Here is a 143403-nt window from a genome sequence, read left to right as displayed (position 1 = left end):
GGTTAGGATCTAGAATGCACTATCTGAACAAGGTGTATTCAATAAGGCGTTCTAAAGAGAAATAATTATCAGAAGAGAAACAAAAAATTGCATGGCTGGGGAACAGGCATAGAGTTGAGTTACTCTTAGAGAGCTAGCATGGACATGACGGGCTGAATGGTCTCTTTTGCTGCTGTAAGCATTCTGTAGTTCAGTGATATCAATATTTTTCCCTATAGTATTTGGAAACCAATACGTTAAAAAGGTTTGGAGACCTTAAACAAGATATTTAACATTAAATAGCCATTACAGGATTCTTTCCTGCTGGAGTCTGCTGGAAGGGGGTATTACAAACAGACCCGCCCATTCTATTGCGTCATCGCGTTACGTGCGGCCAAAGGTTAGCAAGATGGCGGCGCCCTGGTGCAAGCGGCTGCTCCAGGGATGGGTCTTCTTTTCGGGCCTCGTCCCCCGGGCCTTGAGTAGCCGGAGCCGTGCGGTCGCTGCCCGGTGGCAGAACCCCGGCCGCTTCCCCTTTTTCCGGGCCTACTGCCGCAAGAGCAGCCTATATGACCATGTGAGGGATGGCTATTCTGACAGGCCCCAGCTGGACATGGGGCAGGTCTGCAGCAATACCCGGGCGGTGCTGGATAATGTGCGGAATCGCAAGGGCGAGCTGACCGGGGACGATGTGGCTGACATCGTGAGTTCACCCCACCTTTGTTCTCCCGTTTCCCCCGTATCCTTAACCATCCCCACTGGCGGGATGATTATATGAATAGGAAAGGTTTATGGACCAAATGCCGGCAAGTAGGACTAAATTACTGTAATTTAGGATATCTGGTCAGCGTGAACAAGTCTGCAAGGGTCTGTTTCCGTGCTGTACATCACTATGATTGAGGTGGCAGAGCAGGTTTAAAAGTCTGAATGGCCTGTCCTGTCCCGAGGAGGACAGTATAGACAGGATAGATAAACCATGATACATGGTTTATACCATAACGTGATATACCATGACAGCAAACCTTCTGCAAAGAGTAGGCGCACGTTTGTATATATCGGACCTCAGGATCAGTTTCTGTACCGTTCATGACTATGACCCCCTGCAACACCGTCCAAACAGTACTAGGTCTCAGGGCCAAGCAGACGTTGCTGGAGAAACTCAGCAGGTCGGACAACCTCTGTGAAGAGAGAAAGTGGAATTAACGTTTCAAGTTCAGTGACTCTTCTGCAGACCTTTGAGTAGAGGAGTTGGGACATCATGTTGAGGTTGTACAGCACGTTGGTGAGGCCTTATGTGGAGTACTGGGTTCAGTTCTGGTCACCCTGTTACAGGAAGAATAAACGGGAGAGGATTCAGGATGTTGCTTGGAATGAAGGGTTTGTGATATAAAAATAGACTGGAAAGCCTGGGACGACTAACACTGGAATGTAAGAGGTTGAGGGATGACCTTATTGAGGTTAATAAAATAATGAGGTATAGATAAAGTGAATAGCATGGGTTTTTTCTATAGAGTGAGGAGTTCAAAACTAGGGGGCATATTTTTAAGGTGAGAGCAGGAAGACTTAAAAAGGACCTGATGGGCAACTTTTTCACACAGGGTGGTTTGTGTGTGGAATGAACTGCCAGAGAAAGTGGTGCATGCAAATATAGTACAATGTTTAAAAGCTAAGTTCTTGCATAGGAAAGGTTTGGAGGGATATGAGCCAGTCAGGTGCGTGGGACTAGTTTAGTTTGGGAACATGGTTGTCGTGGACTGGTAGGACCAAAGGAACTGTTCCTTTGCTGTATTACTGAAATTGATAGCAGTTAAGAAAAAGTGATATTTATGCCGATGTGGGGGAGGGGAAGGAGTGAACAGATAGGTGGAGGAACCCAGAGAAAGAGAAAAGGGTTGGTACAGAAAAGGATGGTTAATAGTAAGGAAGGGAAGAAGAGATGTTAGTTGGTGATTGGAGCGATGAGCAATTGAAAATGGGTTGGCTGAACTGAAAGTCACCCATTTCATGACCGGTCCTGCAATGTTGAGGTGGGTAATAGACGAGGGAAAGAGTTCGTGCTCTGAAATAGTTAAACTTGTTGTTGATCTTCCAGTATTTGGATGGTTCCATGTCTCTCAAATCTTCCACTCATTGTCAGACTTCTTTCTGTTTTCATTCAATTTTACTGCTTAGGTCAGCATTTGTTACTCCTGCTTGCATGTTTGTTCGCTGAGCTGGAAGGTTCGTTTTCAGATGTTTTGTCACCATACTAGGTAGCATCTTCACTGAGCCTCCGGACGATGCACTGATGGTATAGACGGCTTTCTATTTATATGTTTTGAGTTTCCTTGAGTTGGTGATGTCACTTTCTGCAGTGACATCATTTCCTATAGTGATGTCATTTCCTGTTTCTATTTTCTAAGGGGTGATAAATGAGATCCAAGTCAATATATTTGTTGATTAATTTTCCGGTTGGAATGCCCATGCTTCTACACCACCAGTGCTTCATTCTGAGGCTCACTGAAGATGCTGCCTAGATGGTGATGAAACATCTGAAAACGAACCTTCCAGCTCAGCGAGCAAACCTACATTGAGAACCTCAACCTGAGCTACAAATCTTCTCAAAATTTGTTACTCCTCCCTAATTGTCCCTTGACAAGGTGGCAATGAGTTATTTTCTTGATCTGCTGCAATTTGTTTTGGTACACGCACAGTGCTGTTGAGGGAATTCCAAGACTTTGATTTGATTTATTATAGTCACATGTACCCAAGTACAGTGAAAACCTTTGTTAGCGAGCAGTACAGGCAGATCATAGTAAGCAATGATATACTGATCATAGGGTGCTTAGACAGAGGCATCCAGGTTACGCTGCATAGGAGGTGCACGAAGCAAGATCGACATCCCTCAGACCTGTGGGTAAATTTAAAAGGACATTATTAGTGATTTTTACGGACTTAGAATTTTGGTTTAAAAGTGTAGAATTCTTATAAGAAATATTAGAATAAGATCTGCTGTAGGGAGGTCGCAAGGAGTCGCCCGGTTTTGGTGCCATCTTGAATCCAAGTTTTACCCACCCCAATAAAGGAACAGTGATATATTTCCAACCCAGATAGAAAAGCTAGTAAAACTGGTGAATGAGACATACTGATCTGAATTTTGTTTTCAATTATTCCCTCCCAATAGGTCTCTACATGGAAACAATTGGTGAAAACAAAGGCGGAAATCGAGAAATTAGAAAATGAGAAAAATAATATCAGTGATTCAGTTAAGGCCCTCCTGGTGAGTTAAAAGATCGTTTTACATTTGAAGTAACCACAATGAGTGTCTCAAAGTGCTTGACAAATAATCAACTAGTTTTCTGAAGTGTTGTCACTTGTACTGCAGTAAGTGAAGCCGATTTGAGCAACGCAGGCTCCCGTAAGTAGCAACACGGCAATGACCAGCTTATCTTTGTTTTTCTGACGAGGGATAAGTATTGGTCAGGACACACAGCGGATAATTCTCCATACTTTCTTTGAAAATTAGTGCCGTGTGATGTTTAACATCCTCCAGAGAAGGCCTCAATTTATAGTCTCCTGTGTGGGGCCGCATCTCTGGCAATGCAGCACTGTCTCAGTACTCCAGTGTCAGCCTTGAATTTTGTTCTTGGTAACTGGAATGGAACTTGAACCCAGAACTTACAGACTCAAGGTAACAGTGTCCTCAGTTGTGCTACAATTGATGGCTGCAGCCAATGAGCAAGTTCTGAAGTATGAGCACTGTTGGAAGCATGGTAGCAAGTTTGATCACAGTAAGCTCCCCCGGATAGATTTTGTTTAAGCAATAATTATTAACTTATTCTGGGTGAGCACCCCTGTTCATCTTTCAAATGCACAATTGTGAAAAATTACATTGGAGTGAGAGAGCATTGAATGTCAGCATTGATTCTGAAACCACGTCTCTAGACTAGGGCTTGAACCTGACTCTGAGGCAACTTTATTCACTGATAGTGTTGGATGTCCTCTGATCAGAGGGTGTACACTCCTATTGAGTAAACAGAGGCATTACCTGTGTGTTGAGTCCAGTGATGGCTATCAGATGGAGGTGAGTCTCTTGCTCTCGCTCTCGCCCCAGCAATGTACAAGTAAATATGGTTAATTCTTTCTTTTAAGAAATGTGCGCCATTTCTGATAGGTTGGTTTATTGTTTGCAGGACAAGCACAACAAAGAAGCCCTTCAGTCTGTAAGTACTGTCTCTGTTGCCTGCTATCCAGAGAGGGAGTGGGTCTGGTGATTACCAATACAAGCTTGTATATCGAAAAGGAGCATTTTGGTTCTTTCTCCTGCACTTGTGTATCATTCTTCGCTTCAGCTGAAATTCTTTACTGTCCTGTGAGTGGCTAAATATCCTACATAGAAGAGGCCACGCTGAATATGGGTAAAGAATAATCAAATCCTCTCATTACAACTCATCCAGCTTGGCCATCAAAGTTTTGACAAGGTTACGATTCCCATCGAGACCAAGAATTTTCATTTAAAATAAAAAGGTCCAGGTTCATGACACCAAGTAGCAAAGGATAGACTAGTGGGGGCTAGTTTTTATTTTCAGTGAGGAACTGCATTTTATACACTTCCCACTCTAACAATAAGTAAAGTTGGATACACAGCTGCTTCCTCAATTAATATCCACCTTTTAATTGATATACAGTTAACACAGATGGCCATTCTGCTCCAAATTTATACTGGGCTATCTCTCTCGTTTATTCCAAGCAATGGTAATTTTGTGAAGGAGCAAAGGCCATTAGAAGGAGGCAATTGGTATATAATTTGCTGCACACCAAGTGAAGTACAAGCCAAAGGGTCTGGCCTCTAAGTTAATGCCAGTAGAATGGGGTCAGGACACGCAGGAGGAGAAAGTGAGGACTGCAGATGCTGGAGGTCAGAGTCGAGAGCGTGGTGCTGGAAAAGCACAGCATCAGGAGAATGGACGTTTCGGAAAAAAGCCTTCATCAGGAATTGCACACATTGGGCACACACTGTCGATGCATTCCACTGTAGCCACCTCATCAAGCTAACCAACCAAATGGCATGTGTCACACTATATAACTTTTTAAAAGAAGGAATTCGATATATTTTCACCGGGAGGAAATTGCAGGGCAAGGCTTGTGTGCGATTCTGGCTTCCTTGCTATAGAAAGGATGTTGTGAAACTTGACTTGGAGATGGCGGTGTTTGACTGGGGTGGACAAAGTTAAAAATCACGCAACAGCAGGTTATAGTCCAAAAGGTTTATTTGGAAGTACCAGCTTTCAGAGCCCTGCTCCTTCATCAGGTGGTTGTGGAGTATAAGATTATAAGACAGAATTTATAGTAGAAGGGTTACAGTTTCATGGAGCTGTAATTATATATTTAAAAAAATGAAAGACTTAATCTAAATTTGTTTAATGTATATGATATTAACCCTTCTGCTATAAATTCTGTGTCTTATGATCTTATTCTCCACAACCACCTGATGAAGGAGCAGCACTCCGAGAGCGAGTACTTCCAAATAAACCTGTTGGATTATAACCTGGTGTTGCGTGATTTTTAATGTTGTGAAACTTGAAAGGGTTCAGAAAAGACCTATAGGGATGTTGCCAGGATTTGAGCTGTAGGGAGAGGCTGAATAGGCTGGGGCTGTTTTCCCTGGAGCGTCAGAGGCGGAGGACTGACCTTATAGAGGTTTATAAAATCATGAGGGGCATCGGTAGGATAAATAGACAAGGTCTTTTTCCCAAGGTAAAGGAGTCCCAAACCTAAAGGGCGTAAGTTTAAGGTGAGAGGGGAAAGATTTAAAATGGACCTGAGGGGCAATTTTTTTAAACAGAAGGTGGTACGTGCATAGAATGAGCTGCCAGAGGATGTGGTGGAGGCTGGTACCATTGCAATACTTTAGAATGCAGCTGGAGATGAATAGGAAGGGTTTGGAGGGATATGGGCCAAGTGCTAGCAAACTGGACAAGATTAATTTAGGATATCTGGTCGGTATGGACAGGTTGGAACAAAGGGTCTATTTCCATACTGTACATCTGTATGACTCTATGCCACTCTGTTGCTACCACACTGGGAAAACCAAACTAGAATCTTGTGCTGAGACATCAGGAGTGGAACTTGAACTCTCCCTGAATCAGAGGTGCAACTGCTATTCACCTGAGCTATGACTAATACTGTAAAGGGATGAATTCAGTACATCAAGTGTAACTTGGTTGTTTTGTCTGAATGTGGCGAGTAAGGTTTGGTGACTCGTTAAAAGGATTATCAAGGTGATGGAGATTGTTGAAAAGCAGGGAATGATTTTAGAGCTTTTTTTTGTTTTTAAAAATGTCTAAAACAGCATCCTGATTTCTCAAGACTGCGAAACAGAGGGAAGGAAATTCGCCTGGAATTAAATTTTCTTTATAATCAAGAGAGCCAGCTGGATGAACAATTCTATCTAAAGGCCTTGAAGCTGCCCAACTGGACTCATCCAAGTGTGGTAAAAAAAAAAGTTCCTTTTTGTGTAAAGTGTGTGTGTGTCCCTTCTCCCATCTCCCCATCCCTCCTTTTCTGTTTCTCCCATTCGTGCTTTCTTCCCCCTCCCTCTCTCCCTATCACTTTTACTCTCCTCCTCTTTTCTCTGTCTCCAATCTGTGATTCTGGTTTAGCCTTAAACATCCTCTGATCATAATTATTTCAGCCAGGGCAGTCATGCCTTCAACTAGCTGCCTACTAAACTCTGAAATTCTCTCTCCATGTCTGCCTGCCTGCCTGCCTGTCTTCTCCCTTGGGATGTTTCTTAAAATCTGCCTCTTCAATCATGCATTTGTTTATCTGGCCTGATATTTCCCTGTGTGGCTCCGTATCAACAATGCTTTTACTGGCATCACTCTTGTTAAGAGCTCCTCACGGCGTCAGGCACCTGGGTTCAGTTCCAGCCTCGGGCGACTGTCTGTGTGGAGTTTGCACATTCTCCCTGTGTCTGCATGGGTTTCCTCCGGGTGCTCTGGTTTCCTCCAACAGGTTAGTTGGATTTGCTGTGCTAAACTACCCACAGTGCCCAAGGATGTACGGGTTAGGTGGATTAGTCACGGAAAATGCGAATGCTCTTTGGAGGGTCAGTATAGACTAGATGGGCCAAAAGGCTTCTATCTGCATTGTAAGGATCCTATGATTCTAAGACCATTAAGATGCTCAATTATGTTAAAGGTGCTTTATAAATGCAGGCCACCTTTTCTCGCCTGGCCCCTCATTTTCTTTGTGTGTCGCTCTCGCTCCTTCCTGCAGTCTTTCCCTGCACTCTTGGTCCACTTATCCCCCCATTCTTCTCTGACTCAGTTTCCGTCTCTTAATTGACTCTGCACACATCTTGGCAGAGTTGGGTCTCTGTGCTCCACCTGTAGAGCGTGAAACTCTCAAGCCTCAACTTCTCGGGAGTTTTCAGTCTACTTTCTGTTGTTTTCTTTTTATAAACATGCAGCCATCATTACCATAAAAAAAATAGTTTGGTCAGATTGCTGGTGTAAAGGCTTCAGCCTAAAGGTGTTGTTGTTCCTTATCAGTTGGGGTAGTGACCCAACCTGGCACATCAAGCCTGCAAAGGATTTGATTGGAAACGGCATGTGGAATGTCCGTCCCTTTGCCCCATCCCCATCCCCCCCCCCCCCTCTGCTGCTGACATTTGCACACGATAAGACAGTTGGTACTTCAAAGGGCCAACTGACACCATGGAATATGAATCACAAAACGTTGGTTTGCAGATGCAGCACGTAAATCCAGAGGGTTGTGAATCTGTGCAATTCCCTGCCCAGGCCTCCTCCTTGAATGTTCTTTTTAAGGCAAAGTTAGATGGATTTTTGAACAGTAAAGGAATTCAGGGTGTATAGTGAGCAGGCAGGTAGGTGGAGCTGAGCCCATGATAAAGATTAGCCATGATCTTACTGAATGGGGGAGCAGGCTCCAGGGGGCCAGATGGCCTACTCCTACTCCTATTACTTATGGAATAAGCTCCATCCATCAGGATAGAAACGATTATGTTCCTGGGGCGAGCTAACCTAAATGTTTTTGTGTGTTACAGCAAAGAGTTGCAGTACTAGGTGCATGTAGTTTAGTGATTTGTACTTGCACTTAAGTCAAGCCCTGATGCCTCACAAGAAGTCATTATGTATGTCAGATGTGGCGTAGTCAGCTGTTAGGTATTATGCAATGAACTTCCACTGTTTATCAAGATTAAATCTGTCTTCAGATGATCGTCCTTTCCCATGTAGTAATAGTCACTTAGACTAATGCTGATGGTTGCAGAAGGATTGGTTGCAGTGAATCTAGACATAGTCGTAAAATCCCTACAGAGTGAAAGCAGGCCATTCAGCCCATCACATCCACACTGACCCTCAGAGCAGCCCCTACCCTATCCCTGGAACCCAGCACTTACCATGACGGATCCACCTAACCTGCACATCTCTGGTCACAGTGGGACAACTTAGCATGACCAATTCACCCTAACCTGCACATCTTTGGATTGTGGGCGGAAACCGGAGGATACCCGCACAGACACGGGGAGAATGTGCAAAAACCACACAGACACTCACCTGAGGCTGGAATCGAACCCGGGTCCCTGGCACTGAGAGGCAGCAGTACTAACCACTGAGCCACTATGCTGCCCTACCCAAGGCATCCCAGATGGTCCAGATAAATGCCATTCCTTTCATTCTCAATGCTCAGAGCTTAAAACCTACAAACACTTCATTGAAACAGGAGTTGGAAAAGCTCAGCAGGTCTGGCAGCATCTATGGTGAGAAATCCGTGAACGTTTTGGGTCTGTTCTGAGGAAGGGTCACTGGACCTGAAATGTTAACTCTAATTTCTCTCTTCCCCGGATGCTGCCAGACCTGCTGAGCTTTTCCTGTTTTATGTTTCTAATATCCAGCATCTACAGTTGTTTTAGTTTTTAAACTGACTTGCAATTCCCCACGCTGACGAGACATGGATTTCACTGTGTATCAAATTGTGCTGCATGTGTACAAAATGATAGACTGTTCTTGTATGAAGCTAACTGCAGTATTCAATGTTGCCCTCCCTGATTCAATCCAGTATTGCAGCCACACAACATGGAAAGCCTGCTTTCTTCAGTTTGCTACTTTTGGGTAACGCGGGTGGCAGGATGTTGGCATTCTGGTAACGTCACCTCACCAGTAATCGGAAGGCTGATGCTGTGGAGACCTGGGTTCAAATCCCAGCACTCCGGCTGGTGGAATTAGAGTTCAACAATCAAGCATGGGTTTAAAGCCAGTCTTGGTAAACTTAGACCGTGAGAGCTAATATTGATTGTGATAAAAATAAAACCATTGTGTATGACTTGACGACCAATCGCTTTTTACGGTAGAGTCCTTACTGGGTCTGATCTGCAAGTAACTCCAGTGGTTGACTTTTAATGGCTTTCTGAAATAGTAAGATGCTCCATTTATGGGTAGTTGGGGACGGGCTATTCTTGTCAATGATGTCCACGTCCCATGGACGAATAAAGGCGGCTCAGTGGTTAGCTCTGCTGCCTTACTGCGCCAGGGACCTGGGTTCGATTCCAACCTCTGGCGACTGTCTGGGTAGAGTTTGCACATTCTCCCCTTTTCTGTGTGGGTTTCCTCCCACAGTCCAAAAGGTGTGCAGGTTAGGGTGAATGGGCAATTTAGCATGGTCAGTAGCGTTAGGTGCAATAGTCAGGGGTAAATATAAGGTAGGGGAATGGGTCTGGGTGGGTTACTCTTTGGAGGGTCGGTGTGGACTTGTTGGGCCGAAGGGTCTGTTCCAATACTGTAGGGAATCGAATCTAATCTAAAAGGTAAAAACAAGCACCAAATCCATCCCAGTTACCACCCGCCTCTGTCTGATTCGGGTCAGTTTCTGTCCAGCCTTACCTGATCCCTCTTTCTCTTCTCTTCAGCCTGTAGGTGATGAGAGCCAGGCTCTTGTGGTTGAAATCGTTGGTGATAAGCCAGGTGAGAATCTTCCATTATCGATAACCACAGCATAGAGAATGTACCTCACAACGCACACATTTCTGTAGCACCCTTTAACACGGTGACCTGTCCCGTGGAACATTATCAATCAAGTAGAATTTGAATTGCCCAAGCACGTATTGGATGAGCAGAACTTGGACAAAGATGTAGGTTTACATCTTAAATGAATAAAACAGTTTAGAGAGGGCACTTGAGAGCTTACAGCTCAGACCGAAAGTGGCGTCTACCAGTGACTGAGTGTTTAAAATCAGGGCTGCTTGATGAGCAGAAGCAGAAATCTCTGAGGGATGTGGGGCTGCAGGATATTGCGGTCACGGGGAAGGCTGGGGGATTTGACATCGAGGATGAACATTCAAAAATCTGCCTGACAGTCAGCCAGTAAGGGTTAGCGAAAGTGCGACTGATGGGTAAACTGAGGCATGCGTAATGTCATCTTCTGATGAAGGACAGGAATCTGAGGAAGATGATGACTTGTGTCCTCGATGGTGATTGTAGTCATGAGTGGAGGTGCCAGTGTTGGACTGGGGTGGACAGTCAGAAGTCACATGACACCAGGGTATGGTCCAACCGTTTTATTTGCAATCACAAGCTTTCGGAGCGCTGCCCCTTTGTCAGGTGAAGATTCTGCAGCGCTTTGAAAGCTTGTGATTTCAATAAACCTGTTGGACTATAACCTGGTGTCATGTGACTTCTGACTCCTTCGTGATTGACAGTGGACCGCAGAAAAGCGAATGACAAGCAGACCCAAGTGTAGATTCGTGGTTACAAAGTGTAAAAAGTGCTGTAATCTGAAATACGTCACCAGTAAACACAAAAAAAGGGCTCCGGTACGAATTAGGATACGGGCAGCAGATTTTTGGATGATGTCCAAATTGATAGAGGAGTAGTTTTGACAACTCTAGTCTCCGAGTGACAGCAGCATGAGTGAGTTTCGAACTATTTTGTTTCTTGGAATAGCCTGAAATTCCCAAAATATTGATTTTTCAATTGCCCACAACAATTCCTGATGAAGGGCTTTTGCCTGAAACATCGATTTTCCTTCTCCTTGGGTGCTGTCTGACCTGCTGTGCTTTTCCAGTGCCACACCCTCAACCCCGCAACAATTTACAAGCCGCACCTCCGAATAGAACTCTTCTGGCCCTGGGGGGTAATGTCCACTGCTCTCATCTAGGGATCAAATTCCAGCCCAGGATTTGAATGCCAAGGAAGATGTATTCAGAATGTGTAAATCCTTCCAAAACCAACCAATGGCTAGTGGTAAGAGTGGGAGAGATGCTTGCTCATTTCTGATCATGTGCCTATGGGCTAGTTAGCTTAATGTCTGTCATTGGGAAGACTTTAGCCACAGTTCTTAAAGATAATGCAGCAAAGCAGTTAGAATCTTTTAAAGGTATTCAAGCAGAGTCAATATAGTAGAATAGTATCCCTACAATGTGTAAGCAGGCCATTCGGCCCACCGAGTCCACACCAACCCTCCACCCAAATGCAATCCCTACCCTCCCACTGGCTCGCCCTCACACCCTAGACACAGTGGGGCAATTTAGCATGGCCAATCCATCTAACTTGCACATCTTTGGTCTCTGGGAGGAAACCGGGAGCACCCAGAGGACATCCATGCAGACACTAGGGGGGGGAACATGCAAACTCCACACAGACAGTCACCCGAGGCTGGAGTCGAACCCAGGACCCTGGCAGCTGTGAGGCAGCAGCGCTAACCACTGAGCTACTGTGCCACCCATCTGCAAGGAGATCGTATTGAACCAATTTATTGAATCCTTTGAAGAAGCTTGGCACCATCCAGGACAAAGCATCCCCCGTTTCATTGGCACCACATCCACTCCCTCCACCACCGGTGCTCAGTAAGCAGCAGTGTGTACCATCTACAAGATGCACTGCAGATATTCACCAAAGATCCTCAGGCAGCACCTTCCAAACCCACAAACACTTTCTTCTGGAAGTAGAATGGATGTTGGAGAATTTAGGTTACTGTTTCAAAATATGCAGTCGCCAGTCACAATGTGAAGAACATCGTGGTTAGTAATCCGACTGTTTGTGAGTGATGCTGGCGGAACAGCCAATACCAGAAAAGGCTTTAATTTGTGTCTAAAAACACTGACTGTTCGCCTCTTCTGTTCTCTTCCAGTGTTTGATTTTAAACCCAAGGGCCATTTGCAAATTGGTGAAGACCTGGGCATTATCAGACAACGGTAAGACCATGAAACCACAAGACGCAGAGCAGGAATAGGCCATTCAGTCCATCGAGTCTGCTCCGTCATTTAGTGAGGTTGTGGCTGACCGAATGATCCTCAACTCCATTCTCTGGCCTCATCCCCATAACCCTTGATTCCCTTCCTGATCTGACCGCCTTGGCCTTTGAATAAATTTCACAGCCCTCTGCAGTAAAGAATTACACCGATTTCAGTACCCACTGAGAAAAAGAATCCTCTTCTTTTCTGTTTTAACCCCTTATTCTGAGACAATACCCTCTAATCCTAAACTCTCTCACAAGGAGAAACAACCTCTCTGCATCTACCCTGTCAAGTCCCTCAAAAGTTCTCATATGTTTCAATGTTCCTCTCATTCTTTTGAAACTTGAATTAATACAGGCCCAACCAACCCAACCTTCCCTCATAAGAAAATCTCTCCATACCCAGGATGAACAAAGTGATCCTTCTCTGAACTGCCTCAAACTGTAGTTGACCTTTCCTTGGCTCAGGGACCAAAGCTCTTCGTAGTATTCTAGGTTCAGTCTAAACAGTTCCCATGTGTGCTTTTTAGCAAGACTTTCAAAAGATGAGATGTGATCCAATTCCTTTTTTCTGTCAAACTGCAAAAGGGCATTGAAACATTCCTGTCTCCGGAAAACTTCAGTTGATTGACTGAAGATTAAAGACTGGATGATATTTGACTTGAATAGGATTTCTATGCAGGGTGAGGATTTATGGGGCGGCACAATGGCTCAGTGGTTAGCAGTGCTGCCTCACAGCATCAGGGACCCAGGTTCGATTCCAGCGATTGTCTGGGTGGAGTTTCTCCCCATATCTGCGTGGGTGTGCTCCCACAGTTAGGTGGATTGGCTATGCTGAGTTGTCCCTTAGTGTGCAGGTTAGGTAGGTTAGCCATGGGAGATGTGGGGATAGGTTGGAGAGCCGGGTGGAATGCTGTTTGGAGGGTTGGCGTAGACTTAATTGGCTGAATGGCCTGGTTCCAGCCTGTAGGGATTCTATATGGCAATTGTACAACACTTTGCACAAAGGTATTGGACATGAATGGATTTATTTCATAAGTTACAAATACATGAGGTTTTGCTACTGAAATTGCAGCTGGTCATATTGAACAGAGAGTCAATTTAATCCTGGCTGTTGGGGCCTGAATCCTGAAACTGGGCTTGAGTGCCATAGATTCCATGGTTCCCGCTGGTGTCTCTTTTTATATGATCTGTCAATGTTGCACCTTAGCAATTTGGACCAAGATGATTAAAGAAGATTAAACCAGGACTGGTCACTATAAGGTAGCAGTTGTACAACGTTTAACTGGTTCCCTTGAATTGCTGGTGAGCTGCTGTTTATCTGCAGCATGTTTCTGGGCCTGGGTTCACACAGTTAATGAATACACCTTCCACAGCCAACCCGTCCTGGAGCTTTGGGCTCGGAGAAAGGATCTTGTACAGTAAAGACACTACTTTCAAATGTACTGAATTGGCAGGCAAATTTGTGAAAGGTGTTGGACAAAACGTCTGTCTGTGTCAGTCTCTGTGCCCCGACTGCCAGCAACCCCCCCCACCCCCCATCTACCCCTCCTGGGATTTCAGGTGAGGGCAAGTTTAGGTAATAGGAAGGGTTGGGAACCAGATGTGGCAGGTGGCAAAAGAATGGCGACAGGAGGGGGGAAAAAACCTTTCTGTGCAGAGAGTGATTAGATCTAAAATGGTGTGTGAGAGAGAGTGTGGTCCAGCTGAGTCTTTCAAAAAGAGATTGCATAAATGTCCAAAGAAAGATGCTATGCAGGGCCAAGGGGACAGGACTGGGCGTTGATGGTCCTGGCTTTTCCAGCACCGACATGACAAGCCCAATGGCCTCCATTAGCACTGTAGCTATGCTGTGAGTTTATTATGTGTGTGGCCTTTCATAAGCAACCAGTCACTCGGAACCTGACTGTCTGCACTGGTGCATGAGAGAGAGCAACTGTACCACCACCCAGAAACCCAGAGGCTGGCAGATATCAGCCCCTTCCTTGGGTGGGCGAGAGGAGGCGAGATAATCAGTGAAACATGCCTTTTATTGTGGAGTGGGTGAATTGTTCGCGGTCTGCTGAAGCTGTATTAGATCAGTTAGAGCCACTTCAAACGCTCCTGTTGCAGTCTAATTAAATTCAAGAGTTGCTTGACTGTGATTACTGACTGAATCTCCAGGGAGGCTGTAAGATAGATGAATGACAAAGATTTAGGATGCTTTTATCAGCTGGAGACTAATTGCTTCACTTGTTTAGCTACTTGTGAGTGGGTTTTTCTGACATTAATAAAGAATCATTCAGCCCTCAAAGGCTGCACACTCTCTGAGTGGGATGGGCTCCTTTACAGAGAGAACCTTGGATGTTTATTTTGTTTAAAAACTGTAACGTACGTTGCATGAGTCCCATCTCCACACGAAAAGCGAGGCAGATTTTCATTTACAGCTTTGACGAAGGGTCAGTTAGATTCGAAACGTCAGCTCTTTTCTCTCCTTAGATGCTGAGATTTTCCAGCATTTTCTCTTTTGGTTTCATTTACATAACTCTTTGTGCCTCATGTCAGTTCACCTGAAAACGATGAATTGCATTTTGGCTGAGGCCACTCCCCCCGGTGTGTGTGACCCCACTGGGGCTGAGGCCCCTCCCCCTGGTATGTTACCAAACTGGAATTGAAACACAAACTGCTGGAGAAACTCAGTATGTCTGGGCGCTAGCGCCACCACTAACAGCTGGGCAGCCTCTCTGTAGATCGGCCCGCGTTTCGATGTCATTCCCAACGTCCGCGTTCAGTTTTGGAAGTCACTGCCTCACTGATGTAGGAGGGCGATGCAGAGGTAACGCAGTACAAGGGACTGTAGCAAACTGCTGGATTTCTGTGATATATTCACAAACCCTCCTCTCTGCTGTAGCCTTCTGCAGTCTTTCTCCATTTAAACAAAGTCCTGCTCCTCTCACTGAAGTGCACAAGTACATTTCCGCATGTTTATGTTCCACCTGCTATGTTTTTACCCCCTCCTGGAACCCGGCCTATATCCCTCTGCAGACTGTTATCCTCACCACTTGCCTTCCCACCTATGTTTTGTGCCGTCTAGAAACTTAAGACAGTATGTTCACTTTCCTCAACCAAGTCTCCTTGCAAATATACCTGTGGCACTCAACTAGTTACAGGTTACCACCTGGAAAATGCTCCTTTTTTTTCCCCCAATTCTTTATCTTCTATTAGTTAGCTAGTTGTCTATCCTCTTCACCAGACGCCAAAGGCTCTTGTCTTAATTAGTAAGCGAATGTGCAGCACCTTTTATTGAAAGCATTTTGAAAATCCAAAAATTTAACATTTGTTTCTCCTTTATCTACCTTCTTCTTAGCCTCCTGACAAATTCGAATAAGTTTCCCCATAACGATTTGACCTTTTGTGAAGCTGTGCAGAATCTACTTGGAGTCAGGGCAGCGATAGCCCAGAGACTGCAGTAATGTTATGGCGACCTGGTCTTGAATCCCCACACAGCAGATGGTGGACTATTAATTCAATGAGAAATCTGGAAGTTAAGGTCTAATGATGGCTGTGAATCCATTGTTGTTTGTCAGAAAACCCCATATGGTTCAGCTATTGCCATCCTTACCCGATCTGGACTGCACGTGACTCCAGACCCACAGATTCTTAACTGCCCTCTGGGCAAATAGGGACGAGCTGGTGATGCCCTCATCCCATGAATGATTTTGTAAAAAACAGCACGAAAACAGACGCTTCGGTCCAACCAGTCCATGCCGATTATAATCCCAAACTAAACTAGTCCCACCTGCCTGCTCCTGGTCCATATCCCTCCAAACCTTTCCTATTCTTGTACTTATCCAAATGTCTTTTAAACATTGTAACTGTACCCACATCTACCACTTCCTCTGGCATTTCATTCCACACATGAGCCATGATGTGTTTTTTTTTAAAAATGCCCCTCGTCTTTTTTAAAATCTTTCTCCTCTAACCTTAAAAATGCACCCCCTTATCTTGAAATCCCCCACCCTAGGGAGAATGGCGGGTGTCTTTTCCCTGTCTATACCCCTCATGATTTTACAAACCACTGGAAGGTTGATAAGACCCCTCCGGATCCTTTTCGATCTTTCTCCTCTCACATTTTAAAAAAGGCCCCCTGGTTTTGAACTCTATTCATCTTTTCCGTGCCCCTCGGATTTCATAAGGCCACCCCTCAACCTGCTACACCACAGTGAAACAAGTCTCAGCCTATGCGGCCTCTCCCCATAACTCACCCTCCGGTCCCAATCAATCAGACTTGTTTGTATTGGGTATTACGAAATGCCCACCTGTCGGATCCTTTATGATGGACACAAAAGTCCTCAATGACAGATGTTAGGCTGCCTTGCTTTTAGTAACCTGTTTATTGCCTTGAATCCTTTACAATTAATGGTGCGATGCTGGCAGGTTTCCAATACTCCGGGACTTTTCCTGAATCACAAAAGCGTGTGGTGCAGAAAGAGGCCATTCAGCCCGTTGTTTCTGTACTAGTTTGTTACAAGCTGCATTACCTGCTACTTTCCCCAAATCCTTGCACGTTATTTTTATACAAATAATCTTGCAATGCCCTCTTGAATCTAAAGTCCCTTGTAAGATTCCTGCCAGTGCATTCACGATCTCTCTAACTAGTTCTTTAAAATCTTAGGTTCCACAGCATTGATCAGCCTATGGCCAGTTAGCTCCCCTTGTAGATTTTGTTCCTCTAGCGATCATTGTGTTTATTTCTCATTGTTAATTCCCCAGCCTCATTCTCAAAGAAGTATAGATTAATTTTGTTCAGCAAAGAAACTGCAGGTCTCCTAATTCAGAGATTGGGGTGGGTAGAGTTACAACACTTAAAAGGCATTTGGAGGAGTTCGCGGAGAGGGAAGTTCTGGAAATGACACCAGAATTTGTGGTACAGTGGACAGTGAGAAAGGTTATCTAAAGATTGCAAAGAGGTCTTGATTTATTGGCTGAGGAGAGGCAGATGGAGTTTCATTTCAATGAACGCGTGGTATTGCATTTTGGGAAAACAATCAAGGGCTGGACTTACACAATGAATGGTGGGGCCCAGAGATTCTTTTTTTTTAAATTTGTACACGGAATGAGGGCATCGCTGACCAGGCAGCTTTTATTGCCCATCCCTAATTGCCCAGAGGGCAGTTAAGAGTCAACCCCATCGCTGTGGGTCTGGAGTCACGCTTGGGTCAGACCAGGTAAGGATGGCAGATTCCTTCCCTAAAGGACATTAGTGAACCAAATGAGTTTTTCCTGACAATCAGCAATGGATTCCTGGTTATCGCAGACTCTTAATTCCAATTATTTATTGAATTCAAATTGCAAATTGCTGCCATGGCGGGATTTGAACCCAGGACCCCAGAACATTACCTGAGTCTTTGGGTTAAGAGTCCAGTGATAATACCACTAGGCCATTGCCTCCCCTGCTTGTAGTGTAGAACAGAGAGACCGATGGGTTCAGGTACATAATTCTTTGAAATGTGTGTCACCGGTAGACAGGGTGTTAAGGAGGAGTTTAGCACGCTTGCCTTCATTGCTCAGTATAGGTGTTAGGGTGACATTTTGAGATTGTACAAGATGTTGGTGAGGCCTCTTGAGGGGTGAAGTTATTGAGGTTTATAAAACCATGAGGAGAATGGATAAGGTGATTGACCCAGGTCTTTTCCCTAGAGTGGGAGAGTTCAAAACTAGGGGCACATTTTTAAGGTGAGAGGATGAAGATTTTAAATGGACATGGGGGCAATCTTCTTTACACAGTTTGTGTGAGGAATGACCTTCTAGAAGAAGTGGTGGATGTGGGTACAGTTGCAATATTGAAAAGACTTTTGGATAAGTCCATGAATAGGAAATGTTTGGAGGGATATGGGCCAGGAGCAGGCAGGAGGGACTAGTTTAGTTTGGGATTATGGTCAGTGTGGACCAGAGGGTCTGTTTCCGTGCTGTATGATTCTATTTGAAACCCATTCTGCTGTATCTTAGTCCAATATGGCCAACAACTGATTTGGATTTGGGTGTCTGACTTTAAGCTCTGGTCAAATTGCATACAGACCATTGGCTGTCCCAACACAGATGCAGCATGACCTGCCAGTAAATGCTTTTTCAACAATGAATCTCTCTCTCTCCCTGTCCCTTGTGGACATTGTATTGTTTGGGCTGCTGTTTCTTTCTTTCTGTCAATTGTCAAACAGCCGAGGGAAGAAATGTGACGTGTGCCCCTGGGCTCAGTTGTTGTCTCTCCCAGTCTCTCTGAGAGCTCTGTCCCTTGCTCTCACTTGTTTACCATCTGCCCCCTGCCTCGGGCTGACTACAGCACGCAATTTAAAATGCCCCTGCAGTTAAGCAGCCGGTTAGCAGCCTTCAACACCGAAGGTCTTTTGTTTTTCCGAGAGAACGGCTTGCTCTTCAGGCAAAGCCTTGGGACAGCTTCCTAACACGATACATTTGCTGCTCTCTGAGGGAAGGGGGGAGTGGGGAAGCAGTTCCCTAGCAGCCACAAGGTGGCACTGTCTCCCTTCCTTGTGGTGGCCCACATTGTCTGGCCTTTGCTTCGACCAACCCCTCCTCTGGGTTTGCAGGTGCCCCAGGTCTTGCCCCACATCACCGATCCTCACAAGCAGAGGCTGACTGTGATGGCGGACGGGCTATTCGCACATAGAAGTCATCGCAACCAATAGTGCACATCATGCAACGGGAGGGGGTTAGAGTCGTACAGCACAGAAACGGGCCCTTTGGCCCAACACGTCCCTGCCAACCAGGTTTCCTAAATTGCCTTGGGTGGGGGCAGCTCCAACAACACTCGAGATGCTCAGCACCATCAAGGAAATAGCAGCCCCATTTGATTGGCACCACATCCACAAACATCCACTCCCTCCACCACCGACGCTCAGTAGCAGCAGTGTTTACCATCTACAAGATGCACTGCGGAAATTCCTCAAAGATCCTCAGGCAGCACCTTCCAAACCCACGGCCACTTCCATCTAGAAGGACAAAGGCAGCAGATACATGGGAACACTACCCCCTGCAAGTTCCCCTCGACTCGCCATCCTGACTTGGAAATATATCACTGTTCCTCCAGTGTCGCTGGATCAGAATCCTGGAATACCCTCCCTAAGGGCATTGTGGGTCAACCCACAGCAGGTGAACTGCAGCGGTTCAAGAGGGCAGCTCACCCCACTGTCTCAAGGGGCAACTAGGGACGGGCAATAAATGCTGGCTGAGTCGGCGATGCCTACATCCCACAGGTGAATAAAAAAGAATTCATTTGAGCACAGGCAAATGGGACTACATCCCTCTAAACCTCTCCTGTTCACATACCCATCCAAATGTGTTTTAAATGATATAATTGTACTCGCCTCCACCATTTCCTCTGGCAGGGGGCTTGATGGCTATCACCTTGTGTTGAACCTCAGGAGATGGGAGGGATATTAAATGAAAATTTCACATCCATTTTTACTGTGGAGAAAGAAATGGTGGTTAGAGGGCTCAAGGAACTAAATATTGATGTTTTGAAATCAGTTCACATCACAGAAGAGGAAGTGCTGGAGATCTTAGAATCCAAGGTGGATAAATCTCCAGGACCTGATCGAGGACGTTTCCAGGACATTGTGGGAAGTTAGGGAGGAAATTGCGAGGCCCCTAGCAAATATATCTGTACTATCTATAACGCTGGGTGAGGCACCAGAGGACTGGAGGGTGCCTAATGGTGTGCTATTGTTTGAGAAAGGATGTGAGGAGAAGCTTGGGAACTATAGGCCGGAGAGCCTGAATTTGATTTTGGGTTAGTTGCCGGAGGTGATTCTGAAAGGTGCTTTTGGAAAGGCAAGGAACGCTTCGGGATAGTCAGCATAGTTGTGTGCGAGGGAAATGGTGTCTTTCAAACTTAGTGGAGTTTTGTTTTGAGGAAATAACCAAGAGAATTCATGAGAGCAATTATTTACTTGGACTTTTGTAAAACCTTGGATGAGGTTCCGCATGGTGGATGAATTAGTAAAGTTAGATCAAGTGGGATTCAGGGGGACCTTGTCAATTGGGTCCAAAATTAGCTTCATAGCAGGAAACAGAGTGGTGATGGAGGATTGCTTTTTGGACTGGAGGCCTGTGACCAGTGGCGTTCCACAGGGATCGGTGCTGAGTCCACTTTTGTTTGGCATTTACCAAAATGATTTAGATGAGAATATAGAAAGCATGTTAGTAAGTTTGTGGATGACACCGATATTGGTGGTATAATAGACAGTGAAAAAGTCTATCTAACATTACAAATGCATCTTGATCTATTGGGCCAATGGGCTGAGGATTAGATTAGATTAGATTACTTACAGTGTGGAAACAGGCCCTTCGGCCCAACAAGTCCACACCGCCCCGCCGAAGCGTAACCCACCCATACCTCTACCTCTACCTCTACCTCTTACCTAACACTACAGGCAATTTAGCATGGCCAATTCACCTGACCTGCACATCTTTGGACTGTGGGAGGAAACCGGAGCACCCGGAGGAAACCCACGCAGACACCGGGGAGAACGTGCAAACTCCACACAGTCAGTCGCCTGAGGCGGGAATTGAACCCGGGTCTCCGGCGCTGTGAGGCAGCAGTGCTAACCACTGTGCCACCGTGCCGCCCAAAAGTGGCAGATGGAGTTTAATTTGGATAAATGCGAGGTGCTGCATTATGGTAAAACAGACAGGAGGAGGGACTTGTACAATTAAAAATAGTGCCTTCGACGTTGTAGGTTAGAGACACCCAGGGATTCAGGTACATAATTCTTTGAAGTTTGCATCACACATCGACAGGGAGAAAAGTGAGGACTGCAGATGCTGGAGATCAGAGTTGAGAATGTGGTGCTGGAAAAGCGCAGCATCTGGGGAGCATATTTAGAAGGCGTTTAGTATGCTCGTCTTCGTTGCTCAGATGATTAAACATAGGAGCGGGTTGAGGTTGTACAGGATGTTGGTGAAGTCTTTTCTAGAGTACTGTGTCCAGTTCTGGTCTCCCTGTTGTAGGGAGGATGTTATTAAACTGGAAAGGGCTCAGAAGAGATTTACCAGGATGTTACTAAGAATGAAGGGTTTGAGTTATAAGGAAAGACTGGTTAGGCTGGGATTGTTTTGACTGGAATGTCCGAGGTTGAGGGGGTAGCCTTTTATAGTGGTTTATAAACGGGTTTTGAGAAGATTTGTAGCTCAGGTTGAGGTTCTGGATGTAAGTTTGCTCGCTGAGCTGGAAGGTTCATTACCAGACATTTCGTCACCATACGAGGTAACATTTTCAGTGGGCCTCTGGATGAAGCACTGCTGATGATTTCTGCTTTCTATTTATATGTTTTGGGTCGGTGACGTCACTTCTTGTGGTGATGTCATTTCCGGTTCTTATTCTCGGGTTGGTAGATGGGGTCTGATTCGATGCATTTGTCGATAGAGTTCCGGTTGGAATGCTTCTAGGAATTCTCATGCGTGTCTCTGTTTGGCTTGTCCTAGCATGGATGTGTTGTCTCAGTTGAAGTGGTGTCCTTCCTTATCTGTACGTAAGGATATGTATGTATGTGAGAGAGGGTCATGTTGTTTTGTGGCTGGTTGATGTTCATGTATCCTGGTGGCTAGTTTTCTGTTTGTCCAATGTAGTTGTTACAATTCTTGCAAGGTATTTTAGAAATGACATTAGTTTTGTTTGTTGTCTGTATGGGGTCTTTCAAGTTCATTAACTGCTGTTTTAGTGTCTTGGTGGGTTTGTGGACTGCCATGATGCCAAGGGGTCTGAGTAGTCTGGCAGTCATTTCTGAGATGTCTTTGTAGGGGAGAGTGGCTAGGGTTTCTGGACGTGTTTTGTCTGCTTGTTTGGGTTTGTTGCTGAGAAATCGGTGGACTGTGTTCACTGGGTACCCATTCATTTTGCTCTGCGTAGTTCCTCTGTGCCGCAGTGTGTGTTGGCTTATTGAAATAATATTCTGATGCAGATTCATTTGTGGATGTTGGAATGATTGCTTCTGTAGTTCAGTATTTGGTCCATATGTGGTGTTTTCTTGTAGATTAATAGAGGTTTATAAAATCATGAGTATCAACAAAGTCAATCGTGGGTGTCTTTTCCCTAAAGTGGGGGATATCAAGACTCAGGAGCACATTTTTTAAGGTGAGAGGAGAAAGATTTAAAAAGGACGAGGGGTAATGTTTTTACACGAGAGTGGATGGTGTGTGGAATGAAGTGGTAGATGTGGGTGCAGTTCCAATGTCTAACAGATATTTGGATGAATAGGAAGGGTTTGAAGGGATTTGGGAGAAGTGAGTTTTGAGACGTTTTGTAGCTCAGGTTGAGGTTCTCGATGTAGGTTTGCTCCCTGAGTTGGAAGGCTTGTTTTTCAGATGTTTCGTCACCATACTAGGTAACGTGTTCAGTGAGCCGCCGAATGAAACACCGGTGGTGTAGCCCGCTTTTTATTTATATGTTTGAGTTTCCTTGGGAAACTGTATTCTGTTTTATGTTTTTCTTAAAGCTCAATCTGTGACTACCAGTGAACATCTCTCTGAATCCAGTCTCAGGGATCCAATCCCAGGGTTGATGCTGGGCTCACACGCTGGATGTGTATCAGCAGTGGCAGGATCTGTGCCATTGGCAGCTCCATACAAATAGCAAGAGGCCATTCAGCCCCTTAGACCAGTTCGGCCACTCTGTTCGATTATGGCGGATATTTTTCTGAACTATTTTCAACCGCTTTTATTCCATAACCCTCATCCCCTTAACCAACAAAAGTCGATCAATCTCAGCCTTAAACCTTTCAGCTAATGTCTGGTCTGTACAGTTGATGGCGGAGATTGTTCTGGATTTCCATAACATTTGTGTTAGGGAGTGCTGCCTGATGTCACCCTACATGCCGATACGCTGCTTACTCTCTGAGGAGACGGTGGTATCATGGCCGTGTCACCTGGCCAGCTATCCAGAGGCTCAGGCTAATGTCCAGGGGGAGTGGGTTCAAGTCCCACCTCAGCAACTGTCAAAACTCACTTGGTTCTCTAATGCCCATGAGGGAGCAAAATCCACCAACGCTACCCAGTCTGGCCTACGGATCCTTCCACTGCTGATACACATCCACTGTGAGCCCAGCATTAATGCTGGGACTGGATTCAGAGTCCTGTTCACTGGTAGTCGCAGACTGAGCTTTAAGAAAAACACGAAACAGAATAAAGTCATACTGCATGACTCCAGGCCCACAGTGACGTGGTTACCCATTGCAAGGACTGAGCATGGTCTCAGTTCAGGGAGGAAGAGGGATGACCATCGGATGCTGGGTCTCGCAGTGATGGGATACCCAGGCCCTGTAAAAGAATCAAGCAAAGTAAAACTGTAGCCGTCTGACTGACTGACTGTCAGGCAAAGCCCTGTTGTTCTTTTTTTTTCTCTCTCCCTCTCCCTCTCCCTCTCCCTCTCCCTCTCCCTCTCCCTCTCCCTCTCCCTCTCCCTCTCCCTCTCCCTCTCCCTCTCCCTCTCCCTCTCCCTCTCCCTCTCTCTCTCTCTCTCTCTCTCTCTCTCTCTCTCTCTCTCTCTCTCTCTCTCTCTCCCTCCCTTGTTTTCTGTCTATCTCCATTAGTCCTTCTCTCTTTACCCCTCTCTCTTTGTGATCTCTCTCACTCTCTTTCTATCTACCTCACCCCATCTGTCTCTCTTTTTCTACCCCAACCCTCCCCACACACTGGTCTCTGACACCACCACACCCCCCGCAACCCCATTTCTTTTGCTTCCTCTTGCTGTCTGTCCCTCTCCTCTCACTTTCCCCCCCCAACCCTGCGCCCCTGGTCTCTGTGTTCCTCCAGATCTCCCTTGTTTTTCACTATTTCCCTTATTTCCTCTATCTCATCCTCCCTACCACCACCAGCAGAGGAGACAGTTTCTCTATTTGAAATACTTCAATTCTTCTGTTCAGTTGCAGCTGTAAATATTGATTAAAGGGAAACTGTTGCTGATTTCTGGCGTTAGACCGAACCTGCCTGCTTCTGTTCCTTGCTAGGCGACTCTCTCATGTTTCTGGTCATCGCTCGTACTATTTACATGGAGCAGGCAGTGAGCTGCAACACGCCTTGGTCCAGTTTACAATGAGCAAGCTCCTCAGCAAGGTGAGTCCCCTTGATGCTACTGAGTGACTCTGTACTTCCATAGAATGCCTACAGTATGGAAACAGGCCCTTTGGCCCAACGAGTCCACACTGACCCTCCAATATGTAACCCACCCAGACCCATTCCCCATTACTCTACATTTACTCCTGACTAATGTGTCTAACGTACACATCCCTGAACACTATGGGGCAATTTCCCAGGGCCAATCCACCCTGACCTGCACATTTCTGGACTGTGGGAGGAAACCGGAGCACTCGGAGGAAACCCACGCAGACACGGGGAGAATGTGAAAACTCCACACAGACAGTCACCCGAGGCTGGAATCGAGCCCGGATCTCTGGCGCTGGCAGGCAACACTGCTAACCACTGAGCCACCGTGCCACCCAATTTGCTGCCTTACCCCAGTTCCAACTCCTGTTCACAAAACTAGCGTTCATCTGGCTGAGGCTGGAGCAAGAGCTGGGGTGCATTCCCCAGAGGATTCAGTCTCGATACTCCACAGTGAAGTACATGGAGATTGCTGATCTCAAAACAGCCCTTCCCAGCTTTACCTATCTCCTGTCGATACAGGATGAAAAATACATTGTTTTTCCTGTCAGTATCTGGTGTTATTAATCACCAGCTGAAACTTGTACGTGTACATGTACGCACTCAGCGTTTGCAACATTCACACCTGCCTTGCCCTCCCCATCTGTTAAAATTCTATCAGATACTAACCACCCTTGTGTTCCATGACCAGGTATCCATCTTTCTGTGAGAGTCCAGACAGTAACCATCAACAGAATAGTTTCCCGTGATGCTAGAAACATCTGGGTCCCACATTATCCTCGCTGATAGCAACACCGTCCTGATCTCAACGAGGTCAGAAGTCACACAACACCAGGTTATGGTCCCACAGGTTTATTTGAAATCGCAGCCTTTCGGAGCACAGCTCCTTCATCATTAAAACCTGTTGGCCTATAACTTGGTGTCATGTGACTTCTGACTTTGTACACCCCAGTCCAACACCAGCACCTCCACATACTGATCCCAACCGAGAGTGGTTACAGTTATATAGCATGGAAACAAACGCTTCAATCCAACTTGTCCATGCTGACCAGATATCAGAAATTAATCTAGCCCCATTTGCCAGCATTTGGCCCATATCCCTATTAAACCCTTCCTATACATATCCCCATTCAGATGCCTTTTAAATGTTGTAATTGTACCAGCATCCTCCATTGTTGAGTATAGGATTTGGGAGGTCATGTTGCGGCTGTACAAGACATTGGTTAGGCTACTTTAGGAGCACTGTTTAGGAACACTGCATTCAGTGCTGGCCTCCCTGCTAAAGCAAAGATATTATGAAACTTGAAAGGGTTTAGAAAAGATTTACAAGGATGTTGCCGGGGTCGGAGGGTTTGTGCTTTTGGGAGAGGATGAATAGGCTGGGGCCTGTTTTCCCTGGAGCGTCGGAGGCTGAGGGGTGAGGTTTATAAAATCACGAGGGGCAAAAACTGTAAACCTGAAATACTGCAAGTCTACTGTATCATCACAATCTCCATGGAGTCAGTTGTGTGCGCAAGTGAGAAGACTCTCTGCCAATATGCTTTATTTAAGGCCATGTTACATTATTATTTAAGAGATTTGTGCTGTAAATTAATCCACTCTAACCTGCACATCCCTGGACACTATGGGCAATTTAGCATGGCCAGATTACCCTGACCTGCATATCTTTGGACTGTGGGAGGAAACCAGAGCAGACCCACACCGACACAGGGGGAATGTGCAAAATCCACACGCAGTCGCCCGAGACTGGAATCGAACCCGGGTCCCTAGCGCCGTGAGGCAGCTGTTTAACCACTGAGCCACTGTGCTTAGGGATTAGACAGAAAATGCGATTGCACAAAAGGTGAATGATGACTGCAGCAATTATTAACATGTGACAGAACTTTACTGTCATTAGCAATTCCATCATGGACACTTTTAACTTGGTAACTGTGCTAACAGGTGGATTCGGTGCTTTCTCTGATGCCTTTGTGATTTTTCTCTCCCCAGGGGTTCACGCCAATAACTGTACCGGACATGCTGAGAGGTGCTGTGTTTGTAAGTACCAAATTCTACAGCCTCTGCAGTACAGAAACAGGCCATTCAGCCCATCATGTCCATGCTGGTGTTTGTGCCCCATACTACCATCCTCCTTGCCAGTCACACTTTATCCCATTTGAGCTATCGGGAGAGGTTGAATAGGCTGGGGCTGTTTTCCCTGGAGCGTTGGAGGCTGAGGGCGTGACCGTATAGAGGTTTATAAAATCATGAGGGGCATGGATAGGATAAGTAGACAAAGTCTGTTCCCTGGGGTAGGGGAGTCCAGAACTAGAAGGTGTAGGTTTTGGGTGAGAGGGGAAACTAAGGGGCAACTTTTTCACGTAGTGGGTGGTATGTGTATGGAATGAGCTGCCAGAGGAAGTGGTGAAGGCTGGTACAATTACAACATTTAAAAGGCATCTGGATGGGTATATGAATAGGAAGGGTTTGGAGGGATATGGGCTGGGTACTGGCAGGTGGGACGAGATTGGATTGGGATATCTGGTTGGCATGGACGGGTTGGACCAAAGGGTCTGTTTCTGTGCTGTACATCTCTCTGACTCAGATCAGAACCCATCAAAATAGTACAGGAAGGTAGCCTCAACATTTTCTTTAAAACAGGAAAATGTTAGATGTGAAGTTCCAGATGGGATCCAACTGGTCCAACTGCTCGATGTTAAATAAAACACAATTTTATGCACTCTAGTTATAAAAGAAAGAGGAATGTGGACTAACTTGACTGAGCAATAGATACAGTACCTATTTATTATTAACTGTTCCAATACAATAACACTCCTTGGCCAAAAGGTAAACTCAGACAGATTCTCACATGCAGTCCTCCAAACCAGGAGAAAGGAACATTCAGAGTGTAGCAGCCAGGAGACATTCACTGAGGCTTCCAACTCTGAGACCCCTGATTAAAGTTAAACCTTAAAAAATAAAAATAACTAAACAGCCTGGTCGATGAGAGCTGGCCACTCCCAGGCTAGAATTCCATTGTTCCAACTTTTGTTAAAAAAAAACCACAAGGCTTCACAAATTGTTTACTTTCTGAGAGACAGCTCCATGCACTGCCTTACAACTGCCCTTCAAAAAGAAATTCGGATCAAAATAACCTGTTAAAGTGACAGCCTTGACACACTCCAACTGGTGTATCATATTATTTCCTACTCCCTCGTGTGTTTCGAAGTAGTGAGCCCCACGCTCTCACCACACTGCCTGTGTGGCTACGTGGTTCCTGTCGAGTTAGTGTGGAGCTGCAGCGAGTCATCAGGAAGGCAAATGGTGTCAACGGCAAGGGGAATGGCAGATAAAAGTCAGGAAACTTTACTGCGTCTGTCCGAGGTTTGGTTGAGACCACATCTGGAGTACTGTGTCAAGTTTTTGTGTGTCTGTCTCTGTGTCTGTAGAAATCAGTGTCTTCAAAATATCTCAGATGTTCATAGCTTTTCATTCCCTGCACAAAGGCTGGGCCTGATTTTGAGTCATAGGGTCATACAGCATGGAAACAGACCCTTCGGTAAATGCTGACCATAATCCCAAACTAAACTGGTCCCACCTGCCTGCACTTGACCCATATCCTTCCAAACATTTCCTCTTCATGTATTTATCTAAATGTCTGTCTTTTTAAATGTTGTAATTATACCCACATCCACCACTTCCTGTTGAAATTAATTCCACCCACGAACCACCCTCTGTGTGTATAATATATATATTTTTAAAAATTCCCCTCCTTTTTTTTTAAACTCTCTCCTCTCACCTTAAAAATATGCCCCCTAGTCTTGAAATCCCCCACGCCAGGGAAAAAGACACCTGCCATTCACCATCTATAACCTTCATGATTTTATTAACCTCTAAGTTCACCCCTGAACTTCCTATGCCCCAGTGGAAAAATGTCCCAGCCTCTTCAGCCTCTCCCCATAACTCAAACCCTCCATTCCTGGCAACCTCTTAATAAATCTCTTCTGAACTCTCTCCAGCTTAATAATATCCTCCCTATAACAGGGAGACCAGAACTGGACACAGTACTCCAGCCTCACCAATGTCTTGTACAACCTCAACATGACGTCCCAACTCCTATACTCAAAGGTCTGAGCAATGAAGGCAAGTGTGGTAAATGCTGCCTTAACTCCCTCTGTCTATAGATGACGCAAACTTCAAAGAATTATGTGCCCGAAACCTTGGGTCTCTCTGTGGTACAACACTACCCAAGGCTCTATACAGAACTAGCTTGATTATCCAAACGTCAATCATCCAAATTTCTGATTACCCGAGCAAGGTCTCGGAAAAATGTTATGTTATCCAAACAAAATACTCCCCACCCGTCTCAATCAGATAATAGAGGTTGTTCTGTACATGTAGGTTGTGGGCCAAGTGTGGAACTGGGTGATGTCGAGCAGGAGAATTCCCTTGGTACTGAGCCCTGTCAGAATCCTGAGAGACTTGGCTGGATGACAAATGTTTCCGCATTGGCGATGGCGCCAGTTACTGCTGCTGTGCAGACTGAGAATGATGGAAACTTGCAGAAGCAGGTCATTCAGCCCAGCCTAACAGGGCCAGCTGCTTCAAGGAACTGTGACAACCGAACCATTTTTTTCCCCAGAGCTCTGCAAGTTCACGTGTGTGACCAGTGGACTTTTTAAAAACTACCTCCAATGCACTGCTTTACCTGCCCTTTCAGAATGTGTGTCCCAGATGCCAGCCAGGACCTGGGTGAAGGAATTTCTCCGTAAATACGTCTTATTCTTTTGCCAGCTTATTAACCCTTGTCCTGTTGTTTCTAAAGCCGGGGCTTTCAAACGTCAATGACCTGTTTTTCTAGGAAGGCTGCGGGATGCGGCCCAATGCCAAATCCTCCCAGGTTTACCAGCTTGACCCGACTCGCTTTGAAGACCTCTGCCTGGCAGGAACAGCCGAGGTTGGCATCGCAGGTAAATCTGTCACGGAGGGTTCGCGCGACATGAACAAACCTTGTTGTAACCCTGCGATCACGCTGATGTCTTTAAACTGGGTAAAGAAGTTTACATGATAGGAATAAGCTATTTCATCTGGGGAGGGGCTGGGTGAAAACAAAGTGGAAGGCAAAACATTTTTGTGTTATGGAACCCTCAAAATATATTCAGAAGATAGTCTGGACCCTAACTGAAGGGAAGTATAAGGTGTTGCGTTCCAGATGCAATTTGGTTGGTCAAACTACCAGAATTAAAGCAAAGCACGCTTTATTCATCCATGATAGTTAAAATACAACAAAAGAGAAAAGGGATTGGAATAACTTAAATCTATTGGAAAACTAAACAGGATAGTACATTATTTAATCACTGAACAGTAACTGTTCCAATATAGCAACATCCCAGAAACAGACTTGGCAAAATAGATTATCTCACGCACAGTTCTCCAGTCCAGGAACAAAAATATCTAGAGAAAACTGTGAATATGTATGTGTACTTATGTATATTAGTGAGAGAGGTACTATAGCATCCAACCCCAGCTTTCAGACCCAGCAACAATTACTGGAAGACTAAAACTAAAAACCCTGGTTCTGTTGGACTTTGACTCCACCCGCTCAGGCTGCTCCTATTGTTCCATCTTTAACAAAACCCCTCAAGACCTCACGTTTACTTTATTAGATCCAAATTGACAGCTTAGTACCTCTGTCTTGAAAATAAGACTGCTGCTACTGAGCGTCGGGGGTGGAGGGAGTGGAAGTTTGTGGATGTGGTGCCAATGAAGTGGGGGTTGCTTTGTTCCTGGATGGTGTGGAGCTTCTTGAATGTTGTTGGAGCTGTCCCCATCCAGGGGAAGTGGGGAGTATTCCAACACACTCCTGAGTTGTAGATGGTGGACAGTCTTTGGGAAGACAGGAGGGGCAGGATTTCCAGCCTCTAACCTGCTGTTGTAGCCACAGTCAGTCTTCATAAACAAAACCGAATAAAATACAGCTCTTAAAGCCATGTTATTGTCACATTTGGGGTGGTTTACCTTGGAGCAGAGGACACCGAGTGGGGCGACATGATTTGAGATGTGTAAAAGCGAGGGACCTACACAGGAGGGCGTTTTCCCGCTTGGTGGAGACATCCGTGACCAGCGGGCGCAGGTTTACAGTCAGGGGCAGGAGGTTCAGTGGGGATCGGGGAAAGTAGTTTTACCGGGAGGGTGGTGGGATCTGGAACTCACTGCCTGTAAGGCTATTCAAGGCAGAAACCCTCATCAGGTTGAAGAAGTATTTGGATGCGAACATGCAACGCCAAGGCAATGGGCCAAGTGCTGGAAAAAGACCACAGCAGACTCAATGGGCCAAATGACCTTTCTCTGCACTATAGGCCTCGATGACTGACTGTGGCTACAACAGCAGGTTAGAGGCTGGAAATCCTGCCCCTCCTGTCTTCCCAAAGCCTGTCCACCATCTACAACTCAGGAGTGTGTTGGAATACTCCCCACTTCCCCTGGATGGGGACAGCTCCAACAACGTTCAAGAAGCTCAACACCATCCAGGAACAAAGCAACCCCCACTTCATTGGCACCACATCCACAAACACCCACTCCCTCCACCCCCGACGCTCAGTAGCAGCAGTGTGTACCATCTACAAGATGCACTGCGGAAATTCACCAAAGATCCTCAGACAGCACCTTCCAAATCTATGAGCACTCCCATCTAGAAGGAAAAGATATATGGGAACACCACCCCCTGTGAGTTTCCCCATCAAACCACTCACCATCCTAACTTGGAAATGTAGAGATGTACAGCAGAGAAACAGATACTTCGGTCCAACTCATCCACGCCGACCAGAGAATTCTAAACAAATTCAGTCCTGTTCTGTGATTGACTATTTCTGTTTAATTTGTTGAAATGTTCTTCATGCCTGTCAGCATCAGCTTTATTTTGCATTTATGTAGCACCTTTACATGAGTGGGTTCTTCTTCTTTACGTCTCTGGTCAATGACAGGTCCAGCCAACAGCAGGTTCTGAATCCATCCCAGTTGGGACGGGAATTGCACCTTATTGGTACCAATCTGATCCCCATTGGTGATCCAGCTAACTGGCCACCCAGCGAGTCCCTGTTGCATGTGGTGACAGACGTATTTAAGTGCACATTATAGCCCAAATGGTGGTGGTCGAGGCCCCAACACTTTTTTTTTCCCCAAAATGCAGCTGAGCAAGAAGGATTGCAGATTAATACTCAGTCATGTCAAATCCTGGAGCAGGATTCAACCCTGGAGCTCTCAGCTCAGAGTCAGGGGTGCTACCCACTGCACCTCAAGACCTCCACAGATGTGAGATCGACTATTAAATCCAGCAGAGAATTGCTTTCCCAGAAGGGGCCATGGGAACGTGAGTTGTACTCCCACGGAGCGTAGTTAAGTTGGCATTTGTAGGGAAGCTATAAGGTTAAAAACAAGAGGGAGAAAAGGATATGTCAGTGGGATTTGAGGAAGAATGAACAAGAGACTTGTGTGGATATGTTGGACCAAATGTCATGTTTCCGTGCTGTGAATAATTTGTAACCTGTTTCGCTGTTGAAAGATATTCTTGTTTTTTTTTCACAGGTTATTTCATGGACCATGCTGTTAACCTGCAGGATCTGCCTGTGAGGTAACATGAATCATTGAGGAGTGTTCTTGATGTCTCAATCTGCTGTCTGTGTACGGCTGGTTAACAAACATTACTGTGTCACTTCTGTGCTGCACTCTGAGCACTCTCTCTCACTCACTTCGTCTTGCACTCGCATGCTCTTCCTTCCTTCCTTTCTCTCTCTCTCTCTCTCTCTCTCTCTCTCTCTCTTTTGCTCCCTTCCAGTTACTTGGTGAGACTGAGATACTGTCACCAGAGTCTCCAGCCTGTGACACCCAGGAGTTCAAGCTCTACTGGAGAGGCGCCAGTTGCAGGGAGGGGTGAGATGAGAGACCAGCTAATGGCCTTTCTGGTATTGTGGCAGAAATGTAACTCTCATCCCAGAAGAACTGCCTGCTCCTCTTCAAATTGTGGACATCTTTGACGGGCTCACATTTTGATATCTAATCCGAAGGTCAGGAGCACCGACAGGGCGGCGCTCCCTCGGCGCTGACCCTCTGACAGGGCGGCGCTCCCTCGGCGCTGACCCTCTGACAGGGCGGCGCTCCCTCGGCGCTGACCCTCTGACAGGGCGGCGCTCCCTCGGCGCTGACCCTCTGACAGGGCGGCGCTCCCTCGGCGCTGACCCTCCGACAGGGCGGCGCTCCCTCGGCGCTGACCCTCCGACAGGGCGGCGCTCCCTCGGCGCTGACCCTCCGACAGGGCGGCGCTCCCTCGGCGCTGACCCTCCGACAGGGCGGCGCTCCCTCGGCGCTGACCCTCCGACAGGGCGGCGCTCCCTCGGCGCTGACCCTCCGACAGGGCGGCGCTCCCTCGGCGCTGACCCTCCGACAGGGCGGCGCTCCCTCGGCGCTGACCCTCCGACAGGGCGGCGCTCCCTCGGCGCTGACCCTCCGACAGGGCGGCGCTCCCTCGGCGCTGACCCTCCGACAGGGCGGCGCTCCCTCGGCGCTGACCCTCCGACAGGGCGGCGCTCCCTCGGCGCTGCAGCCTACAAATACCAGCGGGAGATTTGAGCCCATGGTTTCTGGCTCATCGCTGATATTGAGCTGCAAGCCAAGAGAGTTGAAGCATTGACCCAGCTATTTGACCGTGGGAGGTATCAGCTAACACTTATGAACTCCAGCAGATGCCTCTATTTTGAACTGACTGGGGGTCCAGCTGCCTAGTCCAGACCTACCCGCCATCTCCCTCAAGCTGAGAGAAAGTGTCTCCTAACCACAAGAGTAAACCGTGGAGCTTTCAGACTGTCGCTTAACAGCCGTGCAGCTGAAACCTGACTGAGCTACCACTGTCTTAATGTTCCTGTCTTCCTCAAGTGGGTAGTCATGGCGAGACAGGACACCCCTGGAGTTTACCCCCCCCCCCCCCCCCTGCTTCGGCCCTTGCCTTCATTGATCTACACTGGGCCCTAAGTTTAGAAGGACAGGAAGAGTTCATTCGGCCCATCAAGCCTGAACTAGCCCTTCAAGGGAGCGTAGTCACCTCTTGCCCAGCTCCTCATTCCCCCTCATGTTAATTCTATCCAAATAGTCAGCCACTGGCCCCTCTCACGCCTTGAGGGAACCTGCCTCCACCACGCAGCAAATTAGGGTCCTTCCCAGACCCTAATTACTCGCTGGGTGGAAACAGTCTTTCTCACGTCACCTTTTGCAAATTGCTTTCGGTTCCTACTCCCCTCTAGTTCTTGGTCCTTTTCCCAGACAGGAACAGCTTCTCCCTATCTACTTGACCCATGCTTTGGAAAAATCTCCATCAAGCCGCCTCTTAGCCACTGCCTTTCGAAAGAGAACAATCCCAGCTTCTTCTGTCTATCCTCATGGCAGACCTTTCTCATCCCCTGGACCATTCTTGTCAATCTCTCCAATACATTCATGTCTCTCAGTCAACATGGGCACAAGCTTTTTCCTAAATCTTTCCCATGTCTCTCTCTGTCCCCCACCCCCGTTTCTCCCTTCTTTCCCCCCCCCCCCACCGTATCACTCTGCCCCCCCCCACCACCCCGCTCTGGGTTTCTCTCTCTTTCTCTCTCCCCCCCCCCCCCCCCACCACAGTCTCTCCTTTCCCCCCCCGCCCCCTGCCCCGTTTCCCCTCTCCAAACCTCTGAAAGCTTCCTATGTGTAGGTAGACCTGGCCCTGTGTACAGATACGTTGGTGTTGAATGTACCTGAGGAGAGGAAAGGCAGTGTGATGGGAGTCAGTATTGCTCTCTCCTGTTGCAGGATGGTGTGTTGCAGCACGTGCTACAGAGCAGAGACCGACACTGGCAGAGAGGCCTGGGGACTGTACAGAGTCCACCATTTCACCAAGGTACCACTTCCCCGAGCCTGTGGCATGTTTTGATTTGTCCTTTGGTGGGGGGGGGGGATGATTGTGGAGGGAGTGGTGTTTGCCCTTTGTGTATCTTCAATATCTCTGGGAGATTTGCCCTTTGGTCTTCTCTGCTCTCGGGGGAAATACGAACAAGGTGTATGTGGACTGTAGTCACAATTTAACCGGAAGTGCTCCACTGAGGCCTGGCCTATCTGCAGCCTGTTTGTGCTTTGTTGAAGGTAGAGATGTTTGGAGTGACCGCTGCAGAGACTGGCACTGAGAGCACAGAGCTCCTGGATGAGTTTGTGATGCTGCAGAAGGAGATCTTCTCTGACCTTGGACTCCATTACAAGTAAGACTGAGAGCTGAAGCGTTTTAAGGAACGTGATGTTTGTTTGCAGGTTGGGGGGTACTGTTTTTTTTTTAATTTTCTCTTTCCCTCCCTGTCAAGCTGGGGTAGACTTTCCTCACATCTCAACTACCTCCCTGCCTCCCCACCCCCTCATAGCCAAAATTCCCCTTCCCAGACTCCTTACACCCCCCAACACCACCACCACCACAGCCAGTATTCCCAATCCCAGAGTCTCCCTCTCTGCCACAACCAGTATTGCCATTCCCACACTTGCCCCCTCTCCCACATCAGTATTCCTATTCCTAGACCTGCCCTCTTTCCCACCGACATTCCCAGACTCTTTTCCCCCATCCACAGCCAGCATTCCGGTTCCCAGACCTTCCCTCTCTCCCACTGACCATTTCCATTCCCAGCCCTGCCCCCTCTCCCACAGCCAGTATTCCCATTTCCAGACTCACCCCTCTCCCCATAGTCAGCATACCCATTCCCAGACTTGCCCCCCTCTCATTGACCATTCCTATTCCCAGACTCTTTTCCTCCTCCCCCCACCTCTCCCACAGCCAGTATTCCCATTCCCAGTCCTGCCCCCTCTCCCAAAGCCAGTATTCTCATTCCCAGCCCTCCTCTTCCTTGAGGACCCCAGCCCTGACCATGCCCAGCAGTTGATATGTAGCTCTGGGCAACACTCTCCCCTTTAGACAGTCCCCCCTCAGTGAGCTGGATACCTTGCAATGCCGTACGGTGGGAGTTCTGCACTGTCCGAGGTATTGATCTCTAGATGGGACATTAAAGAGAAAGTGTGAGGTTGTGCACTTTGGTAAGATGAATAAAAATGAAGTATATTTTCTAACTGGGGAAAGGCTTCAGAAATCTGAAGCACAAAGGGACTTGCGAGTCAGAGTTCAAGGTTCTCTTAAGGTTAACAGCCAGGTTCAATTGGCAGTTAGGACGGTTATGCAATGTTAGCGTTCATATCGAGAAGTCTATAACTCAACAACAGGGGTGTATTGCTGAGGCTGTAGTCAGACCACATTTGGGGATACTGAGCAGAGCTCCTTAACTAAGGACCATCCAGGAGAGAGCAGCCTGCATGATGGACCTTGCATCCACTCCCCATCTCCCAAACCGCAACCCCCCCCCCCCCGACGCTCAGTAGCAGCAGTGTGTACCATCTACAAGATGCACTGCAGAAATTCACCAAAGGTCCTCAGACAGCACCTTCCAAACCCACGACCGCTTCCATCTAGAAAGACAGGGGCAGCAGATACATGGGAACAACACTTCCTCATTCTTTACTCCATTTAGCCTTACCCCAGTGTCAGAGGGTTTGAGCTGCAGGAAGAGGTTGAACAGGCTGGGGCTGTTTTCCCTGGAGCGTCGGAGGCATGGATAAGGTATATAGACAAAGTCTTTTCCCTGGGGTGGGGGAGTGAGAACTAGAGGGTTTAGGGTGAGAGGGGAAAGATGTAAAAAAGGATGTTAGGGGCAGCTTTTTCACACAGAGGGCGGTATGTGGATGGAATGAACTGCCAGTGGAAGTGGTGGAGTCTGGTACAATTACAGCATTTAAAAGGCATCTGAATGAGTATATGAATAGGAAGCATTTAGAGGGATATGGGCCAAGTGCTGGCAAAGTGGGACTAGAATAATTTAGGATATCTGGTCGGCATGGATGAGTTGGACCGAAGGGTCTCTTTCTGTGCTGTGTGACTGTATGACTCTGTGACTCAATGACCATGTGCTCAAAAGACACGAAGTCTGTCTACTCTTGTCTTTGTGCAACATTAATCCCACTTTATGCTTCCCCTACTCCCAAAAGATTCCGATGCCCTGGATTTATCCCTCACTCCCTGACAGTCCTGTTCTTACTGGCCCACATTCTCCGTATAAAGACGTACTTCTCTGCTGTCCAGCCCACCCTGTCCGAACGTCCGGTTCTGAACGAGAGTCATACCTGGTCTCTCTCTCTCTCTCTCTTTCCCTTTCCCCCCCGGCACTGTGTGTGTGTGTCTCTCTCTGTCTGTCTAATATGTGCATGTCTCTGTGTGATTGTGACTGACCTCCTGTTGTTTCTGACAGGGTGCTGGATATGCCAACCCAGGAACTTGGACTTCCGGCTTATCGGAAATTTGATATCGAGGCTTGGATGCCTGGGAGGGGTAATTATGGAGAGGTAGGTCGCTGGGATTGCCATTGACCATACTGACCTCCCTAAACAACTCCAAGGCATTGAGATAGGAGACAGATGGAGCATGCTCAGTGCTTGGGCCACTCTGGGCAGTGTTTAGACTCTACCTGAAGAGTCTACTGTGAGAGAGGGTCCTTTGTTATGCAGTGCAGTTGTATGACAAAGGGTCAGCTCCACCTCTCTGTGAACATTGATCTCTACTCTGTCTAACTTGCAAGCTGCCAGAAAGCCTGGTGGAACTGGGGAGGTGATGGCCTTGTGGCATTATCACCAGGATTGTTAATCCAGAGACAGAGGGAATGTTCTGGGGACCTGGGTTCGAATCCCTCCACAGCAGATAGTGGAATTTTGATTCATAGAATCCCTACAATGTAGATTCAGGCCACTTGGACCAACAAGTCTGCACCCTCCGAAGAGTAACCCACCCAGACCCATTTCCCTAAACTGTTACTCTACATTTACCCCTAACTGCACACCCCTGAACACTATCAGCAATTCTTATGGCCAGTTCGCATAACCTTTGGACTGTGGGAGGAAACCCACACAGACGCTGGGAGAATGTGCAAACTCCACACACAGTCGCCCCAGGGTGGGAATCGAACCTGGGTCCCTGGCACTGTGAGGCAGCAGCACCAACCAATGAGGTACTGTGCCACCCCAACTCAATTTTTAAAAAAATTGAATTAGGAATCTAATGATTGCCAGGAAAAACCCCATCTGGTTCACTAATGCCCTCTAGCGAATCAAGCTGCCATCCTTACCCTCCCCTGGCTCCATGTGTGACTCCAGACCCACAGCAATGGGGTTGACTCTTAACTGCCCTCTGGGCAATTAGGGATGGGCAATAAATGCTGGCCCAGCCAGCGATATCCCATTTAAAACAAAAAAGCTAGACTCAATCATATTTATTCAATCCCCCTCGGAAAGCTAAGGGGATGGGAGAGTACCGGAGATCAGAGTTTAGCCATTATAACTGACTGAGTGGCCTTTAATGCTGGAACATTCAATGGCAGCCATTCCTCCCATATTGCAGGCCCTAAGCACCACACAGACTGAAGCAAGGGTGATTCGGATCAAAGAATCCCGATAGGTCTGGGAGCAGGCCGTTCAGCCCATTGAGTCCACACCAACTGTCCAAAGGACGGCCCACTCCATCCCAATAACCCTGCATTTCCCCATGGTTAACTCACCCAACCTGCACGCTATGGGCAATTTAGCATGGCCAATCCATCCTAACCTGCACACCTTTGGACTGTGGGAGGAAACCGGAGCACCCGGAGGAAACCAACACAGACACTGGGAGAATGTGCAAACTCCACATACAGTCGCCTGAGGTGGGAATTGAACCTGGGTCTCTGGCGCCATGAGGCAGCAGTGCTAACCACAGAGCCACTGAATCCCAGACCACCACACATTGTATAAAATGTATTCCTTTCATTTCATTTTTCTGGTTCTCTTACCAACCACTTTGTAAATTGGCATTCCATTCTGGCAGCATGATATAATTGGAAGTACTGTAATAAAATGTGGTTTGTCTTTCATTGTAGAATTTTAATATTGTCAATTTTGCGACGAGGTCTCTCGCCTGTGTTCTTTGTGGAAGTTTGTTGCCTCACTGCAGACACTAGCTCAATTAAACTGAGAAAGCGGTTTGTTGCTGAGATGTGCGAACTATTCCCCGAGCCCTGACTGCCTTTGAGAAGCTGGTGACTGCCTTTGAGTCACTGCTGCAGTCCCTGTGTTTAGGGAGATACACACGGCGCATTTAGCAGGGGGAGTTTGCAGAGTTCCAACTCTGTAACAGTGAGGAGTATTTTCCAATTCGGGGTGGTGTGCAACCCAGAGGGAAACCTTCAGGGGGATCTGCTTCTCTTGCCCCTATAGGTGGTAAAACCCATGGGTGTGGGCAGCACAGTGGCTCGGTGGTTAGCACTGCTGCCTCACAGCACCCGGGACCCTGGGTTCAATTCCACCCTCAGGCAACTGACTGACTGTGTGGAGTTTGCACATTCTCTCCGTGTCTGTGTGGGTTTCCTCCGGGTGCTCCGGATTCCTCCCACAGTCCAAAGATGTGCAGGTTAGTGTGGTTTGGCCATGCTAAGATGCCCATAGTGTTCAGGGATGTGTAGGTTAGGTGTATTAGTCGGAGGTAAATATAGGATAATAGGCTAGGCAAATGGGTCTGGGTGGGTTACTCTTCAGAGGGTCGGTGTGGACTTGTTGGACCAAATGGCCTGTTTCCACACTGTAGGGACTCTTGGGCTTTTACTGTCCTGGCAAGTTTCAGCAGTGAATCAGCAGGGGAGGCGATAGTGTAGTAGTATTATTGTTGGACTGGTAATCCAGAGACCTGGCTCACGTTCTGAGTACCTGGGTTCAGATCCCACCAAAGCAGATGGTGGAATATGAAATCGTTTTTTAAAAATCTGGAATTAAGAATCTAATGAAATCGGGGGGGGCGGGTGAGGAAAATATCTGGTTCACAAATGTTATTTAAGGAAGGAAACTACTATCCTTACAGTTCCAAGGCAGGGTCACCGGATCCGAAAGGTTAACTGTGATTTCTCTCTGTTGCTGCTGAGCTTTTCCAGCAATTTCTATTTTTGTGCCATCCTTACCTGGTCTGGCCTACATGTGACTCCAGACCCACAGCATTATGGTTGACTCTTAACTACCCTCTGGGTAACTAGGGAAGGACAGTAAATGCTGGTCTGATCAGTGACTCCCACATCCCTTGTGTGAATATAAAGAAAAATCTGCAGATGCATCATCTTACATATGTTTAGCAGCTCCTGACGTGCAAACCTTAATTTGCTCTAATCTGTTGGTTTTAATTTGTTTCATTTCAAGCACACGCCAGTAATTTTATTTCTCATTTTGCAAGCTTTCAAGTGCATCGAACTGCACAGACTACCAGAGCAGAAGATTGAATATCATGTATTATGAGGAAAGTGGACAGCTCAAATATGCTCACACTGTAAGTAGGAAGCCTGTCTCCCTCTGTCTATCCGCACTGTAAATAATTGTAGCCCCAGCACTGATCTCTGTCTCACTCCACCCTGAAAATGCCTCCTTTTATCCCAACTGTCCTCTATGGAGTAGCCAATCCTCTATCCATGCTAATATATTACTCTATTATTAAGCAGCATTATGTGTGGTACCTTATCAAATGCCTTTGGGAATTCCAAATGCATTACATCTACTAGCTTCCCTTTATCTGTCCTGCTTGTTAACTCTTCTCAAATTTGTCAGGTATGATTTCCCCTTCAGCACAGCCACGATGGCTCAGTGATCAGCACTGCTGCCTCACAGCGCCAGGGACTCTGGTTTGATTCCACCCTCGGGTGACTCTGTGTGGAGTTTGCACATTCTCCCAGTGTCTGCGTGGGTTTGCTCCGGTTTCCCCCCCACCTCAGTCCAAAGATGGGCAGGTCAGGCTGGTTTGGCCATGGGAAGTTGCCCCATAATGTACAGGGATGTTCAGGGTGGGTGGATTAGCCATGGGGAATTGCCCCAGTGTGCAGGCTGGGTGGATTGGCCGTGCTAAATGTGGGGATAGGGTGGGCTGGGGCTAGGTGGGATCAGTACAGACTCAATGGGCATGAGACCTGCCTACGAAGTCTGTGTAATGAAGACACGAACTCCCCTCTGCCCCCAGCTAGATACTGTTGTTTATTTTAGGGGAGGGTTATTTTCTCTGTCAATCCTTAGGCTAATGACCATCGGACCACAGTAGTGACATTGAATGACCTTTGAACCCTTCCCAAGCTCCATCCATCCTTTAAAGAGCAAAACCATGTTATTTTCAAAAGCAATCCACCAACAATAGAATCCCCCCCGATGTGGAAACCGGCCCTTCGGGCTAACAAGTCCACACTGACCCTTTTGAAGAGTAACCTCCTCCACTCCTCCACCCTGTTACTTTACACTTACCCCTGACTACTGCACCTAATCTACGAACCTTGAACACTATGGGCAATTTAGCATGGCTGATGCACCCTAACCTGCACATCTTTGGATTGTGGGAGGAAACCTGAGCACCCGGAGGATACCCACGCAGACACTGGGAGAATGTGCAAACTCCACACGGACAGGTGCCCGTGGTTGGAATCGAACCCTGGAGCTGTGAGGCAGCCATGCTAACCACTGAGCCACTGTGCCGCCCCAATTGTTCAATGGGTGTTGTGACCCCTTGTATTCGCTATTGTTTCTATAAGTTTTGGCAAGTTAGTTACCATTGTCACAGCTATTAAATGAACCCTCATGTTAAACTCTGGGGAATTCCGTGTCTAAGGGACTCTAATATCCAACAGGGTCTCACCAGCCAGATGCATGGATGGTTCGCAATGGGTTTGAAATTCCCAAGAAATCGCTAAGTGGGACTGCAACCAGGGAGCTGAACCAGTCAGCCACACTGTCCCTGCTGGTGGGAGAGAGATATAGCAACTCCAGCCTCAACTTGGAATTTGGTTGGTGGGGGGGGGGGGGGGGGGAGGAGGAGGGAAAGCAGGGCAGAAGAAGAGGTGTGGAATACCAACAGATAGCACTGAGGACTTGCCCCCTCACCTCGCACTATGCAACAACACCCTGATCAGGGCTCGCTGAAAGGATGGTCTTTACAGCTACACCCATCGCTTGGCGATTGGCCTAGCCTGGCCAATCCGAGCATCTGTGCTCCACAAGGCCTTCCTATGCGGTGTGGCCCAGCCAGTGACGTATGATAAAAAGGGCTTTGTCTTTCTGCTTTGATTAGACGTCATGCCCCCTTTTTGAAAGGAAATCACTTGCTTATCCCATGCTCCCTCTGATTGCTCCCAGGTTAATGCAACCGCCTGTGCTGTACCCCGCACTCTGATCGCCATCTTGGAATGTAACCAGCTCCAGGTAAGTCTCTCGCTCTCGCGCTCTTTCGCTCTCTCCTTATCCAAGTGATGCTAGGTACACAGGAGCAGTCCATCGAGTGTCCCATGTTTGATTGCTCATGGATGCGATCATGGGCTCCTGCAGTACAGAGGGTGGCCGTTCAGCCCATCTGGCCTGTGCCAGCTCTCCATCCAACTGCCTGTTCTAGTTTTGGGAAATTTGAACCAATTGGGAAGTTACAAGTTGGAAACCTGTGTAGGACAGACTTTGTTAGAGTCTTGGAGTCATAGAATGGAATGCCTACAGTGTGGAAATAGGCCCTTCAGCCCAACAAGTCCACACTGACCTTCCAAAGACTATCCCACCCAAATCCATTCCCCTACCCTATTACTCTAAATTTAACCCCTCTAACACATTCCTGAACAGTGTGGACAGTTTAGCATTCCCGGTGGAACACAGCACGGAAATGGACCCAACTCGTCCATTCTGACCAGATATCCTACCTAATCTAGTCCCATTTGTCAGCACTTGGCCCATATCCCTCCCAACCCTTCCTATTCACATACCCATTCAGATGCCTTTTAAATACTGTAACTGTACCAACCTCCACCATGTCCTTTGGCAGCTCATTCCATACACTCACTACCCTTTGCGTGAAAAGTTGCCCCTTGGGTCCCTTTTCCCTCTCGCCTTAAATCTATACCCTCTAGCTTTGGACTCCCCTACCCAGGGGAAAAGTTATTGGTTATTTACCCTATCCATGTCCCTCCAGGATTTTATAAATAGCTATAAGGTCACCCCTCAGCCTGTGACACTCCAGGGTAAATAGCCCCCAGCCTATCCAGCCTCTCCTCATAACTCGAATCCTCCAGTCCCGGCAATGTGCTGGGAAACTTTATTCCATCATTTTTGTTTTCATTTTAACCTCCAGGTGTTCAGATGCTGGCACAGCACAGCTGGCTATTTGACTGTGGTGTGCCTCATGGGTACGCCAGGAGCTGGTTACCCACTGGCAGTGACTGTGTCTTTGGCAGTGTTTCTCCTCATTCTGCCAATGTAGCTCAGGCCTGAGAAGCCGACGGACAGTGTGTGCTCTGCCAGGATTTGTTCTGCTTCTCTTTAACAATGACCACCAGCCGGGTCTGGTTTCTCCTTCCAGGACGGCAGTGTGAGGGTTCCCTCTGTCCTCCAGCCCTACCTCGGCAAAGAAGTGATCTCTCGGCCTCCCCGCAGCCTGTTACTCTACATTGGGCCCAACCAGTACCAGCGGAATCTCAACAGGGCTCAGTGAGTGCCAACCACCCTGTAAGCGACCAGAGACTGCCCAGATCTCCATGTTGGCATTTCTTGGTACAGCTGGCATGGATGTTTGACCGAGAGGTGGTCACCTCACAGTTTAACCTTTAGTCTCTCTGTCTTGTCTTTCTCTCTCTCTCTCTGTCTTGTCTTTCTCTCTCTCTCTCTGTCTTGTCTTTCTCTCTCTCTCTCTCTGTCTTGTCTTTCTCTCTCTCTCTCTCTGTCTTGTCTTTCTCTCTCTCTCTCTCTGTCTTGTCTTTCTCTCTCTCTCTCTCTCTGTCTTGTCTTTCTCTCTCTCTCTCTCTCTCTCTTGTCTTTCTCTCTCTCTCTCTCTCTCTTGTCTGTCTTTCTCTCTCTCTCTCTCTCTTGTCTTTCTCTCTCTCTCTCTCTCTCTCTGTCTTGTCTCTCTCTCTCTCTCTCTCTCTCTCTCTCTCTCTCTCTCTCTCTCTCTCTCTCTCTCTCTCTCTCTCTCTCTCTCTCTCTCTCTCTCTCTCTGTCTTGTCTCTCTCTCTCTCTCTCTCTCTGTCTTGTCTCTCTCTCTCTCTCCCTCTCCTTGTCTTTCTCTCTCTCTTGTCTTTCTGAAGCTTCCTCAGAGGAGACTCTGATCTGGGTCTCTTGGCCCCACAGTGGAACATGAGCCAGGACTGCTTGAGGAGGGAGTGGGGAGAGGGGCTATCCTCAAGGGAACTCACTCAGGAGGAGGGAGAATTGTGCAGGAGCCCTCATCGTTCGGTCAGTGTCTTCCCAGTGATCACTTTTCCCAGAGGGACCAAGCTGACACTCATGCAGAGACTCGTGCGCGCACACAGACACTCTTCAGCAGCAAAGACACGTGGGAAGTGAACTGGCGATGCTGTCCCCAACCTTTGCCCCCATTTCCCCTAAAGGATGTGATTTCAGGTTCCGTGGAGCTCCTTGCTGTACATCTGCTTTTCAGAACGCACCGATAATTTATCTTGACAAGCAATTGGCTGAGAACAGATGGTAGAATTTTAATTTTGAAACAGATGATCACGTTTAAAGGTTTCTTGGCAGAGCTTGCGTTCAATGAAATGGAATGTGAATCACTGAGGCAGAATTGTTTCCAAAAGAGAAATAAAAAGGATTTTTTTTAAAAAGTGTGTGTGTGTATGTTTTCATTCGCAATCCACTTTAACAATATCTAGCAGTTGGAGTGGAGTTGTCCAGACAATGCATTGAAGCCTTTACAGGTGCTTTGTAATGTGTTCCATCCTCTGCTTCCAGCAGCTCTGCTGATTTATTGTTATTTTTAATGCCAGGCTGCTGGGTTCGATTCCAGCCTCTGGTGACTGTGTGGAGTTTGCACATTCTCCCAGTGTCTGTGTGGGTTTCCTCTGGGTGCTCTGGTTTCCTCCCACAATTCAAAGATGTACAGGTTAGGGTGAATTGGCTGCGCTAAACTGTCGTATAGTGCCCAGGGATGTCAGGTAAGGGTGAATTGGCCATGCTAAATTGTCCCTTAGTGTTCAGGGCCGTGTAGGTTAGATGTACAATGTAGAGGAATGGGTCTGGGTGGGTTACTCTTCAAACGGTCAGTGTGGACTTGTTGGGCCGAAGGGCCTGTTTCAACACTGTAGGGGTTCTCTGAAGATGAGCAGGGGAGATTCTTGCAAATCCCATCCCCTGTAGGCACCATCAGAGCAGCTGCGCTGGTCTTTATCAAATCACGGTTTGCGGGATCTTGCAGTGCTGAAATCAGCTGCCAGTTTTCTTATCCTATTAACTATTCTTCCCCTTTTAACCAGATTGTGAGTTAGGGAAGGCCATTCAGCCCATCCGTGAGGAAGCACTGCCCCTTGTCTCCACACAAATTCAACGCCACGTCTTCATTCTTGACACAAAGCGCCATCTTTTGATTTCAGTCCAAAATCTGGAACCTTTAACCCAACCTCCCAATCTGATTTAACGTCTTAGTCCGCAGTTGACCTGTCCATCCTCTTTAGCTATCTTGTGGAGTTGCGTGAGATTGTCCAAGACATTGTCTGGAAACATCATTTTGCCTTTTTCCCCCAATAACCGAGTGCTTAAAGGTGAGATACCTGTGCTTCCTCCAGAATCCCAATGTGGCTCAGTGGTTAGCACTGCTGCCTCACAGCACTAGAGACCTGGGTTCAATCCCAGTCTCTGGCAACTTGACTGTGTGGAGTTTGCACATTCTCCCTTTCTCTGCGTGGGTTTCCTCAGAGTGCTCTGGTTTCCTCCCACAATCCAAAGATGTGGAGGTTAGGATGAATTGGCCGTGGGAAATTGCCCCATGGTGTTCAGGGATGTATTGGTTAGGCGCATGAGGCGGGGATAAATGTCAATTAATAAAGTAGGGGGAATGGGTTACCCTCTGAGGCTCGGTGTGGACTTGCTGGGCCGAAGGGCCTGTTTCTACACTGTAGGAATTCTATGTGGAGTGACCAGGTTGAATTGAGATATCCAAGAGGGACATTGAGTGGTTTTATAGATAGCAAGTGCTGTGCGGGGATGGGGGAGAAAGGAGCAGATTGGCACTGTTAGTAGGGGTAATGGGCTGATTGGCCTCCTCCTGCACTGTACCAGTTCTGTTGCCTGTCACCAATTGCCCCCTTGAGGCTTGGACTACCCTCTGAAGTGGGCATCGATCACGTCACTGTGCGTCTGGAGTCACGTGTGGGCCAGACAGGGTAATCATAACAGATTCCCTTCTCTGAATGGTGGGTTTTTACATCAATTAATGCCCGATTCACATTCACAGTCACGGTCACAGGTGTCACCCCTGAAATCCGGCTGCCTCTGAACTCGCCCTTTGCCAGGCCGGAATGTTTACCAGAACACGTGCCAGGAAACTTGTAAACATCAGCAGACAGATCTGTGAGGTTGTAGCATTGATTTGTTTTTTATATTACTCGCTGCCCACCAAGAAAATATATCAAAGGGTGTGACAGATCTGATCAAAGTGATTCCAGAGTAAAAGATTACTGTTTTTAATAAAACAAGAGTGCATACTGGGTATGATAGATTGTGACCTCAACAGCAATATTACATAAAATCAAAATCAACTTTTTATATAGACCAGAGAATGCAGAATTAAAGTCAAACCAACTCTTAGACCAGCGTATGCAGAATTCAAACTTCTCATTCTGAATGGCTTTCAATTCCGGATTTTATTCACCAAATGTAAACTCCTCCAGCTGTCCTGGTGAGACTTGAACTCCTGTCGCGAGAGCATTAGGCTGACTAGACTTGTGACATTAACAGAATGTACCGTGTCCCCTTAAACTGGTTGAATGGCCTTTACCTGTGCTGTAAGGATCGAAGAATGGAACGTAGTTGAAAAGAAGCCTTGAAAATGAAGCGTATTTTGTGCCAATTTCTGATAAAGGTGAGATTGTATCTCGTCGTTCGAGAATGTAGTTGGATAAAACTGCTATTTTAATATATACTTGCAGCTTGGGTACTTGTTGTTCAAGTGTCGATAATGTTGCTCTGTGGCACAGTGTGCTGTGTCAGTCTCTCACTCTGCCATTCAGACGCTCAGCCTCTTCTCAACATGACCTTGGCAACTCCAGTGAAGCTGCCTTTTCATTCCTGCCACTGCTTCCCTGTCACAGGGGCAGAGAGCAAACAGCTGATGCTCCATCACCCCTCCACACCCCCTCCCCGACACTTCCAAAAACCAGTTACTCTCTCACCTTTTCTTGGCTTTTCTTTCTCTCTCTCTCTCTTTCTCTCTCTCTCTCTCTTTCTTTCTCTCTCTTTCTTTCTTTCTCTCTATCTGTCTCTCTGACATCATTGCTAAGCCTTAGCTGGATTGGATTGATTTGTTGTCACGTGTACCTAAGTACAGTGAAAAGCTTTGTTCGTGATCATAGGGTGGGAAAAAAACTTGGAACGAGGCATACAGGTTACAGTGCACAGGATGTGCGCTAGGCAAGATCAACATTATTTGAAGTTAGACAGTCCATTCACCAGTCTAGTAACAGCTGGGAAGAAGCTGTTCCTGAACCCGCTGGTGCGTGTGTTCAGGCCTCTGTATCTACTGCCTGATGGGAGAGGCTTTAGGAGAGCATTCCCAGGGTGTAATGGGTCTTTGATGATGTTGGCAGCCTTTCTGCAGCAGCGAGCCGTGTAACTGGAATCGGTGGATGGGAGGTTGGCTCCTGTGATGGTCTGGGCTGCACACACCACCTTCTCTGGTTTCTTACAGTCCTGGGCAGAGCAGTTCCCATTATGCACCCAGACAGTACGCATCTGGAAAAGGTGATGAGGGTTCGTGTGGCCATGCTGGATTTCCTGAGCTGCCTGAGGATGGAGAGGTGTTGTCGTGCCTTCTTGACCGTTCCCATTGACGTGGGAATTCCTGGACGGGTCCTTGGTTATCGTCACTCTGAGGAACGGGGTGCTCTCCACCCTGTCAACCTCCGCTCCGTTGATGTAGACGGGGGTGTGCTCTCCTCCCGTCTTTCTGAAGCTAACGATCAGTTCTTTAGATTTGCAGATAAGACAATAGACAATAGATGCAGGAGTAGGCCATTCAGCCCTTCGAGCCTGCACCGCCATTCAATATGATCATGGCTGATCATTCCCAATCAGTATCCTGTTCCAGCCTTATCTCCATAACCCTTGACTCCACTATCTTTGAGAGCTCTATCCAATTCTTTCTTAAATGAATCCAGAGACTGGGCCTCCACTGTCCTCTGGGGCAGAGCATTCCACACAGCCACCACACTCTGGGTGAAGTAGTTTCTCCTCATCTCTGTCCTAAATGGTCTACCCCGTATTTTTAAGTTGTGTCCTCTGGTTCGGCATTCCCCCATCAGCGGAAATATGTTTCCTCCTGCCAGAGTGTCCAATCCTTTCATAATCTTATACGTCTCAATCAGATCCCCTCTCAGTCTTCTAAACTCAAGGGTATACAAGCCCAGTCGCTTCAATCTTTCCGTGTAAGGCAATCCTGCCATTCCAGGAATTGACCTCGTGAACCTACGCTGCACTCCCTCAATAGCCAGAATGTCTTTCCTCAAATTTGGAGACCAGAACTGTACACAGTACTCCAGGTGTGGTCTCACCAGGGCCCTGTACAGCTGCAGAAGCACCTCTTTGCTTCTATACTCAATCCCTCTTGTTATGAAGGCCAGCATGCTATTAGCCTTCTTCACGACCTGCTGTACCTGCATGCTTGCCTTCATTGACTGGTGGACAAGAACACCCAGATCTCTCTGAACAGCCCCTTTACCTAATTTGATACCATTGAGGTAGTAATCTGCCTTCCTGTTCTTGCCACCAAAGTGGATAACCAGACATTTATCCACATTAAACTGCATCTGCCATGCATCTGCCCACTCACCTAACTTGTCCAGGTCACCCTGTAATCTCCTAACATCCTCATCACATTTCATCCTATCACCCAGCTTTGTATCATCAGCAAATTTGCTAATGTTATTGCTGATACCATCTTCTATATCATTTACATATATTGTAAAAAGCTGCGGTCCCAGCACGGATCCCTGCGGTACCCCACTGGTCACTGCCTGCCATTCCGAAATGGAGCCGTTAATCACTACCCTTTGTTTCCTATTCGCCAACCAATTCTCTATCCAATCTAGTACTTTGCCCCCAATACCGTGCGCCCTAATTTTACTCACTAACCTCTTGTGTGGGACTTTATCAAAAGCTTTCTGAAAGTCCAGGTACACTACATCCACTGGATCTCCCTCGTCCATCTTCCGAGTTACATCCTCAAAAAATTCAAGAAGATTAGTCAAGCATGATTTCCCCTTCATAAATCCATGCTGACTCTGTCCTATCCTGTTACTATTATCCAGATGTGCCGTAATTTCATCCATTATAATAGACTCCAGCATCTTTCCCACCACTGAGGTCAGACTAACTGGTCTATAATTTCCTGCTTTCTCCTGCCCACCCTTCTTAAAAAGTGGCACAATATTAGCCGCCCTCCAATCCTCAGGAACCGACCCCGATTCTATTGAACTCTGGAAAATAATCACCAGCGCATCCACGATTTCCCGAGCCACCTCCTTCAGTACCCTGGGATGCAGGCCATCAGATGTTGTGAGAGAGGTGGTTCTCATTGCACCACCTCACCAAGCCCTCTATCTCCTTTCTATATCCTGACCTGTCGTTCTTTGATATCGTCCTACTACAGCAAACCTGTAGATGGCATTTTGCTGGAATTTAACAGACTGGCACCAATGAAGTGAGTTCAGAGTCAACCCAGTGCAGCCTTGCTCTACCCTGTTATTGGTGCAGAGTGGGTCCTCTCAGACCCTACTACTGATGGATCACCACCCTTCCAGCCCATGCACCTGCCTAAAGGAGATGATGCCTATCATCCTTTACAGATGATGGATAATTATCAGAGCCCAGCCATAATGTGCATTTATCTAGCGTAGCAAAGGGCTACCCCTGTGAATCACATATGCCAAGTGTTTCCTGAGAACCCACTAGCAGACACAATGGGCCGAATAGCCTTCTGCAACAGTTCCATACTGGTCAGCTCCCCATTTTGGCATAAAGGCAGTGAGTGAACAGCATCCCAGTATAGCTATTTGGCATTGGGAGGCAGCACAGGCAAGTTCAGTTGGCTGAATGTATGTGTGAATTGTAGACCATTCACTTCGAACCATTGAATCCCTACAATGCAGAAAGGGGTCATTCAGCCCATTAAGTCCACACCAACTCTTCAAAGGGCATCCCACCCAGACCCAGCCCCTAACCCCAGAGCCCTGTATTTCTCATAGTTAATGCAGCTTTCCTGCATGTCTCTGGACACGATGGGGCAACTTAGCATGGCTGCACTTTGGACTGAGGGAGGAATCTGGAGCATCCGGAGGAAACACACACAGACACGGGGAGAATGTTCAAACTCCGCATGGACTCCACAACTCCCTCCGCCCGAGGGTGGGAATCGAACCTGGATCCCTGGTGCAATGAGGCAGCAGTGCTAACCACTGTGTCGCTTAAAGCAGAAAACATTCATGAGGTAGTCTGGAGCGACACATCGTGCTGGTGGATGTTCCAGCATTCTTTCCCTCACATGGCTGCCCAGGAATCTCTCCCACTCACACATATTGGAAGGATTTGCAGCTTGATATTCAGGGTACTTGGCCATATTATTGAGCACACTTTGCTTGCCTTTCAAGCCCAGAAGTGGGATTTGAATCTGGAATCATAGAGATGTACAGCAAGGAAACAGATCCTTCAGTCCAATCCGTCCATGCTGACCAGATATCCTAACCTACTCTAGTCCCATTTGCCAGCACTTGGCCCAAATCACTCTAAATCCTTCCTATTCATATACCCATCCAGATGCCTTTTAAATACTGTAATTGTATCAGCCTCCACCACTTCCTCTGTCAGCTCATTCCATACCCATACCACTCTCTGAGTGAAAATGTTGCCCCTTAGGTCTCTTTCATATCTTTCCCATCTCACCCTAAACCTATGCCCTCTAGTTCTGGACTCCCCCACCCCAGGGAAAAGACCTTGTCTATTTACCCTATCCATGCCCCTCATGATTTTATAAACCTCTATAATGTCACTCCTCAGTCTCTGACACTCCAGGAAAAACAGCCCCAGCCTGTTCAGATTCTCCCTGTAGCTCAAACCCTCCAAACCTGGAAACATCCTTGTAAATCTTTTCTGAACCCTTTCAAGTTTCCCTCCAATTCAGAGGCTGCTACTGCACCACAAGGGATCAAGCAGTACAGGAATAGTTCCTCTGGATGGTCAATCATTGGTCAACAGGCCCTCGCACGGTTACTGTGAGTGGGAAGGTAAGTTGGGAGAAATTACTTTGTGCTGGTGGATGGAATCTTTTTATTTCACTCATGGGACGTGGGCATCATTAAGTGGCCTGGCATTTATTGCCCCTGTCTGCAGTGTGCATTTGACATAATTCTCTGTGAAATAAATGAGGTGTAGTAAGCAGGAGAGATAGCCTATGAGCTGGTTAAAACACACAAACACACATCTGCCTCTTTGTCTGACTGAAGGATGAAATGTAATTACTTTTATGGGTTTATCTGTACAGCTATTGTTCCCTGTCACATCTCTTTCACTCGGGGAACAAAGACAAGACAGTACAATAAGCAGGAGGGCTGCATGTTCAATAATTCAGGCAGGGCCCCGGGGATGAAAACATGTTCAAACCCCGACAAGCAGCTGTCTGCTGAGATTACAGAGTCCGAGTATTGTGTGAAGGCTAAACACACCCCCTTGTATTCTCTCACATTCAGCACCTGCACTGCGCACGTCACCCACAGGAGTTGAAATATTGATGAAATGTTGAATCTTCCAGCCCCAACAACACTCAAGAAGCTCGACACCATCCAGGAAAAAGCAACCCTCCCTTGATTGGCACCGCAAACATTTACTCCCTCCACCACCAATATTGACAGAAGGTGTGACCAAATGTGAAATGGCTTTTGTGTCGTGATATGTTAAAGGTAAAGTCAGGATTCTTAACCTGACCTTAGTCTCACTCTTTCTTTACAGAGAGAGAAAGAGAGAGACGACTGGTGGTGATTTAACCTGAGGGTCGCTGTGCCTCAGAGGAGGGTGGAGAATGTTAACCTCAGTCACCAAGGCAGAAGTGGGTACTGCAGATACTGGAGATTAGAGTCAAGATTAGAGTGGTGCTGGAAAAGCACAGCAGGTCAGGCAGCATCCGAGGAGCAGGAAAATCGACGTTTCGGACAAAAACCCTTCATCCAGATGCTGCCTGACCTGCTGTGCTATTCCAGCACCACTCTAATCTTGACCTCAGTCACCAAGTCCATCCTGTCCTGACAGAGGCTCAGACACCTCACTCAGAGACAGAGCTAAACAAACGTGGACAATTACATCACTGTTCTTTTTCAGATATCACCGTGCAACTGCTGGAATACATGTTAAGGACATTGAACATCGAACAGTCCAGGCCCTTTGGCCGTCGATGTTGTGTCGACCTTTTATCCTACTCTAAGATCAGACTAACCGACAAACCCTTCATTATGCTATCATCCGTGTGCCTATCCAAGAGTTGTTTAAATGTCCCTAATGTCTCTGACTCTACTACCACCGCTGGCAGTGCATCCCACACACCCACCACACTCTGTGTAAAGAACCTACCTCTGACATCTCCCTGAAACCTTCCTCCAATTGCATTAAAATTATGTCCCCTCATGATAGCTATTTCCACCCTGGGGAAAAGGCTCTGGCTATCCATTCTATGCCTCTCATTATCTTGTACACCTCTATCAAATCACCTCTCATCCTTCTTCGCTCCAATGAGAAAAGCCTTAGCTCCCTCAACCCTTCTTCATAAGACATGCCCTTCAGTCCAGGCAGCATCCTGACAAATCTTTGCATCCTCTCTAAAGCTTTCATATCCTTCCTGTAATAAGGCAACCAGAACTGAACACAATATTCTAAGTGTGGTCTAACCAGGGCTCTACAGAGCTGCAGCATAACCTCATGGCTCTTAAACTCAATCCCCCTGCTAATGAAAGCCAACACACCATACGCCTTCTTAACAACACAATAAACTTGGGTGGCAACTTCGAAGGATCTATGGACGTGGAACCCAAGGCTCCTCTGTTCCTCCACACTGCCAAGAATGCTGCCTTTAACCCCGTATTCTGCATTCAAATCCAACCTTCCAAAATGAATCACTTCATACATTTCCGAGTTGAACTCCATCTGCCACTTATCAGCCCAGTTCTGCATCCTGTCAATGTCCTGTTGCAACCTGCAACAGCCCTCCACGCAATCCATAATTCCACCAACCTTTGTGTCATCAGCCAATGTACTAACCCACCCTTCCACTTCCTCATCCAAGCCATTTATAAAAATCACAAAGAGCAGAGGTCCCAGAACTGATCCCTGAGGAACACCACTGGTCCCCGAGCTCCAGGCTGAATACCTTCCATCTACTACCACCCTCTGTCTTCCGTGGGCCAGCCAATTCTGTATCCAGACATTCAAATTTTCCTGTATCCCATGCCTCCTTTCTTTCTGAATGAGCCTACCATGGGGAACCTTATCAAACGCCTTGCTAAAACCCATGTACACCACATCCACTGCTCTACCTTCAACAATGTGTTTTGTCACATCCTCAAAGAATTCAATCAGTTTTGTGAGGCATGACCTGCCCCTTACCAAGCCATGCTGACTATTTCTAATCAAACTATGGTTTTCCAAATAATCATAAATCCCGTCTCTCAGAAAGCTCTCCAATAATTTGCCCACCACTGATGCAAGGCTGACTGGTCTGTAATTCCCAGGATTATCCCTATTCCCTTTCTTAAAAAAGGGAATAACATTTGCCACCCTCCAATCATCTGGCACTACTCCAGTGGGCAGTGAGATGCAAGGATCATTGGCAGAAGCGCAGCCATCTCTTCCCTCGCTTCTTGTAGTAACCTAGGGTGCATCCTGTCTGACTCAGGAGACTTATCTATCCTCAAGGTTTTCAACGTTTACAGCACATCCTCCTTCTTAATATCAATCTGTTCGAGCATATCAGTCTGTTTCACGTTGTCCTTACACACGACAAGGTCCATTTCAGATTTTGAATTCATGTATCGCTGGACATCAGAATGCATCTGGGAAAATTAACAGTGAGTTTCACAACTAATCTTGGAGGAACCAGTTCACAACACAGAATAGAGAAGTTAATTGTTGTTTTAAGTCTGTCCAAGAGAAAGGCTGTATTAGTGAGTAAAGTGGGTTCTTTCTTGATTATATGTTTTTGGAGATTAGTTTCTTGATTAAACTTAAAATATAAGCCATAACTATTAATTTAACCAAGTGCAGTGTTTTGTAGAGGAATAAGACGGTGTTATTTTCTGGGTCTGTAGATTGTGAAGGAGCAAAAACGGCCTTTGCAGTGATATGTACTACTTGTCAGATGTGGGAGTTTAAAGAGAGTTTAAGGGTTGCTGCGGATTATATCTGCCATAAATGCTGTTGGATGCAAATCTTATCAGATCGAGTGGATCAGTTGGAGAGACAGATAGAAGCAATGAGGAATTTGCAACAGTAACAGTATGTGATGGATGGCAGTTACAGGAAGGGGGGAAAGTCTCAGACACAGTCACATAGATGGGTTAACTCCAGGAAGGGTAAGAGAGGTCAGCACCTAGGGCAGGAGTCTTTTGTGGATATACTCATTTCAAACAGGTATGCTGTTTTGGAAAATGTAGGGGGTGATGGATTCTCAGGGGAACGTAGCACGAACAGCCAAGTTTCTGGTGTTGAGACAGGCTCTAATGCAATGAGGGGTATGTCAGCTTCCAAGAGATCAATTGTGTTAGGGGATTCTGTAGTCCGAGATACAGACAGATATTTCTGTGGCCAGCAGAGAAAAAGCAGAATGGTGTGTTGTTTCCCTGGTGCCAGGATCAAGGATGTCTCAGAGAGGGTGCAGAATGTTCTCACGGGGGAGAGGGGCCAGCAAGAGGTCATTGTCCACATTGGAACCAACGACATTGGAAGGGAAAAGGTTGAGACTCTGAAGGGAGATTACAGAGAGTTAGGCAGAAATTAAAAAAGGAGGTCCTCAAGGGTAGTAATATCTGGATTACTCCATGTGCTACGAGCTAGTGAGGGCAGGAATAGGAGGATAGAGCAGATGAATGCATGGCTGAGGAGCTGGTGTATGGGAGAAGGATTCACATTTTTGGATCATTGGAATCTCTTTTGGGGTAGAAGTGACCTGGACAAGAAGGACGGATTACACCTAAATTGGAAGGGGACTAATGTACTGGCAGGGAAATTTGCTAGAACTGTTTAGGAGGATTTAAACAAGTAAAGGGGGGGGGGGGGGGAACCCAGGGAGATAGTGAGGAAAGAGATAAATCTGAGACGGGTACAGCTGAGAACAGAAGTGAGTCAAACAGTCAGGGCAGGCAGGGACAAGGTAGGACTAATAAATTAAACTGCATTTATTTCAATGCAAGAGGCCTCACAGGGAAGGCAGATGAACTCAGGGCATGGTTAGGAACATGGGACTGGGATATCATAGCAATTACAGAAACATGGCTCAGGGATGGACAGGACTGGCAGCTTAATGTTCCAGGATACAAATGCTACAGGAAGGATAGAAAGGGAGGCAAGAGAGGAGGGGGAGTGGCATTTTTGATAAGGGATAGCATTACAGCTGTGCTGAGGGAGGATATTCCCAGAAATACATCCAGGGAAGTTATTTGGGTGGAACTGAGAAATAAGAAAGGGATGATCACCTTATTGGGATTGTATTATAGACCCCCCCAAATAGTCAGAGGGAAATTGAGAATCAAACTTGTAAGGAGATCTCAGCTATCTGTAAGAATAATAGGGTGGTTATGATAGGGGATTTTAACTTTCCAAACATTGACTGGTACTGCCATAGTGTTAAAGGTTTAGATGGAGAGGAATTTCTTAAGTGCGTACAAGACAATTTTCTGATTCAGTATGTGGGTGTACCTACTAGAAAAGGTGCAAAACTTGACCTACTCGTGGGAAATAAGGCAGGGCAGGTGACTGAGGTGTCAGTGGGGGAGCACTTTGGAGCCAGTGACCATAATTCTATTCATTTTAAAATAGTTATGGAAAAGGATAGACCAGATCTAAAAGTTGAAGTTCTAAATTGGAGAAATGCCAATTTTGACGGTATTAGGCAAGAACTTTCGAAAGCTGATTAGAGGCAGATATTCGCAGGTAAAGGGACGGCTGGAAAATGGGAAGCCTTCAGAAATGGGATAACGAGAATCCAGAGAAAGTATATTCCTGTCGGGGTGAAAGGAAAGGCTGGTAGGTATAGGGAATGCTGGATGACAAAAGAAATTGAGGTTTTGGTTAAGAAAAAGAAGGAAGCATATGTCAGGTATAGACAGGATAGATCGAGTGAATCCTTAGAAGAGTATAAAGGCAGTAGGAGTATACTTAAGAGGGAAATCAGGAGGGCAAAATGGGGACATGAAATAGCTTTGGCAAATAGAATTAAGGAGAATCCAAAGGGTTTTACAAATATATTAAGGCCAAAAGGGTAACTAGGGAGAGAATAGGGCCCCTTAAAGATCAGCAAGGTGGCCTTTGTGTGGAGCCACAGAAAATGGGGGAGATACGAAATAAATATTTTGCATCAGTATTTACTGTGGAAAAGATGGTGACATCTTGCAAAATGTCCAGATTACAGAGGAGGAAGTATTGGATGTCTTGAAATAGTTAAAGGTGGGTAAATCCCCAGGACCTGATCAGGTGTTCCCGAGAACTCTGTGGGAAGCTAGAGAAGTGATTGCTGGGCCTCTTGCTGAGATATTTGTATCATCAATAGTCACAGGTGAGGTGCCGGAAGATTGGAGGTTGGCAAACATGGTGCCACTGTTTAAGAAGGGCGGTAAACACAAGCCAGGGAACTATAGACTGGTGAGTCTGACCTCGGTGGTGGGCAAGTTGTTGGAGGGAATCCTGAGGGACAGGATGTACATGTATTTGAAAAGGCAAGGACTGATTCAGGATATCAACATGGCTTTGTGCGTGGGAAATCATGTTTCTCAAACTTGATTGAGTTTTTTGAAGAAGTAACAAAGAAGATTGATGAGGGCAGAGCAGTAGATGTGATCTATATGGACTTCAGTAAGGCGTATGACAAGGTTCCCCATGGGAGACTGATTAGCAAGGTTAGATCTCACGGAATACAGGGAGAACTAACCATTTGGATACAGAACTGGCTCAAAGGTAGAAGACAGAGGGTGGTGGTGGAGGGTTGTTTTTCAGACTGGAGGCCTGTAACCAGTGGAGTGCCACAAGGATCGGTGCTGGGTCCTCTACTTTTTGTCATTTACATAAATGATTTGGATGCGAGCATAAGAGGTACAGTTAGTAAGTTTGCAGATGACACCAAAATTGGAGGTGTAGTGGATAGCGAAGAGGGTTACCTCAGATTACAACAGGATCTGGACCAGATGGGCCAATGGGCTGAGAAGTGGCAGATGGAGTTTAATTCAGATAAATGCGAGGGGCTGCATTTTGGGAAAGCAAATCTTAGCAGGACTTATACACTTAATGGTAAGGTCCTAGGGAGTGTTGCTGAACAAAGAGACCTTGGAGTGCAGGTTCATAGATCTTTAAAAGTGGAGTCGCAGGTAGATAGGATAGTGAAGAAGGCATTTGGTATGCTTTCCTTTATTGGTCAGAGTATTGAGTACAGGGGAGTTGGGAGGTCATGTTGCGGCTGTACAGGACATTGGTTAGGCCACTGTTGGAATATTGCGTGCAGTTCTGGTCTCCTTCCTATTGGAAATATGTTATGAAACTTGAAAGGGTTCAGAAAAGATTTACAAGGATGTTGCCAGGGTTGGAGGGTTTGAGCTATAGGGAGAGGCTGAACAGGCAGGGCCTGTTTTCCCTGGAGTGTCAGAGGCTGAGGGGTGACCTTATAGAGGTTTATAAAATCATGAGGGGCATGGATAGGGTAAATAGGCAAAGTCTTTTTCCTGGGGTTGGGGAGTCCAGAACTAGAGGTCATAGGCTTAGGGTGAGAGGGCAAAGATATAAAAGCGATCTAAGGGGCAATTTTTTCATGCAGAGGGTGGTGCGTGTATGGAATGAGTTGCCAGAGGAAGTGGTGGAGGCTGGTACAATTGCAGCATTTAAGAGGTGTTTGGATGGGTATATGAATAGGAAAGATTTGGAGGGATATGGACCGGGTGCTGGCAGGTGGGACTAGATTGGGTTGGGATATCTGGTTGGCATGGACAGGTTGGACCAAAGGGTCTGTTTCCATGCTGTACATATCTATGACTCTATGACTCTAAGTGAATACTGAAGCAAAGTATTCATTAAGGACCTCCCCTACCTTCTCCGACTCCAGGCACAAGTTCCCTCCACTATCCCTGATCAGCCCTATCCTCACTCTGGCCATCCTCTTGTTCCTCACATAAGTGTAGAACACCTTAGGGCTTTCCTTAATCCTAAAGCTTTTTCATGCCTCCTTCTAGCTCTCCTAAGTCCATTCTTCAGTTCCTTTCTGGCCATCTTGTAGCCCTCTAGAGCCCTGCCTGATCCTTGCCACTTCAACCTTAAGTAAGCTTCCTTCTTCCTCTTGACTAGATGTTCCACATCCTTTGTCACCCAAGGTGTTTTCAACCTACCATCCCTTCCTTGCTTCAGTGGGACAAACCTATTCAGCACACGGCAAGTGTACCCTAAACAACTTCCACATTTCTGTTGTGCATTTCCCTGAGAATACCTGTTCCCAATTTATGCTCCACAGTTCCTGTCTAATAGCATTGTAATTCCCCTCTCCCAATGAAATACTTTCCCACACCATCTGCTCCTATCCCTCTCCATGACTGCAGTCAAGGTCAGGGGTTTGAGATCACTATCATCGAAATGGTCACCCACCAAGAGATCTGACACCTGCCAAGCACCAAATCCAATATCGCCTCCCCCCCAGTCAACCTATCTACATATTGAGTCAGGAATCCTTCCTGGACACACTTGACAAAATCTGCTCCATCCAAACTATTTGCACTAAGGAGGTTCCAATCAATATTAGGGAAGTTAAAGTCACCCATGACAACAACCCTGTTAATTCTGCACCTTTCCAAAATTTGCCTCCCAATAAAGTGACTGCTCCTTTCCTGTTTCTGACTTCCACCCATACTGACTCTGCAGACAAACCCTCCTTCATCATCTCCCTTTCTGCAGCTGTGATACTATCCCTGATCAGCAATGGCACTCTGTCACCTCCTTTACCTTCCCCTCTATTCCTTTTGAAACATCTAAACCCCTGAAAATCCAACCACCATTCCTGCTCCTGTGATATCCAAGTCTCCATAATGGCCACAACACACTAGCTCCAAGTACTGACCCATGCTCTAAGTTCATCTCCCTTATTCCTGACACATCTTGTGCTAAAATGGACACACTTCAACCCATCACACTGACTGCAACTTTGCCCTGTCAACTGTCTATCCCTCCTCACAGACCCTCTGCACGCTGTATCTGCCTGTTCACCATCTACTCCATCCTCTGATCTGCAGCTCCGGTTCCCATTCCCTGTTAAACTAATTTAAACCTTCCCGAAGAGCTCTAACAAACCTCCCACCCAGGATATTGGTGCCCCTCCAGTTCAGGTGCAACCCGTCCTTCATGTACAGGTCCCACCCTCCCCAGACCCATCCCAATGATCTGCATATCTTGAAGCCCTCCCTCCTACACCAGCTCTGCAGCCACGTGTTCATCTGCACTCGCTGTGTGTTCCTAGCCTTACTAGTACGTGGTACTGGTGGCAATCCTGAGATTAATACCCTGCTCGTCCTGCCTTTTAGCTTCCAACTTAATTCCCTATACTCACTTTTCAGGTCCTCATCCCTTTTCCTGGCTTGTCATTGGTACCGATGTGTACCACGACCTTTGGCTGCTCTCCCGCCCCTTTAAGAATCCTGTATACTCGATCTGAGACATCCCTGACCCTGGCACCCAGGAGGCAACATACCATCCAGGAGTCTCGTTGGCAACCGCGGTATTTCCTGTCTGTTCCTCTAACCACTGAATCTCCTATCACTATTGCCTCTCCTATTCTCCCCCCTTCCCTTCCAAGCCAGGCTCATTGCCAGAGAGCTGGTCGCTATGGCTTTCGCCTGGTAAGTTCCCCCTCCCTCAACAGTATCCAGAGCGGTATGCTTATTTTTGAGGGGAACGGCAACAGGAGGGTCCCTGCACTTGCTGCCTATTCCCTTTCCCTCTCTTGACGGTCACCTAGCTACCTTTATCCTGTAACCAAGGTGTGACTACCTCCCTGTAATTCCTCTCTGTCACCCCCTCCGCCTCCCGAATGATCCGAAGTTCATCCAACTCCAGCTCCAGTTCCCTAACGTGGTCTGGGAGGAGCTGGAGTTGGGTGCACCTCTCGCAGGGACACCACTGGTGACCCTTACCTCCCACACCCTGTGAGAGAAGCAGAAACCCCCTACCCCACTCCAAAAGACTTTGGAGAGTTTTTTCTAAACGGGATGGTGGGTGGAAGGGGTGAGGCAGATTTCAGAGTGATTTCTTTTCCTTATCTGTCTGTCCGATGTAGGCCTCACCGCGACCGCATTTGTTAACCGTCCCTAATTGCCCCTTACTCGAGGTCATTCAAGAGTCAACTGCATCACTGCGGATCAGGAGTCACATGTACGGCCAGATCGGGTAAGGACGGCAGATTTCCCTCCCTGAAGGGGGCATGAGTGAGCTGGATTATAGAGTGTTGGTTCCACAGTATCAGAGGGCTGGGTGGGGTGGGGTGAGGTGGGGGAGGGGTGGGGGTGGTGGTGGGGCGGGGGGTGGTGGGCAATGTTCCAGGATTAACCCAGGGGCCGCTGTTTGATGTAGCGTCTGTCAGGATCAAGAAAGTGAGATGGGTCTCCGGGAGCAACAGAAACCAGGGTCAACTCCTAGTGGGGCCACAGCACGAGAGCCAAAATCCCGTGGTGTTCCAAAGAAACGGTGGCCTGGTGGCTCAGTGGTTAGCACTGCTGCCTCACAATACCAGGGTCCAAGGTTCGATTCCAGCCTTGGATGACTGTGTGGAGTTTGCACATTCTCCCCGTGTCTGCGTGGGTTTCCTCTGGGTGCTCCGGTTTCCTCCCACTGTCTAAAGATGTACAGGTCAGGGTGGATTGGCCATGCTGAATTGTCCCATAGTGTTAGGTGCATTAGTCAGAGGGAAATGGGTCTGGGTTGGTTACTATTCGGAGGGTCGATGTGGACTTGTTGGGCCGAATGGCCTGTTCCCACGCTGTAGGGAATCTAATCAAACCAGTTGGGTCAGGGTGTGAGGAGTCAGGAGTGAGGGACAGCGGGTGGTGATGGAGGGGGGGGGGGGGGGGTGGAGGTTTAGGATTGGGATTGCCGTCCTCAACGAAGTCAACTCAACCGAGACGGATAAAAAGAACTTCCAGTTTGTGCAAACATCAATATTCACAATGAGTGAAATGTAAGAGCCAGCTGTCAATTATAGAAAGATCGACCCAATGGTTTCTAACCCCTGGGGAATATTTTGAATAATAGATCATTGCTCTTTATGTCTGTTGTTTCCAAGGGTTTGAGCAGCTGTTCATTAAAACTTACGAAGTTTCAGCTGAGTGTTTAATCTTCCTAAAATTACAACTCAGAAGGATAAATTATAATGTTTGTTTTGTTAAACACCATGGTATTAGTGGGAAAATGACAAACTTGCTATTTTTTTTAAAGAAAATGGAGTTGTACCCAATTTGCTCCCCCACCACCAACATCAACATATCCCCAGTAAGAGACTATTGAGGCTCAATGGTTAGCACTGCTGCCTCACAGTGCACAGGGACCCTGGGTTCAATTCCCGCCTCGGGCGACTGTTTGTGTGGAATTTGCACATTCTCCCCGTGTCTATGTGGGTTTCCTCCTGCAGTCCAAAGATATGCAGTCAGGATGGATTGGCCGTGCTGAATTACCCCATAATGTCCAGGCTAGATGGATCAGCCATGGGAAATGCAGGGTTGCGGGGACAGGGAGTTGGGTTTGAGTGGGATGCTGTTCGGAGGGTCAGTGTGGGCTGAATGGCCTGCTTCCACACTGCAGGAATTCTGTGTATCTGATGACCCTTCTTCGTGGTGGCACAGTGGTTAGCACTGCTGCCTCACAGCGCCAGAGACCCGGGTTCAATTCCCGCCTCAGGCGACTGACTGTGTGGAGTTTGCACATTCTCCCCGAGTCTGCGTGGGTTTTCTCCCACAGTCCAAAAAAATGTGTAGGTGAGGTGAATTGGCCGTGCTAAATTGCCCGTAGTGTTAGGTGAATGGATCTGGGTGGGTTGCTCTTCGGCAGGTCGGTGTGGGCTTACTGGACTGAAGGGCCTGTTTCCACACTGTAAGTAATCTAATCTAAACTCTCTGTAGTTTGAAAAAGGTGATACTTATGTTAAAGATAGGAGGGTGGAGGGGAATAAGGAATAAGTGGAGGTGGAGCCCAGAGAGAGACAGACAGTTAGGGGGATAAAGGGGTGGATTGGAGAGTGCCAGAGAGGGAGAGGACAGTAGGACAAGCAGCAATCGAGGAGCAAGAGAGCCAACATTTCGGGCTTAAACCTTTTTCAGTTCCTGATGAAGGGCTCATGCCCTGAAATGTTGACTCTCCCACTCCTCGGCTATTGCCTGGCGTGCTGCGCTTTTCCAGTGCCACATTTTATCAACTCTGACTCTATCTGCAGTCCACATTTTCTCCCAGTTTGCCAGGGAAGTAGGAAGGCTGCTAATGGGGACGATCAGTGAGTGTAAATGGGTCAGCCGTGCTGAGAGCAGCCCACGTCATTAGCAGGGTCGTGTGTGTGTGTGTGTGTGTGTTTGTGTGTGTGTGTTTTGGGTTTGGGTGTGGGGGAGTGTATTGCTCTGAACTGCTTCCTGAGCAAACAGAGTCATACAGCACAGAAACAGGCCATTCGGTCCATCCAGTCCATGCTAACCATATTCCCGAAACTAAACTAGTCCCAACCTGCCTCCAAACCTATTCTATTCATGAACTTATCCAAATGTCTTTTAAACACTGTAACATTCCCCACACGCACCACTTCCTCTGGCAATTCATTCCACACACGGACCACTCTCTGTGTAAAAACGTTGCCCCTCGTGTCCTTTCTCCTCTCACCTTAAAAATGAGTCCCCTAGTTTTGAAATCCCCCACCCTAAGGGAAAAGCCACCCGCCTTTCACCTTATTATGATTTTTATAAACATTTAAAAGGTCAGCCCTCACCCTCCTAAACTCTCGTGAAAGAAGTCCCATCCTTTCCAGTCTATGTTTATAACGGAAACCCTTGATTCCCAGCAATAAACTGGCAAATTTTTCCTGAACCCTCTCCAGCTTAATAATATCCTCCTTATAACAGGGTGACCAGAATTGGACACAGTACTCCAGCCTCACCAATGTCCTGTACAACCTCAACATGACGACCCGACTCCAATACTCAAAGGTCTGGGCAATGAAGGTAAGCGTGCCAAATGTCTTCTTAAACCTCCCTGTCTACCTGTTGTGCAACTTTCAAAGAATTACATATCTGAACCCTTGCATCTCTCTGTTTTATAACACTACCCAGGGCCCTAGTATTTCTTTACTAAAGGTGTTACAGTGGCTCAGTGGTTAATACTGCTGCCTCATGGTGCCAGGGATCTGGGTTCGATTCCACCCTCTGGGACTGTCTGTTTGTACATTCTCCCCATGTCTGTGCGGGTTTCCTCCCACAATCCAAAGATGTGCAGGTCAGGGTGGATTAGCCATGTTAAATTGCCCATTTTGGCCAGGGATGAATAAGTTAGCTGCCTTAGCCACGGGTCTTGCAGGGATAAGGTAGGGTGATGGGCCTGGGTGGGATGTTCTTCAGAAGGTAAATTTGTTGGGCTGAATGGCCTGTCCCCACACTGTAGCGATTCTATGATATGATTCTATGCTATGAGATCCAAACTGTACACATTAATCTACATGTGCTCTTGTACAATTTACAACAGAACATCTACAGAAGAGCTTCTCCCTAAAGACCTGCCCAATAATACCCTGAAGATTCACCAATTTAAAACCGTCATTATCGCCTCATGGGAGCTTGCTGTGTGCAAACTGGTCACTGGGTTTCATATATTCCAACAGAAATCCCACTTCCAAAAGTTCATCAGTGGCCGAACAGTCCTCTGAGACATTCTTTAGCTCCAAGGCTCCAAGTAAATGCGTGCTCTCGGGTTTGCTTTTCGATTTTCTGTCAGCCGTTATTAATCTTTGCTCAAAATGTGTCTCAGCAAAGCATTGGTAAGCCTACAGTAGGTCAAATGCAATAGGTACCCGCTCCAATGGAGCCTGACTGTGAAGGCAGAGAAGATGAGTTGAGGGAAGGTTTGACATCCTACATTGTCATTTGGGCTGTGGCGCTGGGTTTGACAAAGGACACCCAGGAGTTAAGTGTGGAGCCGCCACGCAATGGAAAGAAATGAGATATGTCATGCTGCTAGTGAACTGTCCATAAGTGAACTCGCTCTTTGGAAAATTCAGTGCGTTTGGTCTTTGCAACGTTGTTCATTAATATTGCATCCTGTTCTCTTCGCCTCCCTGATCTTCAGCACATACTGGACTCTTTAAATTAGGGGCAATCTTTGAAATTTCAGCAACAATGCCAATGTGAATTCATATGGCGCCTTTAATCGAGTCATCCGTCTCAAGTGCATGAGGGAGTGAGAGAGAGGGAATATCCGAGTGGGGTGAGCTTGAATGAAATTCATATGTGGGCACATCCTCTCATCTGGACACACCTTTAGAATTAGAATCAGGTTTATTGTCACATGTACTCAAGTTACAAAAGAACAGGAGTACAGGGAAAAGTGTACATTGTCACGAACACATTGTCCCAGCTTATGTACAAACTGCCTAGGTAGAAAGCTCAGGGGGATTTTCTCAAATGGCCCGTAGCTTTTGGAATTTACTTCAACAGAGAGTGTGGTGAAGACTAGGTCTTTGAATATATTCAAGGATGCACACATCCATGCTAGGACAAGCCAAACAAAGACATGCACGAGAATTCCTAGAAGCATGGCATTCCAACCAGAACTCTATTAACAAACACATCGAGTTAGACCCCATCTACCACCCCCTGAGAAAAGGAACAGGAAGTGACTTCACCACAGGAAATAACATCACCAAAGGAAATGACATCACCAACCCAAAGAAACCCAAACATATAAATAGAAAGCAGGAGGTTTCAGCATTGCTTTGCATAAAGTCCACTGAAGATGTTACCTAGTAAGGTAATGAAATGTCTGGAAATGAACCTTTCAGCTCAGTGAGCAAACCTACATCCATATTCAAGGGTTGGGTTTAAATAGAGTCAATTCTTTTACACAGAGAGTGGTAGATGTGTGGAATGAATTTCCTAAAGGAATTGGTAGATACGGGTACAATTACACGTTTAAAAGATGTTTGGATAAGTCCATGAATAAGGAAAGGTTTGGAGGGATATGGGCCAGGAGCAGGTAGGAGGGACTAGTTTAGTTTGGGGATTATGGTCGGCTTGGACTGATTGGACCGAAGGGTCTGTTTCTGTGCTGTATGACTCTGTGAGCATCAGAGGCTGAAGGGTGACCTTATAGAGATTTATGAAATCATGAAAGGCATGGATAGGGTAATTAGACAAGGTTTTTTCCCTGGGGTAGGGGAGTCCAGAACTAGAGGGCATAGGTTTTAGGGTAAGAGGGGAAAGTTATAAAAGGGACCTAAGGGGCAACATTTCACATAGCTGGTGGTATGCTTAGAATCCCCACAGTGTGTGGACAGGCCCTTCAGCCCAACAAGTCCACCCCTACCCTCTGAACAGTAACTCACACAGAGCCATTCCTCTATCCTATTATCTTCTATTTATCCTGATTAATGCAGCTAACCTACCCATCCCTGAACACTATAGGCAATTTCATTGGGGGTTGGGGGGGGAAGGAAGGCAGGGCCACCATCTGATTTTGTTGAATGGTGGAGCAGGATCAAGGGGCCAAGTGGCCTTGTTCCCCCATCTCTTTTTAATCTTTAAGTCCTGGCGGTAAGACAAAACCTTTGAAGGGAAGTGTGCAACAATATTAGATTTGCTGGGGATACATTTGGGATTTGGCAGAGTTGTGATTTAACTGAAAGATTTCAGACGTATCTTTACTACTGTCAGTGTCTATGAGTTTTGAGTATGAGTCTCTGTACAGAATGTACTCAGGGGGGATTTGCATCTTGTTATTTTAATTCCGAATCCCTGCTTACTTCGTGCTTGCATAGAAATAATCTGGCTCCAGGAGACTGTAATGTAATACCTGAGGCTCCAATTGTTAGCTTCTAATCTGTCCATACCCTCCTCTGATAAATTGTCACTGCGACGCCTGGAGTGTGTCAACATGGTCTGCTGACCTTTCCCTCCAAGCCACCTGGAAATTTATCGCCATTCCATCATTGTGGCTGGGTCAGAATCCTGGAATTTCCTCCCTGAGGGCATTGTGGGTCTACCCACAGCACATGGACTGCAGCGGTTCAAGAAGGCAGCTCAACGCCACCTTCTCAAGGGGGCAACTAGGGATGGACAATAAATGCTGGGCCCAGCCAGTGACACCAACGTCCCACGAGTGAATCAGGAAAAGGCTGAATCAAAAAAACTCCCAAAGGAAACATTTGAAAGGGACCTTTTTCACACAGAGAGTGGTGCGTGTATGGGATGAGCTGCCTGAGGAAGTGGCAGAGGCTGGTACAATTACAGCAGTGGCTCAGTGGTTAGTGCTGCCACCTCACAGCACCAGAGACCTGGGTTCGATTCCAGCCTTGGGCGACTGTCTGTGTGGAGTTTGCACATTCTCCCCGTGTCTGCGTGGATTTGCTCTGGTTTCTTCTCACAGTCCAAAGATGTGTAGGTTAGGGTGGATTGGCCATGGGAAATGACTCCATAGTGTCCAGGGATGTGTATGTTAGGTATGTTAGTCAGGGGTAAATATAGGGTAGGGGAATGGGTCTGGGTGGGTTGCTCTTCGGAGGGTCGGTGTGGACTTGTTGGGCTGAAGGGCCTGTTTCCACCCTGTAGGGATTCTATTCTAAGAAAAAACATTTCGATGGGTATATGAATCGGAAGGGTTTAGAGAGACATGGGCCAAATGCTGGCAAGTGGGACTAGTTCAGTTTAGGAAACCTGGTCGGCATGGAAACCAAGAAGTCTCTTTTTGTGCTGTATGACTCGATGACACCCTGGAGTGATGATACCTAGAAAGTGTCAGCTGTTGACATTCCCAGCTATAGGGTCAAACAAAAAAATTGCGCAAAAGAAAATGTCTGGGCTGATTCTCGTCAAGTGAGACGTTACCCAGAAGGCCACACAGACGAGAGCAGAAAATCCCACAGCCTTCACTTCAAAGGAAAGCAGCACAGCTATCCCCACAACCAGCATCTCTCAAACAGACTCCCTGGCCATTACTGCCGCCTGTGCGATCTCACTGTGTGCAAATTGGTTTCCATACTCCCTGCAGGGTTAGAGACAAAAAAACAAATGGCAGGTGCTGGAATCCAAAGTAGACAGGTGGGAGGCTGGAAGAACACAGCAAGCCAGGCAGCATCAGGAGGAGGAGAAGTCAACGTTTCAGATGTCATCCTGCTTCAGGACCAGATCAAAACAGAAATGAATTTTAGTTAGTCCAGTGGGGTGCCCACACTGGAAAAACTCAGAAATCACTGGGGTATAGTCCAACAGGTTTATTTGAAATCACAAACTGTCAGAGCACTGCCCCTTTGTCACTCTGGGAAAGGTGAATTTGAATTGAATTTATTATCACGTGTATCACAGTGAAAAGCTTTGTCTTGCGAGCAATACAGGCAGATCACAGAGTAACGTAGCATAGATAGTAAATAATAGGGAAACAGCAGCAAAAACAAAAACACAGGTACAGGCGAATGTTAAGATGTGGGTTTGGGGGTGTGAGTGTTGGGATGGGGGTAGATTTTGGGCTGGAAGATATAAATGCCACTCACATGGGCTGTTAACCTTCACCATCAAGCACGCAACACCCTCCCACTGCTGTCTATTCTGTTCGGTACATTTGCTGTTGTATAGTCCACCTGAACCGTCGACTTCTCCACCTATACTCCACACTCCCTACAGCAGTGACGATGCTACAAAACATGGTCATTGGAATGTCCAAAGGCCATTAAAAAACCCAAATGTAAATGCAAACTCCTTATTTTGCATTTGCTAGTGATGTTCTTCACTAGTGCTGGGTACGCCAATGTCTCCTGCTAGCCATCAGCTGCACTGCAGTAAATTTTTCAATTTTCGGATTTGTGGCATTACAGTTATACTGAATCAATCGATGCCGAGACTTGACATTGAAGACTTTGCTGTCAGCCCCTGTTGAATTATTGAGCTTTGCCAGGTTCAAATTAAGAATGATATCTTGCACCAACACTCCAGGGCTTTGGTGTTGATACACCTTTTGAAAAAGGATGCTCTCCTTTCACCTGTCCCGTCTGGGGACTCCCAAACGCTGCCAGTGTCCCTGATGACGACACGTGCAGGGGAATGTTCCCGTCCGCAGTCGCTGGAGTTCTGGGAATCGGAGCTCGACCAGTGGTTGCCACATTCAGCAGGCTGGGAGTTACGTGGATAGCATGTTTAGAGAGGTGGTCACACCACAGCTGAGGGGACGAGAACAAAGAAGGGAGCGCCAGACAGTCCAGAAAGAACAGGCAGGTAGGGCAGGATCCTGGACTCCCACTCACCGACTGGTATTCCATTCGGAAGCTGAACATGGGTGTTGGTACCTGGGAGTAATGCAGTCAGAGCCAAGCTTCTGGCACCACAAGTGGGGAGGAGGAAGAACGTTAGTGATTGGGGATTCTTTCGTCGGGGTAGCAGACAGGCGGATCTGTAGCCAAAGACGTGAGTCCAAGATGGCGTGTTGCCTCCCTGGTGCCAGGATCACTGAAAGAAAGGGGTGGGTGAAGAGTTAGAGGTGGTGGTACATATTGGTATCAACAATACAGACAAAGTGAGGTATGAGGTCAGATGAATTGCATCTCAGGCTGCTGTGGGAGGTGAGGTAGGGAAATGCAGGGGCTCTGACACAATTTTTTAATTCCTCTCTGGCTTTATGGGAGGTGCCAGAGGACAGGAGGCTTATTCATGTGATTCCACTTTTTCAAAAGGGTGGTAGGAATGAATCAGGAAATTACAGCCCAGTGAGTCTCATGTCAGGGGTAGGGATTGGAGAAAATTCTGAAGGACTGAATTAATACCCACTTGGAAACACATGGGTTAATTACGAATAGTTAGCATGGCTTTATGAGAGGGAAGCCATTTTGAACAAATTTGTTGAACTTTTGGAAAATGTGATGGTGGATGTGGACAAGGGAAGTTCAAGTCGATGTTGTTTAGATGAACTTCAGCAAAGCTTTTGCTAAGGTCCCTCAATCAGTGAGAGGATTAAAACACATGGAGGTGAGAGAAACGTAGTGACTTAGTAATGGGACAGAAAGGGTAGTGATGGAAGGCTGCTTGAGTGGACTGGAGACCAGTGTCCAGTGGTGTACCACAAGGATCTGTACTGGGACCCTTATTGTTCATCATATACATAAATGATATAGATGAAAATGTGGGAGGAATGTTAAGCAAATTTGCGAAGTACGCCAAGATTGGTAAGAGTGGTTAATAGTGAAGAAGATGGTTGTAGGTTACAGGAAGATATAAATGGGTTGGTCAGATAGGCTGACCAGTGGTAGATGATATTTAATCTTGATAAATGTGGGTTGATGCACTTTGAAAGAAGAAACAAGATGAGGGAGTATTTAATGAACAGCAGGATACTGGGTAGTTCAGAGAGACAGAGGGATCTTGGGGTAATTATTCACAGATCCCTGAAATTGGCAGAGCATGTGATTGGGATAGTTAAGAAGGCACACGGGACACTTGCTTTCATCAGACATGTGTCGAAGAGTGTGGTGCTGGAAAAGCACAGCTGGTCAGGCAGCATCCAAGGAGCAGAATGGACGTTTCGAGCATAAGCTCTTCATCAGGAATGAGATGATTCTTCTCATTCCTGGTGAAGGACTTATACCCGAAACATCAACTCTCCTGCTCCTCGGATGCTGCCTAACCTGCTGTGTGCTTTTCCAGCACCACACTCTTCGACTCTGATCTCCAGCATCTGCAGTCCTCACTTTCATCAGTCATGCACAGAGTAAGGAGGTAATGTTGGAGTTATCTAGAGAGTTAGTCAGGCTATAGCTGGAATACTGTGTGCAGTTCTGGTCCGCTCAGTACAGGCAGGATATGATTGCATTAGAGGGGGTCCATTCCGTTCTCTCTGGTGGAATCGGTAAATGTTGTGACTTGCGTTCGGAAACTGATTTATCAAGACCTGTGCAAGCTGCCAGAAACCTGCTGTGTGCATTCACCAAATTCAGTGCAATGTATACTCTGTAGATAATCTTGATGTGTTTCTTATGCAAATTCAAAATCCAATTAAAATTAATGGTTTTCAATTAAAGAACAGCTCAAACTCTGTGACCAGATCTGCACATTACAATCACGTCTAGATGATTCAGCTCTATAAACTACTCCAAATCCCTTGATTAGATTCCAGCCTGTTACCCACTTCAAGATACCCATAGTGTATATTTGAACCATCAGAGCTAGTCATTTGGATGAAGAAATCACAGCATTGTTACAGAGGAGGATATTCAGCCCATCATGTCTGTACTAGCAGTCTAAGCTATCGATTTATTGCCAGTCCCCTGCCCTTTCTTCTTAACCTTGCAAACCTAATAAATAATCAGCCATTGCTCTCTTGAATGCCTCAGTTGAAACTCACCCAAATACTTTCGTATTACCAGGAATATGATTTAGGAACTGTACCAACTAATATAATGTGGTCATTGCTGTTCAGATTGAAGATTTTTTTCAGGGGAGATTCGGTTGAACAGGTTTGGGAAGAGACAGAGAATAAATTCTGTAGAAGGACTCCAGAAAACACCCATTTCTGCTTTCTGAATGCAATCATAAAGTCATTGAATCATGGAAACAGACCCTTCAGCCCAACTTGTCCATACCGACCAGGTTTCCCAACTAAGCTAGTCCCATTTGCCTGCATTCAGCCCATATCCCTCTCAACCCTCTCTATTCATGTGCCTATCCAAATGCTTTTTAAATGTTGTAACTCCAACTGCATCTACCACTTCCTCTGGCAGTTCATTCCATATATGAACCACTCTCTGTCTGAAAAGGTTGCCCCTCAGGTCCTTTTTAAGCTTTTCTCTCCTCACATTAAAATGATGCCCGCTGCTTGTGAACTTCCCTAACCAGAGGGAAATGAAACAAGAACAGAAATAGCTGGAAAAGCTCAGCAGGTCTGGCAGCATCTGTGGAGAGAGGAATCAGTTAACATTTTGAGTCAAGTGACCCTTCCTCAGAACAGAAAAGACCTTTGCTATTTACCTTGTCTATGCCCCTCATGATTTTATAAACCTCTATAAGGTCACCCCTCAGCCTCCGACGCTCCAGTGAAAAATGTCCTAGCCTATTTTGCCTCTATTTATAACTCAAACCCTCCAATCCCGGTAACACCTTTGTAAGTCCTTTTCTGCACGCTTTCCAATTTAATAATGTCAGGCAAAGGGACAAAATAGCACCATTGGTGATTAGTCTGAATTTTGATATTTTCTAATCAACCAATTCGATGGTATTTACACACCCCTAGAGTTGGACTTGTACTGGGATCTCCTATCTCAGAGGTAGGGACACTATCACAGCACCACAACCGCCTTTGTATTTCCTAGCAGCAGCTGGATTGGTGGATTTATGTTTAAATGCCGGGGGACAGTAAAGGGCGACTGAAAATCCCTTTAAAGATTTGCATAGCCAGCTCCTGGAGTTGGACTGACATCACTTCCTCTGGTCTGGCTATTTAAACAAAATCCTTGCAAGGTCCCAGGCGCCTTCAGACCTTCGTTGCTACAGGAGAGGACGAAGGTTTCACCATTCCCCGCATCTCTTCCATCTTCCTACGCGAAAATCATTCCAAATCCTCCCGCTGTTCTTCCAGTTTATTTTATCTTTGTAAACTGCCTCGGACACCAAGTCCAAACCAGCTTTCCCCCTCCCTCCCCACTTCCTAAAAAGAGAGAATTACCCCCCTTCAACTGCCAACTCCATCAACACCTCCGTTCAGGATGGTCTGCAAGGTGTTTTTGGCCTGGATTCTGTTCTGTTCCCAGGGTAAGTTTATTGCAAACAGGAGTTTGGATTTTTTTAAAAAATGTTGAAATAGTTAACTGTCCAAAGGGAATGGTTGCTGTGATTCTGTGAGCGTGTTGTCTAATGTGCAGACATTTAGATGTTCAGGGCTGTGTGCTCGGCTGGTTAATCTCTGGTTTGTGAAAAAAAAAGCAAGCGGTTTCTGTGTAAATCCCCCAGAGCCTGGAGCCAAAGGCAGAGACAGAGCGGAGCCCGCTTTCAGCACCAGGGACAGCGGCAGGTGCTGGTCACCGCTCCAGAGGCTGACCATCACAGCCTCGATTACCCGCTCACCACCCCCCACCCCCCCCATCACCCCCACTGTCTCACCCCACCCCCCCCATCACCCCCACTGTCTCACCCCACCCCCCCATCACCCCCACTGTCTCACCCACGCCTCCCCCGTCCACCCACTGTCTCACCCAACCCCCATCACCCACTGTCTCACCCACCCCCCCCCCATCACCCACTCTCTCACCCGCCCCCCTGTCCACCCACTCTGTCTCACCCACCCCCCCCCCCATCACCCACTCTCTCACCCGCCCCCCTGTCCACCCACTCTGTCTCACCCACCCCCCATAACCCACTCTGTCTCACCCACCCACTCTGTCTCACCCACCCCCCATAACCCACTCTGTCTCACCCACCCACTCTGTCTGTCTGTCTCACCCCCCCCCCCCGTCCACCCACTCTGTCTCACTCACCCACCACCCCATTACCCACTCTGTCTCACCCCCCCCGTCTACCCACTGACTCACCCAACCCCCATCACCCACTCTCTCAACCCCCTGTCCACCCACTGTCTCACCCAACCCCCATAGCCCACTCTGTCTCACCCCCCACCCCCCCGTCCACCCACTCTGTCTCACCCCCCACCCCCCCGTCCACCCACTCGGTCTCACTCACTCACCCACCCACCCACCACCCATTCAGTCTCACACCCCCCCACCCCCTCATCACTCAGTCTCTCACCCACGCCCTCATCCACCCACTCTGTCTCACCCACCCCCACCTCCCCATCACCCACTCTGTCTCACCCTCTTCCCCCCCCCGTCTCCCCCACCATCTATGTCCCCCTCTGTTCACGTAGCCCCGCTCCTCTGTCTCCCCCACTTTTCTCCCACCTCCCCCTGTTCTCTTTTCTCCCCCCTCCTCTGTTCTGCCCCCGTTTCTCCCTTCGCGGCTTCACCCCGTTATCCCCCCCCCTTACCTCTCATTTTCCCCCCTCTTTTCCTCCCGTTCCCCCTTTCCCCCCCTTCCTCTCCTGTCTGTTCTCCCCCCCCCCCCCCTGTTCTCCCCTCCTCCCTCCTGTCTGTTCTCCCCCTCCCCCCGTTTCCATCTCCACCTCCCTCTTTGTTCCAATCTATGTTTCTGTCTATGTATCTTTCTATATTCCCGTCTCCTTCCCAAGTCTCCCTATCTTTCTCTGTATTTCTCTCTCAATTTCTGTCCTTCTGTTGCCTGCCACCCCTTCTCTACCTCTGTCTGTCTTTATTTGTGTACAATTCCTTCCCTTCTCATTCAGGCAATTGGAAAGAAAATTAGAAAGCATGAAATGTTGAAAGGAACAAATTGTTAACTGTACCATCCCTGGTAAAGGTTGAGAAAGTAATTCATTGATGGGTGATGTCATTTAAGAGTTCAAACGCCCGCTTTATTTCCATTGCAAATTATTTGTTTTCTTTCCCGCTTAGTGACTGACCATCTGGCGTGTGTGAGGATGGTAATAAAACGTTTCCAGATCTGGCGTAGGATAGATTGAATCGGAACTACATGATCTGCAGCAGTGAAACTGCAGGAGTTCTGATATTGACACATGTACCCCCAATGCCCTGTGTCTGAAACAGCTAGTGCTCCGTCTGCACAGAATGTAACAGGAAATCTATCTTTATGTAACTCAAAGCGACTCTGAGTGGAGTTGGGAGAGTCTCTTCTGAAGCAGAGTTGAGTTGTCGAGGTCTGGTTTGCTGTCTGCAAGTGGAGGTGTTAAAGATATCACCTCCCAAGGAGTAAAAGGCACCAGTGAGGGGAACAATGTGAATGACAGGTGCTGTTTAGTCATCCATAGTGATATGGAACAGACCAAACCCCCTCAAAATATTGAGAAGATAGCCTACGTCCTAACCTTTTCTTATTTTAAAGGCAAGTATCAGGTTTTGCATTTTGGATACAATCTGATTGGTCAAATGACCAGATTTGAAGTAAGTACACTATAGTTAAAATAAAACAAGGAGAGAAGAAATCAGAATAGCCTAACTGTACTGGAAAATTGAACAGAATAATGGATTGTTTAACTACTAAACAGTTACTGTTCTAATATAGTAACAACCCATAAACACAGTTTAAAAATCACACAACACCAGGTTATAGTCCAACAGGTTTATTTTGGGAAGCACTAGCTTTCGGAGCGACGCTCCTTCATCAGGTGGTTGTGGCACCGAAAGCTAGTTGGACTATAACCTGGTGTTGTGTGATTTTTAACTTTGTCCACCCCAGTCCAACACCGGCATCTCCAAATCATGACTCCCATAGACATACCTTTTTGACAAAAGACAAATGCAGTAAAATAGATTGTCTCACAAGCAATTCTCCATACCAGGAGCAAAATCATCAAGAAAACTTTCTGACAAAGAACATAGAACATGGAACAGTACAGGCCTTTTGGTCCTCGATGTTGTGCCAATCTTTTATCCTACTGTAAGATCAAACTGACCTACATACCCTTCAATTTACTAATTTCTATCTGCCTATCCAAGAATTGCTTAAATGTTCCTGATGTCTCTGACTCTACTACCCAGTGCACCTGCCACTCTCTGTGTAAAGAACCAACCTCTGACATCTCCCCTAAACCTTCCTTCAATCACCTTAAAATTATGCCCCCTCATGATAGCTATTTCTGCCCTGGGAAAAAGTCCACATACTTCCTATAATGCAGCAACCAAAACTCTACACAATACTCCAAGTGTGGCCGCACCAGAATTTGTAGCTGCAGCATGACCTTGTGGCTCTGAAACTCAATCCCTCTCCAAATAAAACCTAACACACCGTATGCCTTCTTAACAAATCTATCAACCAGGGTAGCAACTTTCAGGGATCTATGTACCTGGACACTGAGATCTCTCTGCTCATCGACACTACCAAGAATCTTACCATTAGCCCAGTACTCTGCATTCCTGGGATGTGCTGGGATAGTCTAGAGGTTACAAAGAAACGAACTAGGGTTTCAGCAGCTGATGAGTTGAGACAGGGAAGGACCCGGACAGTATTACAGATGTGGAAATAAACATATGATGTAGAATTACAGAATTGTTCCATCTCAGAAAGAGGCCATTCGGCCCACCTTATCTGCGTCTGCTCTCCAAGTAAGCAGTCAATTGACTTCCATTCTCCCTGTACCCCTGCACATGTTCACTTCCAAACATCTCAACTGAATCTGCCTGCACCACACTCTGCATTCCATTTTCTAGCCTCTCGCTGCCTGAAAAATGGTTCACTTCCTCGTACAGCCACTGTTTCTTTCACTCACTACAGTGGCCCTCCTGTGCTCTGTCCCTTTCGCAATGCCTTCCTGCCCATGTTGTAGGGTGTGAGCACTCCCTCCGCACTGCACTGGGATTGGCAACACAGATCAGATGCTTCTGTGGGGAGGCACAGTGGCTCAGTGGTTAGCACTGCTGCCTCACAGCACCAGGGACCTGGGTTCAATTCCAGCCTCAGACGACTGTCTGTGTGGAGTTTGCATGTTCTCCTTGTGTCTGTATGGGTTTCCTCCAGGTGCTCCGGTTACCTCCCATAGTTCAAAGATGTGCAGGTTAGGGTGAATTGGCCATGCTAAATTGCCCATAGTGTTAGGTGCATCATTTAAAGGAAAATGGGTCTGGGTGAGTTACTCTTCAGAAGATTGCTGTGGATTTGTTGGGCCGAAGGTCCTGTTTCCACACTATAAAGAATCTGATCTAATCTTCATCCTCCAAATCCAGTCTTGAACCCCCCTGACCTGCTAAACTCAGGGGTTTGGGTGCTCCAACTGCTCAAACTCTCCAGGATGGGAGGAGGAGGATGAGTGGGAAGATTTGAGTTTGTAGCTCCTGCCATGATTGATCATTCTGCCTTCTGCTTTTAATCCTGAAGTCTGTAATTGCAATAATTTACTGCAGTGCTTTATTTATTTACAGTGATCTCCCGACCTCTGTCATCTGAGCTGGAGAAGGAAGATGAGAAGGTAATTGAGCTTTCCTCTGCCTTGTTTGTAAATCTTATTGTTCAGCCTGTCTTCTCTCTACTCCTGTATTTTTATCCGCTGCCGGCTGAACCTTCAGCTGTTTGGACCCCAAACTCTGGAATTCCCACCCTAAATCAGTCCCTCTCCTGTTTTAAGGAGGACTTTAAAATCAACCTCAAACAGAAATAGTTGGAAAAGCTCCGCAGATCTGGCAGTATCTGCGGAGAGAAATCAGAGTTAACCTTTCAGGTCCAGTGACCCTTCCTCAGAACAGTTCTGGATCCGAAACATTAACTCTGATTTCTCTCCAAGGATGCTGCCAGATCTGCAGAGCTTTTCCAGCTATTTCTGATGTTCTGACAGCATCTACAAGTTTTTAAAATCAGTCTGACTTGCCCCAATATCCACTCCTGTGGCTCACAGTCAGTTACTGTTTGCTAAGTGCTCCTGTGAAGCACCTTTATTACAATGCAGCTTTCAGATCTAAACTCTACAATAACAGAAGCTGCATTTATGCAGAGCCTTTAATGTGGTGGAACATCCCAAATTGGTTCTCTATCATACAATGATACCTCAGTGAGGGGGGCAGGGTAGGGGAGCAGCTTTCCCCCCCCATCCCAGAATGAGGGGAGTAATCCTCTCTCCTCCCACCCATTCCTCAGGATTTGAGTTATAGGGAGAGGCTGGGACTTTGTTTCCCTGGAGCGTAGATGGTTGAGGAATGACCTTATGGAGGTTTATAAAATCATGAGGGGCATGGATAGGGTGAATAGCAAAGGTCCTTTCCCCAGGGTGGGAGAGTCCAAAAAACCTAGAGGGTATAGGTTTAGGGTGACAGGGGAGATATAAAAGAGAACCAAGGGGCAACTTTTTCACACAGAGGGTGGTACATGTATGGAATGAGCTGCCAGAGGAAGTGGTGGAGGCTGGTACAATGACAACATTTAAGAGGCATTTGGATGGGTATATGAATAGGAAGGGTTTAGAGGGATATGGGGAAAATGCTGACAAATGGGACTCGATTAGGTTGGGAAACCTGGTCAGCATGGACGAGTTGGGTCTGTTTCCGTGCCGTGTGACTCTGAGGCCCGATAACTGATTCTGAACCACAAGAGGAGAAACTGAGAGAAGTGAGGTTGACTTTAAGGAGTTCCTTCATGCAGGACAGACAGAGGGAGGGAGAGATGGACGGAGGCAGGGATGGAGACCGATTTCAGAGTGTGAGGCCCAGACAGGCAAAGTGATTAAAATCAGGGGGACGTTGAGGAGACACAGAGCTCCGAGGATAATGAGGCTAAAGGAAGTTGCAGAGATGGGGAGGGGATTGTGATGACAAGGATGGCCTTGGTAAAGTAGATGGGAAAATGACTGGCACCAAGCAAGCACCTCCCCATCCTGACTCTGAAGGAAACAGCGATGTATTTCCAGGTCCAAATCCTGGAATTCCCTCCCTCAGGGCAATGTGTGGGTGTCCCTATACCACATGGAGCACAGGGGTTCAAGAAGGCAACTCAACCCCCCCCCCCCCCCCCCACCTTCGGAAGGGGCAACTAGGGGTGGGGAAAAGCTAGTGACACTCTCATCCCACGAATGAATGAAGAAAAAAGTGGGAGAGAATTTTAAAGTTGAGACATCATTGGACCAAGAAAAAATGGAGATGGCTAATTCACTGTTGACCTGGACTCGACCAACACTCTCCTCAAACCCAGCACTGACCATGTGAGATACAGACAGGAAACATCGCAAAAGCTGAGCAGGCCCAGAATTTGGGGAGAGAGGAACCAAGTTAATGTTTCAGTTTCAAGACTCTTCATTTGATTTAAAAGCCATTGAATTGACCTGTACTGTGAGCCCTCTCTCTCTAGAGGCTGCCTGACCTGCTGAATATTTCCCAAAATTCCTGGTATTTGGTTCTGATTTCCTGCACCGACTGTGTTCCCGCTCCCGCCATTGTAGTGTTGTCCCTGTGTAGGTTGGAGGTAGGGGTTGGCCTCAGACCTTTAGTGAGAACATTCCTTTGGAACAGTGAAGGTTCATGGGGTTGAGTCATAGTCATAGAGCTGTACAGCACGGAAACAGACCCTTCGGTCCAACCTGTCCATGCTGACCAGATATCCCAACCCAATCTAGTCCCACCTGCCAGCACCCGGCCCATATCCCTCCAAACCCTTCCTATTCATATACCCATCCAAATGCTGCTTAAATGTTGCAATTGTACCAGCCTCCACCACTTCCTCTGGCAGCTCATTCCATACACGTACCACCCTCTGCATGAAAAAGTTGCCCCTTGAGTCTCTTTTATATCTTTCCCCTCTCACCCTAAACCTACGCCCTCTAGTTCTGGACTCCCTGACCCCAGGGAAAAGACTTTGTCTATTTATCCTATCCATGCCCCTCACAATTTTATAAACCTCTATAAGGTCACCCCTCAGCCTCCGACGCTCCAGGGAAAACAGCCCCAGCCTGTTCAGCCTCTCCCTGTAGCTCAAATCCTCCAACCCTAGCAACATCCTTGTAAATCTTTTCTGAACCTTTTCAAGTTTCACAACATTTTTCTGATCGGAAGGAGACCAGAATTGCATGCAATGTTTCAACAGTGGCCTATCCAATGTCCTGTACAGCCGCAACATGACCTCCCAACTCCTGTAGGATCTGAGAAAAGATGTAGAGGCCTGAGTAGGCCATTCAAGCCTGTTCCAACACTTCGTATGATCGTGGCTGATTTTTGTGTTCCAATTCCCCTTCTCGTTCTGCTCCCCATATCCCTCAACTGCCTGAGAAATTCCTGGTCTTGGTCTTCTTTGATGGTGGAGCATCCGCAACTCCCTGACAATTCCAAAGATTCACAGCCCTCTGACTGAAGAAGCTTCTCCTCGTCTCAGTTCATAGAATCCCTACAGTGTGGAAGCAGGCCACTCGGCCCATCAAGTCCACAATGACCCTCCGAAGAGCATCTCTCAATGCTGCTATGGAGGGGGTTTCAGGATTTTGACCCAGCGACACTACCCAATGATGTCAATCATTGAACCTCTACAGTGTGGAAGCAGGCCATTCAGCCCATTGAGTCCTCACCAAAGCGCATCCCACCCAGATCCTCCCCCTACCTTACCCCAGTAACCCTGCATTTCCCATGGCAGATCCGCCCTAACCTGCACATCTTTGGACTGTGGGAGGAAACCGGAGCACCCGGAAGAAACCCAAGCAGACACTGGGAGAATGTACAAACTCCACACAGACAGTCACCCGAGGGTAGAATCGAACTCTGGTCCCTGCTGCTGAGAGGCAATGGTGTTAACCACTGGGCCACTCTGCCAATCCACGAGTTGCAAATGATCAGCCCCTCATCCTATGTCCCTTGTTCAACATTCCTGGAGTATTGTGTCCTATAAAACCATCAGAAATAGGAGCAGGAGTAGGCCATTTGGCCCCTTGACACTACTCTGCCATTCAATAGGATCATGGCTGATCTGACATTCCTCCTACCCGCTTCCCTGTCCTTTCCCTGTCTCCCTTGATTTCTCTGACTTATCGAGAATCTGTCTGTCCTTTCAGTATTCACGTGGTCAAATATCTTCAGAATGTTTTCATATTAGAATGAGATCTTCTCATTCTGCAGAAAATTGGCACTCAAACTTCCTCAAGCCCAGGCACCAAACTAGTGAACCTTCGATGTACTCTCTCCAACACAAGTAAATCCTTCCCTCGGAAACAGAGACCAAACATTTTGCACAGTATTCCAGTCTCCCCAAATCCCTGAGAAAGGGTAACACTGGATTAGGGTTTAGATAAGAATTTGGAAGAAGTTGATGAGATAACCAGTTGAGAGATCTACTGATTTAGTCTAGGATAAAGGGGTCAAACCTAGACATCAGAGCAAAATAGTTCAGAAGAGAAATCAAAAAACACTTCTCCAGCGACAGAGTGGACATCTCTAATTTAGGTTGGCATTTTATTTCTAACGAGCTAGGAACCAGCTGCTTGTGAGGATATCTTTTTGGGGGACCACATTTCAGTATCACATTGCAGTCTTGGAGTCACACAGCATGGAAACAGACCCTCAGCCCACCAGTCCATGCTGACCATAATCCCCAAACTAAACCAGGCCCACCTGCCTGCTCCTGGCCCGTATCCCTCCAATCCTTTCCTATTCACGTACTTCTCCAAATGTCTTTTAAATGTTATAATTATACCCACATCCACTACTTACTAAGGATGTTCATTTCTCACAAGAACCACCCTCTGTGTAAAAGCGTTTGCCCTTCGTGTCTTTTTTTGAAAACCCTCTCTCTCCTCAACTTGAAAATGTGCTCCCTAGTCTTGAAATCCCCCATCCTTGGGAAAAGACAACTCTCATTCACTCTTATCCATATCCGTCATTATTTTATAAAACTCTGTCAGGTCACCCCTCAAACCTCCTGCGCTCCAGTGAAAAATGTCCCAACCCCTCTTTATAACTCAAACCTTCCTTACTCAGCAACATCCTGGTAAATCTCTTCTGAACCTTCTCCAGCTTAATAATATCCTTTCTGTGACTGGAGCACTGTCAGTCTACCAGCCACGTGGAGGAGTGCAGCAAGAAACACACTCTGTTAAGCTAGTTTTGGGAAAACTAGCCTAGTTTTGAACCTAGAAAAATTATTTCCAACTAACCCACTGTTACAAATAAATCAACAGATGTTATCTCAATTAATCTTTTAAGTTTCAGTTTGATGGATGTTTGCACAAAAGGTATGAAGCAAAGGCTGGTAAATTGTGATCAGAACAAAGCAAGTTGCAGACCAGTCTTGAGGGGCTGAATGGCCTCCTGCAGTTCCTTGTTGTGATTTAAATGGCTGTGTGTACCTTTGTCTCCCTCTGCAGGTGACCAGGTGTATTGTTGAAGTGATTTCAGATACACTTTCCAAACCCAACCCATTGCCAGTCAGCAGTGAATGCAACAAGATTCTCAAAGAAGGTTGAACGGCTGCAACTACATTCTTCCTGTGTCTTTGCCTTTAATTTCCTCTCCCCAATCTCTTTTCTTTGTTGAATATGACAACTTGTTTCTTCTAAGATATCAATGCTCCTTCTCTGACTGTATCCTGTATCTGTCTCTCACTTTGTGCTCTGTCTCTGATCTCTCGGAGTCTCATTCCCATCTCTCCCTCTCTGTTATGATTTCTTTCCCTAGTTCCATCTGTTCTTCTCCTCTCTCCTCATTCCTCAGTGTCTATCTTTCCGTTTCTGACTGTCTTTCTCTCCCACTGTCTCCCTCAGTAACTCACTCTCTTTCTTATTCCCTGTTTTTCTCTCTGTCTCTCCAACTCTCTTTATCACCCTTTTCTGTCGTGTCAGTGCTTTGCTTTTTCCTCTGTCTCCCCTTATTCCCCATTTCTCTCTTTCTCAGAATCTCCCCAACTCCCCCTCTATTTCCCTTTGAGAGCTTTCTCTCTCTCCTCTCTCTCTCCTTCTCTCTCTCTGTCCTTCTCTCTGTCTCTCTCTCTCTCTCTGTCCCTCTGTCTCTCTCTCTCTCTCTGTCCCTCCCTCTCTCTCTCTCTCTCTCTCTCTGTTCCTCTGTCTGTCTGTCTGTCTCTCTCTGTCCCTCCCTCTCTGTCCTTCTCTCTCTCTCTCTCTGTCCTTCTCTCTCTCTCTCTCTGTCCTTCTCTCTCTCTCTCTCTCTCTCTGTCCTTCTCTCTCTCTCTCTCTCTCTCTCTCTCTCTCTGTCCTTCTCTCTCTCTCTCTCTCTGTCCTTCTCTCTCTCTCTCTCTCTGTCCTTCTCTCTCTCTCTCTCTCTGTCCTTCTCTCTCTCTCTCTCTCTGTCCTTCTCTCTCTCTCTCTCTCTGTCCTTCTCTCTCTCTCTGTCCTTCTCTCTCTCTCTCTCTGTCCTTCTCTCTCTCTCTCTCTGTCCTTCTCTCTCTCTCTCTCTCTGTCCTTCTCTCTCTCTCTCTCTCTGTCCTTCTCTCTCTCTCTCTCTCTGTCCTTCTCTCTCTCTCTCTCTGTCCTTCTCTCTCTCTCTCTCTGTCCTTCTCTCTCTCTCTCTCTCTGTCCTTCTCTCTCTCTCTCTCTCTCTGTCCTTCTCTCTCTCTCTCTGTCCTTCTCTCTCTCTCTCTGTCCTTCTCTCTCTCTCTCTCTGTCCTTCTCTCTCTCTCTCTCTCTCTCTCTCTCTCTGTCCTTCTCTCTCTCTCTCTCTCTCTCTCTGTCCTTCTCTCTCTCTCTCTCTGTCCTTCTCTCTCTCTCTCTCTGTCCTTCTCTCTCTCTCTCTCTCTGTCCTTCTCTCTCTCTCTCTCTCTGTCCTTTTCTCTTTCTCTCTCTCTCTCTCTGTCCTTTTCTCTCTCTCTCTCTCTCTGTCCTTTTCTCTCTCTCTCTCTGTCCTTTTCTCTCTCTCTCTCTGTCCTTTTCTCTCTCTCTCTCTGTCCTTTTCTCTCTCTCTCTCTGTCCTTTTCTCTCTCTCTCTCTGTCCTTTTCTCTCTCTCTCTCTGTCCTTTTCTCTCTCTCTCTCTGTCCTTTTCTCTCTCTCTCTCTGTCCTTTTCTCTCTCTCTCTCTGTCCTTTTCTCTCTCTCTCTCTGTCCTTTTCTCTCTCTCTCTCTGTCCTTTTCTCTCTCTCTCTCTGTCCTTTTCTCTCTCTCTCTCTGTCCTTTTCTCTCTCTCTCTCTGTCCTTTTCTCTCTCTCTCTCTCTGTCCTTTTTTCTCTCTCTCTCTCTCTGTCCTTTTTTCTTTCTCTCTCTCTCTCTCTCTGTCCTTTTTTCTCTCTCTCTCTCTCTCTCTCTGTCCTTTTTTCTCTCTCTCTCTCTCTCTCTCTCTGTCCTTTTTTCTCTCTCTCTCTCTCTCTCTCTGTCCTTTTTTCTCTCTCTCTCTCTCTCTCTCTCTCTGTCCTTTTTTCTCTCTCTCTCTCTCTCTGTCCTTTTTTCTCTCTCTCTCTCTCTCTCTCTGTCCTTTTTTCTCTCTCTTTTTCTCTCTCTCTCTCTGTCCTTTTTTCTCTCTCTTTTTCTCTCTCTCTCTCTCTCTCTCTGTCCTTTTTTCTCTCTCTCTCTCTCTCTCTCTCTGTCCTTTTTTCTCTCTCTCTCTCTCTCTCTCTGTCCTTTTTTCTCTCTCTCTCTCTCTCTCTCTGTCCTTTTTTCTCTCTCTCTCTCTCTCTCTCTCTGTCCTTTTTTCTCTCTCTCTCTCTCTCTGTCCTTTTTTCTCTCTCTCTCTCTCTCTCTCTGTCCTTTTTTCTCTCTCTTTTTCTCTCTCTCTCTCTGTCCTTTTTTCTCTCTCTTTTTCTCTCTCTCTCTCTCTCTCTCTGTCCTTTTTTCTCTCTCTCTCTCTCTCTCTCTGTCCTTTTTTCTCTCTCGCTTTCTGACTCTTTCTATCTGCCCTTGCACCTGTTTTCACTGCATTCCCGTGTAATTTCCTTTTGATTGTCTTTCTATGATTTACCTGAACTTTTCTCAGTTTTGTGTCGTTTGGATATGAACCTGCTGTGAGTAACTCTGACCTTTAATGTCCCTCGGTAGATGAAAGGATTCTGGCCATGGTGCGTCATCAGAACCTTCTGAAAGAGCTGGAGGAGCTGACGCATCACGGTACAGTAGCTTCAACTGTTCACGGTGTACAATAAAGATCACAGAGTGGATTGGAATAATGTTTTTGGCCTGACAATTTTGATTTCCAAGTCATTAAGTAAAAACAAGTGTTCAGTCATCAGTTTTGGATCTTGCACTTTTGGACAGAATTCCAAGCATATCAAATCTCAAAGGGAACAACACCTAACCCTTTGGGAGAAGAGGCTGCAGGTTGCTGCTTCAGTGTTCTTGCATCTGTCCTGCTGAGTGCAGGACGGAAAGGTCGCTCTCTCTCTCTATCTCTTTCTTTATCTGTGTGTCTGTGCGTGTGTGTGTGTGTGTGTGTGTGTGTGTGTGTGTGTGTGTGTGCGCCCTTCTCTGTGTGTGTGTGTGTGTGTCTCTCTCTCCCCTTCTCTCTGTCTGTCTCTTTCTCTGTGTGTGTGTGTGTGTGTGTGTGTGTGTGTCTCTCTCTCCCCTTCTCTCTGTCTGTCTCTTTCTCTGTGTGTGTGTGTGTGTGTGTGTGTGTCTCTCTCTCTCTCTCTCTTTCTCTGTGTCTCCTGTCTGTCTGTCTCTCTCTCTCTCTCTCTCTCTCTCTCTCTCTCTCTGAGTCTCTGTGAGTATGTGTCTCTATCCTTATTAGTCTGTTTTTTATCATTCAACTCCCTGTCTCTCTTTCTCCCTCCCTGCCTCAGGGTCTCACTGTCTCTGTGCCTGTTTCTGTCAGTCACTTTCTGCCTGTTTCTTTCTCTCTCTAAAACAAAAGCAGAACTTGCTGGAAAAGCTCAACAGGTCTGGCAGCATCTGTGAAGAGAAATGGGAGAGTTTACATTTTGGGTCCAGTGACCCTTCCTCAGAAGTAGTGAGGAAGGGTCACTGGACCTGAAACATTAACTCTGATATCTGCAATTCTTACAATCTGTCTCTGTCTCTCTCTCTCTCTCTCAATTTTTGTATCTTCCTTGTCTCTTAACAGTTTCTTTCCCTTTGTGTGTTTCGCGCTCTTTCTCTGTCTGCTTCTCTTTGTTCGACTCTATATTTTTCTGTCTGTGTTTCTATCTCTCTACCATTACTTCTCCAAGTCTGTGTCCTTTTCTGTTCTCTATGTCCTCTGTCTCTGTCTCTGTCTCTGTCTCTGTCTCTGTCTCTGTCTCTGTCTCTGTCTCTGTCTATTGCTGTTAATCTTGTCAAAAGCCTTTGATTTCAGGCATCAGTTACATTATAAAACATGATCCTGGTCCCAATCGATTAACAGTCTGAACATGACTCAGCAATGGCAAATGCTGTCTAACTGACCTTGAGATGGACAGTCCAATGAGCAAATGAGACTTGTTGAATTTAATTTCACAACTTCCCTTGATGGGAATTGAACTCAGTGTTGCTAATTCCAAACCATATCTGCTAGACTAATAAACCTGTATCAGTTCTTCGGAATACAGAATTCTTGAATCGTTAACTCTTACCAACTCTAATAAAGATCTTCCACATTAAATGTTCTTCAACTCTTAATTCTCTCCATTTGCAGAGGCGACCAGAGAAGGTGCCACCAAGAAAAGTGACAAAAAATGGAACTACCCGGAGGAAGACAGCATTGAATGGAGAGAAGAGAAACGCATGAACAGGCCACAAATCTTGGATAAGAAAGGATTAAGTGCTGAGAGGAGGGATGATGTCAGTCACCGAGAGTGGACCGATGCTAAGAAGGATGTCCCTTTAAAGAGAGAGGAAGATCTGGGGGAATATGAAGAAAGTGAAGAAGACCTGAAGGAGCAGCATGGTTATAAAATTGGCAAAGATGACACCAAAGTAGTCCTCCACGAAAGTGAGGAAGAGCTGAGTGAGGACGAAAAGCAAAGTCCTGAGAAGAGGCACCGAGAATCCTCTGAGGAGGAGGATCGCTCGTCCAGGGAAGACAAGCAGGAGGACCGCGATATCCTCCAGATAGACAAGCTAATTGAGAAGATTGCCAGGGAGGAACTGGAAGAGGAAGATGGAAAGCGAGCCGATGAAAAGAAGCATCACGTCCAAGAGTACAGCTCGGAGGAGGAAGAGGAGGACTATAGGAAGAGGAGTGAGGAAGCTCCAGGCCATGTGACAAAGCGAGTGGAGGAAAATGCCAGCGATGAAGAAACTGATCAGTTTGAAACTGAGGAAAAGGGAGTCAAGGTCTTCGATTCCAAGAGCCAGCTGCATGAGACTGATGACAAACGTTCCCTTGAGAAGAAAGCACAGGATGAAAAGAGACACCATTTCCTGGAAGAAGGTATGGGTTTGAAGAGGCATGATGATGAGCTTGATTACCTGGAGAAGAGGCATCATGGTATTGCAGAGAGTGAAGAGGTGGAGGAAGAAGAGAGGGAGGAGGAAAGGAAACTAAACTATGAGGTTAGTGTCGAATTTTATTCATTTCTCCTGAATTTTGAGGTGAGTGAGACAGTAACTGTTACTCTACATTCCTCATGGACAAAACAGATCCTTGTAATTCTAAGTGACTCTCTAACATTGATACCTGCACCTGCCTAGGTACAAGAAGAGGCCATTCAGCCCTTCTATTATTCAGTTAAAACATTCCCCAAATCAGCTACTCACCTCAATTCCATATTCCTTAATACCCTTGACTGTGAAAAACCTATCAATCCCAGTTTTTAAAATTTTCAATTGACCCCAAAGTCTCCAGGTTCTCTACCACTATCCCCCACATTTGGATGAAGCATTGTTTCCTTACATTAACCCCCAAAGGTTCTGGCTTAGATTTAAAGGGGAGACCTCTCTCTTTGTTCTTCTCCCCTCCAGCCACAGGAAGCGCTGTCTGGAGTCATAGTCATTCAGCATTGAAACAGGCCCTTCGGCCCAACTCATCCATGCCGACCAGGATTCCCAAACTAAACTATTCCCACTTGCCTGTGTTTGGCCCATATCCGTCTAAATCTTTCCTATCCGTGTACCTGTCCAAATGCTTTACAATTCCTTGAATGATGATTAAGGAGTGATATAACGAAAGAGTTTAAGAAGACACAGGAGGTGATAATATACAGCGAGAGCACAATGGATTGTACAGACATTGGTGAGGCCACTTTTAGAGTACTGTGTACAGTTCTGGTCACCCCTGCTATAGGAAGGATACTATTCAATTGGAAAGGGTTCAGAAAGATTCAGTTGCAAGGAGAGGCTTGGGGCTGTTTTCCCTGGAGCATCGGATGCTGAGGAGCAACCTTATAGAAGTTTATAAAATCATGAGGAACGTGGATAGGATAAATAGGCAAAGTCTTTTCCTTGGGGTAGGGGAGTCCAGAACTAGAGGGCATAGGTTTAGGGTGAGAGGGGAAAGATATAAAAGAGACCTAAGGGGCAACGTTTTCACACAGAGGGTGGTACGTGTATGGAATGAGCTGCCAGAGGAAGTGGTGGAGGTTGGTACAATTACATTTAAAAGACATCTGGATGGGTATATGAATAGAAAGGGTTGAGGGGTATGGGTCAAGTGCTGGCAAATAGATTAGGTTAGGATATCTGGTTGGCGTGGACGTGTTGTACCGAAGGGTCTGTTTTCATGTTGTACATTTCCGTCTGTATGACTCCAGGTTTCATTCAGAGCATGGATTAAGGATTGGCAAACAGACTGGAAGAAGAGAGTCAGGATAAGGAAGGGAGTCTTTCCCATGTTGGCAGGCTGTGACTCATGGGTTACCACAAGCATCCGGACCTATCATACTATCACACCCAATTAGCATATTTCATCTTCTCCATAAGATATAGGAGCAGAGAGAAGCCATTCAGCCCATCGAGTCTCTCCACCATTCAGTGAGATCATAGCTGACCTGATCATCCTCAGCTTCTTTCCTGCCTTTTTCCCCCATTACCTTCTACTGCTTAAAAATCTATCTCCGCCTTGGATTTGCTTAATCACCAACTACAAACTCCCTCTGCAGTAAGGAATTCCACAGTTTCGCTCTTGGAGAACAAAGTCCTCCTCCTCCATACCTTAAATGTACAACTCCTTACCCTCTGGTCCTAGACTTTCCCACAAGGGGAAACAACCTCTCTACGTCTCCCCCCCCCTGTCAAATCCCCTTCTATGTTCCAATTAGGTGCCCCCCCCTCCATCTTTTCCAGTGCATTATCTCATTTCCCCTTTTGAATGCAGCAATGCTGTTCACCCCACCCACTCCCCCTGGTGGTTGAGTTCCACATACATTCCCATTATCTGTAATGTTGATTCAGTGCCAAATTGTCCCTTTCGTTTCTCTCAAAGTACTCTATGAAACTGTCCCAATCAGAATCTACGCACCAACCTAAATCAGGACTGCGATTCTCAGCGGCACTGCTAATAAGGGGCAGTGCTGAAATATAAAGTGGTCCCATTTCAGAAAGAATCTGTCTTTATATATCACCCTTCACATCCCTCCCACAGTACCTTCATGGCCAACAGAGTGGGTCACTGTTGTAGTGGCTCCATTTCCGAAGGAATCTGCTTTTATATAGCACCCTTCACATCCCTCCCAAAGTACTATCGCGCCCGACAAATTGGGTTACTATATTAGTGGCCCCATTTCAGAAAGAATCTACCTTCATATATCACCCTTCACATCCCTCCCAAAGCACACTCACCGCCAAAAAATTGGGGCACTGTTAGGAGCTGTCAGTTTGCACATAGCAAGCTCCCACAAATAGCCATGGGATAGTTACCCAAAGATTCAAGTGAATAATAAATATTTGCCCAGACATACTTAACCTGCTCCTCATCAAAATAATGCAGTGAGTTGACTCACATACACCTGAGTGTGGACAACTCTCCCTTTAACATCCTATTTCAAGCAGTGGGGGGTGGGGGGATGATAATGTAGTGCTGATGTCACTGCATTAAAGACCCAGACCTGTGCGGACATGGGTTCAAATCCCACCACAGCATCTAATAGAATCTGAACACCAGTCATAAATCTGGAGCTAGAAGCCAGTCTCAGTCATTAAACCCAACACCAATTGTTGTACAAATCCTTCTGCTGCCCCCTTTAGGGAGGGAAATCTGACATCCTTACTCAGTCTGGGCCTACATAGAGTCATAGAGATGTACGGCTTGGAAACAGGCCCTTCGGTCCAACTCCTCCACGCCAACCAGATATCCCAATCTATTCTACTTCCATTGGCCCATATCCCTCTAAACCCTTCCTATTCATATACCCAAGCAGATGCTTTTTAAATGTTGTAATTGTACCAGCCTCCACCACTTCCTCTGGCAGCTCATTCCATACACTCACCGTCTCTGCATGAAAAGGTTGCCCCTGAGCTCTCTTTTATATCTTTCCCTTCTCACCCTAAACCTATGCCCCTCTAGTTCTGGACACCCCCATCCCAGGGAAAAGACCTTGTCTATTTACCCTATCCATGCCCCTCATGATTTTATAAACCTCGAAGTATGATTCCAGATGGGGTTAACTCTTGTCAGTGCAACGCTCAGTTCAGGGGGCAAATGGAACGATGGCAACAAATTCCATGACCTCATTTGCACACCACATAAAACCCCTACAAGTGCGGAAGGAGGCCGTTCGGCCCATCGAGTCGGCACTGACCCTCCGAACAGCATCCCACCCAGCTCCCTACTCATCCCCATAACGACCCTAACCCCAATGGCTAATCCACCTAACCTACACACCTCTGGACTTTACGGGGCAATTTCCCATGGGCAATCCACCCAAACCTGCACATCTTTGGATCATGGGAGGAAACCAGAGCACCTGGAGGAAACCCACGCAGACACTGGGAGAATGTGCAAACTCCACACAGTTGCCCGAGGGTGGAATCGAACCCAGGTCCCTGGTGCTGTGAGGCAGCAGTGCTAACCACTGAGCCACCATGCCAAAAGGTAGCATTCCCTCCAGTTATGAGTCCTGATTAATTTTAAGTCTGAGTCTCTGAGTGGGACTTGAACCCACAACCTCTCGAGTCACCAGCAAGAGGTCTATGCAGGGAGCCCTGGGAGGTCACCTCTCCCGTGAACTTCTGATGAGAAACTAACTGAAGGAGTGTGGCGTGCGACCAAAGAACTACTTCAAATCCGTTTGTACTCCACGATCCCCGGCTATTCTCCTGAGCTGCCAAATCTGCCGAGTGATTCATTGAATAATTGAGTCATTATTCTCAAAGAAGTGAGCTTCTCAGGCGCTCTGAGCACACAGTTAATCCCTCGCTGTTTGCATGTTGGTTATCCACTCGTCAGCAGATTACTGTGATGAGTGTTTGCCGGAGGGAAGTATTTGTGTCCTGGCTTGAGTGAGGTTTTGGATGAAGTGCAAATCAATGATAAATGATTGCAGACGCACAGCAGAGTAGACAAGCTTGTTAGCTACACTGCCTGAGAATGAAAGACCACTGGTTCATATCACAAACGTACTGGTAGAGGAGGGTGTTTTGGAAATAATTAAACTGAGGGAGTCAACAACAGGTAACTTTGTGCGTTGCTGGCTACTTTAACATTTATCACCCATTGTCCCTCAAGTGGTGGTGAGCCACTGCAGTCCACCTGCTGTGAGTTGTCCCACAATCCCCTTAGGGAGGGAATACCAGGATTCTGACCCAGCGACACTGAAGGAATGGCAATACATTTCCAAGTCAGGATGGTGAGTGGAGGGAAACCTGCAGAGGGTGGTGTTCCCATGTATCTGCTGCCCTTGTCCTTCCAGATGGTGGTGGGTTTGGAAGATGCTGTCTGTGGAGCCAAGGTGAATTCCTGCAGTGCATCTTGTAAGTGGTACACTCTGCTGTAACAGGTGGTGGAGGGAGTGCACGTTTGTGGGTGTGGGGCCAATCAAGCGGGGACTGCTTTCTCCTGGATGGTGTTGAGCTTCTTGAGTGTTGTTGGGGCTGCCCCCATCCAGGGCAAGTGGGGAGTATTCCTGACTTGTGTCTTGTAGATGGTGGACAGGCTTTGGGGAGTCAGGAGGGGAGTTACTTATCGCAGTATTCCCAACCTCTGACCTGCTCTTGTAGCCACTGTGTATTTATATGGCTCGGTCCAGATCAGTTCTGGCTGAAATTGAGAGAAATGCCATTTAACGTTAAAAGAGAGGTACGGGTGATCACCAACATGTGAGGTATTGAGGTGAGTCTAATATCACTGGATGATTAATCCAAATCCCCAGGTTAGTGTTCTGGCGGGAGGGGACATGAGTTCAAATCACCCCATGAAGGTGAAATTTTATTTTATTCAAAATCTGGAATAACAGGTGACTGTGGGAGTGACACTGTTGATGGAAAACCCCATCTGGTTCACTAATGCCTTTTTAGGGAAGGACACTGCCATCTTTACCTGGTTTGGCCTACGTGTGACTCCAGACCCACAGCAATGGGGTTGACTCTTATCTGCCCTCTGGGCAATTAGGGATGGGCAATAAATGATACTATATCTAGCCATGGCCTGCATTCCTTAAAGAATAAAGAGATAGTTCTGGTTATAATTGTCCAGGAAAGGTTGTGATGGAGGTGGTTAGAGGGGAAAGGACAGTCTCTTATTAAGAAATTAGCTTTCGCCTGAAATCAGCTTCTGGAGTCTTTTTTTGCTTTTGCAAAGATCCAATCACGATGACCAAAGTGTGTGTCCAAAACCAGAGGGCATAGGTTTAAGGTGAGGGGGGAAAGATTTAAAAGGGACCTAAGGGGCAACTTTATCACGTAGAGGGTGGTGCTTGTATGGAATGAGCTGCCAGAGGAAGTGGTGGAGACTGGTACAATTACAGCATTTAAAAGGCATCTGGATGGGGACATGAATGGGGTTTAGAGGGATATGGGCCAAGTGCTGGCAAATGGGACGAGGTTAATTTGGGATATTTGGTCAGCATGGACGAGTTGGACCAAACGGTCTGTCTCCATATTGTATGCTTCTTAGCCAATAAATTGCCTTTTGAAATGTCATCCCTGGTGTAATCGAGTGTAAACACTGAACTTTAAAGATTTCAAAGACAAGCAAAGGGGTAGTTCTCCCTGGGATCCGAAGGCAAGTTGTCGTCCTTCCATCAATATCAACTTTGTGGTCACCGTCCTGTTTGTGGGATCTTGCTGTGCTCACATTGGGTGTGGGCGATTTCCCCCACCCCAACCCCTTCCCCAAATCCCCCCCTCAGCCCCTCCCCTCCCTTCCACTCCTCCCTGCCGCCAACCGGATTCATTCCTCCCATTGACCCACAGGTCGTACCCTCTACCTGTCTTCACCTATCCCCACCTCCACCACCCCCTTTACCTGCAACTCCCCCCACACCCACCCCCCCCCCCTCCCTCCCCAGCCCTGAAGAAGGGTTACACCCGCAATGTCGACTTCCCCTCCTCCTGATGCTGCCTGTCATCTTCCAGCCGCCTGTCTGTCCACTTCGGAAGTACGTCAGCAGCTGTTAAGGGCGGGCACTACAGCACAACGCAGGGCCTTCTGTCGGGGTTGCCATGACAACTGCTCTCTCCCTTTTCTCCCTCCCTGCAGGAACGCAGGCTGAAGAGCCTCGTGGCGATCGAGAAGGAGCTGAAGAGTGTGGCGGAGAAGCTGAGGGAGATCCGGAAAGGTTAAGGCAAAGAACTGAAACCCCGCGCCTTTCTCAGTCAGTCACACGCTTCACCAGTCAACATTCCCTCCTGTATCCCAGCGGCGATGTACTGTTATCCGTCTCCAGGCTTGCAGCTGCGAGGGTGGGGTGTAGTGGTGCATGCTGCAGTCAAACAGCCTTCTGTTCCTTGTTTACATTGGCAGTGTCACCCACTCATGAACAGGGGTTGGATTTGCAGATAGATAGAGAGAAGTTAAATTTAAAAGCCACTCCTAGAATCACCAGGTTAATATTTTCCTTCCCTATAGGACATTAGTGACCCCCAGATGGGCTCTTGCCCCAACAATTATGAGCCCAGGTGTTTTGTTTTTACCTGAATTCAAATTCCACGGCCTGCCCATGATAGGGTTCAAAACCAGTCCCCCGAGGATGTTACTGGGGTCTCTAGACTCCTGGAGATGTACAGCACAGAAACAGACCCTTCAGTCCAACTCGCCCGTGCTGACCAGAAGTCCTAAATTAATCTCCTCACATTTGGCCCATATCCCTCCAAACCCTTCCTGTTCATATACCCATCCAGATGCCTCTTAAATGTTGTAATTGTACCAGCCTCCACCACTTCCACTGGCAGCTCATTCCATACACATACCACCCTCTGCGTGAAAAAGATGCCCCTTGGGTTGCTTTTGTATCTTTCCCCTCTCACCCTAAACCTATGGAATCCCCTACCCCAGGGAAAAGACTTTGTCTATTTACCCTATCCATGCCCCCTCATGATTTTATTAACCTCTATAGGGTCACTGCTTAGCAGAGGTGGGGGTGTAGCACGGTGGCTCAGTGGTTAGCACTGCTGCCTCACAGCACCAGGGACCCGGGCTCGATTCCAGCCTCAGGTGACTGTGCAAACTCCACACAGACATTCTCCCCGTGTCTGCGTAGGTTTCCTCCGGGTGCTCCGGTTTCCTCGCATAATCCAAAGATGTGCAGGTCAGGGTGGATTGGCCATGCTAAATTGCCCATAGTGTTAGGTGAAGGGGTAAATGTAGGGGAATGGGTCTGGGTGGGTTACTCTTCTTATTCGGCCAAATGGGAATCTAATCTAATCAGACTCTGCCATGCCAGGGAACATAGCCCCAGCCTCTCCCTTTAGCTCAAACCCACCGACCCCGGTGATAATAAAGATGTCCTGCCCTCCCGTCCAAGAGGGGAATACAGCACAGGCTGAGGGTGGGTCAAGGAGAGATCGCGTGAAGCTGCTTGACATCTCTGGGCATTGGAAAGAACGAGAGGTGATTGCTTTGGTATGTGTGGGTTACTGGGAGACAGGCAGGAGATTGGCGCGGAGTCCTGGTGCTCATTCGGTAAGCTGGTAGGGCCAGTATGGGCTGAATGGCCTCTTTCTACCCCATTTAAAATGCAGCAATTCTGAGAGGGTGGGGTCTTCCGATAGATGGGGGTTTGCCCTGATTTGTAGTGTCGGGTGGGGGGTAGGTGGGGAGAGCCTTTCTGACGATAGAGAGAAATCTGTTTACTAAGACCATAACGAGTCTTTGGGAATTGTCTACTCAGAGGGCAGTGGGTGCTCAGTTAGTGAGAGGGACTTCAAGACTGGGTTAATTTTTTCTTTAGACATAGAGATCAGAGAGGGAAGTGTGCCAATGTTGATAATGATCTTGGGGGAGTAGCATAGAGGGGCCAAATGGCCTAATGCCCCTTCTTCCTACTGTGAAGGCTTCATTAAATGAGTTTGGCTTTTCTCTTATCTGACTAGCAATTCTCTGCTAATCCACTATCTTACCTTTGGAACCCTGTTGGTCCTTCACCTAATAAGGGTCTAATACTTAAATTAGGGGGCAAATGTTAAAAATTACCCCCACCCCCCAAAATCGTAACAATAAGGAGTACCAGAGAATGGGGTGGATCGGACAATTCATTCTGTCATCAGTGCGACCTCATCAGTCATGGGGATGTTACCTTGACAACAGAAATAACCAGCCTTCTAAATAAGGAAGACCACCAATTGATTCAAGTGTAAAAATATCAATCATCTCAGATGCAGGTCGGGGTCAATTAGTGATCCCAGGAAAGGTCAGAGTCTCTGTTACGCTAAAGAGTGAAGTGCCGTGGGAAAGTGGGGAAGACAGGAAGTCCTAATGGGCTGAACTTTGACCCTTTTGGGAGGATTTTGGGCACTGTCCCAGAATGTCGAGATGGGTGGGAAGGGTCAACACAGCTCAAGTTATCATGATTGCAGAGGAAGACTCAAAAGATTGCTCGCTGGCTCTGAAGGGGCAGATTTGAGAAATAAATTTGGATACAGAGGAACCTTGTTTATTCAGCATTCGATTAACCAAAGTTTGGATGATCCAAACACGATCGCAAGGTCTCGATGCGTGGATAACTATGTTATCCGGCATCGATTATCCGGTATTTGATTAACCAAATTAAAAACTCCTCTCTCATGTCCTTCAGAAAGTCAAGGTTCTTCTGTACATGTATTATTTATAAACCTCAATCACACTGTCCCGAATGAGTAGAATGTAAATCACAAGCCCTTATTGCCAGGAAACTTGATTATTAACCACTTCCTTCTTTATCGAGTTAGATGTAGGTGGGATGTTTCCTCAGTTGGGAAGGAGGTGGTGTCTAGAACAAGGGAACACAGTTGGCATACGGGGGTCAGCCATTTTGGATTCAGGGGAGGAGGAATTTCTTCCCTCAGAGAATGTTGGGCCTTTGGAATCAGAGAGCTCAGTTATTGGGTATATTTGAGAGAGAACTCTCAATGGCTGGATATCAAGGGGTGTGGATCTGTATCTTGCAATGGGCCGAATGGTCCATTTCTATTCGTAATTTCTGTTCCTACAGGAGGAGAAAACTACAGGGCAAGGTTTAAGATGAGAGGGAGGAAAGATTTGAAAAGGAACCTGAGGGGTAATTTTTTTCACGCTGAGGGTGGTACAGGTATGGAATGAGCTGCCAGAAGAAGGGGTGGAGGCTGTTACAAGTATGCTTAAAAGGCATCTGGATGGATACATGAATAGGAAGGGTTTAGAGGGATATAGGCCAAATAATGGCAAATGCGACTAGGTCAGATCGGGATGTCTGTTTGGCACGGTTGGGTCTGTTTCTGTGCTGTATGACCCTATGAGACCGGGGCGTAAAGATTCACAGGTCATGTTGGATAGCAGACCAGGCTTGAGGGGGCTGAATGGCCTCCTCCTAGTCTTATTTCCTCAGGTCTGCTGATGGGCAGGTACAAATTGATTTCCTTTCCCCTCAATTCCAAGAATCAATGCCAGCCTGTTAGTCCCTGCTTTGCTATCCAGTGTATCCACCTTAATCACCTACTTTGACTAGAAAGGTTGACTTGTACTCCTGGCAGGCGCTGTGTTTGACCCCATCGATGGAGTCCGACAATTTTCAGCTCTCTGCTGCTGTTGTCCATGAGCTGTCAGGAACACCGTGATTCAGTGTCATGGGCATCTGCAGAGTCGCAGAGTCAAGTTATAAACCTGCTTTCGGTTCCTTGCCATTTGAAAGTGAGGGCTAGGCCTTTAAGGTACCCAGTGCTACCAACCTCTACCCAAAAGCAGGACTGAAGACGAGAAGGGAGGGCTCACATTCTAGATTTTATTTTTCTCACAGATTTTCTAACACAGGAGTATTACACAATACTCTTATTTTCTAAATAATAATAGCAGCCTACACTCCCCAAGAACCTCAGTGGTTCACGAAAGCAGCTCAATACCACTTTCTCCAGGGCAATTTGGGATGGGCAAATAAATTCTGGCCTAGCCAGCAACACAAACAGGGCAAATTAGAAACAAAAACTCCAAACGCGGCGACAGATCTTGAGAGGGGGGGGGGGGGGGGAAAGTCAACTTCAACTTTGAAAGGAATAAAATGGACGCCTCGGCCTCTTGTCTCAGGTACTAGAAGGTTCCTGGGAGAGAGAGAGAGACAGCCTCTTTCCGAAACAAGATCGGTAACTGGCCCAGAAAACGGGCCACTATCCATTTGATTGACCCAGTTTGCGCACGTTGCCATGGAAACCCAACAGAGACCTACAATTGCAGGCTTCACAGTGGATTGACCCAGAGCTGGTTATGGTAATGTAACAATGGAGGGCAACAGCGTGCAGTGAGCGATCCCTTATTGGCCAGTGAACTGAGAGGAAATGAGATCTTAGATGTCCAAACACACACACACCCCAACAAAAGCCCCCAGACTTCATTGCGTGAGTGACATTGCCATTCTGACTGTTATATTCTCCTTTCCCTATAAATCCAACCTGTCCTTGTTAATTATTAGACCGTTTCTTTCTGTTCCTTTGAATACTTTTAGTTTTTTTTTGCCATCGTGAAGATCATAGTTTGTATTCCCAAAGGTGCCTGAGGCGAGTCTGTCTCGCAGTCACTGGCACAGTTTGGTTCACCGTCATCATCATCGCACAATGGGTACACAATCCATCAATGTGTGAGATAATAAATTGTTTGACATTACCGCCCGTGTCTCCGTGTTCAGTCACTTCCTTTAACAGAACTGCTGAAGAGAGAGAAACTTTCCATTTCATCAGGACACATTTGCAAGAATGCCAAATTTCAAGCAGTCACGAAAAGGATTGGGAAGTTGCTTCTGATTGGCTGAGACAACAATTGGAAACATCCCCAGTAAGGAAGAGGCGACCTGTTGTGGTGCAGTGGTATTGTCCCTACCTTTGAGCTAGCCCACCTGGGTTCAAAAATATCCACAGAGGTGAGTTGTCACATGACCAAATAGAATTGATTTTTAAATGATCTTTAATCCTCTCTATGACCCTAACCAAAAAACATAATACCATTGGCTAAGCGGAGCCTTTTATATACAAAAGAAATTCCAATCAAGACATTGCAGCATTTCAGGGAAAAAAAAGTCTTCTTATAAAAATGGACTTGAATTTCAGTCAAACATTTTGCATGCTTATACACACAGCTATAAAACAGGACGTAGAAACTGTCAGTAGTTTCTAATCACTTCATGAAACCGTTGATAAGATATCAGCTACAGTAAAGTTTGTGTAATCCAGCACACAGCAGCAGATATCTGTGAGGCTGGGGGATCAGAAACACCAGTCTGTGCAGAGGATCATATCTGGAAGGAGTTACACACAATTCCTGAGGCTTTTCACTTGCTGAATAATCCCTCATCCAGCTCCTCAAATACAAACCCTCAAACACAGACCCTCAGAGACTGACAGAGCCTTTTCAATCATAAACACAGACACTCAAACACAGACCCTCAAACACAGATGGCATGGTGGCTCAGTGGTTAGCACTGCTGCCTCATAGCACCAGGGACCCTGGTTGAATTCCAGCCTCGGGTGTCTGTGTGGAGTTTGCATGTTCTCCCCGTGTTTGCGTGGGTTTCCTCCAGGTGCTCCGGTTTCCTCCCACAATCCAAAGACGTGCAGCTTAAGGTGGATTGGCCGCGCTAAATAGCCCACAGTGTTCAGGGATGTGTGGTTCAGGTGAGGTGCATGAGCCAGGGGAAATGTAAAATAGTAGGGGAATGGATCTGGGTGGGATACTCTTTGGAGGGTCAGTGCAGACTTGGTGGGCCGAAGGGCCTGTTTCCACAGTAGGGATTTGATGAGCCCTAGATTCGGGGTGTCAAATAACACCATCTTCTGTGGAGAAGGAATCTTGAGTGATGGCGAGCACGAGGGGACGTAGCTTTAAAGTGAGGGGTGATAGATCTAGGACAGATGTCAGAGGTAGTTTCTCTACTCAGAAAGTAGTGGGGGCATGGAATGCACTGCTTGCAACAGTAGGAGATGTGCCAACTTTAAGGGCATTTAAATGGTCATTGGATAAACATATGGATGAAAATGGAAGTGTAAGTTAGATGGGCTTTAGATTGGTTTCACAGGTCGGCGCAACATCGAGGGCTACTGCGCTCGAATGTTCTATGTTCTATGTCCACTTCCTGAAGGTGCAAGCTCCCGTTGCTGCTTTGCCCAACTGGTGTTTCGCTTTTAATGGAGGGCGTCTAATAGGGGGATGGTGGAGGATGGTTATTCACAGGTGGACTGGCACAGGCCGGCCGGCGGTAAGGAAAAGTCCTGGAAGCGGCCAGACTCCGCTGCCCGCTTCCCCGTGGGAGCTTCCTCTGGCTCCCAACCCTCGCTGGCCAGGCCGTTGGCACAGTTAGAGATGGGGGCGGGTGACCAGGCCTCCGGCAGGTCCCGGCACCACCGGCCAGCACCCGGTCGATTGGCCAATAGGCCTTGTCCCTGCGGGTCCCTCTCCCGTTCCCGCAATAGCGCCTCCATGTGGTTCAAGAGAGCGCTGAAGAATTCCGGGACACCCTCGTAACCTGCAGGAAGAGCAGAGAGAGTATGTTATCCCCAAGACAGACATTATAACACAGAGGGAGAAAGCGGGGAAGGAGCAGTGGTGGGAGAAGTGGCTAGAATTGGCCTCAGTTCCCCAGATGTGTTGGGAGATGGTTGTGGAGCATGGGGGCGGGGTGTGCAGATAGACATGAAATGGCCGCCACTTAGCAGCTGTCAGCTACCGCACCTTGATACTTTGGGCAAGAGAGCGTGTGTGTGGATGTCAAGGGTCAAGTGAGGATCAGGCCAGGGACTTGACCATAACCCCCAACTATTAGCACAGCAACCTGACTATAGTCCCAGACCCAATGGGCTGAATGGCTTCTCTGTCTTTGGGCTGGAGACCTCAAATCCGATCACATCACATGGTTGCAAACTCTGCTCATGAGATATAAAAAAGGAGGCCATTCAGCCCCTTTGTCAGTCAATAGGATCGTGGATGATCAAATTGAGGGCTCACTTCTTCATTTCCACGTAGGCCCCAATTTCCCCCCAGTCGCCCTCAGACATGTTACCCGGGTTTTGTCACAAAGGGTCATCGAGTCATACAGCACAGAAACATACACTTCAGTCCAACTCATCCGTGCCAACCACGTTCCCAAACCGAACTAGTCCCATTTCCCTGTGTTTGGCCCATATCCCTCTAATCCCTTCCTATTCATATACCCACCCAGATGCCTTTGAAATACTGTAATTGTACCAGCCTCCACCACTTCCTCTGGTAGGTCATTTTATTCGCACACCACCCAATGCGCGATAAAGTCGCCCCTTAGGTCTCTTTTAAATCTTTCCTCTCTCACCCTAAACCTGTGCCCTCTAGTTTTGAACTCCCTTACCCAGACGAATAGACCTTGGCTATTCACCCTATCCATGCCCCTCATGATTTTATAAACCTCTATACGGTCACCCCTCAGCCTCTGACGCTCCAGTGAAAATAGCCCCAGCCTTATAACTCTTCAGCCCCATAATGTCCTTGTAAATCTTTTCTGCACACTTTCAAATTTAATAATATCCTTCCTGTAATAGCATGAGCAGAACAGCACATAGTAGCCCAGAAGTGTGTGTGGGCGGCACAGTGGTTAGCACTGCTGCCTCACAGCGCCGGAGACCCAGGTTCAATTCCTACCTCAGGCGACTGACTGTGTGGAGTTTGCACGTTCTCTCCGTGTCTGCGTGGGTTTCCTCCGGGTGCTCCGGTTTCCTCCCACAGTCCAAAGATGTGCAGGTCAGGTGAATTGGCCATGCTAAATTGCCCGTAGTGTTAGGTAAGGGGTAGATGTAGGGGTATGGGTGGGTTGTGCTTCGGCGGGGTGGTGTGGACTTGTTGGGCCGAAGGGCCTGTTTCCACACTAAGTAATCTAATCTAATCTAATCTAATCTAATCTAAAAGCGTGCTCACTCATGTCCTGTACAATCACAACATGAACGAGATCCCACACTCCCACAATGGCTTGTCTATCATGGTAGACACCCCATTTGTCTACACCTGATTGGACAAACCGGTCGCTTGCTCGCTCACCAACTGGCTGATTCTAGAACAATCTATTCCTCCAGTGCTTTCTCCCTGCCTGCTCTCCCCCGCCAAAACCAACTCCCACTCCGTATCCAATGGAGAAAGAGGAACATGGAGACACATCCTGGAGACTCCAGATCAATCCTAACCACTATACCAGGAGAATTCCACCTTCCATTGTCTTTCCCACTTACCACCACACCCCCCCCCACCCCGCCCCACCTCCTCGCAGACTCACTCCTTCCAGAGCCCAATCAAATTGAGGGCTCACTTCTTCATTTCCACGTAGGCCCCAATTTCCTGTCAATCATGGGTACAGAAGTCACGGGGAAATGGAGGGGAGTGGGCAGAACCAAATCCTTTAGGGAAAAGAAGAGAGAGGAAGTTGGGAGGGAGGTTGGGAACAGGAATGGGGCTGGAATGTGATTCTCCCCACAGCTCACCCCCACTTTCTCAAGGGATGGGGCAATAAATGCTGGGCCCACCCAGCGATGCCAACATCCCATGAGTGAAAACTTTGTCTAGTCTTGTTCATTTTATAGAATCATAGTGATGGACAGCACAGAAACACATCCATCGGTCCAACCCATTCATGCCGACGTGATATCCTAAATTAATCTAGTCCCATTTGCCAGCACTTGGCCCATATCCCTCCAAACCCTTCCTATTCATATACCCATCCAGATGCCTTTTAAATGCTGTAATTGTACCAGCCTCCACCACTTCCTCTGGCAGCTCATTCCACACACGCACCACCCTCTGTGTGAAGAGGTTGCCCCTTAGGTCCCTTTTAGATCCTTCCTCTCATCCTAAACCTATGCCCTCTAGTTCTGGACTCCCCCATTCCGGGGAAAAGACCTTGTCTATTTACCCTATCCATGCCCCTCATGATTTTGTAAGCATTTTGTGACTTCCAATGAGATTGCCTGTTGCTTTCCAAAACTCTGGAGAGAAACAGGCCCACATGGCCAACAGGCAATGGAGGTATTCGAGACTATTTGGAGAGGAACATTGAGCAAGGATATCAAGGAGAACACAGGAGGTAACAATATTCATTTGAACAGCCAGTTGTTATGGACCAGACCAGACCCCCTTCAAAACATTTCAATAAAGTAGCCCAGACCCCAACTTTGCTCGTTGTTTTAAACTAATGTAATGCAGATATTCCAGGAGGGATGCAGCAGGTCAAACCACTTAGTTTTAAGCAAAACAGAATTTATTTACAAGATTACCGAATGAAGTACAAACAAAAGAGAACAGAACACAGAATAACTTAACCTCTCTGAAAAACCAACAGACTTTCCCAACTTAATGATGCTGTTCCAAATTCCTGCAAGAGCTCTCCATAAACAACCCTTGGCACAAACGGTAAAATCATAGACTGGGTCTTACAGGAGAGAGAGAGATGGCCAAAAATGGAACATCTTCTTCCATTGTAGCTATTTCTTTGACTAACAATCTGACTGACCTCTAAAATCCAAACCAGAGAAAAGCTGAGCTGGGAGAACTGGCCACGCCCCTTTCATTGTACATTTTTTTTTTCAAAACTTTGAAAGCATTCTGCCTGAGGCAGTATCTACTAGCTAAAATCACATTGACCCAAAAACCCAACCAAACCAGACGTCTCGGCAACTCTGTCTCGTGCAACACTTTTGAAAACAAATTCAAGGACAGCAGAACTCTGTTAAAAGGAGCTGCATTGTCTCATAGTACCAGCACGATAGGCCGAATGGGCTCCTCCTGAGCAGTAATAAGCCTGTGATCTCTCTTGACAGGACAATCTCGCCATTCCCAGGGCATCGTCCCGAAACCAGGAATAATCACCAGGGCCTGAGCTTTATAGAACCCAAATATTCAACAAAATATCCTTAGGGTGGGCTTTCCCAAGAGGAGGTTGAGACCCCCAAGTGGGGTGCTGACTGGCCTACGCCACCCTACCCTCTCCACTCCCACTGAAGGGTCCCACCAATGTTCAAGCCTCGAGAAGAGAGGGTGGTCACGATGGGAAACATTTCGAGAAGCATCGACCGAGGACCAAGACATCAACTAATCCCACCCAGCCTCAGGCAAACTAGCTCGGGAAGATCTGAAAGGGCAGTGGGATCGGATTCGATCATAAAACCTCAAAAAGGGAAACAAATAAATACGTGGAAGTGGGAGGGGAAATCGCAGAGCAATGTTGGGCGGGCTGTATGGGGGGATAAGACCAAGTGGAGGGGGAGGGGTGGGGTTATTGTTCTTTCAAAGATCCGTGTTGGGTCTACGTCTATTTTATTTGGAAATATGAACCAGGAAGATGGAAGTTTGGAGCCTGTTGTGTTACAGTGAATACAGAAGTTTGGTTCTAAAACCACTGGAAAGAGAAGTGGGATTCCTGGGCTTCATGTCTCAGTCACCCAAGGTCACACAACAGTTGGAGAAGTTGGGTCTGTGTGGCATACCTCCCTCTCTCTCCCCTCCCTCCCCCTCCATCTCGTGCTCTCCTCTTCTCTCCCTCTCTCTGTGCCTCCTCCCTCTCCCAGTCCTCCTTCCACACTGGGGGTGGGGATTCTATGATTGGCATAATTGGGGCAATGCCCTTTAGTGTCGCTGGGCGGAAACCCATGGAGCCCCACTCCCTAACAGTCCTGTGGGTGCTTTTATACTCAGGACGGTTCATGAAGGAAGCCTCACTATCACCTCCTCCAGAGGCAATTAGGGATGGGTAATAAATGCTGGCCCACATCCTCAGAATGACTGTCTTAGTACTTCTGTAAAATAAAGGACAATTAGTCACAGGAAGTGACAGCTCCTTGAGTTGGATTCTGGCACTGACTGGTACCAATGACCTTTGACTTTAGCTCATGAGTGCAGGGAGCAGTTTTGGTCTGGCTGTTTGCAATCTGAGACATTGGAACTTACAGCACCACTGAAGTATTAGCACGAGTGTTACAGTCATGAGTTACCTCATACAAATAGCAGCACACCTTAACAAGATAAGCTCCTTAACGTCACAGGATTTCCCCAGTTGCCTCAGAACCAATTAATGATTTGCAATACCCAGAGAGCACAGAACTGCACTTGGCAGTCAAACCCACACAGCAAGATTCCAGAAAAAAAGCAGGGGCCAACCAACTCCGAATGTGAAGAATAAATATAGGCTGCAGAGAAAAGGAGGATCTTGTTCGGGACAGGGCCCTAGGACTTTTACAAATGCAGCTGAGAACAAGGACATGCCTCGACTTAAAGTCCCATTTAAAGGGTGGAAGCAGGGGTCAGAGAGTCAGTGCTGAGGGAGCAGGCACTGTCATAGGGTCAGCGCTGAAGGAGCAGGCACTGTCGGAGGGTCAGTGCTGAGGGAGCAGGCACTGTCGGAGGGTCAGTGCTGAGGGAGCAGGCACTGTCGGAGGGTCAGTGCTGAGGGAGCAGGCACTGTCGGAGGGTCAGTGCTGAGAGAGTGGGCACTATTGGAGGGTCAGTGCTGACGGAGCAGGCACTGTCAAAGGGTCAGTGCTGAGGGAGCGCCGCACAGTTGGAGAGTCAGTGCTGAGGCAGTGGGCACTGTCAGAGGGTCAGTGCGGGGGAGCGTTGCACTGTCGGAAGGTCAGTGCTGAGGGAGTGCCGCACTGTCGGAGGGTCAGTGCTGAGGGAGTGCCGCACTGTCGGAGGTGCTATCCACATGTTTCCTCCCACATTCCAAAGATGTGCAGGTCAGGTGAATTGGCCGTGCTAAATTGCCCACAGTGTTAGATGCATTAGTCAGAGGGAAATGGGTCTGGGTGGGTTGCTCTTTGGAGGGTCTGTGTGGACTGGTTGGGCTGAAGGGCCTGTCACACTGTAGGGAATCTAATCTGAAACTGCATTTATAAATTGAGGTCATGGCTTAATGGTATTATCACTGGGCTATTAATGAGAGGACCTGCGCTCAAATCCTGCTATGGTAGAGTTTGATTTTAGTAATGAAAAGGCTGGAATTTAGAGTCTAATGATGACTGTGGATCTATTGTTGATTGTTGGAAAAACCCATCTGTTTCACTAATGTTGTTTAGGGAATGAAACGGCCATCCTTACCAAGTCTGGCCTACATGTGACTCCAGACCCACAGCAATGGGGTTGACTCTCAGCTTCCCTCTAGGCAATTAGGGACGGACAATACGGTTGGTCTTACTGTAACGTACATTTCTTCAATGCAAATTGGCTTTAATTTGATTGAAGAATTTAGACCATTATTTGTAGAACGTGAACTTTCCCCTTACCTGTTTTGGGTATAATGCAATTCCGGTCTCATTAGCTTAAATGGCACAGCTATTGCACGGTAAAAACAATGACTGCAGATGCTGAAAACCAAATACTGGATTAGTGGTGCTGGAAGAGCACAGCAGTTCAGGCAGCATCCAAGGAGCAGCGAAATCGATGTTTCGGGCAAAAACCCATTGCACAGTTTACTTGTAACACAAGGATGGAACTATTGCGTTGTATCAGAACCGACTGTAACTGCTGGACTGGACGACGGTGCCCTGATCCCGTGAGTGAATTAGAAAATAACTGATAAAGCACATTTAATGTATAGACAGATCCCAAAGAGTGAGAGTTACCAAAAAGAATTCAATACCGGGCTGCAGATGAGGAGCGATAGCGGGAGTGTGACTCTGACCGACCTGGAAATGCGTTGATATCAATCAGTGCGAGTTTGCTGGTTTTATTATCCACGATCACGTCCACCCCGAACAGCGACAAGCCCAGAGCTGCCTGAAGGCCTTGGCTGATGAACTGGATGATTCTGTCAGACGGTCCACTCGGAAGGCGATCCCCTTCCCCTCTCTGAGGCGGTGGAACAAAACAAAGTTGAGACTGAGGTGCTGTCCAAGCACATCTCCCCTCGCACCTCCCTCTCGTCCAACACTCACCTCCAGTCCCCCACTTCCCACTGACCCTCCTTATCCCGGTTCCACACTCTCCCACTGGGTCACAGTCACTCTGATTTCTATAGCGCTATCACTGCCCCCTAGCTCATCTCTGATGGGGTGGAGGTGTTACTGTCACTGGGTTAGTCATCCAGAAAATGAGGACGATATTTTGGGAACATGAGTTCAAATCCCACCAAAGCTGATGGTGAAATTCAAATTTGGTGAAAATCTGAAATTAAAAGTTGATTGTTTTAAAACCCCATCTGGTTCACTCATGCTCTTTTAGGGGGGGGGGGGGGGGGGAGATTTGGCATCCTTACCCAGTCTGGGCCTGCATGTGACGACAGATCCTCAGCAATGTCATTGACTGTAGGGGTGGGAAACAAACACAGCCCCTGATCGAGTTTTAATAAAACATTGTACAAAGTCCTTAAAAGTTTTGAACATCTCTCAAAATCTCATCTCGGCCTTGCTTCCTCAAGGGGCCCAGTCTCAGCATTTCCAATCCACCCACTTTACTGAAATCCCTAATCAGGTCAGAGTGTCATCCAGCACGGAAACCGACCCTTCGGTCCAAACTGTCCATGCCGACCAGATGTTCTACATTAATTTAGCCCCATTTGCCAGCACTCAGCCCACATTCCTCCAAACCCTTCCTATTCATATACTCCTCCCTATGCCTTTTAAATGTTGTAATTATACCAGCCTCCACCACTTCCTCTGGCAGCTCATTCCATACACGCACCTCCCTCTGTGTGGAAACGTTGCCCCTTAGGTTCCTTTTATATCTTTCCCCTCTCACCCTAACCCTAGGCCCTCTAGTTCTGGAGTCCCCCACCCCAGGAAATTGACCTTGTCTATTTATCCTATCCATGCCCCTCATGATATTATAAACCTCTACAAGGTCACCCCTCAGCCTCCAATACTCCATGAAAAACAGCCCCAGCCTATTCAGCCTCTCCCCATAGCTTGGCACGGTGGCACAGTGGTTAGCACTGCTGCCTCACAACACTAGAGACCTGGGTTCAATTCCCGCCTCAGGCGACTGACTGTGTGGAGTTTGCACATTCTCCCCGTGTCTGCGTGGGTTTCCTCCGGGTGCTCCAGTTTCCTCCCACAGTCCAAAGATGTGCAGGTTAGGGTGGATTGGCCATGGTAAATTGCCCGTAGTGTTAGATGAAGGGGTGAAATGATGGAGAATGGGTCTGGGTTGGTTATGCTTCGGAGGGTCGGTGTGGACTTGTTGGGCCGAAGGGCCTGTTTCCACAGTAAGTAATCTAATCCAACCCTGGCAACATCCTTTCAAGACCTCAGCTGTTCATGAACTAAAATGCACTGTTCATGTCAGCCAGATGGGAATGCTGTGTTTTGGGAGGGGGGGGGGGGGTTGGTTGAGAAACAGACGAGGTTTGGCCACGGTGAATTGTGGAGAGAATTTCAAAGCTTGGGACCCAGCTAGCAGAGGGTCTGGCTATCCATGGTGGAGCGATTACAATTGGGGTAGACGCAAGCGGTCAGAATGGGAGAGACCTGGTGAAATTGCGGGCTGGAGGGGGTGATTTGAGAGAGAGAGAGAGCTGGATGGTGAAGCCACCGAGGGATTTGAAAATACAGTCTGCAAGAGGACTTACCTCCGTTAAATGGGAGCAGGATTCTGGCTTCGAGACTTCATGGCTGTTGAAGAATATGGTCTTCTGATCTGAAAAGACAGTATCCATCAAACTCCCGCACACACCCTCTCTCTCTTCCACCTACAATTGTTCCCCACCCGGCCCCCTATTACACAAATGTCACCTTTATTTGCATTTATTTAGCCCCTGTAATGTCCCATGGTGCTTCACAAAAGCAGAGGAGCCACAGAAGAGGATGTTGAGACAAGTCATTGAGATGTACAGCATAGAAACAGACCCTTCGGTCCAACTTGTCCATGCCAGATGTCTTAAATTAATCTAGTCCCACCTGCCAGCATTTGGCCCATATCCCTCCAAACCCTTCCTATTCATATACCCATCCAGATGCCTTTTAAATGTTGTAATTGTACCAGCCTCCACCACTTCCACAGGCAGCTCATTCCATACACGTACCACCCTCTGTGTAAACAAGTTGCCCCTTAGGTCCCTTTTATATCTTTCCTCTCTCACTTTAAATCTATGCCCCCTAGTTCTGGATTCTTGTTCCCAACTCCAGTCTAAGCCTTCAGATTGGTGTTCCTCACCATTGGAGTAATGACAAATCCCAGCACTGGGAGTGTCCTTCTGCAGTTCACCACCACCTTCTCAAGGGGCAATTAGGGACGGGCAATACCTGCTCAGCTGAACCCATGAAAGAATATTGAAACCTCATGGGGAAGTGTCAATAAGTGATGTGCCAATGAAGCAAAGGTGATGTGACAAAACCAGGTTCTCTCACCCAGCAAGTAGTTAGGGCATGCGATGTACAGCCTGGAAATATGGGGGAGGCAGGTTCAGCTCAGCGATTGTAACAGAATCGTGCAACTTGACCTCAGAGAATTGGAGCTCCCTGATTGGGCCTGTTAATCTGGTCCAATCAGGGAGCCCGGGCTGTCAGATTTAAACAGGAGTGTACTGCTGCCTGGGACTCAATGTTGGGGCTGCCTGGGACTTGCCTTGGGGACCCTCCCCAACAGGCCTGCCCCCACCACTTCGACCAAGGAACTGCCCAGGACTTGCCAGAGGCCTGCCTCCACTAGAAAAAAGAAAGAAAAAAGCATTAAACAGGAGTGTCACTCTGAGAGCTGGCTCTGAGGGAGCTGGGTCAGTGTCGGAGACTCTCCCTGTGTGAATAAAGGATGATGGTATACTGGCCTTGGTGGTGTTAGAACATAGAACAGCACAGCACAGTACAGGCCATTCGGCCCTCGATGTTGTGTCGACCTTTTATCCTACTAAGATCAGACTAACCTATATACCTTTCAATTTACTATCATCCATGTGCCTGTCCAAGAGTCGCTTAAATGTCCCTAATATGTCTGACTCTACTCCCACTGCTGGTAGTGCATTCCACACATCCACCACTCTCTGTGTAAAGAACCTACCTCTGACATCTCCTCTAAACCTTCCTCCAATCACCTTAACATTATGCCCCCTCAGGATAGCTGTTTCTGCCCTGGGGAAAAGTCCCTGGCTATCCGCTCTATCTATCCCTCTCATTATCTTGTACATCTCTATCAAGTCACCTCTCGTCCTTCTTCACTTCGATGAGAAAAGCCCAAGATCCCTCAACCTTTCTTCATAAGACATGCCCTCAAGTCCAGGCAGCATCCCGGTAAATTTCCTCTGCACTCTCTCTAAAGCTTCCACATCCTTCCTATAATGAGGTGACCAGAACTGAACACAATATTCCAAGTGTGGTCTAACCAGGGCTCTATGGAGCTGCAGCACAACCTCGTGGTTCTTAAACTCAATCCACCTGCTAATGAAAGCCAAAACACCATACGCCTTCTTAACGACACAATAAACTTGGGTGGCAAAATTGAGGGATCTATGGATGTGGACCCCGAGATCCCTCTGTTCCTCCACACTGCCAAGAATCCTGCCTTTAACCCCGTATTCTGCATTCCAATTCAACCTTCCAAAGTGAATCACTTCACACTTTTCCAGGTTGAACTCCATCTGCCACTTCTCAGCCCACCTCTACATCCTGTCGATGTCCCGTTGTTATTTCAATTCAAGAGGGTACTGGGTGGTCATGTGGACAGGGGTCGGTTAGCTCAGTTGCTGGATGGCTGGTTTGCAATATAGAGTAAAATCAACAGCATGGGTTCAATTCCTGCACTGACTGAGGTTGCCATGAAGGATTCTCCTTCTCAAACTCTTCCCCCTCGCCTGAGACATGGTGACCCTCGGGTTAAACCACACACCCCCACCGCCCCCCCCCCCACCCAGTTGTCTCTGTCTGATGAGAGAGCAGCCCGTGTTCTGAAGGGACTGTAGTGACTTGCAAAGATGTGAGGAGAAGGCAGGTGTTAGAGAGTAGACCCTGTGCAGTGGGCCAAATGGTCTCCCTGAGTATAATATCAACGCCGTGCAGACGTCCCAGAAGCCCCCAGCAAAGCACTCACCTGATTGGCCGACTGCAAAGTTCCTCAGAGAGGGCCTCTTGGCGACAAAATATGATTGGCCAATGACAAAGATTTTGTAGAGGATGGCGTTGTGATTGATGAAGCTCTGCAGGACACAGGGTGGAGTCACGTCCCTCAGACCATCCTCGTTGAAGATAAGAGCCATCTGTGAAGAGAGCGAACATAAAAATAAAAAGGGGACAGTCTGACATTCCTGACCTCCCAATGGGCCACATTCAACACAGCCCTCTTTTCTGTAGTCACTGGCAACTCTAGTACACAGCAAGATTCCACAAAGCACACGCTGATAGCGACCAGACGCCCTGTCTCTCAAGGTGCTGATTCAGTCTCACAGTGCAAAGGGAAACTCTACCAGAGAAGGGGCAGGGGATCCTTCAGATCCACCCAGACGGGAAACGTGACCCAGGTTTACTATCTCATTCACAAGATGGATCCTCCGGTACTGCAGCCCTCCCTCAGGACTGGTGGCTCAGTGGTTAGCACTGCTGCCTCACAATGCCAGGGACCCAGGTTCGATTCTACCCTCCGGTAGAAAGTAAGACGCTGGAGAGTCAGAGTCAAAAGGTGTGACACTGGAAAAGCACAGCAGCTCAGGCAGCATCCGAGGAGCAGGAGAATCGATGTTACAGCATCAGCTCTTCATCAGGAACGTTTCCAATGAAGGGTTTGTGCCTGAAGCATCGATTCTCCTGCTCCTCAGATGCTGCCTGACCTGCTGTGCTTTTCCAGCACCACACTTTTCGATTCGATTCCACCCTCCGTCAACTGTCTCTGTGGAGTTAGCATGTCCTCCCAGTGTCTGCGTGTGTTCCCTCTGGGTGCTTAGTATAGGAGTTGGGACATCATGTTGAGGTTGTACAGGTGAGGCCTTTTCTGAAGTGCTGTGTCCAGTTCTGGTCTCCATGTTATAGGAAGGATATTATTGAAGCTGGAGAGGGTTCAGAAGAGATTTACCAGGATCTATGGAAGGTTTGAGCTATAAAGAAAGGTTGGGAATTCTTTCACCGGAGTGTAGGAGGTTAAGAGGTGACCTTACAGAAGTTTATAAAATTACGAGTGGCATAGATACAGTTAAAGGCAGTTGCCTTTTCCCTCAGATGGGGAGGTGCTGGTGTAGCATTGGGGTGGACAAGTTGAGAAGTCACACAACACCAGATTATGGTCCAACGGGTTTATTTAAAATCACAAGCTTTCAGAGTGCTGCGCTCTGGTGAAGTGATGGGGGCTTTCAAGACAAGGGACACATTTTTTAAGGTGAGAGGAGAGAGATTTTAAAAATACACAAGGGGCAGTATCTTTTTTTTACGCAAAGAATGGTTCGTGTGTAAAATGAACTTTCTGAAGAAGTGGTGGATGTGGGTAGAGTTACAACATTTGGAGAACTACAAGATTAGGGTAAGGTTTGGAGGGATAAGAGCCAGGAGCAGGCAGGAGGGACTAGTTTAGTGTGGGATTCTGGTCAGCATGGACTGGTTGGGCCGAAGGGTCTGTTTCCACGCTGGATGACTCTCTGACTCTATGTAGGGATTCCACACAATCCTGGGTTTGTGATTTTCGAGAGGAGACATGGCTTTGGGAGAGGTTACAGAATGTCATCCTGCTGGAACAGCTGAAAGGAGTGGGTCAGGAAAATACGACCATTCGGGGAGATTCAATAGAAACGCTGGGAAACTGTCAGAGTTCGAGGATAATTGGCAAAAAGGGAAGGTCGGGGGGAGAGGGTGCAGATGAGGAGAGTTTGTTTACAGAGTGGGGGGGTGCTGGCGTGAACTGGAAGGCCTTGCAGATTCCAAAGCAACTTCCAAAAGGGAATCAGAAAACTATTTCAAACAGACGAAAGAGAAAAAAACATCTGGTGTGGGAAGAGAAAGAGGGCTCTTTCAAAGGGTTAGTACAGAGGTGATGGAGTGAGTGGCCTTTGTCAATGCTGAGTAATGGCTTGACCTACTTCAGGATGGGCCCTCAGTCATGGGCGAGGGTGGATATTATTGGATTTAACGCTTAAATCACAAGCTTAACTACTGTTGATAAGGCGCCAAAAGCACTTGGATTTGACAAGGGCATCATTGGCAAGGCTGGTCTCACTAGGGCCACTTCAGAGGGCAAGAAAGAGTCAGCTACAGGTCTGTGGGGATAGAGTCACATGTAGACCAGACCAGATAAGGACAGCAGATTCCCTTCCCTAAAGGACATTAATAAACCAGGAGCATTTATCCAACTATCGATGTTAGTTTCATAATCACCATCGTTGAGACGAGTTTTCAATTCCTGATATCTTCGTGGAGTTAATGCAGTGGGATTTTAACTCACAGCATTAGCCTGCGTTTCCAACCCAGTCTCCACTGTCAGCCCCTAAACTAATTCCCCAACAGTACATCTCTTGATTGAAATAAATCTGATATTTACTGTTACTCACATCATGAGAGCTGGATCCTTGTGCAACCCTGGTTTTGCAAACTGTAAAGAGACATTCAAAACAAAAATGAAATTCGACTGGAATAAAACCAATCTTCCCATCATGAGGACTCGAGAGTGTGTGACCCCACACTGAGATGACTGAGATAGAGTCTCACAGCTCCTTCCCACTCGATCCCCAACACATCCCAAAGTGGTCTACAGCCAATGACGTCAGGTCTTCTGAAGTCCGCCTGCCAGCGTAAACGTTGGGCTTGCAGTAAACCACCCACAGCAAGCTCCCACAAACTGCAAAGTGACGGGTTTTCAGGGAATGTAGGTTGGTGGATAAATACTGACACCAGGAGCGTGTGGAGTGTTTGGGTTTGAAACACAAGTACCTTTAAGAATAAAACTGGAACAGCTCCAGACTTGATAGAGAGCCGGGGGATGAGTGAGTATCAGACTCTAGGTGGTAGCGCCACTCCCTCCAGGCCTCACCACTACTTTCCTGTCGGTGTGTGTTCAATGTCTCGGTTAGTCAGGAATCCGTCAAACTCTGCCTCAAAACGATTCAGCGCCCCAGTCTCCAGTGCGCTCAGGACAGGTTCGTTCCATCGGTTTATGACTCTCTTGAGAATTAGGCTCATGCCCATGGGGGAAGAGTGGGCCCAGATCAAGGGGAGAGCGGGCCCAGCGCAGGGGGAGAGCGGGCCCAGCGCAGGGGGAGAGCGGGCCCAGCGCAGGGGGAGAGCGGGCCCAGCGCAGGGGGAGAGCGGGCCCAGCGCAGGGGGAGAGCGGGCCCAGCGCAGGGGGAGAGCGGGCCCAGCGCAGGGGGAGAGTGGGGTCAGCATGGAGGGGGAGAGAGAGGGCTTAGCGCAGAGGCGGAGAGAGCCGGCCCAGCATGGGTTGGGGAGAGTGGGTCCTCTGTGGCCCAGTGCGGAAGGAGAGAGCAGGCCCAGAATGGAGGGGGAGTGCGAGTCCTGAGGTGATGTCAGTGAGGTAGGCCCAGTAGTGAAAGATGACGCCTGAGGATGGGCAATGTGGACGTTCGATGGGCCCACTGATGCAGTGGGTGGTGCAGAGCCGGGTCAAGATTCGAATGTAGACAGATATCCGTTTCAGCTTTATCTTTTAATTTTCTCTTATTCTTAACTTACCAGAATGGCGCCGGATTATGGCGACTAGTGAAAGCTGTTCACTATATTTTATTGTATTTCACTGTTAAATGGACATTCATTCACCCAGTGGCTATGGGACCTGTACTGGTCAGAGCAGGATCAGGCAGGTGGACCTCAGAGAATCTGAGTGCCCTGATTGGGGCTATTAATCTGGTGTAATCAGGGAGTCCTGGCTGACAGATACCAACAGGAGTGTCAGGGGTTTTGTTCGCTCTGGGAGCTGGTTTTGAGTGAGCTGGGTCAGTGTCAGGGACTCTCCACGGGTAAATAAAGGGGGACTTTGTGACGGGAGACCAGCCTCTGTAGAGTTATTTTGGAATGCTCCATGGGGAGACATGAGGTGGGGGCGGGAGATGGGAGGGGAGATGGGGTGAGGGGAGACGAGGGTGGGAGGGGAGATGGAGTGAGGGGAGACGAGGGTGGGAGGGGAGATGAGGGAGGGGAGATGAGAGGGGAATGGGGTGAGGGCAGACATGAGGGGAGGCAGGGATTGTGAGGGGTAGGGGCTGATGAGGGAGGGAGACCAAGGGTGCAGAAGAGAGGGAAAGCAGGTGAGGGGGGAGTGCGGGATGGTGGGCGCACGAGAGCGAGAGAGAGAACGTGAGTGTGTCTGAGCAAGACAGGACAGAGTAAGCGAGTGAGGGAGTGGGAGACCCAGGATGTAGGACACTGTGAGACTGAGGGACAGAGGGCAACAGCACATGAGGAATCGAGTGAGAGAGAGAGAGAGAGAGAGAGAGAGAGGTCTTGGAAATGTGGGAGAGAACACACACAAGGGAGAATGCACAAGGTTGAGTGTGTGAGGGAGAACACGAGAGACAGAAAATGCACGAGAGCTGTTAGGAGTGACAGACTCATACCTTCAAACCGATGGTGAAAATACTCACTGAGTGGAAAGGTCAGGTTTTGTTCTTTAATCTGAAGCAGGATCTCACTCTGGTTTGCGGTGGCTAGCTCCAGATATGGAGGATTGCAGAACCAACGACCTACAGCATGGAAAGTCCGTTTTTTTTTAGAAAAGAAGGAAATGAGACTGTGAGATGAGGATGTGGACAGGAATGGGGGCCAGTTATTAACCCGGTTCATGTGCCAGGGGACTGTACATTTCACCACCAGCTGCTTCATGGGACCAGGAACATCTGAGACATACAACCCCAAGAGAAGGTCGCAAAACCCTCGTCATGCCTTGGCATAACATGTAGACAAGGATAGGAATGCAAGTTACTCACTAATTCTACACAGAGGAAATAAGAACATGATATAAGCATATAAGAACATAAATAATACAGAATTGATATGGAGCAAAAGAAGGCCATCATGTCTGCACCAGCTCCTTTTGAAGCAATATGCCTCAATTTCCTGCCTGTTCCCCAGGATCCTGTACATTGTTGCTATTCAACTAACCATCCCAATGCCCTGTTTAATGTTACAATTAGTCATAGAATCACAGACATATACAGCGCGGAAACAGACCCTTTGGTCCAACTCGTTCATGCCTACCAGATAACCCAACCTAATCTAGTCCAATTTGCCAGCACTTGGCCCATATCCCTCCAAACCCTTCCTATTCATATACCCATCCAGATGCCTTTTAATTGTTGCAATTGTACCAGCCTCCACCACTTCCTCTGGCAGCTCATTCCATACACGTACCACCCTCTGTGTGAAAAAGTTGCCCCTTTAAATCTTTCCCCTCTCACCCTAAACCTATGCCCTCTAGTCCTGGACTCCCTGACCCCAGGGAAAAGACCTTGCCTATTTATCCTATCCATGCCCCTCATGATTTTATAAATCTCTATAAGGTCACCCCTCAGCTTCCGACGCTCCAGGGAAAACAGCCCCAGCCTGTTCAGCCTCTCCTTACAGCCCTCCAACCCTGGCAACACCCTTGTAAATCTTTTCTGAACCCTTTCAAGTTTCACAATGTCCTTCTTAATTGAACTTCCCTCTGTCGTGTTTCCAGGCCCTAATCTCTCGCTCTGTGAAGATAAACATTTCCCCCTCACCTCATTATCAGCTCCTTTCACAGATTAACACCCCTTCCCCACTCCCCTCTCCCCTCTCAGCTCTGGCCTTCTTTGACAAGTTTCTCTCTGGTTACACTACCTCGCCTCTTCATGGTTTCAAGTCTCCCCTTAGCCCTATCCCCTCCATCTTCATAACGGATCATCCCTAGAGGTGCTTTCCTTGAATATTCTCTTCCCCAACCTCTCCAACAGCATCACATTCCCCTCATAGTGGGGTGTCTCGAAACTGCACACAGTATTCCAGCTAAGGTTGAACTAGAGTCTGGTACATATTCAGCATCACCACCCCACTTTAAGCCCCTCTTAATGAAGATGGCGGGGGGAGGTGTCTGTCTTATTAATTGTTATAGGCCAGACCAAACACCTTGAAAATATTCAGAAGATAGTATAGACCCTGCCTTTTCTTATTTTCGAACATAAATGCAAGGCGTTGCTTTCCAGATGCAATTCGATCAGTTAAACTACTGGAGTTAAAGCACACTTTATTCATTCGCATAGTTAAACTACAACAGAAGAAAGAAAAAATTGGAATAACTTAATTCCATTGGAGACCTTAACAGAATAATAGATAAGAACATAGGAACCAGGAGCAGGAGTTGGCCATTTGGCCCCTCCAGCCTGCTCCCCCATTCAGTAAGATCATGGCTAATCTTTATCATGGACTCAGCTCCACTTACCCGCCCACTCACCATAACCCTTAATCCCTTTAATGTTCGAAAATCTCTCTTTGCCTTAAAAACATTCAATGAGGAAGCCTCAGCTGCTTCACTAGGCGGGGAATGCCACAGATTCCCAACCCTCTGGGGGATGAAGTTCCTCCTCAACTCAGTCCTAAATCTGCTCCCCCTTATTTTGAGGCTATGCCCCTGGTTCTAGTTTCACCCGTCCATGGAAACGTCCTCCCTGCTTCTATCTTACCTATTCCCTTCATAATTTCTCTGTTTCTATAAGAACTCCCCCTCATTCTTCTAAATTCCAATGAGTATATTCCCCAGCCTACTCAGTCACTCCTCAAAAGCCTACCCCCCCTCAATTCCGGAACCAGCCTAGTGAACCTCCTCTGCATGCCCTCCAGTGCTAGTACATCCTTTCTCAAGTAAGGAGACCAAAACTGTACACAGTGCAGCAGATACAGTAACTGTTACCAATTAACTGTTCCAATACACCAACATCCCGTAAACCTCCCTCAGTGAAAGGCAAATATCAGAAAACAGATCGCCTCACATGTATCTTTCCATAGCAGGAAGAGAACCGCAGCTGTAACTGAGAGAGGGAAAACATAGAGTCTACTTCTTCAAGACTTAAGCAACAACTGCTGAAAACTAAAATTAAAAAACCTGGTTCTATGGGTGTTTGACACCACCCGCTCAGGCTGCTTCTATTGTTTCAACTTTTTTAAAAACCCAAGACCTCACAAGCTGTTTACTCGAGTGATTAGGGTTAATTTTGAGGAAGGGTTATTAGACCTGAAACGTTAACTCTGATTTCTCCTCACAGACGCTGCCAGACCTGCTGAGCTAACCCAGCTATTTCTGTCTGATGTATAGCATCTGCAGTTCTTTTGGTTTTGAATCTGATAGATTGCTCATCTCCTCTGCCTTAAAGCCTCGCTTCAAAACAAAAAAAAAGGACAAAATAAACTCTTAAAGCCAACAAATTGTCACATTATTTACATTATTTTTATTTATTACGGTTTACTTGTTCTCTCTGTCCTGCCTCGTTTAGTGACTTCTGTGCATCTTTAGAAAGTGAGGACGGCAGATGCTGGAGATCAGAGTCAAAACGTGTGGCGCTCGAAAAGCACAGCAGGTCAGGGAGCAGCCGAGGAGCTGGAGAGTCAACATTTGATGAGCCTTGATGAGCTTATGCCCGAAACGTCGACTCTCCTGCTCCTTGGATGCTCCCTGACCTGCCGTGCTTTTCCAGCGCCACACGTTTTGACCTCTGTGCATTTATACCCAGGTGTCTTTGCTCCTGTATATCCTTTACAGGTGTGCCCTATATTTCATATTGTACCTCCTCGCTCTTTCAACCAAAGTGCTTCACCTCACACTCTTTTTGCGTTGAACGTCATCTGCCACCTATCCGCCCTCCAACAATGTGTCATCATCATTATGGGCCGCCCGCCCCTCCTCGGAGCTGACAACGTTTTGAAGCTATGGAACGGCGGCCATTTTGTCAGCACTCCCTTCAACAAAATGGCCACTAGGTTTGCATGAGGTTTTGATGTGAGGAAGTGATCTCTCCAAAAAGGAACTACAAATCCATCCCCTCCCCCCGACTCAGTGTAGAACAGTGAGATCTTTAACTTGGAAAACCTCTGACAAAGTTGCAGCCCAGCAGTGGGGGGGGGGGGGGGGGGGGTGGCGAGGTGCTTAAGTCCTACAAATAACAAGGCCATAGTGTTGGGTATGGGAGAGACACTAACCTTTGTCCTGCGCCTGCAGCTCCTGAATAAGTTTGTAGGATTGAAAGCGATCGGAAAGTCTCCGCATTGCCGGCAAGGGATCCAACAAGATGATTTGGGGGTGGGCTTCAACATAGTCCTGCAATGAAGGGGTTCAATAAAAGGTTGCATTTCTATAGCGACTTTCAGAATCTTTCACAGCCAATTTAAGGAGATTCTCCCAACCTCTTTGCCATCACCACCACGTCCACCACCACCTTGGGAGATGTGGCAGCCATTTTACGCACAGCAAGATCCCATCCCCAACAGTACTGTGTTAACGGCCAGATTACTTTTATTAACGGATCTGGTGGAACTGGTTCCAGGAAGAATCACCTCCCCATCCAAACCAGAAAAGCAAAGGTAAAGTTACCATAATTGTACCAGACCATAGGGCTGCTCTCTCATTAGAGAGAGAGGGAGAGAGAGAGAGAGTGAGAGAGAAATCAGGAGGAGGGTGATTTAACCTGAGGGTCACCACATCCCAGGTGAGGGGAGAGGGAGAGTCGTTCACGATAACCTCAGCCAGTGTGGGCATTGGCACTGTTGGAATTGCAAACCAGCCATCCAACCAACTGAGCTAACCAAGCCCCAACTTAGAGCCAAAGAGTCACACAGCACAGAAGCAGACCCTTCAGTCCAACCCGTCCATGCTGACCAGATATCCTAAATCAAGCTAGTCCCATCTACCAGCACCCGGCCCATATCCCTCTGAACCCTTCCTATTCATATACCCATCCAGATGCTTTTTAAATGAGACAAGCAACAGGACAGGTTAAAGGAGGGGAATCTGAAGGGAACCTGGGAATGTCCAATCCAGATCTACACAGTAACATTCAACTGCCCGCTATTCTCCATCTGTATGGGACAGTAACCAGGCCATTCGGCCCTAGCCTCTCGCTTCTCGTTGCCTGCAGTCATAGGGTCGTAGGTGTTAACAGCATGGGAACAGGCCCTTCGGCCCAACTTGTCCATGCTACCCAGTTTTCACAATGAGAGTAGTCTATTTGCCTGCGTTTGGTCCATATCCCTCCATTGCTATTCCATCCATGAATCTGTCCAAAGGTGTCTTACATGATGAAATTATACTAGCCTCCACCCTTACCTCTGGCAGTCCATTCCAGATACTCACGACCCTCCATGTGAAAAAGTTGTCCTTCTTAATCCTTTTGTATCTCTCCCCTCTCATCTTAACCTACGCCCTCTGGTTTTAGATTTCCCTAACATGGGGAGAAGATATTGGCTATCTATTTTATCTATGCCCCTCATGATTTAGTGGACCTCTTTCAAGTCAGTCTCCTATGTTCCAGGGAAAAAAATCCCAGCCCATCCAACCTCTCTTTGTAACTCAACCTATCCAGTCCAGGTAGCATCCTAGTACATCTTTTCTGCACTCTTTGTAGTTTAATAATATCCTTTAAATAATAGGACCACCAGAACTGCACGCAGTATTTCAAATGTGGCGTTACTACCAACCTTTTTTTTAGCCTGTGCGGCCAGATGGCAAAGTTGACTTACTGAATGCGTGAAGGCATCACATAGGGCTGCTTTCCCATCAGATGCATTTAATCTGGGAATCATTACATCTCAGGTGAGGGGTGAGATGGAGAAAGGTGGTGACCTCATCACAAGCGCAGGAATTGAACCTGTTGGGTTGGCATTGCTCTGCCTCACAAACCAATCATTCAGCCAACAGAGCTAACCACCCATCTTGGCAAAGTTGGCTTACTGAATGCTTTCCCATCAGAGATGTTTAGCCTGAGGATCACTATTATCAACATCTTACCATCCTCAGTGCTCTGACTGATGAGAGCTAGCAAGTTGTAAGCTGCCCCATCTCCCAGTGACTCCACTTTCAAGGAACTATGAACCTGCACCCCAAGGTCTCTCAGTTCTGTAACACCTCCCCCCCACCCCCGCTCCGCCATTGACTCCTTCAGAATACTGGGGACTGGACTGCGAAGATGGAAAGGGGCAGCTTTAGAGGAAGGGGAACTCTTTAAAGGGGACACGGATGTAGGGGGAGGGGTGAGTACGGAGCAATCGCCGAGCTCTTTCTGACAGCCGGCACAGGTGAGATGGGCTGAGCGGTTTCCGCCCACGCTGGCACTCTCCCGGGGTGAAAGGTCGGCGTCACCTGGAATTTCTGGACGAGCTGCTGGGATTGGGTGTCGTTCTGAGTGGCGTCGCGCATCAAGTCTGAAAGCTTGTGAACGATCAGGTCGAACGGTCCCTGCTCTTCGATTGACCGCGTCAGATCGATCTGCAGGGGAAGAAAAAATAAACAGAAAATCTAAAGGGGACTCAGCACCAGCTACAACTGAATTGGTTTCCATTGGGGAACATTTGTCACCAAAGGAGGATGGCTGTCTTGGAATGCACCTGAAAAATCCCCTACCCCCGACTACCGCGTCACTCCCAGCCCCTCCCGACAACTGCTAACTCTCTTTAAAACCCCCCACATCTGCTGGGGGTTGAGGGAGGAGAGGGGGCAATGATTGTTTGCAGGCTTCTCCGAGCATACATCAGCTGTGAGAGAATCCAAAGTTTGTACTGGAAAACTCAGCAGGTCTGGCAGCATTGGTGGAGAGAGAGAGAGAGAGAGCGAGGGAAAAACGAGGGTCAATATGTGACTCTTCTACAGAATTAGGAACACAGCCAAGTCTGGAGCCTGGGGAGTCCCCATCTTGAATACGACAGAGTGTCTCGCTCGGCCATTTTGGAGTCAACCAAGTCGCTGTGGGTCTGGACTCACGTGTAAGCTCAGGACGGGTCAGTGTAGCAGATTCCGCATCCCCCCAGTCCCCAACAAAGGGGCATTAAGTGCGTTTTGCAACAACCCACTAATTATATTGTCACCATCACTGATGCTAGCTTTTGGATTTGGAGTGAAGGGCCTAATTAGCCCCCACTGGGTGGCACAGTGGGTCAGTGGTTAGCACCGCTGTCTCACAGTGCCAGGGATCCAGGTTCGATCCCAGCCTCGGGTGACTGTCAGTGTGGAGTTTGCACATTCTCCCCGTGTCTACGTGGGTTTCCTCCGGGTACTCTGGTTTCCTCCCGCAGTCCAAAGATGTGCAGGTTAGGGTGGATTGGCTGTGCTAAATTGCCCCATGGTGTCCAGCGATGTATGGGTTAGGTACTTTGGCCATGGTTATGGGGTTGGGCCTGGGTGGGATACTCTTCGGAGGTCAGTGTGCACTTGATGGGCCCAATGGTCGGTTTCCACACTGTAGAGACTCCACTGTATTCTAATTGTAAGGATATATCATTACAGAGCCATCGGGATGTACAGCATGACAACACACCTTTCGGTCCAACTTGTCCATACCAGATATATTAAATTAATGTAGTCCCATTTGCCAGCATTTGGCCTATAGCCCTCTAAACCCTTCCTATTCATGTACTCATCCAGATGCCTTCTAAATATTGTCATTGTACCAGCCTCCACCACTTCCTCTGGCAGCTCATTCCATACCAGTACCACCCTCTTTGTGAAAAAGTTGCCCCTTAGGTCTCTTTTATATCTTTCCCCTCTCACCCTAAACCTATGCCCTCTAGTTCTGGACTCCCCCACCCTGGGGAAAAGACCCTAACCATGCCCCTCATGATTTTATAAACTTCTATAAGGCACCGATGCTCCAGGGAAAACACCCCCAGCCTATTCAGCCTCTCCCTATAGCTCAAACCCTCCAATGATGACTAAATGAAGATTATCAGTAAATAAGGATCAGAATCAGCAAAGGCTTGGTGGGCTGAAGGGCCTGTTCCCATGATGCATTGTATGATGACCTTGAAGCCGTTGTCAATTGTTAGTAAAACCCCACATTTTAGTGGGAGAAATCTGCCAGCCTTACCCGATCTGGCCTACAGACTCACAGCAATGGGGTCGACTCCTAACTGCCATCTGGGCAATTAGGGATGGGCTAATAAATGCTGGCCTAGCCAGTGATGCCCACATTCCAGGGATCAATACAAAATATTCCAGATTTAAGAAGTATCAGGATGGGTATATGAAAAGGAAGGGTTTGGAGAGATATGGGCCTAGTGCTGGCAAATGGGACTAGATTGGGTTAGGTTATCTGGTCAGCATGGACGAGTTGGACCGAAGGGTCTGTTTCCATGCTGTACATCTCTGTGACTCTATTAATTAATTGAAACTAAATTCCTTTTGCAACCGTGGTGTGACTGAACTCACGTCACCAGAGTGCTTAGTTCTCTCTCACACACATGTCTGATAACAACCGCCTTCTTACATTCCCGACCTAACTCCTGAATCAATCCGTCGTGGCACATTCATTACTAATGAGAAACCTCACTTTGAAATGCTCATAATGGATTGTTTGTCAGTAGTTTGAAGAAATCATTATTTTTATTTTCTTGCATGAATCACTCACTCAAGTCTAGTATCCTGGTTTCAGAAACTGCTTCATTGAATCTCAGAATCAATCAGCCCAGTTAATCATTGCCCTAGCAGCTCACGGTCATAACCTGCACCCCTTGGCAAACAGGAGACTCATTGCAGGAGATCTCCGCATGCCCTATTATACTCCCCCACCCCCTCCCACGCTGCGGAGGGTGGGTGGAGGAGGAAGAGAGGAAGGAGAGAGAACAGACAAGACAGGGAGTGAGACAGATGAGAGAAAGAGAAAGATTTCAGGAAGGAGAAAGGGAGAGAAAGAATGAGAAAGGCGAGGGGGGAAAGAGAGAGAGAGAGAAGCAAGAGGGAGAGAAAGAAAGAGCGAGAAAGGGGAGGGAGAGAGAGAAAGCTGACAGGAGGAGAGAAAGAAAGGCAAGGGAGAGAGCAAGAAAGAGTGAGAGAGAGAAAGAGTGTAAAAGGCAACAGGACTGTCTGGGTAAAAAAACCTGCCCCTCACATCTCCTTTGAACTTTCACCCTCTCAGCTTAAGTGCATGTCCCCTCGGATTAGACATTTCAACTCTGGGAAAAAGATTCTGACCGTCAACCCTTTCTATGCATCTCATAATTCTTTCGAAGCAGGAAAAGAGGAAGGAAGCAGTAACCATTACAAATGCACATAAAGTCATCATCAAATCCCTACAGTGTGGGAACAGGCCATTCGGCCTGACAAGTTCACTCCGGCCCTCCAAAGAGTATCCCACCCAGACCCATTCCCCTACCCTATTACTCGACATTTACCCCTGACAAATGCACCTAACCTACTCATCCCTGAACACTAATGGGGGAATTTCCCATGGCCAGTCCACCCTAACCTGCACATCTTTGGACTGTGGGAAGAAACCCACGCAGACACGGGGGGAGAATATGCAAACTCCACACAGACAGTCGCCTGAGGCTGGAATCGAACCCGGGTCCCTGGCACCGTGAGGCAGCAGTGCTAACCACTGAGCCACCGTGCTGTGTAACCCAGGTCAGGATGTCCCAGGGCTTGTGAAAAGTGCCCTGGAGTGAAAGCTCCTTCCTTCAGGCAGCTCTGCCAAGGTTTCGGTGTCAGGACTGAAGCCGGTCAGAGAGGCTGCAAGGTGCAGGGGACGTGGACAGGGCTTGGTAACAGCTTCTGGTGGCAGGAACAAGGAGGCACAACTGGTCTCTGCGGTCTCTCCCAGGTGGTGGAGTGGGGAACCAGCTGATGCTGTTACCTCTGTGAGTGACAGCAGCACAATAGCCCGACGGATGGAGCAGCAGTGAAGAGTAACAATACACAGCAGCTGCTTGGACATCAAGATGCAAGGAAAGGGGGTGGGGGTGCTTGACAGAATCAATACTGGGAGGATATTACTCCATTCCCACCCCGTGGGGGAAGGGGGGTGTGAGTCTGAAAAAAAAACAGGGATCAGTTTCAAAATATAGACTCCAAAAGATCGCAAGGAATTACTTGCTCAGAAAGTTGTTAGTCATAGAGTCACAGAGAGGTACAGCACGGAAACAGACCCTTCGATCCAACCCGTCCAGGCTGACCAGATATCCCAACCAAATCTAGTCCCACCTGCCAGCATCCAGCCCATATCCCTCCGAACCCTTCCTATTCATATACCCATCCAAACGCCTTTTAAATGTTGTAATTGTACAACACGAAAACCAACCCACCTGCCAGTGAAGCTCAGCACAAGCTGGAAGAACAGCACCTCATTTTCCACTTGGGGACCCTGCAGCCCTCAATATTGAGCTCAATAAGGTTAAAGTCTGATTCCATCTTTCTGGGTTTTTGAACGAGCCGCCAACACCCAGGTAAGGCCACGACCTGGGTTGCTTTGAGCACAGGGTTGCCCCCTCGCTCCTCCTCTCAGTCCTCATTACCAACTGATTCAACTTCTCTTCTGTCCTGGCCAACAATAATCCCCTCGACTGCCTGTCCCTTTCCTACTTCTGTCCGTCTCTGGGCTCCAACTGGATCTCCATCCTGGAATTCCCTCCCTAAGGGCAGGGTAGGTCAACCCACAGCAGATGGACTGCAGCAGTTCAAGTAGGCAGCTTATCACAGGATCCCTACGGTGTGGAAACAAGCCATTTGGCTCAACAAGTCCACACCTTCTCAAGGTGGTAAAAACAATGACTGCAGATGCTGGAAACCAGATTCTGGATTAGTGGTGCTGGAAGAGCACAGCAGTTCAGGCAGCAGTAAAATCGACGTTTCCTGATGAAGAACTTTTGTCCGAAACGTCGATTTTCCTGCTCCTCGGATGCTACCTGAACTGCTGTGCTTTTCCAGCACCACTAATCCACACCTTCTCAAGGGCAACTAGGGATAGACAATACACGCTGTCCAGCACAAAACAATAAAAAAGAATCTCCATCTGTCCACTCATCCCTCCCACGCTCTGTGCACCACCCTCCCAGGCCATGCCTCATTCTGGTCTGTAGCAGAAATACCCACCTTTTCACAGCTGCCAAGATTCTGGACAATAACTCTGCTTTGTCCTCATGTATGCTCTCAGACCTGCTCGGTTTCACCGGCTATTTCTGTTCTTGTTGAGAAATGTCTTGCCGTTCCTTCAGTGTCGCTGGGACAAAGTCTTGGAATGGCCTCCCCTAACGGGCACTGGGAGTGTCCCGATGCCAGACGGACTGCCGTGGTTCAAGTAGGCCGCTCACCTTCGCCCACCCCCCACTCCCCCACTCCCCAAGGCAATAAATGCTGGCACAGCAACATGAACAAATATAAACATTCATCAGAGTAAACCTAGAAGCTATCTGTGGTCTTCCGGCAGATGTGAAGGGACCAGAAACAAGCCGTGACTCACCTGTACAACCTCAATTCCTCTTGTCCTAAGGAACAGAAGATAAATCTGTGTTAAAACACTGGTCACTTTCTCATGACTGAGAAACATCTCTCTCTTTAACTGACTTAACCCCTCAGGGATGGTGTGGGGCACCGGTAATGTCAATGGATGGTTTTGGCTGCCCGCCCCTTGGCACTTGCCCAGAGGGCAGTAAAGGGTCAACCCCATCGCTGTGGGTCTGGAGTCACATATAGGGCCAGACCAGGTAAGGATGGCAGATTTCCCTCCCTAAAGGGCATTAGTAAACCAGATGGGGTTTTACGATAATTGATAGTCATCATTTGCCATAGTTGACATCATGGAAGGTGGCCCTTTGGCTCATTGTGTCTATGTACATGATCATCAGCATCTATCTATTCTCATCCTATTTCCCAGCACTTGGCCTGTGGTCTTGTGTACTGTGGAACTTCAAGCAATCATCAAAAAACTTCTTAAATGTATTTAAATGACTTCTTAAAAGCTTCTTCAGTGGTTTGTTGGTCTAAGGGTATGATTCTGGCTTAGGAATTTGCCATTTGTAGACACCTGGGAGGTTCTGGGTTCAAATTCTGGATGAGCCCTGATTTCTGTTTCCTTCTATTTGATTAGAGGCTCAGTGGTTAGCGCCGCTGCCTCACAGTGCCAGGGAACCAGATTCGATCCCACCCTCGGGCGACTGTCTGTGTGGAGTTTGCACATTCGCCCCCATGTCTGTGTGGGTTTCCTCCGGGTGCTCTGGTTTCCAAAGATGTGCAGGTTCGGGTGGACTGGCCGTGCTATGTTGTCCCGTAGTGTGCAGGGATGTGTAGGCCAGGCAGGTTAGCCATGGGGAAATGCAGGGTTAGAGGGATAGGAGGTGTGTCTGGGTGGGATACTCTTCAGGAGGGTCAGTGTGGACTCGATGGGCTGAATAGCCTCCTTCTACACTGTCAAGATTCTATTGAGGGTTCCTGTCCATAACACCCTTTCAGGGCAGTGAGTTCCAGATGCCCACCAGCCGAGTGAAAAAACACTTGCCTCACATCCCCATTTAAATCTGTGCCCCATGGTTAATGACAGGGAAAGGTTTCTCCCTAGCAACCCTGCCTACGCCCCTCAGCATGTTGTAAACCACAATCAGATCCCTACTTCCTAAGGAAAGCAAACTCTATCGAGACTCTCTCTTCATCGCTGAACCACTCCAGCCCAGACAACATCCTGGTAAATCTCCGCTGCCTCTCTAGCGTGGCCTCCCTACAGTGTGGTGACCGGAACCACGCACAGTGCTCCATCTGTGGCCAGCTGATGTTATACAGAGCTCCATCATAACCGCCTTACTCCTGCAATCACTGCCTGGACTCAAAGGCAAGTATCCATAGGCTTCAATAACCAACTTATCTACCTTCCTACGGACTGGCTCTCCAAGGTCTCTCTGATCCTCTGCACTTTTAAACTCTTAGAACACATCACAGTACCCCATAGGAACAGGCCCTTCCGCCCACGATATTGACACCACATTAAACTAATCCCTTCTGCCTCCATTCATCATCAACTTATCTGAAAGTTCTTTAGATGTCCCGATCGAATTTGGGACCACCAGATTCTGGCAGAAGGTTTCAGGCACCTTCCAATCTCTGTGTGAAAAACTTGCCCCTCACACCTCCTTTGAAATTTCCCCCCCTCACCTTAAATGCACCCCCCCATCCCCCACCCCGAGTTTTAGACATTTCAACTCTGGGAGAAAGTCTCTTGTCCTGCGCATTTCTTTCAGAACACCAGGTAAGGATGCAACAAATTATCTTCTGTCGTTACCAACAGCCTTAACAGCGACAATTTAAATGTAGTCACCACTTCGTATGTAGGAGAACCCAAGGCATTTGAGAAGAATGTAAACATTTTTTTGACTTTGAGGTCCAGAAGGAGATATTAGGATAGGTGGCCTGAAACGTGATTCTGGATTAGTGGTGCTGGAAGAGCACAGCGGTTCAGACAGCATCCAAGGAGCAGCAAAATCGACGTTTCGGGCAAAAGCCCTTCATCAAGAAGGTCACCCCTCAACCTCCTACGCTCCAGTGAAAAAAGTCCTGGCCTACCAAATGGGAAGTAGATGAGTGACCAGAATTGGGAAGGTGGTGGTAATGGGGGAGGTTACAAAGAAAGGAAGCTGGGAGGTGGGGGAGGGGTAAACCAAGCTGTGGAGGGAGCTCTCTAGAAAGCAAAAATAATCACATGAGGATTCCTCGACTCCAGAAAAAGTTTGAAAATAACGACGAGCATTTTATTCCTGATGAAGGGCTTTTGCTCGAAATGTCGATTTCGTTGCTGCTTGGATGCTGCCTAAACTGCTGCGCTCTTCCAGCACCACCAATCCAGAGTCTGGTTTCCAGCATCTGCAGTCATTGTTTTTACCTCACCGGCCTGAAACGTGGTCAAGGGAGGAAGGATTGAGGAACATCCAAAAGATTGATGAGATTAGATTCCCTACAGCATGGAAACAAGCCCTTTGGCCCAACAAGTCCACACTGGCCTTCTGAACAGTAACCCATATTTACCCCTGATTAATGCACCTAACACTACAGGTAATTTCCCATGGCCAATCCACCCTAACCTGCACATCCTAGGATTGTGGGAGGAAACCGGAGGAAACCCACGCAGACACGGGGAGAACGTGCAAACCCCATGCAGACAGTCACCTGAGGCTGGAATTGAACCCGGGTCCCTGGTACTGTGAGGCAGCAGAGCTAACCACTGAGCCACCGTTGCCACCTGATCTCTGGCACGTTTTGCCTTCATTGCAACAAACCTCTCCACATTGCTCTCGAAGGTATTCCCCTGTCTTTGTGTAAATATGAATGTTCCTTTTCTCTTCAACTTTTCTCTCCCATCTGAGAGAGTGGAAAAAGAAGAGGAGAGATTTAGGGACAGAATTCCAGACACTAATGACCAGGCAGCTGAGGGCCAATGGTGGAACGATTCATCAAGTCATACAGCACAGAAGCAGACAAGCAGTCCATGCCAGCCATTATCCCAGACTAATATAATCCCTGCGTTTGGCCCATATCCCTCCAAAACTTCCCTATTCATGAACTTATCCAAATGTCTTTTAAATGCTGAAAGTTCATTCCACACACACTTCCTCTGAAAGTTCATCCCACACACAAACCACTCCCTGTGTAAAAAATTGCCCTTCATTCTTTTTTTAAAATCTTTCTCCTCTCACCTTAAAATCTTTCTCCTCTCTTCCCCCATCCTAGGGAAGAGACTTGCAATTCACCTTATGTGTGCCCCTCATCATTTTATAAACCTCTAGAAGGTCACCCCTCAACCTCCTACGCTCCAGTGAAAAAAGTCCTGGCCTACCAAATGGGAAGTAGATGAGTGACCAGAATTGGGAAGGTGGTGGCAACGGGGGAGGTTACAAAGAAAGGAAGCTGGGAGGTGGGGGAGGGGTAAACCAAGCTGTGGAGGGAGCTCTCTAGAAAGCAAAAATAATCACATGAGGATTCCTCGACTCCAGAAAAAGTTTGAACATAACGACGAGCATCACTACAGACTGCAGTTGTTCCCAAGCTTTAACCAAGTAGGTGGAGATAGTGAGGACTGCAGGTGCTGGAAGTCAGAGTTGGGAATATGTGGAGCTGGAAAAGCACAGCAGGTCAGACAGTGTGGGAGGAGCAGGAGAAGCATAAGCCCTTCATCAGTTGCTGATGCTGCCTGACCAGCTGTGCTTTTCCAGCTCTACATTTTATCGGCTTTGACCGAGTGGTGATTGGTCAAAGGAACTCCACGGCTGAGGATCGAACTCCCCCACAGTGAGCTCTACCACAGTTTGATCTCTCAGCAAACACAGAATAGAGGTCAGGGTTAATGTGAACAGAAACTGGGATATTTGCCAAGCAGGAGGATCGGCTAAAAGACTGAGATAGAGTGGGAGGAGATTAATACAAAGTACAGACACCGTACCTGCTAGTACCCATCTCTGTCCCTGTATGTTAGGACCTGTCCCTGTATGTGTACATTAGGACCTGTCCCTGTGTGTGTATGTTAGTAGCTGTCTCTCTATGTATATATTAGGACCTGTCCCTGTATATGTTAGGACCTGCCCCTGTATATGTACATTAGGACCTGTCCCTGTCCCCATACGTTAGGGCCTGTCCCTGTCCCCATACGTTAGGGCCTGTCCCTGTATGTGTTTGTTAGTAGCTGTCTCTGTCCCCATATGTTAGGACCTGTCCCTGTATATGTACATTAGGACCTGTCTCTGTAATTGCATGTTAGGACCTAACCCTGTATATGTATGTTAGGACCTGTCTCTATCCCCATACATTAGGACCCGTCTCTGTAATTGCATGTTAGGACCTGTCCCTGATGTGTACATTAGGACCAGTCTCTGTCCCCATACATTAGGACCTGTCTCTGTAATTGCATGTTAGGACCTGTCCCTGTATGTGTACATTAGGACCTGTCCCTGTCCCCATACGTTAGGACCTGTCTCTGTAATTGCATGTTAGGACCTGTCCCTGTATGTGTACATTAGGACCTGTCCCTGTGTGTGTATGTTAGTAGCTGTCTCTCTATGTATATATTAGGACCTGTCCCTGTATATGTACGTTAGGACCTGTCTCTGTAATTGCATGTTAGGACCTGTCCCTGTATGTGTACATTAGGACCTGTCCCTGTGCATGTATGTTAGTAGCTGTCTCTCTATGTATATATTAGGACCTGTCCCTGTATATGTACGTTAGGACCTGTCTCTGTAATTGCATGTTAGGACCTGTCTCTGTAATTGTATGTTAGGACCTGTCCCTGTATGTGTACATTAGGACCTGTGTCTGTCCCCATACGTTAGGACCTGTCTCTGTAATTGCACGTTAGGACCTGTCCCTGTATGTGTACGTTAGGACCTGTCTCTATGTGTACGTTAGGACCTGTCTCTATGTGTACGTTAGGACCTGTCTCTGTAATTGCACGTTAGGACCTGTCTCTGTAATTGCACGTTAGGACCTGTCTCTGTAATTGCACGTTAGGACCTGTCTCTATGTGTACGTTAGGACCTGTCTCTATGTGTACGTTAGGACCTGTCTCTGTAATTGCACGTTAGGAATGCATGAATGTTAAATATTCACCACATTGTTTAGGTGCAGTAACTGTGGAGAATGCTCATTGTGTAATTGCTTGAACCAACTGCCTCGAATTGGCTTACCAATCCTATGAGGAGCAATCGAGGAGACTGTACAAATATTCACTGGCGTTTCAAATTCTGAGAACTGACTGCGTTGAAATAAAGTTATGACAGGGCTTGGCAAAGATGGATATGGGAAAGATGATACTGTTTCATGGGCCAGAATTTGGTGGGGCTGGAGTGGACGGGAATCAGGGTGGGGGAAGCCTAAAGTCATCGAGTATGACAATAATAGCGTAGCACACTGGAGCAGAAATTAGGCTATTCAGCCCATCAAGTCTGTTCCACCATTCAGTCATGGCTGATATGCTTCTCAACTCCATTCTCCCACTTTCTCTCTGTAACCCTTAATACTCAAGAACCTATCTATCTCCGTCTTAAATATCATCAATGACCCAGCCTCCACAGCCTTCTGTGACAGTGAATTCCAGAGATTCCCCACTCTCTGGCTGAAGAAGTTTCTCCTTATCTCCATTCTAATAGATCTTCCCTTTACTCTAAGGCTGTGCCCTCGGGTCCTAGTCTCTCCTACCACTGGAAAAACTTCCCAACATCCACCCTATCCAAGCCATTCAGTATTCTATAAGTTTCGATTAGATACCCCCTCATCCTTCTAAACTCCATGATCATGGCTGACCTGATCACTCCACATTCCTGTCCATCCCATTAACCTTCCAACCTCTGGCATATTGAGAGTCTATCCAATGGTGACCTGGGAATATTTAAGGACTTTGCTTCCGCCTCCATTTGGAGGAAGACATTTTCAAAGATTGATTGCCCTCTTTGAGGACACTGCTCAGTCATAAATGGGCGAGCTCTGAGTTTGAATAAGTAACCCCTTGTTCTAGATTCCCCCACAAGAGGGAACACCCTCTTCACATCCTCCCGGTCAGGACCCCCTCAGGATCTTATACATCTCAATTGAGTTGTTTCTTACTCTTCCTACCTCCAGCAGTTAAAAGCCCAGTCTGTCTAATCCTTTCCTCACAGGACAACCTGCCCATTCAAGGGCCCCCTGAGCCCAAGTGTAGGAGATATCCTTGTGGTAATGGCATGTCTTACAGTCCTTTGAGAAAGAACCCAACAGGAAAAGAGATTACCTGGTGGTTAACTCCCCAAAGCCTGTCCACCATCTACAAGGCGCAAGTCAGGAGGGTGATGGAATACACCCCACTTGCCCTGGATGGGGGCAGCTCCAACAACACTCAGGAAACTTGGCACCATCCAGGACAAAGCAGCCTCCTCTTGATTGGCACCACATCCACACCCTCCCTCAGCAGCAGCAGTGTGTACCATCTACAACTTGCATTGCACCAAGACTCCATACACAACACCTTCCAATCACACGAGCACTTCCATCTAGAAGGGCATGGGCAGCAGGTACATGGGAACACCACCCCCTACAAGAACCCATCCAAAGCAGCATGGTGGCTCAGTGGTTAGCAATGCTGCCTCACAATGCCAGGGACTTGGGTTCAATTCCAGCTTCAAGCAACTATCTGTGTGGGGTTTGTACATTCGCCCTGTGTCTGTGTGGGTTTCTGCCCACAGTCCAAAGCTGTGCAGGTTAGGATGGACCTTTCATGCTAAATTGCCCCAAAATGTACAGTCTAGGTGGGTTAGCCATGGGAAATGGGGCGGAGTCTGGGTGGGATGCTCTTCGGAGGGTCAATGTGGACTTGATGGGCCAAATGGTCTACTTCCACACTGTAGGGATGCTACTCTCAATCTTAATTCATATGTTTGTATTTACGGTCAGTTCAACGAGTTGAAATTAATATGGACCATTCCCTATTCCTTTAACCACACTCGGTCTGATATCTCTCCAAAGCTGGTTTCTTAGGCATCCCTAATGTTCCATTGTCCCAACATCGGTAGCTATGCCCACTCTGGAATTCCCTCCCTAAACCTCTCTGCCCCTCTGTTTTCTTACTAGCCCTTTGAAAAACCTGTTGGTCATTTGTCCTATTATCTACTTACAATGCTGACAGTCCTGAGAAATCACTTGCAACATTTCACTATACTAAAAGCTGCTACTGTAATGCAGACTGATGTTGTTAAACCAAAGGTGGTGTCTAATGTGATCTGTCTGATGGTGGTGTCGGGGTAATGCCTCTTAAACGGTGATCCAGAGGTCCAGTCTACAGCTCTGGGGGTTGTGGGTTCAAATCTGACTATGGTAGAGTCATAGAGATGTACAGCATGGAAACAGACCCTTCGGTCCAACCCGTCCACGCCGACCAGATATCCCAAACCAATCTAGTCCCACATGCCAGCACCCGGCCCATATCCCTCCAAACCCTTCCTATTCATATGCCCATCCAAATGCCTCTTAAATGTTGCAATTGTACCAGCCTCCACCACTTCCTCTGGCAGCTCATTCCATACACGCACCACCCTCTGCATGAAAAAGTTGCCCCTTAGGTCTCTTTTATATCTTTCCCCTCTCACCCTTAACCTATGCCCTCTAGTTCTAGACTCCCTACCCCAGGGAAAAGACTTTGCCTATCTATCCTATCCATGCCCCTCATAATTTTGTAAACCTCTATAAAGTCACCCCTCAGCCTCCGACGCTCCAGGGAAAACAGCCCCAGCCTGTTCAGCCTCTCCCTGTAGCTCAGATCCTCCAACCCTGGCAACCTCCTTGTAAATCTTTTCTGAACCCTTTCAGGTTTCACAACATCTTTCAGATAGGAAGGAGACCAGAATTGCACACAATATTCCAACAGAGGCCGAACCAATGTCCTGTACAGCCGCAACATGACCTCCCAACTCCTGGACTCAATACTCTGACCAATAAAGGAAAGCATACCAAACGCCTTCTTCACTATCCTAGTTTTTTTAGATTAGATTAGATTACTTAGTGTGGAAACAGGCCCTTCGGCCCAACAAGTCCACACCGCCCCGCCGAAGCGTAACCTACCCATACCCCTACATCTACATCTTCCCCTTACCTAACACTAGGGGCAATTTAGCATGGCCAATTCACCTGGCCTGCACATCTTTTGGACTGTGGGAGGAAACCGGAGCACCCGGAGGAAACCCACGCAGACACGGGGAGAATGTGCAAACTCCACACAGATGATGTTGAGTTAAAATTTGGAATTGAGAGGTTATGCTGACCATGAAACTATCAATTATCATTTTTATTAAAAATCCATTGAAATCTGCTGTCCTTACCCAGTCTGGGCCTACAAGTGACTCCAGACCCATGCCTGACTCTGAACCGCTCTCTGACATGGCAGGACCCTCGGTTCAGGGAAATATAAATGCCAATTTTGCCAATGACACCCATGAAAGAATGATGAAAAGGTTGGATGGAATAGTCCAATGTTCGGAGACAAAGATGGCTGCAGCTGGAAATGGAGAGAGAGGAGGAAATGCCTGGGGTGTGGCCAAGAACGTTCTTTCAACTGTGTAGGGCAAATACTAAATGTACCCAACCACAACGATCATCTCATGGAGAGGAAGTTAAGAAAGAATTAGCTAATTGCACAGGGGACTGACCCATGACCTCTAATCAAGCTAATGTGAAACACATTTGGAAGAGGAAGTGGTATCATAGAATCCCTGCAGTGAGGCCATTCTGCCCATCAAGTCCACACCGATCCTCTGAAGAGCATTGCACCCAGACCCACCCTGCTACCCTATCCCTGAAACCCTGCATCTCCTATGGCTATCCCACCTAGCCTGCACATCCCTGGACACAATGGGACAAATCAGCATGGCCAATCCACCCTAGCCTGCACATCTTTGTACTGTGGGAGGGAACTGGAGCACCTGGAGGAAACCCACACAGAAACGGGGAGTATGACTGACATGTGGGGACAGACTGGATCGACTGGGCTTGTACTCGCTGGAATTTTAAAGAATGAGGGGTGGGATCTCGTAGAAATGTATAAAATCCTGGTTGGAATGGACAGGCTGGATGCAGGAAGTATGTTCCAGATGTTGGGGAGGTCCAGAACTAGGGATCACAGTCTCGGAATAAGGGGGGGTGGGCCATTCAGGACTGAGATGAGGAAGAAGTTTCTCCACTCAGAGAGCTGTGAACCTGTGGAGTCTCTCCCACAGGAAGCTGTTGGGGGCCAGTTTGTTCAACATATTCAACAGGGAGCTGAACATGGCCCTTGTGGCTGAAGGGATCTGGGGAGAGGGCGGGAATGGGACACTAAGATTGCATGGTTAGCCACGATCATATCAAATGCTGGTGCAAATGGCCTACTCCTGCTCTCTAAGTTTCTAATGCACAAACTCCACACAGTAACACAAGGATGGGATCAAACCCAGGTCTCTGGTAGTGTGAGGTAGCAGAGCTAACCAAGGTATATAGCCACCAAGGTGGATAAATGGCAAATGGTCCTATGTTGCAGTTCACTTAGAGTCAGCATTACTGTTCACATTTACACATACCGTGGCCCAGAGCTGTGGCGATATGTTCCCAAGTCAGGATGGTGAGTGGAGGGGAACTTGCAGGGGGTGGCGTTCCCATGTATCTGCTGCCCTTGTCCTTCTAGTTGGAAGTGGTCATGGGTTTGGAAGGTGCTGCCTGAGGATCTTTGGTGAATTGCTGCAGTACATCTTGTAGTCGGTACACGCTGCTGCCACTGAGCATTAGGGACGGGGAGAGTGAATTTTGTGGATGTGGTGCCAATCAAGCGGGGACTGCTTTGTCCTGGATGGTGTTGAGCTTCTTGAGTGTTGTTGGAGCTGCCCCCATCCAGGGGCAAGTGGGGAGTATTCCATCACCCTCCTGTCTTGTGCCTTGTAGATGGTGGACAGGCTTTGGGGAGTCAGGAGGGGAGTTACTCGCTGCAGGACTGCCATCCTCTGACCTGCTCTTATGCCTCTGTGTATATGTGGTTGGGATATTCCTTCCCGAACTTCCAGTAATTGATCCCAACTTGTAATTTCCCAACCGTCCGTACCTGAGGAGGTGAATACATCTTATGCATGCAAAGCAAAAGATTTGCACTTCCATAGCACCTTTCCAAAGCACTTTAAAGCCTATTTAAGTTATTTTGAAATTGCAGTCATGGCTGTCAAATTGTGCACAGAAAGCTCCCAGAAACAACAACAAATGCTGATGACCAACCTGGCACGTTACAAAACCTCCCCAAACCAAATGAGACGACAAGTCGCACCAGGGGATATTAGAGAAAACACTGGGCCAAAAGGGTTCGTTCTTAGGAGCATACCCAGGAAGAGCGAGCGGCGGAGGGTTGAGGGAGGGGGTTTCTGAGCATGGGCCCCAGGCAGCTGGAGGCACATTCGCCAATGGTGAAGCGATTAACATCAGCGGATGCCGAAGACACTGGAATTGGAGGAACGCAGAGAGGTTGGTAGAGATATCCGAGATGGGGAGGGACACTGCGGAGTTATAGCTTGTTACTTGAAACAACAACATTTCTTTCAAACCACTGAACCAGTCTCGGAGGGAGCTGAAATGAGGAAGAGGGTTTTAAAACTGAGATTGCTTCATCATGACTCAATGTAGGTCTCCGTTGTTGAGCAATGTGATCGTGATGCTGTCGTGCCCATTAATTTAATCCAAGTCTCGTTCTCATAAAAAAGCACACACAACACTCCCTGTAAGGTCAAACCCAAGGTGCAGTGCTACAGTGTAGTCTAGGCGTGGTCGCAAATGGACTTTGCACAGCTGTAGCCTCACCAAGGACCCCTTGCAATATTACCCTCCAGTTATTTTACATCAACCTGTTCGGAGATGATATTACCTTCTCTGGATGCAGTTGGGACCTGAACCTGGTGTCTCCAGCTCCAGGAGTTGGGACACTACTATGACACCCCAAGAGACACACAATTCTAGTTCTTTAATTATTTTTAAGCACACTGTTTGGGGACGTTATTTCACATTCTCTGGAGCAGGTGGGACTTGAACCTGGGTCTCCTGGCTCACATGTAAGGACACTGCTTCATTGCATTTTTCTATATCCTATATGATTATTTGTTCACTACACCTTAATGACTTCAGTCTCCAAAATGTCTTTGAGCCTCCACGTGTCACTATTTAGAGAATACTTTGATCTATCTGCTTCAGATCCAGGGGACAGATTCATGAATTCAGCATGAAAGAGAAAGTGAACATTCGAGTCAGGTACTGAAATACACAAACACCCTGGAACGTAATAGAATGAAGAAGATTAGGCTTCTCTTTTGTCTGCGATGCTAACTATCCCTGGCGCAAGGTTCCTCATTAGATAGCACCATCACAGGGTCGAGGTGGTTATATCTTGGTCTCTCTAATGAAGAAGGCTTTCTAAAATTACAAAGGGATCATGATCAAATGGCTCAATGGGCTGAAAAATGGTTATTGATGTTCAATCTGGATAAATGCAAGGTATTGTATTTTGGTACAACAAACATGGGTAATGGTCGGGTCTTGGGTAGTGTTGTAGAACAAAGGGACCTAGGGATTCAGGTACATAATTCCTTGAAGCTTGTGTCACACATGGACAGGGTGGTTAAGAGGTCGTTTAGCACGCGTGCCTTCACTGCTCAGTCCTTTGAATATAGGAGTTGGGACATAATGTTGAGGTTGTATAGGACCTTGGTGAGGCCTCTTCTGGAGTACTGTGTCCAGTTTTGGTCACCCAGTTGGAGGAAGGATATTATTAAGCTGGAGAAGATTCTGAATAGGTGAACCAGGATGTTGCCAGGTATGGAAGGTTTGAGTTATAAAGAAAGGCTGGATAGGCGGAGACATTTTTCACTGGAGCACAGGAGGTTGAGAGACGACCTGATAGTGGCTTATAAAATAATAAGTGGCATAGATAGGGCCAGTGGTAGTTGTCTTTTCCCTAGGATGGGGGATTTCAAGACTAGGGGGCACATTTTTAAGGAGAGAGATTTTAAAAAGACGCGAGCGGCAAATCTTTTTACAAGAAGGTAGTTTGTGTGTGGAATGAACTTCCTGAGGAAGTGGTGAATGTGGGTTCTGTACCAATGTTTAAAAGACATTTGGATAAGTACATGAATAGGAAAGGTTTGGAGGGATATGGGCCAGAAGCAGGCAGGAGGGGCTAGTTTAGTTTGAGATTATGGTCAGCATGGACTGGTTGGGCTGAAGGGTCTGTTTCCATGCTGATGGCTCTTTGACAAGTTCCAGTGCAGGACTGAGAATATGCTTCACAGTTGGAGGTGCGGTTTCTTTTCAATGCAACAGTACACTGAGATCCCACTCAGGTCGATTTTGAAGAGAATTCTCTGTTGACGGCCAATGCTTCTGTGAACATCACCAAAACCCTTATGCATTTGGTCACAGATCCATAGAGACTGCATTGATCATTCGAGACACACAGCACAGAAAAAGACCCTTTGGCCCGAGTCGTTTGTGCTGACCAGACATTCACTATGTCCAATCCCAATCCAGTTTGCACGTGCTGAAGAATATGCAAGAATTGGCAATGACTGCAGAGGATTCACAAGAGGAACTACATGCTGAACGGATTGGTGCATTGATCAGAAAAAGAGGATGAATGAACGGGTAAGATTGGTAATTCACCTGCCTATTAGGGAAAGCCCATCACAGTCCTCAATCCTCCAGTGAATTGGATAAATATCTGTGGAAGAAAGTTAAAAATCACAACACCAGGTTACAATCCAACAGGTTTAATTGGAAGCACTAGCTTTCGGAGCACTGCTCCTTCATCAGGTGGTTGTGCTAGCGCTCCAAAAGCTAGTGCTTCCAATTAAACCTGTTGGACTATAACCTGGTGTCGTGTGATTTTTAACATTGTACACCCCAGTCCAACACCGGCATCTCCGAATCATGTGGAAGAAAGATTTGCAAGGAAATGGAAAATGAACAGGAGGATTAGGATGAATTCCTTGAATGAGCTAAATGCTCTTCTTCTGAGCTGTACTCGTAGGAGTTCTTTGTTAAAATACAAACATGGGAAACGCACATCACTGGCTCAACCAGGATTTAATGCTCGTCCCTAATTGCCCCAGAAGGCAGTTAAGAGTCACCATATTGCTGTTGGTCTGGAGTCACATGTAGGCCAGATGGGTACATGAATAGGATGGGTTTATGGAATATGGGCCTTTCAATAAAAATATTTATAAAAAGAAAGGGATATGGACCAAAATCATTTTGGAATATCTGGCTGGCAGGGACAAGTTGGGTCTGTTTCCATGCTCAGGTAAGAATGGTGGCTTCCTTCCTTAAGGGACATTAGTGAACCCGATGGGATTTTCCTGACAATTGATTCACGATCTTCACTAATTCCAAATTCCTTTCTATTGAATTCAAATTCTACCATTTGCAGGATTTGAACCCAGCTCCCCAGGACATTAGGTAGGTCTCTGGATGAGCACTCCAGCGATAATACCAATAGGCCATCAGCTCCCCTTTTGAAGTGGGTTCACTGATATAATGGAGGGTACAGCAAGAGTCTACCATGATCATTGGTTGTAGAAGGATTAAAGGTAACATACAGCATCACCTAAATGCTCCCTTCCAAACCACACACAATCCTGAACTGGAACTATAATCAGCTTTTCCTCCATTGGTGCGGGGTCCAAATTCGGAAACTCCCTCCCTGCCAGAGTTGAGGGTGTCCCGATACCCCTGGACTGCAATTGCATAACTCACGACCAGCTCTAGGGGCAATTAGGGTTGGGCAATAAATACTGGCCCAGTCTGTGACCAGTGACTGTGGGGACTGGAATGGTCTTGCACCCACACAACTATGAAAGAGCCATGAGTTGGGCAGAGGCTTGAACAGGGGCAATACAGAATCAACCGATGGAAGTGCCAACTATTACTACCGACTGGTCCATTTACTCATTCGTTGACCTGGTTTATAAATTCTTAATAAGTCCGATAGTCTTGGTCTCAGTTCAGCTGGGCTGCAGGACTGAAATGATTCTGCACAAGAGAGACTGAATTGGTTCAGAAAGGAGGAACTCCCATTTGATGATTGTGTAATCCGGCACGTTTCCTGTCTCGGTCAGGATGTGGCTGTACAAAGATCCCAAAAAAAAAGTTTCTTTCTCCAGTCTAACATTTATAGAGTCATACAGCATGGAAACAGACCCTTCGGTCCAACCCGTCCATGCCGACCAGATATCCTAAATTAATCTAGTCCCATTTGCCAGCACTTGGCCCATATCCCTCCAAACCCTTCCTATTCATATACCCATCCAGACGCCTTTTAAATGCTGTAATTGTATCAGCCTCCACCACTTCCTCTGGCAGCTCATTCCATACACGCACCACCCTCTGTGTGAAAAAGTTGCCCCTCAGGTCTTTTTTAAATCTATCCCCTCTCACCTAAACCTATTCCCTCTAGTTTTGAACTCCTCCATCCTAGGAAAAAGAACTTGTCTATTTATCCTATCCATGCCTCTCATTTTATAAATTTCTACAAGGTAACCCCCTCAGCCTCCGACGCTCCAGGGAAAACAGCCCCAGCCTATTCAGCCTCTCCCTGTAGCTCAAATCACCCTGGCAACATCCTTGCAAATCTTTTCTGCATCCTTTGAAGTTTAACAACATCCTTCCTACAGCAGGTAACCAAAACTGCATGCAGTATTCCAAAAGTGGCCTAACCAATGTCCTGTATGGGCACAACATGACCTCTCAACCCTTATACTCAATGCACTGATCAATGAAAGCAAGTGTTCCAAATGCCCTCTTCACAATTCTGTCTACCTGCAACTCCACTTTCAAGGAAATATGCACCGGTACCCATAGGTCTCTTTGTTCAGTAACACTCTCCAAGGCCTATCATTTACTATGTAAATCCTGTCCTGATTTATCTTACCAAAATGCAACACCTCACATTTATCTGAATTAAACTCCACCTGCCACTCCTCAGCCCATTGGCCCATCTGATCAAGGTCCAGTTGTACTCTGAGGCAACCTTCTTCGCTGTCCACTATCCCTCCAATTTTGGTGTCATCCGCAAACTTACTAACTATATCTCCTTTGTTCATATCTAAGCCATTTATATTAATGACAAAAAGCAGTAGACCCAACACTGATTCTTGTGGCACTCCACTGGTCACAAGCCTCCAGTCTGAAAAACAACCCTCTACCACCACCCTCTGTTTCCTACCTTCAAACCAATTTTGTATCCAATTGGCTAGCTCCCCTGGGTCCCATATGATCTAACCTTACTGACCATGTGGAACCTTGTCGAACACTGTGCTGAAGTCCATATTTAAAATGTCTACCGCTCTGCCTTCATCAATCTTCTTTGTCACCTCTTCAAAAACTCAATCAGGTTTGTGAGGTACGGTCTCCCAACCTTACAAAGCCATGTTGACTATCCCTAATCAGTTCTTCCCTTTTCAAATACATGTACATCCTATCTCTCAGAATCCTCTCCAACCACTAAGTTTTTTACACAGTGGGTAGTTCATGTGTGGAATGAACTTCCTGAGGAAATGGTGGATGTGGGCACAGTTACAATGTTTAAAAGACGCTTAGATAATACATAACAAGGAAAGGTTTGGAGGGACATGGGCCAGGAGCAGGCAGGTGGGACTAGTTTGCGATTATGGTCGGCATGGATTGGTTGGACCAAAGGGTGTGTTTCTGTGCTGTCTGACTCTTATCCAGTTATCCACCAATCTATAATTCCCTGATTTTTCTTTACCACTTTTATTAAATAATGGCACCACATTAGCTAACCTCCAGTTTTCCAGCACCTCACCTATGACTATTGATGAAATAGATATCTCAGCAATCGCTTCCCTAGCTTCCCACAAATTTCTGGGAAACAGCTAATCAGGTCCTGGGGACTTTCTACCTTTATGCATTTTAAGTCCTCCAGCATGTCTTCTTCTGTAATATGGACACTTTTCAAGATATCTCCAAGTTCTCTAGCTTACATGTCCTTCCCCACAGTAAATATTGACACAAAATTCTTGCTTGGTATTTCTGTGGTTCCATACATAGATGGCCTTGTTAATCTTTAAGGGTTTCTATTCTCCCACTAGTTACCCTCTTGTCCTTAATGTATGTTGGATTCTCCTTAACACTATTTGCCAAAGTTACCCCATGTCCCCTTTTTGCCCTCATGATTCCCCTCTTAAGTATACTCCTACTGCCCTTGTACTCCTCTCAGGATTTTCTCAAACCCTGCTGACTATTCCTGATGAATGCCTCCTTCTTTTCCTTGACCAAACCCTCAATTTCCCTCGTCATCCAGCATTCCCTACACCTACCGGCCTTGCCCATCACCCTAAAAGGAACGTACTGTTTCTGAACTCTTGTTATCTCATTTTTAAAAGCCTCCCATTTCCCAACTGTCCCTTTAACTGTGAATACCCTCCCCCAACCAACCTTCGAAAGTTTCTGCCTAATGCCACCAAAATTGGCCTTATTTGCAATTTAGAACTTGTGGATCATCTACTCTCTTCCATGGCTATTTTAAAACTACTAGAATTATGCTTACTTAGGAAAGTGAGGACTGCAGATGCTGTAAATTAGAGTTAAGAGTAGAGTGATGCTGGAAAAGTACAGCAGATCAGGCAGCATCCAAGGAACAGGAAATTCCTGATGAAGGGCTTTTGCCCGAAACGTCAATTCTCCTGCTCCTCGGATGCTGCCTGACCTGTTGTGCTTTTCCAGCACCACTCTAATCTGGACACTTAGGTTTACTTGCCCCAAGTGCTACCCCACCTCTTTGTTTCTCAACAGAAGGTCAGGTTTTGCTCCTTCTCTAGTAGGTACATCCACAGATTGAATAAGGAGGTTTTCCTGAACATATTTAACAAATTCCGCCTCATTCAAGCCCTTAACACTATGGCAGTCCCAGTCTATATTTGGAAAGTTGAAATTGCTTCCCATTACAGTCCTATTTTTCTTACAGATATCTGAAAACTCCTTACATATTTGCTTCTCAACTTCCCATTAACTATTGGGGGAGGGTCTAATAATACAATCCCAAAAAGGTGATCATCCCTTTCTTATTTTTAAGTTTCACCCATATGACTTCACGGGACAGTCTCCCAGGAATACCTTCCCCCGTGATGTTCTCCCTAACCACTCTCCCTCCTCTCTTGCCTCCCCTTCTATCCTTCCTAGTGCATTTATACCCCTGGAACATTAAGCTGCCAGTCCTGTCCATCCCTGAGCCATGTCTCTGTAATTGCTATGATATCCCAGTCCCATGTTCCCAACCATGCGTTGAGTTCATCTGCCTTATCTGTCAGGCCTCTTGCATTGAAGTAAATGCAGTTTAATTTATCAGTCTTACCTTGTTCTCTGCCAAGCTCATGTCTGCATTGACTATTAGACTCGCTCCCCTTATCTACTGTACCAGCCTCAGACTTTTCTGTCATTAGCGCTTTGGTTCCCACTGCCCCTCTTTACTAGTTTAAAGTCTTCCCAAGTAACATTAGCAAATCTCCCCATGAGGATATTGGTTCCCCTTCCAATTCAGACCAAACCCTTCCCTCTTGTACAGGTCATTTCCATCCTTGAAGAGATCCCAATGATCCAAAAATCTGAATCTTTGCCCCTTGTATCAGCTCCTCAGCCACGCATTCATCTGCTCTATCCACCTACTCACAGTAGCTCTTGGTACAGGGAGTAATCCAGACATTATGACCCTTGAGGACCTATTTTATTCACCTCCTGCTTAGTTTCTGATCTTCTTTCCGCAGAATCTCATCGCCCTTACTTATATCATTGCTGCCAACGTGCACAATAACTGCAGATTTTACATAGAAATCCATACATTTTACATACAGTGTGTTAGTATATACAGGGGGGTCACCGAGGGGGAGTGTGTCAGTATTTACAGGGGGCTTCCTGGGTTGGGGCAGGGGATGTGTCAGTATTTACAGGGGGGTCCCTGGGGGGAGTGGGGAGTGTGTCAGTATTTACAGGGGAGTCTACAGGGTCGGAGTAAGGGGGAGTGTGTCAGTATTTACAAGGGGTCCCCGACGGGAGGGGGGAGTGTGTCAGTATTTACAGGGGGCTTCCTGGGGTGGGGGGGGGCCAGTGTGTCAGTATTTACAGGGGGCTTCCTGGGGTGGGGGGGGGCCAGTGTGTCAGTATTTACAGGGGGCTTCCTGGGTTGGGGCAGGGGATGTGTCAGTATTTACAGGGGGGTCCCTGGGGGGAGTGGGGAGTGTGTCAGTATTTACAGGGGAGTCTACAGGGTCGGAGTAAGGGGGAGTGTGTCAGTATTTACAGGGAATCCCTGGGGAGACTGTGTCAGTATTTAGACAGAGTGAGAGTCCCCCGGGTAACTTTGGAGTTGCTCTGTAGCAGCACAGTGAACCCAGAAAGTTGTTCCCTGACCTCAGTGCCAACCCCCCTCCCCACCCAAGGCAGTGGGGTCTGATCAGCTCTGAATGTGGACAGAAACCCGCGTCTGCTCGCAGCCTTACCGGCACAACTCTGCAAAGACCAGCAAATTCAGCTTCTTCTTTTTCTTATCGCTGAGACAGAACCCCACTCGCTTCGCTTTGAGCCACGTCTGCATGTTTTTAACCCAGGGGTTCACTATCACCCTTCCTCCCCAGGGGAGTGGGGAGGGGTGGGGGGGAGGTGAGGTGCTGAGACTCTCCCCCTGGGAGTCTGGAGCACCTCCAGTTACGAGGACAGGAGGGAGGCAGACTGAAACTGACGGTTCACACTCGCATCCAGGAACCTCCTCGGAACTGGTCGCTTCCTCCTCCGTCAATTCTTGGTAAGTAAAAGGTCAAAGTCTGATTTCTTTCCCAGCCCGTCGGCAGCCTGCACTCCTCCGCCGGGAAACAGCTCCCAGGAAACACACCTTTACCCCCAATTCATGCTCCAGCTCCCAGTGCCTGCCCCGCCCCCTTTTGGTGTATTTCTCCCCCCAAAAAAATAAATGTTACCATCTCCAACCCCGCCCCTAATGTTGCAATCTTCCCTGAGTGGGGCGTGGCCTTAAGACACTTGGAGTCATAGAGCTGTACAGCACGGAAACAGACCCTTCGGCCCAACTCATCCATGCCGTCCAGGTATCCCAAACTAATCTTGTCCCACCTGCCAGCACCGGGCCCATATCCCTCCAAACCCTTCCTATTCATATACCCATCCAGATGCCTTTTAAATGTTGTAATTGTACC

The 143403-nt window shown here is 47.3% G+C and overlaps 3 protein-coding genes across 4 annotated transcripts; 2 read left to right on the top strand and 1 right to left on the bottom strand.

Annotated features, from left to right (window-relative positions):
• The first annotated feature begins 379 nt into the window (after nucleotides 1–379).
• sars2 (seryl-tRNA synthetase 2, mitochondrial) lies at nucleotides 380–44084 on the top strand. The gene is made up of 16 exons (XM_072549454.1): nucleotides 380–682; nucleotides 3143–3238; nucleotides 4152–4181; nucleotides 6311–6451; nucleotides 9890–9944; nucleotides 12109–12172; nucleotides 24213–24318; nucleotides 26356–26403; nucleotides 29207–29315; nucleotides 31930–31975; nucleotides 34177–34264; nucleotides 34507–34619; nucleotides 36699–36792; nucleotides 39692–39784; nucleotides 41626–41691; nucleotides 42830–44084. The coding sequence occupies exons 1-16, from the start codon at nucleotides 389–391 to the stop codon at nucleotides 42959–42961; spliced, it is 1575 nt and encodes a 524-aa protein (XP_072405555.1). The 5' UTR covers nucleotides 380–388; the 3' UTR covers nucleotides 42962–44084.
• Nucleotides 44085–71415: 27331 nt separating this feature from the next.
• Nucleotides 71416–96502, top strand: LOC140454590 (uncharacterized). The gene is made up of 6 exons (XM_072549453.1): nucleotides 71416–71714; nucleotides 75908–75954; nucleotides 80815–80908; nucleotides 83428–83496; nucleotides 84998–85857; nucleotides 91937–96502. Exons 1-6 carry the CDS (start codon nucleotides 71669–71671, stop codon nucleotides 92018–92020), a joined length of 1200 nt encoding a protein of 399 aa, XP_072405554.1. The 5' UTR covers nucleotides 71416–71668; the 3' UTR covers nucleotides 92021–96502.
• Nucleotides 96503–96781: 279 nt separating this feature from the next.
• Nucleotides 96782–142819, bottom strand: LOC140454589 (inositol-tetrakisphosphate 1-kinase-like). Of its 2 annotated transcripts, XM_072549451.1 has the most exons (10): nucleotides 142696–142805; nucleotides 124146–124170; nucleotides 119060–119185; nucleotides 116905–117022; nucleotides 113337–113435; nucleotides 111291–111331; nucleotides 108854–109019; nucleotides 106404–106471; nucleotides 104524–104686; nucleotides 96782–98354 (listed from the first exon to the last, which is right to left on the bottom strand). In XM_072549451.1, the coding sequence occupies exons 1-10, from the start codon at nucleotides 142788–142790 to the stop codon at nucleotides 98053–98055; spliced, it is 1203 nt and encodes a 400-aa protein (XP_072405552.1). In that variant the 5' UTR covers nucleotides 142791–142805; the 3' UTR covers nucleotides 96782–98052. The 2 variants fall into 2 exon arrangements, with proteins under 2 accessions (XP_072405552.1, XP_072405553.1); XM_072549452.1 differs by lacking the exon at nucleotides 124146–124170 and having other exon boundaries at nucleotides 142696–142819.
• Nucleotides 142820–143403: the final 584 nt, after the last annotated feature.

Source organism: Chiloscyllium punctatum, chromosome 29 (genome assembly GCF_047496795.1).
Source record: "Chiloscyllium punctatum isolate Juve2018m chromosome 29, sChiPun1.3, whole genome shotgun sequence".
Taxonomy (NCBI): domain Eukaryota; kingdom Metazoa; phylum Chordata; class Chondrichthyes; order Orectolobiformes; family Hemiscylliidae; genus Chiloscyllium; species Chiloscyllium punctatum.
The sequence above is the reverse complement of the archived record's forward strand: the minus strand, read 5'-3'. Positions and strand labels throughout refer to the sequence as shown.

What these genes read in the sequence shown, in the direction of transcription:
- LOC140454589 (XM_072549451.1), bottom strand. Translation starts at nt 142,790, where the DNA reads ATGCAGACGTGGCTCAAAGCGAAGCGAGTGGGGTTCTGTCTCAGCGAT. An exon ending in AGCTCGTCCAGAAATTCCAG is followed by an intron (nt 117,023 to 119,059) that starts GTGACGCCGACC and finishes CCTTCATTGCAG; the next exon opens with GACTATGTTGAAGCCCACCC. An exon ending in AAGGATCCAGCTCTCATGAT is followed by an intron (nt 109,020 to 111,290) that starts GTGAGTAACAGT and finishes CTCTCTTCACAG; the next exon opens with ATGGCTCTTATCTTCAACGA.
- sars2 (XM_072549454.1), top strand. Translation starts at nt 389, where the DNA reads ATGGCGGCGCCCTGGTGCAAGCGGCTGCTCCAGGGATGGGTCTTCTTT. An exon ending in AATCGTTGGTGATAAGCCAG is followed by an intron (nt 9,945 to 12,108) that starts GTGAGAATCTTC and finishes GTTCTCTTCCAG; the next exon opens with TGTTTGATTTTAAACCCAAG. An exon ending in GGAGGGGTAATTATGGAGAG is followed by an intron (nt 36,793 to 39,691) that starts GTAGGTCGCTGG and finishes TCATTTTGCAAG; the next exon opens with CTTTCAAGTGCATCGAACTG.
- LOC140454590 (XM_072549453.1), top strand. Translation starts at nt 71,669, where the DNA reads ATGGTCTGCAAGGTGTTTTTGGCCTGGATTCTGTTCTGTTCCCAGG. An exon ending in TGGAGAAGGAAGATGAGAAG is followed by an intron (nt 75,955 to 80,814) that starts GTAATTGAGCTT and finishes CTCCCTCTGCAG; the next exon opens with GTGACCAGGTGTATTGTTGA. An exon ending in CAACAAGATTCTCAAAGAAG is followed by an intron (nt 80,909 to 83,427) that starts GTTGAACGGCTG and finishes GTCCCTCGGTAG; the next exon opens with ATGAAAGGATTCTGGCCATG.